This window comes from Corythoichthys intestinalis, chromosome 7 (assembly GCF_030265065.1).
Source record: "Corythoichthys intestinalis isolate RoL2023-P3 chromosome 7, ASM3026506v1, whole genome shotgun sequence".
In the NCBI taxonomy this organism is placed as follows: domain Eukaryota; kingdom Metazoa; phylum Chordata; class Actinopteri; order Syngnathiformes; family Syngnathidae; genus Corythoichthys; species Corythoichthys intestinalis.
Genome location: NC_080401.1, coordinates 39,379,059 through 39,496,836, shown reverse-complemented (window position 1 = coordinate 39,496,836; position 117,778 = coordinate 39,379,059). Strand labels below are relative to the sequence as shown.

General features: G+C 39.7%; 1 protein-coding gene across 1 annotated transcript; it reads right to left on the bottom strand.

The window, feature by feature from the left end:
* Positions 1 to 5,991: 5,991 nt before the first annotated feature.
* On the bottom strand, positions 5,992 to 116,920 carry yjefn3 (YjeF N-terminal domain containing 3). Its single transcript, XM_057841998.1, has 6 exons — positions 116,674 to 116,920; positions 35,084 to 35,192; positions 20,220 to 20,330; positions 11,896 to 12,009; positions 9,253 to 9,403; positions 5,992 to 6,494 (listed from the first exon to the last, which is right to left on the bottom strand). The coding sequence occupies exons 1-6, from the start codon at positions 116,739 to 116,741 to the stop codon at positions 6,298 to 6,300; spliced, it is 750 nt and encodes a 249-aa protein (XP_057697981.1). The 5' UTR covers positions 116,742 to 116,920; the 3' UTR covers positions 5,992 to 6,297.
* Positions 116,921 to 117,778: the final 858 nt, after the last annotated feature.

The window sequence follows — 117,778 nt, the reverse complement described above, 5'->3', positions numbered from 1 at the left end:
ACACTTCGTCTGACATTTGAGGGAAATGTTTAGAAACATTTGCTGACGTTAGTTGAAAACATGATGGAGCTCAACGTTGTCTTTCTTTTTCATTTGACTGATTACATACATCTGTATTTCAACTCTTGACACTTCAATTGAGCTGAGCAAAACTTGTTCTATGCTTCAACAACCAGTGTTGATAATCTTACTTTAAAAAAAGTAATTAGTTACAGTTAAAAATTACTTCTCTCAAACAGTAATTGAGTTAGTAACTCAGTTACTTCATTGTATGAGTAGTTAATGAGCTCATTTTCTACACATTATTACATTATACATTTTATTACATCTTCCACATAAAATATGTTTATACTAGGGCTGTCAAACGATTAAAAATTTTAATCGAGTTAATTATAGCTTAAAAATTAATTAATCGTAATTAATCGCAATTAATCGCAATTCAAACTATCTATAAAATATGCCATATTTTTCTGTAAATTATTGTTGGAATGGAAAGATAAGACACAAGATGGATATATACATTCAACATACGGTACATGAGGACTATTTGTTTATTATAACAATAAATCAACAAGATGGCATTAACATTATTAACATTCTGTTAAAGCGATCCATGGATAGAAAGACTTGTAGTTCTTAAAAGAAAAATGTTAGTACAAGTTACAGAAATTTTATATTAAAACCCCTCTTAATGTTTTCGTTTTAATAAACTTTGTAAAATTTTCAATCAAAAAATAAACTAGTAGCCCACCATTGTTGATGTCGATAATTACTTACACAATGCTCATGGATGCTGAAGTCTATAAAATCAGTCGCACCCAAGCACCAGCAGAGGGCGGCAAAACTCCATAAAACACAACAAGTGAGCGTTTTACTGTGTACTGTCATTTAAATCTCTCTGAGCGGGGCATCTGCGTTAACTGCGTCAAATATTTTAACGTGATTAATTAGAAAAATTAATTAATGCCCGTTAACGCGATAATTTTGACAGCCCTACTTTATACTAACTGATTGAATTGAATTGATTTTTTACATTAAAAAAAAAAAAGAAAAATCATAGTTCACACTTTTGACAGTTTTTTTTGTTTGAATTTCACTGATATGAGTGTAACAATATACAAACTTTAACTTTCAAGTGCTATTAGAAAAAAAACCTTTTTGTTTTTCCTGTTGTACTGAACCCACACCGAACCGTGACCCCCATACCGAAACATGACCCCCGCTGAACTGTGACTTGTGTGTATCGTCCCACCCCTAATACATATAGATATATTTTTCAATATTCAGGTGAGCCTCTGAATCTCCTGCCTTTGCTCTAGTTGTTTTGATTTAAAAACATCACACAGGGTTCATGGATACATAATTCAAAAAATATTTTGTTTAGTTTAAGTGACTATTTTTGGTAATCCCCCCCCCCCCCCAAAAAAAATGCCAGGTTCTCAGAGGAGGACCTGGAGATGTGACTTGGTCCTCATTGAGCTTGAGAGCCAACCCGCCTGATGCGATAAATTTATGACAAGCTTTACTTAGAGCCAATTAACTTTAATTAATTATATTAACAATTAATGCTTGATTAACATCAAATGGCACAACAAAATTGCCATTACTTTGAAGTGAAATGTAAAGAAATAAAAAGCACCAATTCAAAATAAAGGGCATTATGCGGCTCCCACATTAACTCCAAGCCTTTTTAAAAGTGGGATGTCCTCCTCATAAGACCTCATTGAACGTGCATGTTTAGCTTTGTAAAATGCGAGCAAAAACACGTTTGTCAGTGCATGTCGTTGTTCATTACCTTTATTCCGCCACTTGTCCATAGGGCGAGTGGGATCCTGTTTGACATCGATAGTTTGCTTAATTGCCACATGCTCTCTGTTTTTTCCGTGGGTTTTCAAAGTTTGGATGGCTGAAATTCTTTGACCCTACATAAAATGCGCTGCTCTTATCGGCGACATTGGGATTCTCACGGCACATTTTGTACCGCATTTCCGTGCGAGCATCATTTGCTTCTTGCCAGCAAAAGTCCTTTTTTTCGGTAGCTCCGGTGACGTCTCTGTCGTCTGTCTGTCTTTTGACGGGGGCCGGGGAACACGGAAGTAATTACTCAGTGTGGCCTGCCTCTTCGACATTTTGAGAAGTTATTTTCTCGTGTCCTCCGCAAATACAGTGGTCAGCCATCGGTACACAAAAGCGTATGGAAGCCGTTGAGGGCCAGCGCGTTTGTCTACGTCCAGTACGCATGCGCGCATGCGGACCACTTATGTGCACCCCTGTATATATATATATATATATATATATATATATATATATATATATATATATATATATATATTATAATATGGGTATATAATACAAGTACAACGCCAACTTGGTGACGATAATGCACACTCAGCAGGAAAACAGTACATTATTTTCAATGAATTGTACCCACCAGTGTTGTTTTCGTCTTGTTTTCGACTATAACGATAATATTTCGTCGATGAACAATTTTTTTCATGACCATGATGAAACAATAATGAGCTAATAACGTTTATTGGGAGACTAAAACATAACGACACGAATGCCAGTTTTCGTCTGACGAGACAAGAACGTGACGAAAATGTGCCGTAGTATTTGGAACATGTTCACAATGTGTGTCTGGTTGTGTCACTCATGTTACATGCTGCGTGCACCCCCCCCATCCCCAGTTCATCTGCTGGTGTCCTCTCCAGTCTTCCCATTGCCTGTTTTGGGATGAACACGCTAAGATTAGTCTTCTTTTCTTGGCAAGAAGAGAGAATATGTAATGTTGCTTTAGGTTTTAAAGGTCTGTGCTGAGTGATCATCACACACTAAATGTAATTGTAGCGACTTAACTGTTCCGTCCAAATGCATGATGGGAAGTTGGGTAACCATGACTGTCAGTGGTGGCCGCAAGTAGTTTACAGTATGTTCTGCGTTGTGTTCAATTTAGCGTGTTAACTAAAAGATCTTCTCCTGTCATTCTTCCCCACGTCGTATGCCACAATACTTATATTTGTTGTGAAAGAGTTGCCAAAGCTTAAGCTAATAAAAGGCGCGGTTCAATGAACGCCTGTGTCCGCTTGCATTTCTCTGGCTTTTTGCCCTCAATGTGCTAAAACAGTGTCATTGTAAACTGGTTGAGGCAACGCATGAACGGATTTTTCTGTGCATGCGTTAATTGCTTCAAATATTTTAATATGATTAATTTTAAAATTAATTACCGCCCGTTAATGCGATAAATTTGACAGCACTAAGAAAAATATTTTTGTCTGTAAAATGAAAAAAAATTAATCACACTGAACAGGACGCCATGAACTGTATGTGAAAAAAAAAAGCCGTTAGCAATAGCCTGATGCTAACGCGAACGGGAATGCCATGCTAACGCTCCGAGCCACCTAGCCAAACATCATCGCGTTTGAGATCAACCCCCTTTTATCCTCCCCTTCCCGCTCTGCACTTTCCAGGGCAGGCAGGCAGGCAGATCTGCGACAAAATCAGACAACTTCCGCTTTGTTCCAACAAATTGTAGTAACGCACTGACGTGCCCCTTCACATCCTCAGTAACGGTAACGGTGTTGCAAAGATAGCACTGTTTGGAACGCCGTTGTCATAGCCCAAGGGGACCACCTTAGATCCCGGGGGGATGACGTCGGACCTCTTGCTGGCGCTGTGGGAGGAGGGATGGGCTGTGCTTGCTCGCTCCCCCCTATTGGCTGGGGAAGGGCCGTGACCCTGGGGCGGCTCCCGCGCTGCAGTTCCACCCGTTTGCAGGACTATCACGTCTGAAAAACTAGGTGTTATGATTAGCGATCAGGCAGCATAGAATAGGATGCCAACATATCCACACTCACAAGGGTTTCACACAAATACTGGGTTCTACACCTCACATGGGTGATTTGTGTACACTTCACCCCTCCCAGTTACAGTGCCCTCCATAATTATTGGCACCCCTGGTTGAGATGTGTTTTTTAGCTTCTAATATATATTTTTTTATTCAAATAATATGGGACCTTAATGGAAAAAAAGAGAAAAATCCAACCTTCAATACAAGTGCATTTATTCAGTGGGGGAAAAAATCCCACATAAAGAAATAATTATTTGACATCAAATAATGTGTGTCACAATTATTAGCACCCCTGGTGTTAATACTTTGTACAACACCCTTTTGCCAACAAAACAAGGTCTGGGGACTGAGATGCCCATGGGAGAAGCTTGGTTTTGTGTCTGGTGAACCATTTCTGTGTAGATTTGGCCATATGTTTAGGGTTATTGTCTTGCTGAAACACCCAGTGACGACCCATCTTCAGCTTTCCCAGTTGAAGCCTGGGACCGTGTGCTTTGGTCAGATAAGACCAAGATTTAGCTTTTTGGCAACAAACACTCTAAGTGGGTCTGGCGTGCCACGAAAGATGCGCATGCTGAAAAGCACCTCATACCCACTGTGAAGTATGGGGGTGGGTCAGTGATGCTGTGGGGCTGTTTCGCTTCCAAAGGCCCTGGGAACATTGTTAGGGTGCATGGCATCGTGAATGCTTTGAAATACCAGGACATTTTTAATCAAAATCTGTTGCCCTCTGCCCGAAAGCTGAAGATTGGTCGTCACTGGGTCTTTCAGCAAGACAATGTCCCTACACATATGGCCAAATCTACACAGAAATGGTTCACCAGACACAAAATCAAGCTCCTCCCATGGCCATCTCAGTCCCCAGACCTTGTTTTGTTGGCAAAAGGGGGTTCCACAAAGTATTAACACCAGGGCTGCTAATAATTGTGACACACGTTATTTGATGTCAAATAATTATTTTTTTTATGCGGGATTTTTTTCCCCACTGAATAAATGCACTTGTATTGAAGGTTGGATTTTTCTCTTTTTTTTCCCATTAAGGTCCCATATTATTTGAATTTTAAAAAATATATATTTGAAGCTAAAAACACATATTAACCAGGGGTGCCAATAATTATGGAGGGCACTGTACTTATCTTTCTGACCCCCCCCCCCCCCCCCCCCCACTTTCTCCTTGGTCATCAGACCCTCTGCATGTTGTCAACTGGAAATACAACTAGCTAATGATAGCACCAACATATTCATAATTAGTGTTGGCGTTCAATGTATTTCTTGTTTTTGTTTGTGCTTCTTCTGTGTCTCTCTCCTATGTCTCTCTGTTTTTCCTTTCTTTTTCTTCCTGGTCGCTGCTTTCTCCTAATAAACGAGGCATGTTGAATGATCACAATGGGAGTATGTCATACTCTTGTGATACATTAAAACTGTTCAGACCAATTGAACACTCAGATTTCCATTCTCTGTGTCAAGCAGCTGAAAAGGGTTAAAAACAACAACAAAAAAGACAGAAAGAAATGCCACTATTAACACTGTAACAACAAAAAAATTACAAATGTCAGAGTAGTGAGCATGGCGTATTTCCTGACAACAATGAAAGTCATTTGCGCATTATATTAACTGCTACACATTAAACCACACAATTTTATGTTTTAGTACATTAGAATTCAAATGAGGCTGCTGTTTATTCAATAAACACCAATGATCTCATTCATTACGGAGCTTCCCTTGGTTGTTTTTATTAAAACCAGAAGTTATATCCTCCGTAATGACAGACTTTTCTTTGTCTGGGTTTGGTTACAGGCGGATTTCATCAGTTTATTACCAAATCAAGTCTTGTAATGGAGCAATAAACCGGAACAAGTGGCCTGGCAGTAAAGGTGTAACTGCCTCCCAGTTACTGTTGATAGAAAATGAGCATGTTTCAATGCCCGTGATGGCGATAGATGTTGCTGTCAATGGCAACCAATGCGTTAACTGTTGGAATATAGCATAGAGGATGACCAGGTCCATGCATTTTTGTTCCATTTCGACCGTCATGATATCCCAAATGTACAGTAAATCCTGCTGCAGTGAAAGAAGATCTGTGTTTCAACCAAAGCTTTCCATTGTTTCCATAATAAAAGTCAATGACAAAAACATGGGTTTTAAATTCACATTTTATTATTAGACGACAAGAACTGTTTTTGTAAAGGCAATAAATGAGAAATAAACATATTGCTATAATGCAAATAAAAAACAAACAGTTACACGGTTCTGTTCGTGAAACAAATCTCATTTCTTAAATAAATCCAACAAGTATAATGCTACAGTTCTTATGTGGAGACTGACACAGAAAGACTTCAAGCCACCAGGTCATTGGTACTAAATCCTCCTACGGCAGATACGACTGAGACATTATTGTTTCTCATTTGTAAGACCCAAACAAAAGACGCTCACAAATTGTATCCCGGGCATTACAGTTCGATGAGAGAGTCTGTTCCCGGGTATTCCGGTAAGTTGAGATCATATTTTTTCTGGATGTCGTAAGGCAGGAAGCGTCCGGCCAAGAAATGCTTCCCCGAGAAACTCATGGCGCACTTTTTCGGTGCGGTCAGAGAGATGAGCACTTCTGGGCTTATCCCATCCTGACCTGCCTCTTCCACATCCCAACCTGAGGAACAACATGAACAGTTGAGGACCTACTTTCACGCCCAAAACAAATGATTAGAGGTGGGGATCTTTGGGCACCTAACGATTCGATTACGATTACGATTCAGAGGCTACGATTCGTATATAAATCGATTATTGATGACCCCCCCCCTCCTCCCGCTATTAGCTGCTTTCAGTGTTTTCTACATTAGTTACAAAAACTATACAAAAAAAAAAAGCCTCCCAGGCTTAAATAAACGACTATTTCAGTATGAAGTTAACAGTTAAAAACAACAAATAATACACTCAAATCCCCATTCTGTATCAGCAGCTTTAAAGAGCATACGACACCAGAAAAAAAGTCTTAAATGGCATTATTATGTGAATTAGAATCATATTTTGAGACGATTCGACCATATACAACAATTTAGCAAAGCGCAGATGACGAGAAATGAGTCTTTTAATCTGCCGGTTAGCCACGCCTACAATTATAGGGCTTTAGCGTCCCCAACAGGTGGATGACGTCAGCGGTAGACTAGGCTCATCGGTTTTACTATTCAGCCCATTGAGGGGGAATTGTTCAGAACGAGGAAAACGAGACGAAGAGAGCTGCAAAATGTCATTGTTTCAGTCTCTCTACTCCCAATATTTTTACAGGATATTCTTTTTATCCAAGTATTTTCCCCAATAGCTATATAAATGGCTTGAGAAGGACCCGTCAGCCCGTCGAGGGGGAACTATTCACAATGAGGAAAACGCGACGAAGAGAGCGGCAAAATGTCATTGTTTCTGTCTCTTTACTTCAATATTTTTACAGGATATTCTTTTTATCCAAGTATTTTTCCCCAATAGCTATATAAATGGCTTGAGAAGGACCAGTCAGCCCGTCGAGGGGGAACTATTCACAATGAGGAAAACGCGACGAAGAGAGCGGCAAAATGTCATTGTTTCTGTCTCTTTACTTCAATATTTTTACAGGATATTCTTTTTACCCAAGTACTTTCCCCAATTGCTAAATAAATGGCATGGTCATGACAAATAACTTGTGCTAAATGGAATATAAAATAATAAAAATCCATTTATCCAAGACGACATGGCAAAATTACTCCATAATGGTCAAAACAGTCGACTTTACCTTTACTGTCACACCTGCCGAACGATATTTTATGACACCTAAATCGGACATATGTCATTTCCCTTCCCCGGCTTCGGAGAATGTAAACAGACCAGAAGGAGTGACAGCTAGCCGACATGCTAACCCGAACCGAGGGATGTTTCAAAGTCTTCGAAGTGGAAAATCACACATAACTAGCCTGGATTATTTGACATGACGACCCGGTTGTCGAGTTTCTTTGCGGATCGGCAAACCGCCCGGCGGAGAGCAATTTACAGTTCGTTCCCTGGAGGAGGGTGGCTGGAATTGTTGTGTAGCTAACGCGCTAACAGCTAACTGCTAATGAGCATGAGGATAGCTTTTTACATGCCTATTAATGATCAAACGTAAGTAGTCCTTTATTTAAAGGAATTTTATAGTGTTTACTTTGTAATCACTGTATTCGTATTTGACATAATACAAAACAAGATGTTTACTCACTTCCTTGTAAGTCCAATGGTCCCACAGTAAATATCCACGGTGAATGGGAACCTTTTGAAACTCCAAAAAGGCGCATACGCCTCTCCCGCATAAAGAATGATTTTTCTGCAGCCGTTTGGCTGGCGTGATGCAAAAAATAAAAGTATTAATCCGCAAAATCAGCTGAATCCTTCGTCCTCATACACAACAGTACACTGTAGCGTGAAGAGGACGTCTTCTACCGTACACGTCACAGCGCCCTCCTCCTCAATGCGAGACCGAAGCCGGAAGTCACTCATTTTCCTGGCGCGGGATTCAAAAAACTAAATAAATATAGCGATCGCTTCCACACACATCCAAGCGGTCCATATCATTCAGGAGCATAAAATACCGCGTGTATTATGAAATAAACATGCTTTTTCGTGTCACAAGCACTTTAAACTACATTCAATTAATTTAATGTTGTGAATCAACCGTTAAAGTTGTTAAAATTGCTCCCGTTATTCCATAATTTCCCTTTTGTCTACTTTCGACATAAAAAAGTTTTAAAACTATTTCAAAGATAGAGTCAAGTCAACATTTTACCAATTTAGGAGTATTTTAGATAAAAAGATAATTAGGTTCGCTTGCAAGGTTCGCTACAACAGCCTTGCAGGGAAGTCTACTGCTTTAAGATGGCGGCCGTTTACTAACGCCCGCATCTAGCTTTCTGTACATGTGCTGCTAACGCCACCGAGTCTATTATGCATCTAGTCCTATATAAATATGATATCTAACATAACATTATGTGGACGTACTTTGTTGCAGCTGTCGTCAGCAGTCAATTATGTTGTTGTTTTTTTTATCTCGCGGCATGAGTTGAGCTAGAGCTGTGAGTTGAGCATTGGCATTACCTCAGGGGCCGGGTAATGACAAGTATGATGTTTAGCTACTCTCGCTCCGTTCCTCATTGTGTCCCGAAGACCGCGTGGCGCGCTGAGTGTGTTTTACTTCTGCTTTATTCGACATATTTCAATAATCGGAATTTGGATGTTTGTGAATCGTTCTCGAATCTTCCACGGCCGAATCGCGAATAAGCTAAGAATCGGAAATTTTGCACACCTCTACAAATGATGAAAGCTTGTCCTCCACTTGCACCTCAGTACTAAGAAGATCCGACGAGGAGCTAGCAAGAGGCCCTTTTGGGCTGACACTGGTTAAAACTCACCCGAGGGCACATCCACACTGGCTATGGGGATCTTGACCTGCTTGAGGGTCACTAGAATCCCTGCATAGGGCTCCTTAATGTCAACGATGTCATCCTCGGGGCCCAGCATGGCGTCGATGACGAGGTTGTAAGCGTCGTTTATGAGCTGAACCTGTGAAAAGCAATCGTCCCTCAGGGTGAATGACTTATTTCGTGAAGTGAATCAGTTCCAGAAGGAGTTTGGAATGGAAATAATTTGCCTTCTGCATTTATTAAAAAAAAAGAAAAATGTACCCTAGAAGGAGTAGGCCCAAATGTTTCCACAAAATTGGAGCAAGTAGTGCCTTGGAGCGAAACTGAATTAACCTAAATTGTTCCCTACAACAGCTTGTAAAAACTCTATTAAGGGATTGCTTGCAATTAGCAGTGAAGCGCAACGGAAACCACATGATTATTCGTTTGTTTTTTTGTAGTAATGTAGGGGTGTCATAGTCTTGTAATTGCCTGGCCATCAGAGCGTATTGCTGGGCTATACGAAGATATATATTGCTAAAACGATTGTACATTTTCGATGACATAATTTTCGTCAAGTTTAATAATATAATATAGTGTGTTGATGCTTTCTGAATCAGGATGTGGAACGGCTACGATATGCCCCTTTACCAACTAACCAGGTGTGTGATAAATCACCACACAACACAAACATGGTGCATAAATACATTAAACAGTTATAGTACTGTAGCACTACTACTACATTGGAAAAGAAGATAAACAGGTATAATATCTTTTTCTGGTCTTTAAATTTTAAAGGGAACCTCGGACTTAGAGACCTTTAGGCTCTAATAAGCCACAATTGTTCTCTTTCACTAAAATATGTTATTAGAAACATATATTATTGCCATTCTTTTAAAAATCTGTAATACCGCATTGGCCCGAATATAAGACGGTGTTTATTGCATTGAAATAACAATGAAAAAGAGGGGATCGTCTTATATTCGCGGTCTAGACATTATACCCATTCACGACGCTAGATGGCGCCAGAAATCATTGAAGCGATGTTCGGTCATGACAGATCTCAGCTACTTTTTTTAGTTTAACCAGTTTGCATTATTTCATTGCAATGTTTTTCCTTATTCAGATTTGTTTCAAGACTACAGTTACAGTTAGACTTCACTTTGATGGTTAAGGCAGTTATTGTAATTTTGTTGTTTTATCACAATAGATTGGTTGATTTACATTTCAAAAACCAGAAGCCCTTCATTTACGAATGTGATTGCACTTTAGTTTACATATTTAAATGTTCAGATATTGAGATTTGAATGAGGCAAGATAACATGCTTTTTCTCTCAAATATATTGTTATAATCATTTGTTTCGGATGTACTGTAATTATTTTCTGTATAAAAAATAATTTGGTGTTCAAAAAGTCTTTTTTCAAACTTGAGTCTTGAAAAAGAGGGGGTCGTCTTATAATCAAGGCCAATACGGTATTTAGTACGTTTTGACCGACAGAGGGCGCCATGTTTTACGCGAGCAAAGCACGCTTGGGGTGACTAGCATACTAGCAAGCGAAGCTAGTATAACAACTGGCATGCTTTTGTCACATTCTGCTGCTGGTCAGATTGTTTTGTTACAGATCTGTGGGATGAGTCTCCAAAATCGTACTTGCATTCAAATGCTAGCTCATCAGCAGTGTCTTTAAATCGATCCTAGGAGGCTTGTCGAGATACTGACTTTCTGCCATTTGACAGTTTGTATATCCCTTCGTTGCTAGTTGCACCATTGCCTTGTTTTATGTTTTCGTTTGTCTGCCTATCACCATGGTTTTCCCTGTTTTTTTTTTTTTTTTTTTTTTTTTTTTTAATTGATCACGACCTACTGTCGCGGACCCGTTTTGTGTCTCTCTTTACGCAATCGTGTGTTTTTTGTGTGTTCAATAAACCCTTTACGCAATCCCTATGTCATTGTTGACTGTTTGCTGTATGAAGTGAGCCGTGTTTTCTAATACCGTGGTCAAGCCAGCCGCGCTTTCTTTTCAGTTGCGTTTCCCTTTCAAGTTTTACCGCACAGAGATAGACAACACATGTGGGTTGCGATTGCTTTCTATTAAAAATCATTACTTAAATGCTACACGGATGCGGGAGTATAGTCCTGTGGTCTACGCGTATTGAACTGGAAATGCGGTTTCGAATCCCGCTGTAGACCTTCATAATTACTTTTGCTGCTCATTTTGCTGTCCTGCTCATCACGTTTCTGCTCGGGTTCAAATTGGAAGGGCAAAACTGACGACATGTTTATGTAGCTAAAGAGTGACACTGTGGTAGCTCGGCAGCGCCAGAGTGCATTGCGTCGTCAACAACAATGGCGACCTACAAGTTAAACAAATGTTGCAAATTTTATTAAAACGAAAACATTAAGAGGGTTTTTAATATCAAATTATTATAACTCATAGTAACATGTATCATTTAAGAATTACATGTCTTTCTATCAGTGGTACCTTTTAAAAAATGTTAAAAGTTTTTCATCAAATAATGAAAAATAAATTAAATCGTGGCATTTTGTTATCATGAAATAAAATTATCATGACAGAAGATTAATTTTTGCATATCGTCCAGAATATTTCAATTGTTCGGAAAGAAATGACTGCCAGGAAGATAGCGCTGACCTCTGTAGGGAGATAAGAGAGGAAAGGGATGTCCATCTTTTCGCACTGAACTGTAAAATCCTGATGCAGACTGTGAGGCGATCGCTTTGGGTGGTATATGGTGGGCTCATACTCCTGAAAATAAAAAAGGACAAAACATTTAAAATAGATGCGGGAAGTTACATCATAAAGCCAATAGCCTGTGATTGTTATTATTTTATTATTTGACAAATGGCACTCTGTACAACGGGTCGGTGGCTCGAGACACGTACATCCACCAATGTTCGGGGATTGCGGTTTCTGCTGTCTGCTTCCTGACTGAACGTCTGCCTTATAGATGTGAGAGTAGAAATCCAGATGCCCGCAAAACCAAAGATCTGTCATGTTTCTCAGGAAGCACCTGTGATCTTTCAACTTTAAGCAAATCTTCAAACATGCATGTTGGCCATCACTACAATAACAGAAATGTAGCAAAAAAATAATATACACAAGTCACGTGTTGTCGACCCTGGTGAACGTTGCCTAAATAAATGACTTTGAAGTTTGAGAAGTCAAATGAGCTCTTCTGATTATGCAAAATGACGTTATTTCAACGAGCGGTCGCCCTAACCAGAGAAGTATGAATGAGTGCAACTTTTGGTACAAACGTCTCTTATGTTTGTAAAACATACAATTCCGAAAGGCCAAATTTTACGATTAATCGATGTTTGTTACGTTTTCTAAAAAATACATCCACGTCGAGATAACGTCTGTTTGTTAAAAAAAAAAAACAACTGTAATGGAAATTTACATGTGATCAGATATGGATTTAGACTTGATAAAACAGTTTGTGGCTTATTGCCCAGGATATTTTGGGATTCGATTTTACTGTAAACAGTTGTTTGTCGTCATGGCTTAGGTTGAGTATAGCAGCTGCCGCGTTAGTCAGAAGACCATAAATACTGCATTCTATAAATGTCTTCTATGCAACATCTCCTCTTATAGCAAAAATACAACATTAACTCTTTCAGTGCTATTGACAATACATTCAATCATGTTTTCATCTTTTTTCCATCCTTCTGCTGACAGTGGGTGGCTGGATGTTCATTTACTGCTAGCCTTCCTTCTTCAAAGGGATTAGACATCTATCGCCGTCAATGGCAGCCAGTGAGTTAAAAGACAACATTGTAATGCTGTACGAGGAGGGATCATATGCATCCTGACTGCAATTTGCAGTATACAAACATTAAAATGAATAAATAATAGGGGTGTAACGGTACACAAAAATCTCGGTTTGGTTTGTACCTCGGTTTTGAGGTCACGGTTCGGTTCATTTTCGGTATAGTAAGAAAACAAAATGCAAAATATAAATGTGCTAGTTGTTTATTACACGCCTTTGTGCTTTCAACAATAGGAATATTAGCATATACAAAGCTAGAATTCTGCTCAAAAAGTAGCGGGTATTTAAAGATAATCCAACAACAATTTGCCTTTCAGACCCCACGTATTGGTCAGCTTTCTTTCTGAAAGAAAGAAGAAAAAAGAAGTCCTGTGCTAAAGAGAAAAGCAATCCCAATGACAAAAAGATTTTAACATGTATTTTACAAATGAAATGCCTCAATGAATCTTTTTTTTTCTTATGAACGGTTTTCAAAAGCTTTATTGGTGGATTTTCTCAAGTTAAAGCGCCACACAGAAATTCATAAATTTAATTGTGTAAGCAGGATTTGAGTATTATTCTTATTATTTAATTACATGTGTTTTAGGTAATTTCAATTTATGTTATTTAAATGGGCTATTATTTATTTTATTATGTGTTTATATTTTACAAATGTGATATAGTATAACTTTAGTTCCTATGTGAATATTAGTTCCTACTTGTTTTGTTGTGGTAGGAGGGTTTTGTATTGAACACGGGGCCATGTTGGTTATTATTTTAGCAAAAAAGACAGCAGTAAATCAACAAAGACAAGTCAACTGTGCCCCGATCTACCACTCAAGAGATCTGATGGACTCAAAAAGTGGGTTATAATTGGATATTAGTTTGAAAATCGACCGGAGCCACCGTATTTTTACACGAGTGACTTCCAGTCTGCCCGATCCTAGCTACCGGTAGTAGTATTGACGCAGGAGGGTCGCGTCTTGCGTCAAATAATAAACTCTGCCGTTTTTTTCGCATGCGTCATGTTGAGCCACTTCTGGGACGCGTCTAACACGCAGCCGCACTGCGAGTGGTGTGCATTGGCTGACTGACTTTAACGCCCGCGTTTCACTGCGTTCTCGCGGCGGCCACGTTGTCGCGCCGTTGACGTTTCTGGGTTATACTGTCCTACCGTGTTGGTCCTCACGTGTTGGTCATCTACACAAAGAAACTGTAACCCAATCAACTCACAGCCTTGAAAAGTAAGGGTTACATTACGTCAGAAACTCGTTCGGTACGCCTCCGTTCCGAACCGAGCACCACGAACCGAAACGGTTCAATACAAATACATGTACCGTTACAGCCTTAATAAATAACAAAAACGCAAGATAATGTAATGTCAAAGGGGACATTAGGTGAAAAACCTGAGATACAGTTGAGATTAGAGTTGTCTGATATTATCGGGTAGCCAAAAATATTGGCCGATAACGGCATTTTACAATGATATCGGATAATATCGACAACAGTTTTGGGCCGATATGCATGAAGCCTTAAAAGTGAATGTAGAAGCCTTCTGCCTTTGTCCAAGGGTGGTCACAGCTTAGCACAGCAGTAATGCTTATTGACTATTAGCGGTCTCCAACTAAGATGCTTGGGATTTGTTATGTGGGTATTATCATTATTAAAGCATCCAGTGAGGCATTACAATACAATTAGCCATAATATGTTACAATGGTATGAAAAAGTATCTGAACCTTTTGGAATTTTTAACATTTCTGAATGAAATCACCATCAAATGTGATCTGATCTTTGTCAAAATCACACAGATGCAAATACAAAACCTAAAACCATCCAAACATTTATAGGTTTTCATATTTTAATGATAGGATGCAAACAATGACAGAAGGGGGAAAATAAGTAAGTGAACCTTCTGCCTAAGGAGACTTAAAGAGCAATTGAAACCAATTTTTGCCAAACATTTTTAGTCAGGTGTGTGCCCAATAACTGATGAGTGGTTTAAACCTGCTCTACCCACTATAAAACACACACCTGGTAAGAATTGTCTTGATGAGAAGCATTGTCTGATGTGCATCATGGCTCGATCAATAGAGCTGTCTGAAGACCTGTGATCAAGGATTGTTGGTTTGTACGAAGCTGGGAAAGGATACAAAACCATCTGTAAAAGTCTGAATGTTCATCAATCGACAGTAAGATAAGTTGTCTACAAATGGAGAGAGTTTGGCGCTGTTGCTTCTCTCCCAAGGCGTGGCCGTCCACCAAAGATGACGCCAAGAGTTCAGCGTAGAATACTCAGAGAGGTCTGCTAAAGACCTACAGAAATCACTGGCACAGTCTTTGTGCACACATCAACTATGGTATTCATTGGAGGACTCCACGGAGGAAGCCACTGCTGTCTAAAAAAAACAATGTTGCCCGTTGAATGTTCTCACAAAGGCACTATCACACTCCACAGACGTTTTGGTAAAATATTTTGTGAACTGATGAAACCAAAGTTGAATTGTTTGGGAGTTACACACAACGTGATGTGTGGAGGAAAAACTGAACACCTCACCACCATCAACACCTCATCCCCACCGTGAAGCATGGTGGAGGGAGCATCATGATTCGGGGCTGTTTTGCTCCCACAGGGCCTGGACAACTTGCAATCATTAATGGAAGAATGAATTCAAAAGTGTATGGGGTGTTATTCAGGAAAACCTGAGTCATACAGCTGAAGCTAAAAAGAGGATGAATGCTGTAACAAGACAATGATCCAAAACACAGAAGTAAATCAACTTCAGAATGGTTTCAGAAGAACAAAATACATGTTCTGCACTAGCCAAATCAAAGTCCAGACTTGAACCCCCTTGTGATGCTGTGACATGACCTAAAGACAGAGATTCATGCCAGACATCCCAGGAATCTGACTGAACTAAAGCAGTTTTGTAGAGAAGAAAAGGCCAAGATTAGTCCTGATCGATGCGCCGGACAGATCTACAGAAAATGTCTGGTTGAAGTTATTGCTGCCAAAGGGGGGAGGGGGTCATGTTTTATGTATTTTTTCCCCCCTCCTGTTATTGTTTGCATACTATCCTCATTAAAATATAAAAACCTATAAATGTTTGAGTGGTTTTAGTCAAAGCAGACACTTTTTTCATCAGTGTGATTTTGACAAAGATCAGTTCACATTTGATGGTGATTTTAAGCATAAATGTGAGGAATTCCAAAAGGTTCTGATACTTTTTCCATATCACTGTAAGTCTATGACCCCATGTATCGGTATCAGTTTGATATCGGTATTGGATTTTTGGAGTTGGACAATATCGGGATATCGGTTATCGGTTAAAAAGTCATTATTGGATAACTGGTTAAGATATGAGAGAAAATCAAATTCCACGTTTCTACTGGTTTTTGTTCATTTTAAGTGAATAAAGGTTTTGGACAAATACATTGATGACAACAAAAACAGCTCATAAAAGTTTCATTTCAGAGTTGATACCTGCCATTTTCTTTGTTGTTTTCCCATAATAACCAAAATCACTTTCTGTCTGTTCAGAAAAACAATACAATTTTAGTGGAACCAGACATTAAAATAAACAAGAAATTGAAGAAAACAAAGTGGCTTTATATTCTGTTCAGGACTGTCGAGAGATTATATAAATTAATTATTTCTCTTCATAGTCAGCTGACTAACTCTATCCCTCCGGAAGCATATCCAGGATTATTTCTTTTTACTTTAGCGCTTCACTCACTTCCGGAAGCCTTCAAAATGCATGGGGGGCTACCATGGGGCTTCAAAGAAAAACAAACTAAAATTATTCCATGCGAGAATGAAAATCCTGCCTAGGGGCCATTCTACAAACATTTGACCTGTCCCATTATATCCTGTGAAAAATATGGAATTTTCTGAGGATGTTTCATCATTCAGATCATCTGCAGGCCATGGAGGCAAAAAGTAAGTTCACTCATATATATCTATAAGTAGCAGTAGGAGAACCACAATAAAGTGAGGGAACACGGCATGGTTCTTTTGTGCTGTATGAAAAATCATTATGACAAAGCTCAGTTTTGATTACGCAGAAAGTAAAAGTGAGTAAAGAAGGGGGGAAAAGACTGATGATGTGGCTTGAGCTCATTTTGCAAATATCCCTAAGTCATCTTTCAAGTGACAATTCATCACTATTTTCTTTTCATATTCACAGCTTAGCCACTGAAAACAGCCAACTCCTAGTGGTATTTTTTTGTTTTGGGTTATTTTTGGTGCTCACATGTGCCAGTATGTCTTCCAGCTGACATGGATCACAAAAACGCCACGAGCAACACACACTCTGGCACCAGGGGAGCGCTCCTAGGCCAAGGTGATCGAGTTTCTCCACTCAGAGAAAACTAGTGCGCTTCCAGAGGGGCACAAATGCTAACATTTAAAAATGGTTTAAAACAAACAAAGAAAAAAAGACCGAAACGATGGCAATTTAAATGATGAGTTGGAAGCGTTCATTTCAGTGGTGTAATACACTGTAGTTTGCATAGCCTATCTGATACAACTTTAACTACCCATAAATTGTGGTTGTGTGACAGACATGTGGTAAAGATCCATATCCGTTTTCAGTTTTGTGTTTGGTATCCTCAAAGCGGCTTCCAAAACTAATAATTTGTATTGAAATCTCAGAGAGCGCAAGACGCGACGCTCATGACATCATGTTCACGTGCAGACCGCATTAACGAGAGTAACAACGGCGTGATGTCATGACTGTCTGAGGACTCTTGCCGGGAGAGTAATGGGATAACTGCTCAAAGACCTTTACGGGAGCTCAAATTATATTCCGGGACAGCTTGTTAATCATGATGCATGTCAAAAGTCAAGTTTTATTTTAATCATAGAGAACAGTTTGTTCTGAGTGTTGGGAAACAATTTCACTGTGCTTAGTAAAGTGGCAATAAAAGCTAAACCAACACCTAGCAAGCAATTAGCTAGCTAGCTTGAGAATGTGAATGAAAGTAGACACTTTCATAACTAGAAAACCATTGTGTAAAAGCTCATAAAAAGAATATTGAAACCCTTAAGATTTAGAAATTGCTATTTGGAAATACTAAGGTTATTGCATTTTACCATAGTAGTGTGTCACTCCACAGTAAAGACAATGTAGATTTATTCTTGGTCCAATTTTTATTATTTTAATACCGATACAGTGATCCTTCAAACTTCGCGCCCTTAGTCCATCGCGGATATATATTATATACCGTAATTTCCCGAATATAACGTGCACTGGAGTTTCTTATTAAAGTTAATGATGATTGACAGATCTTAAGGTTTGATCTTATCAGAGATGATAGGAAACCGAAATTTCAAAACTCCGCATGTGTCAATCAGCATTTAGCTTGTTAAACATTTGCTGTGGCAACTCATTGTGTGTAAGTGAGCAGCTTGAGCAGCTTGAGGGATTTGAGTGGACTCACTCAATGAAGCATTTAATAAAGACAAGCATTTTTCTACTGTATTCTTGTTTTTAAAAAATAAATTGGTGGGTCAGTAACATGTTTAAAACTTATCATAATTATATATGTACTGCATATACATATAGTAGTTGGCATAGTGGACAGGAACATCTGTGCCGAGTATGGACTGGAGACCCCAGGGTCAAGGTGGGCAACACTTCCAAAGGTGATCGAGAACAATCGACCCAAGATCCCGTGGGACTTCCAGATCCAGACAGACAAACTGGTGATGGCTAACCAGCCTGACATGGTGGTGGTGGATAAACATCAGAAGACAGCAGTAGTGATAGATGTAGCAATCCCAAGCGATAGCAACATCAGGAAAAAAGAACACGAAAAGCTGGCGAAATATCAAGGGTTGAAGGAAAAATTGGAGAAAATGTAGGGAGTGAAGGCAACAGTGGTGCCAGTAGTGATTGGGGTACTAGGGGCAGCTAAGATCTTGCGCAGGACCCTCAAGCTCCCTGGCCTCTGGTAGAGGACCCGAGCTTGAAAGGAGAGACCATATCGTCCGGGTGGGCGAAATGACGATTTTTTTTATTTTTATTTATTTATTTATTTGTTTATAAACATACTTTTTTTTTTTTTTAATTATACTTTGGGGGGGGGGGGGGGTGAAAAAACATGTCTTATATGTATCTCTTTCCAATGCTAAATCTGAATAAATATGCTACCGTTCAAAAGTTTGGGGTCTAAGCGAACCCAAACTTTTGAACGGTTTTACATTGAACACACAAAAAAATAATAAATGGGGGGGGGGGGGGCAGGGAGGCACTACTTCACGGTTTTTCACTTGTTGCAGTGGGTTCTGGTCCCCATTAAGCATGAAAAACAAGGGATCACTGAATTAAAACAAACGGTGGCAGAGTGGTTAGCACGTCCGCCATACAAATCTGAGATCAAGAGTTCAATCCAGGGCTCCGGCTTTTTCTGTGTGGAGTTTGCATGTTCTCCCCGTGCCTGCGTGGGTTTTCTCCGGGTCCTCAGATTTCCCCCCACAACCCAAAAACATGCATGGTAGGTTGATCGAACACTCTACATTGTCCGTAGGTATGAGTGTGTGAATGAATGGTTTTTCGTCTCTTTGTGCCCTGCATTGGCTGGATTCAGGTTGTATCCTGCCTACTGCCCATAGTTAGCTGGGATTGGCTCCAGCACCTCTCTGACCCTAGCGAGGATAAGCGGCTTGGAAAATGAATGAATGAAAATTGTGAAAAATCACCCTCTTGTGGTTCCATCATAGTGAAGTGTGACAACCTACCATTGTAAAAAAACAACCCTGATCCCCCTACACATTCGTACATGGAATATTTGAAGGCTTTATAAAAGTTATGAAAAGTCTTTATAAACAAAAATTGCCTGCAAAAATTCTGCAGTAACGCCACCAGGCGCAGCGATGCCAATTAGCATTCCAATTATTTTTCTTCTTGATTGCTTGGCAGAGTTTGTGCTGCACTAAACATGAGACCCCAAGCCACTATTTTCATCCTGCTGTTTCCGTGGCAACTTAGGACAAGGGACAGTGCTGGATCACACAGAAAAAACAATAAATCGGCAGGAGATGAGGCAACAAATCACAAATGTATGAATTTTTTTTTTTTAATTCAACTATGAATTACGAAGCAAGCGGTTGAAAAATTGAATTACTACTCTGTGTTAATCATAAAGTACATACAGTATATGAAGATTTCCCTACTTCTTATCTTTGTATGCTATAATTTGTACTTACAAACATGCGCAGATGTCGTGCACATACAAGGCCAATGGAGCCGTTCTGCTCTGGCCCACATATGACCAGCACTGTTGGTTGCTTCTTGGCTAAAGAGTTGAGAGGGTAGGCCTGGAAGAAAAGCATAAATAGACAGCTGACGCTTAGACACAAAAGGCTTGTAGGGGAGAAAAATAGAAAGAAGAATGCACTTTAGAGCCATCAGACTTAAAGGATTCTTATACTGTGCGCTATGTGATCTGTGGCTATGCATTCCCACCAACATGCCAGACGTGCAGTCTCTAGGAAAAATAACATGCGCCCTCACAATGTGATGGTTACGTTTATACTTTATCACACTTTTTGTGCAGATACCAAGGGCGTACGTTTGCGTAGGGACATAACACTATCAACTTTTCAGGATTCTCAAATTGTCCCCACCAACTTTTAAGCAACCTTATTTGCATTATATAATGGGTTCTGTTATATAGGTGATTTAGATTGTCTTCCCGTATGTTGTAAGGATAGAAGTGACCCAACCATTATTAATGGAATTATTTTCATTATGTTCAGACTAATCCCTTTTCACTTGCTGAATGAGACGGTCCATTTTTCTCGAAAACACACGTTTGATTGGCTGATGACTTGCCCCCCCCCCCCAACACACACATGCACTCACAGCCCCGACAGAAATACATGTCGACAACATGCCGTCTCCTCCACCCCTTTCACAGGGAAGGAATATTAGGTGTTTTTTTCAGCCAGCAGCAGCCACTGTAGCTTTCATTTTTTTGATGAGTTTAGCTGTGCTTGTGGACAAAAGCAGTAGTGTTTTACTGAAATGAAGGCTCCATTTTTGTTTATTTTTGTTATTTCCTAAGACATTTTTTCAGTTATATTTAATTTCTTTATTTAGACAGACAATGTTGAGTGGCAATTTTATTTATTTTTTTTTTCTGGATAGTTTAGATATTATTAACAAGTTTATATTGTGTATGTTATGTTGTGTTCAAATATTGCTCTTTATATTTGCAAAAAAAAAAAAAAAAAAAAAAACAGACATTTATTCTGGAAGTTTTGAAAATGTTTCTTAAGTAGTTTTTTTAATATAAAGGTTAGAATCGAACGGTGTATCACCTGAACCAATACATACTATATGAAATTAAGTATAATACTGATTTATTTTGCAATGATCAATTAATTAGGTTCATATCACCCAATCTGTATGGTTGTATTAATGTCCCGTCTCCAACAAAAAGTGTTCATGCAGGTTATGCTGTTTTATGGTCCCTACCAATGTTGAGACCAAACCTACACCCTTGGTAGATACCGTGGTTCAAAATGCAGGTCGTAAAATGTAGCAGGCAGCAGTGTGATGACTCCAACATAATGCTAAGAAAACCCTCTGAGTTTTGATCAATTTAAAATGCACTTTAGTTAGTATCATTAGTTTGAAATGTAAAAATCAATGAAAGTCTGCGATTCAGCCATAGCAAATTGCAACTGAGCCTAATAGGTAGTTCAGGTGAGGTAAGATCCTCTTTAGTCCTTTCAACAACAATTGGAAGAAATCGAAAGCTTTCCTGGCTTCAAATTTTGGCTTCGACCAACTGAACGGCTGCAAAGGAAATCACTTTCCCACCTATTACTATTAATAAGGTCGTAAAAACGGGTCATCTACCCCAGCTTCCCGTTTCCACTAACGGTGAATTCACGCAGAAGAGACAGCAGCCGCTATCGCCATCACAGCATCAAAGGACGTACATGGGGGCCAGAGATAGGGTCACAGGACAACTGACGAGAAATTTTCCAATGAGTATGAACTGAATATTTGTCAACTAACTAGCATCCTACTCAAGGATCTATGGCTAGGTTAAGATCGCAGGTCTTCATGCAAAATTCCAATTTTAAATCATACCTTTTTTGTGTGTGTGTTTTTTTTGGGCGGGCCCATTCAAGACTGCCATTTTCCATTGGGCCTGTTAAATTATTACATACAGTGGGGCAAATAAGTATTTAGTCAACCACCAATTGTGCAAGTTCTCCTACTTGAAAAGATTAGAGAGGCCTGCAATTGTCAACCATGAGAGACAGAATGTGGAAATAAAAACCAGAAAATCACATTGTTTGATTTTTAAACAATTTATTTCCAAATTAGAGTGGAAAATAAGTATTTGGTCCCCTACAAACAAGCAAGATTTCTGGCTGTCAAAGAGCTCTAACTTCTTCTAACGAGGTCTAACGAGGCTCCACTCGTTACCTGTATTAATAGCACCTGTTTTAACTCATTATCGGTATAAAAGACACCTGTCCACAACCCTCAGTCAGTCACACTCCAAACTCCACTATTGCCAAGACAAAGAGCTGTCGAAGGACACCAGAGACAAAATTGTAGACCTGCACCAGACTGGGAAGACTAAATCTGGAATAGGTAAAACGCTTGGTGGAAAGAAATCAACTGTGGAAGCAATTATTAGAAAATGGAAGACATACAAGACCACTGATAATCTCCCTCAATCTGGGGCTCCATGCAAGATCTCACCCCGTGGCGTCAAAATGATAACAAGAACGGTGAGCAAAAATCCCAGAACCACACAAGGGGACCCAGTGAATGATCTACAGAGAGCTGGGACCACAGAAACAAAGGCTACTATCAGTAACACAATGCGTCGCCAAGGACTCGAATTCTGCACTGCCAGACGTGTCCCCCTGCTGAAGCCAGTACACGTCCAGGCCCGTCTGCGGTTCGCTAGAGAGCATTTGGATGATCCATTGTGTGAAAATCTTGTGAAGAGTTACAGAAAACGTTTGGCCTCCATTATTGCCAACAAAGGGTAAATAACAAAGCATTGAGATGAACTTTTGGTATTGACCAAATACTTATTTTCCACCATGATTTGCAAATAAATTCTTTAAAAATCAAACAATGTGATTTTCTGTTTTTTTTTTTTTTAATTCCACATCTTGTCTCTCATGGTTGAGGTTTACCCATGTTGACAATTATAGGACTCTCTAATATTTTCAAGTGGGAGAAATTGCACAATTAGGGGTTGACTAAATACTTATTTGCCCGACTGTATGCGCACTAAATTGCATCCAACATGAGCTGTGCAAACTGACCCACATGCGCAGAAGTATGAAAACAAATGACTACACATGCTGGCCCTACGTTATTCTAGGGTGACCATATTTTGATTTTCAAAAAGAGGACACAAATAACAGACATAAGTAAAAAAAAAAAAAACCTGTTTACTCTTACATTCAAAGTTCACATGTATTGATAGAACGCATGCACGCACCGTGTATGAATGAAGAACATACATACGGTCAGTTTTCTGCGACACTCGGCAATAGAAGCAGTTGAAGTCTTACTCATTTGGCGCACAGAAATAAAGCCGAGCATTCTCAGGTTTATCCTATTCTTTTCATTTTATTTTTTTATTAATGTGGTCAAGACTGCCTCCTGTCTAAAAGCTGAGTTCAAGCTAGGCACTAACAGTAATTTACAGCTCCATCGCAGCTGTCCACCCTGCCTCTCTCACTCATTGCTGATGTAATTGCTGCATTACTTCCAATTTAGGAGAAGTGACAGTACAGACCGCCGCCACATTTTGAAAAATGTGGGCCAAATCAGATTTAAAACCTCATACGAAAGTGACCTAAATCAAGATTTGAAATGGTCCCCCCGTTCAGACCATCAATTTAATGCCTCACTCGAGTCCGAAAAACACAAAAAAATCGGCTATGTGCATTAAGACCTTCACTATGAGCTTAGCCATCGATACTAAATTGGAGGCTAGCTGGTGAACACGTGTGCTTTGAAACGTTTAAAATGCATTTCCTAAACGAGCAGATTTGATTGAAGTTGCGATTGATTTGAATAGGCCAAGAAATAGGAGAAGGAATTATGCAGAATATGTCTTAATTCTGGAATTTAATGAGGAAACTGGGGAATTTTACAAACCTGTCTTTTTAAATTTTGAATCATTGGAGTGACGTAAAACAGTGTTATGAATATGAATTACTTATATACAGTAAACACAATTTGTAAACACATTGTGAATGTATTTAAGCACAAAAAAATGCTGTTATTTCATGAGTTCAAATCCTTTGTTTTATGCTAAGCTAATGCGCTAGCATGTCAACAAGCCAGCAAGTGTCACCAAGTAAACTCTGAAAAACAAGTATCATATGTTGTGTGCTCAGGTGGTCAAGCCGCATGCTGCATAGTTCACAGTCCCACAAAATCAAATATCAGATTTAATTTTTGAATGATCAAACTGCATTTATTTGGCTGTTCACTTTGCTCCATTTTGTGTCAGGTTCTCCCCTTTATAGCCTTCTTTTACTGTTCACACTTATTCATTCGCGTCAGGCTCTCATTCGGATGAACGGGCAGGAGGATGGTTGTTATTGGCTGTGGAAACATTTCATGCTGCTGGAGAAACTATTACCAGTCAAATATTGTTGGGAGTCAACCGCTATAAAGGAAGTAGAGAGCGTATCATATGTATTGATGCATGTGACGTAATTATAATTACAACGCAAGTTTGGCACGAGTTAACAAAGACAACTATTGATTAATTCTAACATGAAGCCTTTAGATGTGTTTAACACTTGAAAATCGTTAGGAAAATATCTAGATGTTTAACAGATGGTATGATCATTTTAGGAATTAAGCCTTTCTTAACATTTTTTTCTGCTTCAATATTGTAGGCTGGATTGCATTTGTAGGTGTAGGTGAAGAACTGTGTTAACTGGCAATAGTTCTTCAGTCTATGTAGAAATATTTTTTATAGGGTTGTTCCGATCATGTTTTTTTGCTCCCGATCCGATCCCGATCGTTTTAGTTTGAGTATCTGCCGATCCCGATATTTCCCGATCCGACTGCTTTTTTTTTTTTTTGCTCCCGATTCAATTCCAATCATTCCCGATAATTTCTCCCGACCATATACATTTTGGCAATGCATTAAGAAAGAAATGAATAAAACTCGGACGAATATATACATTCAACATACAGTACATAAGTACTGTATTTGTTTATTATGACAATAAATCCTCAAGATGGCATTTACATTATTAACATTCTTTCTGTGAGAGGGATCCACAGATGGGAAGACTTGTAACTCTTAAAGGATAAATATGACTTTGTATATTGTGACTAAATATTGCCATCTAGTGTATTTGTTGAGCTTTCAGTAAATGATACTACAGCCATTTAACTTCTGCCCAAATGCATGATGGGAAGTGCAACCATGACTGTGCGTAGGGGCACCAATTGATATATCTTCTCTGCGTTGGGAAAGAACATAGGGTGTAAAGAAAATGATCAACTGCTTCCTTTCTTCCCCACATTGCTTCCCACGTTATTTTTAATTGCTGAGAGAGGTATTATAAGGGTTTAGCCATATAAAAAATTGCTCCAAAGGCTGTCAAAATTCTCTCTACTCATTAAACGCTGCCTTTTAGCGCTATCTATAGGTAAAGCGGCGTCTTTATAGATTGAATGCAACAATGCAGGAGTTGGTCGTGCAGCGCATGCGTTAATTATTTAATGTGATTAAAAAAAATTCATTACCGCAGACTGTTGTTTCCGTTTCAGCGCGAAATCACCGCCAAAGACAAACATTATTTTGCTACATGCAAAAATGGACCAAGCCGATGAGAGTATAAACAAAGAGCAAGTACGACAACTTCCACAATGTCTCGTCAAGACATTATGAAAATTGCCAAACGGCAAGCAATTCGTGGGAGGAGATTGCTGAAAATACGGGGCTGGAGGTCAGCCAGCAATTGAATTAAAAAAATGGAAGAACCACCGAGACAAGTATGTGTGTGTTCGGAATCGAGTGGCCACATGAAGCGGGGACCCAGTCGGCCAAAAAACTGCCAGCTTTTTATCACTTTATGTCGTATTTTTGGTTAATGCACTTCATCATTTATTGTGTACATACACATTAAGTACACCATGCTAGTAACGGGTTGGATCCCCTTTTGCCTTCAGAACTGCCTCAATTCTTCGTGGCATAGATTCAACAAGGTGCTGGAAGCATTCCTCAGAGAGTTTGGTCCATATTTACATGATGGCATCACACGGTGCAGATTTGTCGGCTGCACATCCATGATGCGAATCTCCCGTTCCACCACATCCCAAAGATGCTCTATTGGATTGAGATCTGGTGACTGTGGAGGCCATTTGAGTACAGTGAACTCATTGTCATGTTCAAGAAGCCAGTCTGAGATGATTCTAGCTTTATGACATGGCGCATTATCCTGTTAAAAGTAGCCATCAGAGGTTGGGTACATTCTGGTCATAAAGGGATGGACATGGTCAGCAACAATACTCAGGTAGGCTGTGGTGTTCCAACGATGCTCAGTTGGTGCCAAGGGGCCCAAAGAGTGCCAAAAAAATATTCCCCACACCATTACACCACCACTACCAGCCTGGACCGTTGATACAAGGCAGGATGGATCCATGCTTTCATGTTGTTGACGCCAAATTCTGACCCTACCATCCGAATGTTGCAGCAGAAGGAGGAGCTCTGGGCCGCTGCGTCTGTGCGCGCTGCCATTGCCACTGCTGTGGTAGTATCGGTGACTGAGGACCTGTCCTGGGGGGATCACATTTCCTCAGCGGTGGGTAAGGCACAACAACGCCTCTACTACTTGAGGAAGCTGAGGAGCACTTACATCCACAGACCTCTGATGGAGAACTTTTACAACTGTGCCATCAGCAGTGTACTGTCATATGGACTTCTAGTGTGGTTTTCAAGCTGCACCAAGGCTGACCAGCAGGCGCTCCAGCGCATTGGAATGACTCTCCCTGAGATCAGCACCATCTACTCCACTCGCTGTTTAATAAGAGTGCACAACATACTGCGGGACCAGCACCATCCTGCTCACCACCTTTTCCACCTGCTGCCCTCAGGGAGAAGGTACAGGTCCATACAGGCCAGAACATCAAGACTGGCCAACAGTCTGTATCCACAGGCTGTGAGGCTACTGAATTCTGCCCCTCTCCCCTCTCTGCCCCCCCCCCCCCCCCCTTTTACGGACAATAACTCACATCCACCAAATACAATAACTCTGAACTGGTTTGCATTGTTGCAGTATGTCACTACCCACTACTTCCTCCTCCCTTACCCTTGCCTATTGGTTGACAACCAGTATACTTGATTATACTTGATTAACTCATCTGGTTTTGCACTGACTTATAACTGTTCTTATCAGGTATATTTTTGCTCTGCACTTTAGCACTGACATGACTTTATGCGGCTGTGAAATCTTTTTTGTACTTATGTCTAATACTGTGTCAATGTTTACACTTGGTACTTAAGGGTATTTATTATATGGGTTTTGCACTTTACCAACTTAGTTGTATGGATGCTCCAAACAAAGTTTCGTTGTGCTTTTTGCAACAATGACAATAAATATTCTGAATCTGAATCTGAATCAGAAATCGAAACTCATCAGACCAGGCAACGTTTTTCCAATCTTTTATTGTCCAATTTCGATGAGCTTGTGCAAATTGTAGCCTCAGTTTCCTGTTCTTAGCTGAAAGGAGTGGCACCCGGCGAGGTCTTCTGCTGCTGTAGCCCATCTGCCTCAAAGTTCGACGTATTGTGCGTTCAGAGATGCTCTTCTGCCTACCTTGGTTGTAATGTTTGGTTATTTTAGTCACTGTTGCCTTTCTATCAGCTTGAACCAGTCTGGCCATTCTCGTCTGACCTCTGGCATCAACGAGGCATTTCCGCCCACAGAACTGCCGCTCACTGGATATTTTTTCTTTTTTGGACCTGTAAACTCTATAGATGGTTGTGCATGAAAATCCCAGTAGATCAGCAGTTTCTGAAATACTCAGACCAGCCCTTCTGGCACCAACAACCATGCCACGTTCAAAGTCACTCAAATCACCTTTCTTCCCCATACTGATGCTCGGTTTGAACTGCAGGAGATTGTCCTAAACCATGTATACATGCCTAAATGCACTGAGTTGCCGCCATGTGATTGGCTGATTAGAAATTAAGTGTTAACGAGCAGTTGGACAGGTGTACCTAATAATGTGGCCCGTAAGCGTAAGTTTGCTGTGGGGTTTGTGACTTCAAGTATATGAAGAATAAAGCACAGGTTTGGTGTCAAAAGAGTTGTTTTGATGTTTCATTTTCAACAACAGACAGTTCAAACAATACGTCATCACTGATTGAGAGTGCCTCGGTGCTTTTAACGTTAACATCAAGGCTTCCAACGCAGTTTGGGAAGTTCCATAGATGCCAGAAATCTGCTATGGCTTCCCACTGGCTGGTTGTAGGACACGGCAAACAAATCGAGCTGGGGGCTTTGCAGACAAAATGCTGGACGCCGTGCTCGACGCCAGTTTGAAGCTAGCCACCACAGCTAGTTAGTTTCCACCTAAGGCTAGAACTCTCTATGCGGCATCAAAAGTTGGACAGACCGCCTCGAAACCCTCTTCTGCGTCGCCTGCGTCTCAACATTTGCATGATCAACATTTATTCAGTGTTGATAAGCTGAAGATCCACATACAAGCGTTCCATCTTGCATTGTTTATTTATTTTTTTCTCTCCGTTAAACTAGACAAGAGGAAGTCAACAAGCATGCCCAAAAACCGTACAAACATAACGCCACACCCCTCTAGTGGCTTGGCGGTGAATTACAGAGCAACGTGTCACCTGGCCGGAGAACCACTGCGCCGTCACCGCAACGCGGGAGCATAACTCAGGCTTAAGAAAGAAGAAGAAAAGCAGCAGGAGGCAGAGTGACATTGCGTGATCGGATCGGGACAGCTCATTTGTATCTATTTATTTTGTGATTGCGAAAAAATCTGATATGGACTGAGGGCGCGAAGTTTGAAGCGCGAAGTAGCGAGGGATCACTGTATTCCATTTCTAGTTATAATTTGCACAATGTCCCAACTTCATTGGATTTGGGGCTTTTAGAATCACAATTTCTCAACATATTAACTACAGTGAACTACTGTTACTTACAGTATGTCCCTGTCCTCCAAACATATCATGTTGCACTGTTATGTATACATCCATCTATTTTCAATAACGTTTATCCTGTTTAAGGTCGTGGGGTGCTGGAACCTATTTCAGCTGACTTGGGGTGAAAAGCAGGGAAGAACTTCACCTAGTCTCCAGTCATTTAAAGGGCATAAACAGTAACCCACTCTTCACCCCAGTCAGGCAACTCTACCACTACACTCTCAGTGGATTGTTTATATACAGTAGAGTACTCATTAAACTTGGTATATTTACAAGTGTTTATAGTAATAAAGCCATCTGGTGGCACATATTCTGCATATGTCAAGGCAGCTTCCAGGTAGATGTGAGTACAGCCAGCTGGCAAACAGATTAGGTTTTAGGAAAATAAAACACTATCACGTATCCACAGTTCAAACCAAAAAAAGGTGTTTTGTTTCATTGTAGTGCGTCTCCAACTGCGACGTTAACGAGTCCTCAATGAGAGGATGAAGAGAAAAGCGGAATGCCGGCGAGGTTCTATAGTCGCCGTGGGGATATCTCGCATGCACTTTCACCTCCAAACAAGCCTGAAGAAAACACTATCTGGCCCCTAAAATAACAAATATGGTCATCTTTCCAGCGTGGCTCAGAGGTTTTTATTTGAGAAAGTGTAACGTCTGAGTAAAGTGGAGATTTACTGCTGCGGAGCAACATAATGTCTCCTGTCTCCACTCAGGTGATGAACAGTCTCAGACTGATACAGAAGCCCACAGTCTGGTTCTGCTGAGTGCAGGCTGCGGGAAAGGGATTGTTTTACAGAGAACCTATAATCTGTCTGGCAAACTAAGGTGTATGCGCTTGTGTTTTTGGTGTGGTATTCCTGGACACAGTAACAGCAGTAGGTCGGCAGTGAATCGGGCCAAATCGGACTGTCTAGCATCTCTCTTGACTGTAATTGTGTTCAAATAGCGGTGATGTCATGCGAGCGGTGGCGTGCTGCGGGTGGCTGCGGTTGGCGGCGGTAGTCCGACTGTGTTTGTTCAGTCAGGCTAGGCTGCCGATCTTGGCTACTGGACCAGGATGAAGAGGGGAAGTGGATCCGGTGGTTGGACACGCACACGTCTTGTCTTAGCTTGTGACCAATGATGCCACTCTGTCTGTATTAACTTCCATTCATGCCTTCTATTCTCATTATTAACTCAACCAGGGGTGTCCGGACTTTTTCTTTTAAGGGTTGCATATGGAAATATCAGAGGGGACAGAGGCAACTGGAGATTCTTAAGGCCGAGTTATGCTTCTGCGACAGACCAAAGCCATCAAGGAAGACCCGATTTACGACCCTCCGCCATAGCCTGATGTGCGCCTCCACAACATTCTGACTTGGCGTCATGTCAACGCGTGGTGACGTGAAGCAAATGGACTGTGATTGGTCCGCTTAGACTGTTGTTTCCAGTTTAGCGTGAAATCACCGCCATTTTCAAATATTGCTGTGCTACACGCAAAAATGGACCAAACCGATGAACGTATCATCGAAGAGGTCCGCAAGTACAACAACCTTTACAATGTCTCGTCAAGACATTATAAAGAATGCCAAATGACAAGCAATTCGTGGAAGGAGATTGCCGAAAATACGGGGCTGGAAGTCAGCGATTGTATAAATAAATGGAAGAACCTCCGAGACAAGTTCAGTGGGGCAAATAAGTATTTAATCAACCACTAATTGTGCAAGTTCTCCCTCTTGAAAATATTAGAGAGGCCTGTAATTGTCAAAATGGGTAAACCTCAACCATGAGAGACAGAATGTAGACAAAAAAAAAAAAAAAACAGAAAATCCCATTGTTTGATTTTTAAAGAATTTATTTGCAAATCATGGTGGAAAATAAGTATTTGCTCAGTACCAAAAGTTCATCTCAATACTTTGTTACCCTTTGTTGGCAATAACGGAGGCTAAACGTTTTCTGTAACTCCTCACAAGCTTTTCACACACTGTTGCTGGTATTTTTGCCCATTCCTCCATGCAGATCTCCTCTAGAGCAGTGATGTTTTGGGGCTGTCGTTGGGCAACTCCCTCCACAGATTTTCTATGGGGTTGAGATCTGGAGACTGGCTAGGCCACTCCACAACCTTGAAATGCTTCTTACGAAACCATTCCTATGTTTCCCTGGCTGTGTGTTTGGGATCATTGTCATGCTGAAAGACCCAGCCACGTCTCATCTTCAATGCCCTTGCTGATGAAAGGAGATTTTCACTCAAACTCTCTCGATACATGGCCCCATTCATTCTTTTCTTTGCACAGATCAGTCGGCCTAGTCCCTTTGCAGAAAAACAGCCCCAAAGCATGATGTTTCCACCCCCATGCTTCACAGTGGGTATGGTGTTCTTCGGATGCAATTCAGTATTTTTTCTCCTCCAAACACGAGAACCTCTGTTTCTACCAAAAAGTTCGATTTTGGTTTCATCCGAGCATAACACATTCTCCCAGTCCTCTTATGGATCACCCAAATGCTCTCTAGCGAACCGCAGACAGGCCTGGACGTGTACTGGCCTCAGCAGGGGTACACTTATGGCAGTGCAGGATTTGAATCCCTGGCGGCGCATTGTGTTACTGATAGTAGCCTTTGTTACTGTGGTCCGAGCTCTCTGTAGGTCATTCACTAGGTCCTCCCGTGTGGTTCTTGGATTTTTGCTCACCGTTCTTTTTATCATTTTGACGCCAGGGGGTGAGATCTTGCATGGAGCCACAGATCGAGGGAGATTATCAGCGGTCTTGTATGTCTTCCATTTTCTAATAATTGCTCCCACAGTTGATTTCTTTACACCAAGCGTTTTACATATTGCAGATTCAGTCTTCCCAGCCTGGTGCAGTTCTACAATTTTGTCTCTGGTGTACTTCGACAGCTCTTTGGTCTTGGCCATAGTGGAGTTTGGAGTTTGAATGACTGAGATTGTGGACAGGTGTCTTTTATACCGATAATGAATTAAAACCAGTGCCATTAATACAGGTAACGAGTGGAGCCTCGTTACACCTCGTTAGAAGTTAGAGCTCTTTGACAGCCATAAATCTTGTTTGTAGGTGACCAAATACTTATTTTTCACTCTAATTTGGAAATAAATTCTTTAAAAATCAAACAATTAGATTTTCAGTTTTTTTTTTCTCCACATTCTGTCTCTCATGGTTGAGGTTTACCCATGTTGACAATTACAGGCCTCTCTAATCTTTTCAAGAAGGAGAACTTGCACAATTGGTGGTTGACTAAATACTTATTTGCCCCACTGTATGTGTGTGTTCGGAAGCGAATAGCCACGCAAAGCGGTGACACAGTCGGCCAAAAACTGCCAGCTTTTTATCACCTTATGTTGTATTTTTGGTTGGTGCACTTTATCATTTATTGTGTACATATTTGCCGTGAGTCACACTTGATACATCATCACTGATTGAGAGTACCTCGGTGCATTTATGTTAACGTGTTTACCATCAAGGCTTCCAACGCATTTTGGGAAGTTCTGCAGCCGCCAGAAATCTGTGGCTTCCCAATGGCTGGTTGTAGGACACGGCAAAGAAATCGGACAAAACGCTGCGAAACGCAGCTTGCTGGCTTCAACTCGATCCTATAATTCGTAAACTGCAAGTCTCTGTGCGGCATCAACAGTCGGACAGACCACATCCGCAACCATCTTGCCGTCGCCTGTGCCTCAACATTTGTATGATCAACATTTGTTGTTCAATGTTGATGAGCTGAAGGTCCACATTCAAGTGTTGCAACTCTGTTGGCATTGTTGTTTAATCGGAAGAAAACTAGGGGAAGCCGACAAGAGTCCCCCAAAACCGTACAAACACAATGCCACACCCCTTTAGTGGCTTGGCGGTGAATTACAGAGCAACGCTTTCCCTTACCGCAGAACTATTGAATGCTCATTGACGCTACGCCGTCACCGTAATGCAGAGCATAACTCCGGCTTTAGGCTGCAGAGAGGGAGGGCTCAAAAAGTCACCAGCTTTGTTCTGTTTTTCTTCGTGATGAGGACACTAACTAGAATGGCTACTCCTCCATTATTTGTGGACGGATCAGAATTAAATTTGGTAGGTATATTCCAGGGACGCACTTGTATCGATCCTCATAGCCAGATGTTTGATTTTTTTTGTCTCAGGTCTGATTAATTCAATGTGGATTGATTAATTGTGGACTGATGTAGTTATTCCATGAATCCAAAAGAGGGCAGTTGGGAACATCATTTGTATTGCATTGAATGAGGTCTGTCCAAGTTTTTTGCCTATACTGTATATACAGTATATAGATCTTGACACTGTTAATGTTCAATCCTTGTTTCAAACTTAGTTGTTGAAGCTTTTAAAAGCGTAGGTTTTAAGAAATTCTAAACATCAAGCTTGCCGCTTCAGTAGTACTAGTAGTTTTGGCTAAGCAAAGCAAAGGACCATCTTTCAGGTGCTAGTCACATGATCTGTTTGAAAAATAATTTGGACCCATTATGAAATACTTTAAAGGATTCTTGTTCATCTCGTTCATTTTTGTTGTTTGTTGTATTGCTTTACAACTTTCATAGACAACATTTTAACAGTTAGGTATTTATTTAAAAGGGGAAGTTCAGAATTTTTTACATTAGGCATAATCTTCAAGTTAGCGGGAGTTTAATTACCGTATTTTTCGGACTATAAGTCGCAGTTTTTTTCATAGTTTGGCTGGGGGTGGGACTTATACTCGGGAGCACTTTATGTGTGAAATTATTAACACATTATTATATCATTTCACATGTTATTTTGGTGTTTTGGAGTGACACTGATGGTTTGGTAAACTTGTTAGCATGTTCTTTATGCTATAGTTATCTGAATAACTCCTGATAGCTATGTTACATTAACATACCGGCCACATTTGCATTTCGTTGTTCATGCATCATGTAACATTATCATCCTGTACACTTATTCAGCATGTTGTTCTCTATTGTGTTTTTATTTTAAATTGCCTTTCAAGATGACATATCTGTTCTATGTGTTAGATTTTATAAAGTAAATTTCCCCCAAAAATGCGACTTATACTCCGGTGCGACATATATATGTTTTTTTCCTCTTTGTTGGGCATTTTATGGCAGGTGCGACTTATACTCAGGTGCGACTTATAGTCCGAAAAAAACGGTAGTCGTTGGAGTTGATTTGAACAAATTCCGTGCAGTTTTTCAGTTATTTGTTAGTTTCAGGGCTCCGGAGTGGTTAAGCTAGCGTGAGTCAATGTTGATTGAAATTAACTCCATCGACTAATTAATCCCCCACCCCCCACCCCGCTAACTCAAAGATTAAGCCTTAGGTGAAAAATTCAATTACATGCGATGACATTTTTCTGTTGTCATTCTTATGTTGAGGCAGCGAAGGGAAAAAATTGGTAAAAAGTAACTGATAAATTACTGTTAAAGTAACTTAGTTACTTTGACAATAATCAGTAACTAGATTACTTTTTTGAGACGTAATCAGTAATCAGTGATTAAACTACTTTTTCAAGTGACAACACTGTCAGTAACTGTAACAGCGTTGCAAAGATGGGAGAGGTAATTAGATTACTCATTGAAAAAAATAACCCTGCTATTAAAAAATTTGGTATGTAGTAAAGTCATCACTTCTGGTAAAAATATGGAAAGCATTTACACACTGTTTGATGAAATTTCGATTTATGTTACAGCTAAGTGATAAAGCAAAATGTAAAACTTTAAGGAATTTCGGGGGGCCAGCAGGGGTTCACGATTTTTGAGACACTATAATTCTGTCTGTGATCTAAAAACCATAACTATCTGAATTACAAAAAACAAAAGCTTTAAATATATCATATTTGTAAAGATTCTGTACATGGGTTGACATTATGGTTTTGGTCCAATATTGAAACATGATAAAGTACAAACCTTAGAGATGGCAAGCGCGCAGGCGTGTCCCCAGATCTCAATGAGCTGCTGTTGTCCAAACTTGTAGTCCCGCAAGAGTTCTGTCTCAATGGCGCTCGCCTCGCCTTTACTACAACACAGAACACAATGTGCGATCACTCAACAAGCCCGTTTAGTAAGCCTTCTACGAGCAATAAAATCCAGAGATTTTCAGACCAGAAATTCATTATGATCATTTAAAAAATTTAAGATTATGTAGCCATGCCTCGTGACAAAAACAGGTTGGGGGATTTAAAAAAATAAAAATAAAAAAAAAGTAAGTATAGCACAGTTTGCAAGGATAGTAAGGTATAAATTACAACAATCATAAACACAATTACAATGTTATTTTTCTATAAGATTTTATATCATTACTTTATTAATTATTAGGTGCGAGAGTTGTCAAATATGGATAATAATAAAATAACAGTTTTGGAAAAAAAACTGTTGTCAGTGACCATCTGATGTGAAGTTGAGGAAGGGAGTTTTGATGTAGACGTTCAAGGAAGAAAAGAAGCAAAGACTGACTGAGTCATAGCCAGAAAGTGCTGATGACTGTGTTGATTTCTATTCAATATTCCCCCCCTTCCCAATTAAAGTATGTCACAATCACAGCCAATTTTACTGTAAAGCTGGTTAAAATGGGAGGTATGTTGTTTTAAGGGGTATTAAATACCGTATTGGGTGGTATAGATGACGCTGTTTTTTTGCATTGAAATAAGACTGAAAAACGACTGAGGGTGTCGTCTTATATTCGCGGTCTAGACATTATACCCATTCACGACGCTAGATGGCGCCAGATATCATTGAAGCGATAGTCTGTGATGACAGTTCTCAGCTACTCTCCCCATTCACGACGCTAGATGGCGCCAGATATCATTGAAGCGATGTTCTGTCATGACAGATCTCAGCTACTCTCAAATTTAACCAATTTGCATTATTTTATTGCAATGTTTTTCCTTAATCAGATGTTTCAAGACTACAGTTACAGTTAGACTTCACTTTGATGATTAATGCAGTTATTGCAATTGTGTTGTTTTATCACAATAGACTGGTTTATTTACATTTCAAAAACCAGAAGCCATTCATTTATGAATGTGATTGCACTTTAGTTTATATCTTTAAATGTTCAGATATCAAGATTTGAATGAGGCAAAATAACATGCTTTTTCTCTCAAATATATTGTTATAATCATTTGTTTCTGATGTACTGTAATTATTTTCTGTATAAAAATTAATTTGGTGTTCAAAGTCTTTTTTCAAACTTGAGTCTTGAAAAGGAGGGGTCGTCTTATAATCAGGGCCGTCTTATATTCGGGCCAGTACGGTACTTGTTCATGTGCCCCTTTTGATCTATAAGCACCTGCCCCCCACTGGTCTTTGCACGGCCCTGGTGTAGAGTATACAAAATAATATGATTTTTATGATCATTTAAAATAAGCAAACAGTTGACGCAGCCCTAAAAAGTTATATAACTGCCAAAAGTGCCTCAAGTTTGCACCAAAGTAAGGATGATGGACTGTCTAAATGAAGCTCCTCTCAAGAATTTTCTAACCTTTTGCTACCTTCATTATGTGAATGTTTTACACCACCTAACGCTTTAATACACAACGTCAATGCCAAACAAACAATACATGAAAAAAACTATGTGAGTAATACCATGTCCTTTCGCCTGCCTCATGTTTACACTGTATGAGTGACTGAAAATGTCAACGTAATTCATATATGGCCCATACTGCTTTGCAAGGGGGTAAGATGAATAATAATAATGCTGTCTTTACCATAAAAGTGGGTGTATTAGAATGAGAAAGACAATGCCCTTCATTCTACAACCATCTAGTGGTTGATGTTAACATTGCGCCTCCTTCCTCAAGACGTAAGTGTGTGTGCCCTGCGGGGCTCGTTGGGGGAAAACATCCGAAAGAATAATGCAGTAGAAAAGTATCTTTGGCAAAACACTTGTTAGACACTACATTAAAGTAGAATTGTATAAGAATTCCAAAGGATCCAGAACCCTCGTACAAAGTGAGCAAATTTGTTAACATCCAATGGCCTAGGCTTGGTCTCAACATTGGTAGGGGTCATAAGCTGATTTTAAGGGAGGGCAAGGCCCCCCCTGGTGGCCTAAAAGTATCATTGTATGAAATTGACTTTCCTATATATATATGGCGGAAAACAAAGACAAGGCTGAAAAAGCAGTTTCTGCCCTCGCACCCCTCTATAAAATAAACTGCTGTATTTTAAGCCAAAAGAAATGTTGTGTCTGATAGAACAATATGTCTATATGCTGCCATAGCAGATTCATGGCGCATTAAGTCTCCGAACTAGTTTTAGTTTGTCCGTTTTACCCTGAAAACCCCCGTTTACAGACGTTGCGCAACCGCTTTTGTTTCAACCCAGCCATAAAAAGAAGGTAAGTAATCATATTTATTATTCAAAATGTCTGTCATTTTTAGCTGAGAATCATTAATTGATGTCTAATATTTCGTTAAAAAAATGACTTTAAAAAATATTTACTTGCATATTTCAAAGTTATAAACAAATAACATTACAATGAAAAAATTGGCGTCTGTAAAAAAGTCGCGGATATCTACCTCATAACTATCGCTTAATTGTATTTGTTTCGTTACTGTCGCATTTTCTCCAATATTTTAGATGATAAATAATTGATCCAAACAAAGAAAAATTGGAAAGAAAAAAAAAACGTTTAAAAGGGTAAATATATGAAAATGAAAATCTCGATTACTCCTTGACCTCTGCGATTTCTGCATTGCGTTATATTACTATGTTTCACCCATAAAATCCTGAGAAAAATCCAACTGTGGCCATTCACATCTGTGTCTTGACACTCAATGATACATGCTATATGGAGTTTTTGGATCGAAACAAGGTAAGGGCACGATAATATCTCGTTAAAATCATGGCGTCTTTAATTCTACTCTCGCATGCTCTCATCTCCAGTTAGGATTTTGCTGTTTAAATTTTTTTTTTTTTTTTTTTTTTTTTTTTTTAAAGCCCCTCCTGGTTAGAAATTTTCTTTCCTCAGAAAATTGACATTTTCAGCTTTCCAATGATTTATCACACGTGCAAATCGGACAATTTCGAAATTTGGCCAAATTGGGGGTCTCAGAGCGGAAATTCAAGTCACCTAAGTGTTTTCCACCATATAAAAGTTGTAAAGCAATAAAAGTGCAACAAAAATGAATGAAATGAACAAAAAATATATTTTTATAATGGGTCCAAATTATTTTTCGAACAGATCATGTGACTAGCACCTTAGACGATCATTGCCTTTGCATATAATTTAAAAAAAATAAAATATAAAAAAATAGGGGAGGGCAATTTTATTTTTCAAATGATTTTTTTGCTTTGCTTGAAAATATATATATTTTTGATCGAAGCAACTTTTTGGGGGATTGAATGATTTTGACACAAATGTCCTTCCCATAATATGGCCCAAACACAAAAAGAATTGCTTCACTCAAATAAAACTTTTTCAATTAAAAATTACTGTCAGTGTTCAAATGCAAATTTTTCTATCTCAAATATTTTTTCGCATTCAGAAACGTTATCTATGATTGAAATTTTTTCTTTTTTTGATTGAAGTGAATTTTCTTTTTGAAAATATATAATTTTTGAAGCAACTTATTTTTTGATTGAATAATAAAGAAAAAAATGTCCAAGCCAAAATGTGGCCCAAACACAAATCAACCTTACTTCAATCAAAAAAGTTGCTTCAATCAACAAAAAAAAATATCAAAGAAAAATAGCTTTCACGTGCATTTTTATTGAATTTCACATTTCTTTTTGCATTCAACATTTTTTTATTGAAAATATATATTTTGATTGAAGCAGCTTTTTTTTATTGAAGCAACTTTTTTTGATTGAATAATAAAGACACAAATATGGCTCCGTCCAGGGGATACAATTTTTGACTGGGGTATCTACATTGGCATGACACCGGCGGGCATACCATATTCAATGGTTGACGATCTTGGCGAAAAGTATTGCCTAAGCAGCCTGATTTAGAATTCCCGTCAAGAATGATGGGAAACAAAAAACGCTTATTGTCAACTTATTAGTAGAAATATCCTTGTAAGTTAATTTTATTGCTGACACTGCGTTTCGGGGTCTTCAACATGTTATTCCCCCCTGCCCCAAAGTCAAACTCCACCTATGGTAGGGGTGCTATAACAGCATAACCTGCATGTACACTTTTTGCAGGGGACGACCGGAAGAGACATTAATAAGACCAAACAGATAGGGTGAACAAGGGTCAGGGCTACATTTCTCACGAATATGCTGATGTGTTTCCTACCTAAATATGTAAAAAAATAATAATAATAATAATTAAAAAAAAAAAAAAAAAGGTTATTTTCATGGAGAAAGTCATTTTTCAAAATTGTATCATATAAAGGAAATGTATTTTTCTTTATTTTGGGGGGGGAATACTTAACCTATTAACCTATACATCGTACTACATGTTAGCTTACATTGTCCTTCCGCAAGGACAATACATTGATTTAATTGGTTGTCCCTTTCATCTACTTTTCCCTTATTTTCTCTCTAAGTGCATTAGTTGGTTGAGCAATTATAGAAAAAAAATCAAAATCGGGATTAATTAAACTTTTTACCTCGATTACAAATAATATATGATTGTCTGAAAAATGTCTGCATTGGCTACAAATGTTTTTTTTTTTTTTTTTTAATAATGTAAAAAATACATCTTAATTAATGAATAAATGCTCATATAGGTATTTACTAGTTTCAAAAGTGTAAAGTCAGAACATGCTTTACCCTTTTGTCCTTCTAATCTAGGCCATTTACAAGAAGAAAAGCAGCAGCATGTGTTTTTTTTTTTTTTTTTTTTTTTTTTTTTTTACTGTCAACACTTTCCTGTGAAACACAGCATGGGAGCTCTCTCTCTAAGCAGCTTCGTGCTCACGTTTTCACATTTTTCATAGTTTTCCGCAGAGTTTAATACATTTCATACATTTCAATTAGGGGTGCACGATATCCATTTTTTGAAACCGATACCGATATCGATAATTTCCTGCTCCTCAAGGCCGATACCGATGACCGATGACCGATAGTTTATATATAATTTTTCAATGTATATTCACCTGAGTTTTTGAACACCTGTAGGTCAAAAATACTAGTGGTTGATTCAGCATGGATTTGCCTTTGACCGAACCAGAATTTTCATGATGACATGAACATTATTATAATGAACAAAACAAAGACAGTAAAAAAACTTTGCATACTGGAAAATCAGGAGTGGAAACAAACGCACACATCACAATCCGACACCGTGCCAAAAATATTATTAATAGGGCCGATAATACATAATGTTATCGGATTTATTGGGATGACGTCATAATTCCTATTATCGGACCGATAATTATCGTGCACCTCTGATTTCAATATATTTTAATTAACGTTAACTAGTCTAAAACACATACAGTAGGACACCTCTCAAATCAGCTTCCTACTCGCCCTAGGAAGTTCATAGTTGCTTATGCTAACTCTGATGCAGGTCGGACTTTCAGTAGCAAAATTAATAGCGTGTCCCCACCTCAACAACATTCTTAATATCCCTCCTCTTCGAAGGGGACGTAGAAGGCGGAATGTTGATATGTATTTCTATCAAACTTGGGTGAGTGTGCGTGTGCGGTGTCTAGTCATCAGCCAGTCAAACGTGCGTTTGAGGGGAAAAAAAAGACCGACATAGTCAGCAAGTGAAAAGTAAATGTAAGTCTGAACATAATAAAGATAATTCACTTAATAATGGTAGGGTCAATTCTATATTGACAGCATATAGGAAGATAATCTAAATTCAAGGGCGTAGGTTTGCATAGGGACGGTAGGGACATAACACTAGCAACTTTTCAGGAAGCTCAAATTGTCTTCACCAACTTTTAAGCAACCTTATTTGCAATATATCATGACTTCTGGTATATAGGATATGTTGTAAGGATGGAATTGACCCTATCATTATTAAGTGAATTACAGTACTGTCATATGTTCAGACTTACATTGACCCCTTTTCACTTGCTGAATGTTTTCCCCAACGCATGTTTGATTGGCTGAAGACTTGACCCCCCCCACACACACACACGCATTCACAGCCCCAACAGAAATGCAACATGCCGCCCCCCCACCCCCCGTTCGAAGACAACGGATATTAGTTTTTTTCCGCTAGCAGCACCCACTGTAAGTAATGTAAAAAGACGTCAATGTTGTGGATGTGGGGAAACACCACTAATTTTGCATCAGAGTTAGCGTAACATTAATCTATATAAATTTCTCGAACTGTAGGAGGAAGCTGCTTTAAGTGAAATATCCTCCTGTATGTTTTCTACTGTTAATGTTAATTAAATTGTAAGAAATGTTGTAAACCAACGTTTACCCCCTTTTCCCCAGTTTTCATTTTTATTTTATTTATGTAGTCTTTAAGGAGCCCAAAGAAGCTTTCATTTTTTAGTTGAGTTCGGCTGTGCTTGTGGACAAAAGCAGTAGCGTTTTACTTTAAGAAAGACTTTATTTTAATTTTTAATTTTTTTTAGGGTTATCGTCCCTACCAATATTGAAACCAAACCTATGCCCTTTTCTAAATAACCTATATAACGGCACTCATTATGTAATACAAATAAGGTTGCTTCAAAATTGGTGGTGACAAATTGAGCATCCTGAAAAGTTGCTAGTGTTATGTCCCTACTGTTGCTATAAAAACCTACGCCCTTGTTAACAGCATTTTCACTCAATGAGGCAGCACTTGATACATATTGCTGTAACTCAGTACTTCTCAAATAGTGGGGCGGGCCCCCCCAGGGGGGCACAAAGCGATGTTGGGGGTGGCACATGTGACCTTGGGGAACATACTTTTTTGCCGTGCTAGAATAAAGTGTAATTGCACATCTATTCAGTGGGTGGCAGTGCCGCTCTTATTTTCAGCATGTGCACAATATTTTTTAACCAAACGAGAGCACACAGCAAAGAGCACTGGAGATATGAAAAGCTAAGACAAGGAAATATGATGAAGCATATGTCACATTTGGCTTTTGGCTTTGACGTTTAGCACAGTGGGAGACGACGAAAGACCAGTCTGTTTACTTTGTCTAAAAATGTTCGCAGTGGACAGAAGGAATTATGTTTTTTCAGCGAAAACATGCCGAATATTGCTAACAATCCTCCTGCTTTGTCAAGCTTTAGCGAGCATTGTCAGAATCATATAAGGTGGCATACCAAGTTGCTTAGTGCAAAATAACCCCACACCATAGCAAAGGAGCTGATACTGCCTGCAGCAAAAATAAAAAGTGTCCCTCTGTCCAATGACACTGTCGTTTTTGTTTTATTAATTTTTGTTTTTTCGGTCTAATTGGCATATTGTCCTTGTGAGTTAATGTTGCTAATCAATTTGAATGTATTATTATTTATTGATTTATTAAATTTTATTTTTTAGTATCAAACGGTCAAAAAAATGTATCGAGTATTTTTACCGTATGGATTTTTTTTTTTTTTAAACACTTTATTGTAAGTTGATCTATATTACTTTTTTCTTTAATATTAAAAAGAACAATGTTATGCAGAGGTGTACTTATAATAATAAGAATTTTATTTATAAATGATACTACAATATATTTACAGTGGTGGCAGAGAGTTGGGAGGGGCGCGGAAAATTTACTTCCTGGGGGGGGCATAGCAGAAAATAATTGAGAAGCAATGCTGTAAGTAGAGTATGACAAAATGGAAAGGTAAAGGCAGAATTTTGTATTACTCATCATATCAGTCCACATTCATGCCTGAGGAAATCGCTCAATATTTCATTTTTTTCTTGAAAAGTCATGGAATAATAACATTGCACGCTGTTAACCTTGACGATAGTCTGTTATCATTGTTTGTGAGGTGAAGTATAGTTCATGTGATGTGTTGTGGGAATCTGCTCCATTTAACTCCCCTGTGACTGTACTGCCGATGCTAATCCTGTTTGTGTTGCTTTTACTTTCCTTCAAGGCACAGCTGTGTATCTGTGTGCGTGCGCTCAGGCAAAGCAACAAATCTAAGTGGGGCTCATGGCATTTACCTGAGCCAGCGGAGCGGCGGCAGCTGTCACCCACAGCTCACCTCAGGGATGTTTCCTGAGCGACTGAGACAAGTTGATCTTTGCAAAGATCACCCCAACCCACAGGCTCCGAGGAGACCCCAACCACGTAGACTTCAACACTACGGCACTTGTTCACTTTGCCCTTGAGGGGTGATAAAGTTTAAGTTAAAAAAAGAACAAAACAACAAATACAAAAAGGTCAGAGTATATTTGCGGTGCCTTTTTCTGTCAAAATATGCTCATTGTGTTTACAGAATGAGATCTGGTAGTTGGTTCAGCTAAGCGAGTTCTTGTCCCAAGGCCGCACTACTATCATAATAAATGAACTACATTCCCAGCTATAATGTGATAATACAGTGATCCCTCGTTTTTCGCTGTTAATGAGGACCGCTCCCCACCGCGAAGTTTTAAACATGTTCCTGTCCCACCGAATTATTTTTAAACAAGAATAACTTGGCAAATTGCTTGTCTTTATTAAATACTTCATTGAGTGAGTCCACTTAAATCCACTCATGCTGCTAAGACCAGCCTCTCATCACTCTCACTCTCTTGTCATAGCACAGTACCACTATTGTGTTTAACAGGCTAAACGATGATTGACAGATCTTTGGCTTAGAGGACTGCACTGCCAAGCCTCTCTGGCAGGATCAAAGCAACACCCATTCACTCATCGTAAACTTTAACAAGCAAACTCAGTCTCCAGCTGCCTGTTGAGCAAGAAAAGCAGCAGGAGGGAGAGTGGGAGGCTGTACGTGATTGGATCGGGACATTCCTGTAAAATACTGCACTCATTTATTGATTTTTTAAATTATTATTATTATTTCTGGGGTCCGCGATGGACTGAGGGCGCGAAGTTTGAAGCTCGAAGTAGCGAGGGATCATTGTATGACTATTTCTTTCATGAGTAGTATGTTCAACAATCTAGCTGTTTAAATGTAAATCTGTTTAGTTTCTTCAGAATCAGTAGTACTGGTCAATGTAACTTAAACCAAAGTTTTAACTTATGCCCTGGTTTGTGTAGGACTTACGTATTTTTCAATGAATTTTAGGATCTTTTTTCTCCCCCTAATGTTTAGTTGACTTCTCAAAGAAATAACAGAGCCTGCTCTGCTACATTAAAGCAACAACTGCTTACACATCCTGTCAGACTTTCAAAAAAACAAAACAAAAAAAAGTATAATAGAACAGGTTAATGCAAGTCACACCACACTTGCTTGGGCACAGTGGTGGATGATGTATTAGCTTTTTTTTTTTACTTAAGTAAAAGTACCTAGGAAATCTAGGGGAAAAAATATTCAAGTAAAAGTACAAAGTACATGCTTTAAAATTTACTTTACAAGTAAATATATATTCGTCCAATGCAATATATATATATATATATATATATATATATATATATATATATATATATATATATATATATATATATATATATATATATATATATATATATATATATATATATATATATATATATATATTAGTGATGCACGATAATACATTTTTCAACCGATACCGATAACCGATAATTTCCTCCTCATTCCAACCGATAACCGATAATGTCAAGCCGATAATTCTATTAAAAGATTTATGTAAAATTTTAAAGTATACACAAAAGAAAATATTACTGTCCAAAAATATAATTTATTGCTCTTTTTTTCAACATAAAATATGAACAAGTCGTCAATTCAAACACCTAAATAATGACAGATTGTCTGACATTGTGTAATGGTAAACCTTTGGCAACAATTACTTACAGAGTAAATACCTAAGTTGCACAAAAAGCAAGCCATTCCTAACATATATAACATTAATACACTGCAAAACACACTTCCTTAAAACTAGTCAGTTTTAAGTGTAAATCTATTGGCAATAAGTGAAATGATCTGCCATCGCTTCAAGCGTATTTCTCTCAGATTTCTTAGAAGAAAAATAGCTACCTGAAAATAATCTTAACAGCATTGTTTTAAGCAATACATTATTATACTTAATCCTAAAAAAAAAAAAAAAACTTGGAAGAAGGAAAGATTTTGAATAATATTTGTGGCTACAGAATATTGATTTAAGAATTTGATTATCTACTGTGACTGTAATTGAGCAGAGAAATAAGTTAAATAATTTGAAAAGTGATTGCTAATGTTATATGCTTTGTTGCACACTGTGAAAATGATTAACTCAAAAGAGCGAGATGTCATGTACCCATTCTGCAACGCTTTGTTTACATTTGCGGCTTTCGCGACATTTGTTTTACAGCAGCTAAACTGCTACACGGCAGTACTATTTGGACGGAGTTGGAGCTCGCATCCGCGTGTGTTTTGTTTTGTGCCCGAGTTTTGTTAAGCCGAAAATAAAGGCAGCGTTACAAAGTCATCTGACCGCTCGTCATTTTACATACTGAATGCATTATTGACTGGCTGACTTCGTTTTCTCCATGTTTAAATTATCATCTAACCACTGTGCCGTCATGATAAGCTTGCTCACTGGACATCACTTTTTCATGAAGAATGGTGGTCGTATAAACTGCATTATTTTTTTATCCAGGGCTTTGGCTCTCGGGTCATTTAGGTAAAAAAAAAAAAAACGTGTCTCGTCTCGGCGGCAGCGGCAGCTACGTTCGTACCGGATAATCCGCCCGCCCCGGCCGGTTCGCCGCGGCGTATTCGGGTCCTGGCTCTGCTCGAAAAAACCGTGTCTCGTCTCAGCGGCAGCTACGTACCAAATAATCCGCCCGCCCCGGCCGGTTCGCGGCAGTGTATTCGGGTACTGGCTCTGCTCGCACGCCGTGGGGGAACGCACCACGAAACCGGGGTGTTCGCTGGAGGTCCCGAGGCCGGGGAACTGGGCTCAGCGGCGGCCTGCCAGACCGGCCAGAGCGGCGGGCTCCGTCGGAAGACGGCTACTTGCCGACTATCGGTCTCCAGTCGTGCCGGTGTTTAGCCTTAGATGCGAATTTACCACCCGCCTTGGGCTGCATTCCCAAACAGCCCGACTCTGTATCGTCACAAGCCCTGTAGTTTAACTTAGTGTTTACAATAGCTTTAGCATTCCCGCTAGCAGCAGCCTCGTATTCGTTCCAAAAATCTTTGTGCTGCAGGTTTAAATGGCTGCTGGGTTAGTGGTTTTGAATGAGGACGCTTTCTTTCTGCCTCGTGGAACTTCTACGGTACATATTTCGCAGATAGCGAGAGCGTCGTTTTTTTAGTAACAGCCGCCATAATATTCAACTACTTCTTGTCGTGTAACTCCGCCTCCTCAACCCCTCCTCCCTCAGGGGCTTCAGAGAGGGGAGGGGTTGAGGAGGCGGCATGCTGAATTCTTCGGTTGCGCACATTTGGAGGCCAAATCAAGTATATAATTATCGGATTGCATTATCGGTTGAATTTTTTTATTATCTGGATTATCTGTGTGACGTCATAATTGCCATTATCAGCCGATAATTATCGGTGACCGATATTATCGTGTATCTTTAATATATATATATATATATATTAGGGCTGTCAAAATTATCGCGTTAACGAGCGGTAATTAATTTTTTAAATTAATCCCGTTAAAATATTTGACGCAATTAACGCACAAATGCCCCGCTCAGACAGATTAAAATGAGAGCACAGTGCCACCCTCTGCTGGTGCTTGGGTGCGACTGATTTTATAGGCTTCAGCACCCATGAGCATTGTGTAAGTAATTATTGACATCAACAATGGCAGGCTACAAGTTTATTTTTTGATTGAAAATTTTACAAATTTTATTAAAACGAAAACATGAAGAGGGGTTTTGATATAAAATTTCTATAACTTGTACTAACATTTACCTTTTAAAAACTACAAGTCTTTCTATCCATGGATCGCTTTAACAGAATGTTAATAATGGTAATGCCATCTTGTTGAATTATTGTTATAATAAACAAATACAGTACTTACTGTACCGTATGTTGAATGTATATATCCATCTTGTTTATCTTTCCATTCCAACAATAATTTACAGAAAAATATGGCATATTTTATAGATGGTTTGAATTGCGATTAATTGCGATTAATTACGATTAATTTTTAAGCTGTAATTAACTCGATTAAAAATTGTAATCGTTTGACACCCCTAATATACGTTTTTTTGTTTTGTTTTTTTTTTTAAATATACATACATGCATCTGAGTCATTATTCAAAGAAAGAACCAGAAAATTCCTTGATTTCAGTTTTTAAAACTCTGCAGAATGGAAAAAACAAGCAATAAAATTGACTGCACTGTACATAGAAGCTTAACGAGCTCAAAAACTCCAAAACCTAGCTTAATGACGGATTCCAAACAACTATCAGGTGCATATCGCCACCCACTGTACAAGAGTGTTTAGCACCCATCTGAAGGCGCGCTGCTCTCACTGTTGGTTTTTATTGGTCAATATCTTTTTCACCTGCCTAATCCTGCTTGTATTCATGTTGCTGCCTCTAGTGCTCAGTTACGGTATAGTTGAACGGGGCTTATCGATTGCGCCGGAGGCATGAAAACGAAACTATCAATTCACAAGGACAAAAAAAGAAAACAAACAAAAGTCATGTGTAACGCAGGCCAAACAAGTTGCAAAGCAGTAGAGTAAAAAGTACAGATACGTGCTGTAAAATGTAGTGAAGTAAAAGTAGAAAGCCATTTCATATTTGTACTCAAAGTGCAGTTAAACAAAAATGTACTTAAGTATAGTAACAACGGATTTTTACATCATTACATTCCACCACTGTTTGGGCCGCATGCTAGTATGTTTGACAGTTTGTCCTTTTTTGGGAGGTCTGAATACGTCTAGTCGGATATAATGCTAATTTTACCCCCAGAATGTCTATTGTTGCCAAGTAGACCTTAAGTTGTTCATAAAGGCTTGCTTTATGGAGTATGCCTTGCTGTCTCTTGAATCCTTTTCCACAAAATACCAAGAAAGTTTAGAGCAGCAACTATTTGATTGGTTGGGGAGTTGACAATCACAAAATAATTCAAGTGGGGGCCGGGAATCATTAAATGTCTACTCTTTATCCTATCTATTTAAGGCATCAGGAAATATAAGGCAAAAGTTGAGGTGAAATGTTCATTCATCCACTCTATCATTTATTTATTTTATTATAAATGTAACACCATTTTTGTATGCAATATAAAATTGGATTACATGTAAAAGTGCACTTTGCTGCTTCCCTTGAGCTAAAATGTTCAAAAGGTGTGTTTTTTTCTCCTAAACAAACTATTTTTGAACTTATTTTACTCACTTCAGTCAACACATAAAATGGACCTTCCACAAAATAGTTAACGTTTACTGCTGCTATAACTTTGCCCAATGCCTTTATTTTTTTTACTAGTTCATGTCAAAGTGTGTGCTTCTGAGTGTGTTGCCACCAGGGAGCAGCACAGAGTTGAAAACCTAACTTTTCTGAAGCAGCAATTATATTAACGCTTCAGTAGGACACTACCCCAGGGCACTAACCCAGACAAACATTGTTTTTAATAAGAATGACATTTCAGTATAGTATTCCTTACTTTCCTTGATTTAACCTAGAAATGTGTCATTTGTAACATAGTGAGGAAATGAGTCAACTAAAGAGCATATTAACTAAAGTGTGTCCATCCAGGCTACTTGTTTCTTTGTACAGAATTTTCTGTAAAGTATGCTGAATATACTGTAAGCTCCTGTTGCACCTCCCCCCAAAGGGCTTGATTTCCCCCATGGTGCCTTCAATGCAACCCTCCCCTGAGGACCTCCTACTCACCATCATTCTAAACACTGCTCAACCGTGATCCCAAGCAGCTTCTAATGAATGTGTTTTCCTTACTCTTGCATGAAACTGAAACTATGAAAAGAGTCCCCGTGGGAGGCAAATGCTGTGCGGTACATGAACCAGAATGATACAACAACACCTGCTGTATAGACTGCAGTTCAAGGTTAAAATGAGAGTGCCTAAAATGCTCACAGACATGCTGAAACACCTGTATGTGATAGTGGCAGTCATGTTTCGACATACAGTAGAGTGCATGCAATATACTGTATAAGAAGTGAATACTCAAGAGGACAGCGCTCCTATTTTTCACTCACATTGCGGGAGTGAAACAGCTCCAGTCGTGCCATCAACCCCCATCTCACTTCACTTAATTTCCACCTTTCCAATGTGATGTGCTGCAGCGATAGGGAGCAGCATTAAAATAACCCTGGCAGACCACCACCAGGCGGGAATGAGAGAAACTGACAAAGAATTCTGCTTTCATCGTGATAACAATCCTTGCTTTTGATTAAAACTGTCAAAGAAAGGTATAGAAGAATCGTTACTGTCCCCGAGGGGAAACACCTTTCATGCAAAAGCACACTAGCATCTCTATTCAGTCCAATATGCAGTGGTACCTTGAGATTAGAGTTGATTCACCCTGTGACCATGCTTGTAAGTCTTTTTACACAAAATAATAAACCATCTCTCCCAAATAAAATACATTTAAATTCCATTAATATATTTCAGCCTTCCCAAAAACCACAAAAAAAGTATATTGTGCCGTCCCCAAGCACTCATGAATCCAATGTTTAGCACTTTCAACTGTGATTTCACTCCAGTTGATGTTAATTGTTAAACTAAAAACACACAAGACATTACACACACTGTTTATTTAAATATAAAGCACACAGCACTTTTCCTTCACCCCCCACCCTCAAAAACCCAGTTAGCTACATGCTAATACTAATCAGAAAATACCATTGACACACCAGCGAAAATTCGCATTGTATTTAGACCTCTCAATGGATTTTTACACACAAATGCCGAGGGAATGCGCACACGCAAGCAATATGAAAATAATCACAGGCATATATGCTCTTTGTGCGCTGCTGAAAACGACTAATATTAATTAGCCAAGCTTTATCGTCACTTGTTCTCGCCCCCAAAAGGCACACACAAAACGATCGACAGCGAGAATGAAAAGTGGTATTTGCCCCAAAAGCAGGCGACTGCGTGCCGGATCTGGCCTCAGTTCGCCAGATCCGCTTAGCAATCACTCCCACTTAAGGTCAGTACGCCAGATGCGGCCCGGATCAGCACTATGATAGTTTTGCCTTAATTGTCACCTTCATTGCACAGATGGGTGAGCCTGGGACCAGGTGTTGCTGATCATCGTGAGCAGCTTACTTAAACCGGTCCTTGGCCTCACATCATTGCCAGATCAACAACTCACCTACAAGTATGTGACTTTCAGATAACAAAGAATCTTGTAATCCTGATACTGAGCTCATTTTTGTGTTTTCCATCCCTAGATCCTGTACTGCTTGCCTGGCAAAACGCCTGCCCGTTCACCTGTTCTATCACCAACTGTCCACCGGATTATTCGGACACTATTTAACACACCCTCTCATCGTCAATGAATTAGGTCACCTGTTACACCAGAACCTTAACAAATACAATAAGTTGTTTAGAGTAGGTCATTTTTAATCAAATTAAATCAATTAAAATTAGGGCTGTCAAAATTATCGCGTTAACACACGGTAATTAATTTTTTAAATTAATCACGTTAAAATATTTGACGCAATTAACGCACATGTCCCGCTCAGAAAGTATTTTGCCTTTTGGTAAGTTTTACAGCAAGGGTTTTTGTGCTGTCCAACAGCGAACTCTTGTGGTCGCTTTGCGACATGGTTTATTGTTTTCTTGCCAGTTCATTATGGCTGCACGACGTCTCGGGCTGATAATGTTGTGCTTATATGATCCTTGGACAAGATTTGTCCGTAAGTATGGTTGTTGTAAAGAATGTACATATTATGTTAGTAAGCGAAATGTTATATTTTTTGTATGAGACGCTTGTTGTTTATGTTTAGTGAACATGTATAGCGTGCTAAGCTAACGTTGTTGCTAATGCAATGCTTGTGTACTTTTTGTAGTTTTACGACGGTCTAAAGAGGACAGTGGTTTCAGGCCATTTTATTAATAAATCAGATGAAAAAGGAAAAAGTCTAATTATTAAGGTGTCGTTCACTAGCTGTCTAGCTTTGGAAAAAGTAGACGCTTCGGAGTGAGGACAGCATAGACAGATTTAAATGACAGTAGAGTGAAATGCCCACTACAGTCTTTATGTACCGTATGTTGAATGTATATATCCATCTTGTGTCTTATCTTTCCATTCCAACAATTTATTTTACAGAATATATATATAATTTACAGAAAAATATGGCATATTTTATAGATGGTTTGAATTGCGATTAATTGCGATTAATTATGATTAATTAATTTTTAAGCTGTAATTAACTCGATTAAAATGTTTAATCGTTTGACAGCCCTAATTAAAATATTTTGATAAAAACAATGGTATATTGTTATGTTGTTGTATGTATGCATTAATGTGTTAGCATTAATAAATGGTGTGAAAAAGTGTTGTCATTATTGACTTTCACTCATTTGCTCCCAAAAATGTATAAATACGTTTTATTTTTTGTTTCAGTGTCCCAAAAAACGTATTTATACATCTTTAACGTTTTTTTTTTCTTTTTTTTTTTTTTTTTTACAAGAGACATCTCTAGGTTCTGATGCAACTTTGCTCCAAAGCACAACGCGGAAAATCCATTTTAAAGCAATAAAACTGGCCACTGGAGGGCACTAGGGCATTTGGTAAGACCCGCAACCCGATTTAACGGAACGAACGGCCGGGCTGCACAGCCGGGGTGCCGGCTGAAGACGACTGAATGGTTGACCAGGACGTCAGGCGAGGGAAGTCTGAGCAGCACGATCACGAGGACGTCCGGGACGCCAGGCGACGAACGACCAAGTGCGACAACCAAGAGGACATCCAGGATGCCAGGCACTGGATGACTGAACAGAACGACCGGGACCACCAGTGCAGCGGACAATGCCGTTGAGTGCTGCTCGCCGAGCACAGCCCGCGCCGCTGTGTCCGGCCACTCGCGTCTCCCCCACCCTCCAGTGTCCCGCGCCTCAGCCGGAAACGCGCACGGCCAAACCAGTTCCCTCCCAGGAACACAAGTTCCCCAGCCGAACTCCGCCACAAGGCAGTGGTCACCACAAAAGAAAGACTCAAAAAAATCCATTTTGATGAGACACTACAGGCGGTGATGAGGGAAAAGCCCACCCCATCCGCCGAGACAGCCGCGGCGGCCACAACAGCACCATCTCCCAGCCCAACAGTCCAGCCATGTGCAAAAAAATTGTTACTTTGCTATCAAAAGCTCTATTTGTCTCGTTGTTTATGTTATTTTGTAAAAGGAAAACATTATTCAGATGTTTGGGATCTCACATAAGCAAAAATAGCTGTGTTGAAGTCAAAGTTATGTTTGAAATATATGCTTTTACATAAAGCTCAATTTCTCCGTTTTTTCATGAGAAATTGCGAAAATTGCTCAAACTAAGCTATTTTCTAATGCTGATTTCTAAAGAATGGAAAAAGATATGAACTAACTGTTTTTGTCCTGCTGAAAGAAGAGAGTCTAATCTTTCTTTTGGTGGGTTCCATATTTATATAGCAATAGAACAGAATGTTCTGTGGGCCTTGCAAAATCAGTCAAAATCCAGTAAAACGGCAGGGAGCGAAGGGGGTTGCACCGGTGAAAATAGCTGAGAGTGAATGAGTTTATGGAAGCCAGTGAGTTAATTTATGAAATACAGTGGTACCTCTATTTACGACATTATTGGTTGAAAAAACGTAAAAGACGTATAATACGTTTTTGGGACACTGAAACAATTAAAAATAAAACGTATTTATTAGGGCTGTCAAAATTATCGCATAAACGGGTGGTAATTAATTTTTTAAATTAATCACGTTAAAATATTTGACGCAATTAACGCACATGCCCCGCTCAGACAGATTTAAATGACAGTAGAGTGAAATGCCCACATGTTAATTGTGTTTTATGGAGTTTTGCCGCCCTCTGCTGGTGCTTGGGTGCGACTGATTTTATAGGTTTCAGCACCCATGAGCATTGTGTAAGTAATTATTGACATCACAATGGTGGGCTACTAGTTTATTTTTTGATTGAAATTTTTACAAATTTTATTAAAACGAAAACATTAAGAGGGGTTTTAATATAAAATTTCTATAACTTGTACTAACATTTATCTTTTAAGAACTACAAGTCTTTCTGTCCATGGATCGCTTTAACAGAATGTTAATAATGTTAATGCCATCTTGATGATTTATTGTTATAATAAACAAATACAGTCCCTATGTACCGTATGTTGAATGTATATATCCATCTTGTGTCTTATCTTTCCATTCCAACAATAATTTACAGAAAAATATGGCATATTTTATAGATGGTTTGAATTGCGATTAATTGCGATTAATTACGAATAATTAATTTTTAAGCTTTAATTAACTTGATTAAAAATTTTAATCGTTTGACAGCTTATACATTTTTGGGAGCAAATGAGTTAATGGGGATAAACATGCCATCTATTTGGACTAGGAGGGCTTTCAGCGATTATCTGATGCAGAAAATGAATTAATAATTTTTGGACAAGTCCAATAGTATATATTGTGTTTGCCCTCATTAGTGTTCTGGGTGGGCTGGAGTCGATCCCAGCTTACTTTGGGCCTGAGGCGGGATGAAGCCCGTTCTAGTCACCATCCAATCACTGCGCAAACAGATAATTCAATTGCTACATAAAAACACATGTCTAAACTGCACCAGAACCGATTGTGTTTGTCCTTAACGACTATTGCATCTATTCTGCCAAGGGTTCATGTAATCGCAATCTCCTGCCACTCCAGGACCACCATTGTGTAACCAATTGGATGTACTTGTGTAAGCTTAGAGCTGTTCTCTTATCAGAGAATTTGTCGTCGGTCAAGCTGCCTTGGAGAGGTCAGCGGCAACAAAGCACACCACTCATTACAACTGTAGGTTCTGCAGTGTTCCTCTTGTTGCATTTACACGCAATCACTAGTCATTCGTGTATCAACCACATCAAACCTCTACTTAGAGACACTTGACACAGCCGAATCAAACAAAGCGGCAAATTAAAAGTTGAATGATCTCAGTATTTGCGCTTTGTGTTGTATGAAAATGTAAATTGAAAGGACAGATAACACCGTTATCGTTTGTTTCGCGGCGGAAAGAATCTTGTTTGATAAATTGGAAAAAAAAACAAAAAAAAACACAGAATTTCATTTTCTGATGTATAATGTGTAACGTCATGTCGACATATGACGAATTGCTCGAGATACAATTTGCGACTGCGTCGCAATTTCATTGTTTTCCCGCAAGACGGCAGCACGTCAGATTTTCTTGTGAGGGAAATCATCATGGGCAAGAAGGTTAGCTCAGGTGGTAGTAGTGGTGAAAAAAGGAAGAATACAATTAAAATGAAAAAGAAATCATGGGATAATATGAGCGCGGTGTGACTGAACTGGAACTGTAATTAGAACACGGCTCTACCTCGACACCCGTCGTCTCCTCTGACCTCCATTCGCCGGAAAGTTAAGGAAAGGGCGTAGGTTTGAATAGGGACGGTAGGGACAACACTACCAACATTTCAGGATGCTCAAATTGTCCCCATCAACTTTTAAGCAACCTTATTTGCGTTATACATTATAATGACTTCAGTTATATCGGTCAATCAGATTGTGTTCCCATATGTTGTAAGGATAGACCATTATTAAGTCAATTATTATTTTCATTATCTTCAGACTTACATGTACCTATTTCCACTTGCTGAATGTGCCGGTCCATTTTTTTCCCTCCTAAACGCACATTTGATTGGCTGATGACTTGACCCCCCCATCCCCCTGATATAATCACACGCACACACATTAGATATTTATAAGGGTTTTTTTCAACCAGCAGCAGTCACTATAAGAAATGTAAAAAGACGTCAATGTTGTGGAAGTGGGGATTACACCACTAATTTTGCTCCTGAAAGTGCGACCTGCATCAGAGTTAGCATAACATTAAACTGTGTGAACTTGACCTGCAAAAATCAAGTAGGAAGCTGCTTAGAGAAAAGTGTCCTCCTGTATGTGTTTTCTACTGTTAACGTTAAATTAACTGTGAGGGAAAAAAAACAAGGTTTACCCCCTTCCCACAATTTTACTTTTTTATCTATGTCATCAAGCAGCTAACGAAGGAGCTTTCATTTTTGTTGTTGTAGTGTTTTACCTAAGGGACAGCTCCATTTTTATTTATTTTTGTTATTCCGTGACAAAGAAGTTTTTTCAGTTATATTTTCTTTATTTAGACAATGTTGAGTGGTCTTAAGACACATGTTTATTTTCTTGAATTCCTGAATAAGTAAGAGATGATTAACAAGCTTGTATTTATTGTGCATGTTAATATACTTTATGTACAAATAATGCAATTTAAATTTGTAAATAAAATCCATTTTAAAATCCAGTTTTTGAAAACAAAGGTTTGAATTGAACGGTGTAGGCTAAACCAGTACACATAAAAGATTTATTTTCCGTCCCTACCAATGTTCAGACCAAACCTGTGCCCTTGAGTTACGGTGACAATAAAAACATTTAAAATGTCTTATTTATTCATAATTTAATTTTTTTAAATGTCTCTATTTTAATGCATTTGTTAAATTAGCCAGAAAAATGCTCACCATATCCTTCTTTATCTCCACGCCCTCCGGTCGCTAGTCTCTAAAAGTTACAATAAATACGCTTTTTTTATTTCCTATTTATTTATAATTCATTTGTTTTCCTGTGTGTAATTGCTATTCGTAATCGTACCTGCAGAATTTTTTAAGGAACCCCCCGAACTATTTTTACTTTTTCAGTTATACCCTGGAAACCCCCGTTTACAGACGTCGCGCAACCGCTTTTGTTTTAACCCAGCCATAAAAAGAAGGTAAGTAATTATATTTAATATTCAAAATGTCTGTCATTTTTAGCTTGGAAACATTAATCGATGTCTAATATTTTGTTTGAAAAAAAAAAAAAAAAAACTTTAAAAGATTATTCACTCGCATATTTTAAACTTTTAAATAAATTACGTCACAATGAAAAAAATGGTGTCTGTAAATATGTCACAGATATCTACCTCATAACTATGGCTTTAACTGTATTTTTTTTTTTTGTTACTGTCGCATTTCCCCTGGTTGGATGACAAATAATCGATCCGAAAAAAAAAAAAACATTGGGAAAAAAAAAGGTTTTAAATGGTTAAATATATGAAAAAGAACATGTCGACCACTCCTTGATGTCTGCGATTTCTGCATCGCGACCCTTGTTATATTACCATGTTTCACCCAAAAAATCTCCCAAAAATCCAGCTGTGGCCATTCACATCTGTGTTTTGACACTCGAAGATACATGCTACATGGAGTTTTTGGATCGAAACAAGGTAAGTATGCGATAATATCTCGTGAAAATCATGGCGTCCTTAATTATGCTCTCGTGTATTCTCACCTCCAGTTAGGGTAAAAAAAAAATGTTTTCTTAAATGCCCTCATGTTCAAAATTGTTCTTCTCCAAGACAATTTAAGCTTCCCAATGATGTATCACACATGCATAAAGGACAATTTGGAAATTTGGCCAAATTGGGGGTCTCAGAGCGGAACTTCAAGTCACCTGAGTGTTTTCTGCCACTTGCAAGAAGTGGTTGTCTAACGTGTAGGCAGAGATTTGATCAATGTCAGTACAGTGATCCCTCGCTACTTCACGCTACAAACTTTCAGTTTCAGTCCATTGTGGAAGGTTTTAGCTAATCTTCATGTCCCAAAAATTCATGGAGAAATCCCTTGCTTGCAGCTGTAAGACTCAGCCCTCCCCAGTTGTTGCTCAGTGTCAGTGAGTCCGCTGTGCTACACGATGGCTGGAGGAGGTGGAACTACTTAACTTTTTCCCAGACGAAGAAAATAAAATCGCTGATATGAGAAAACTTCAGCTACAGAAAAGTTACAGACGGTTGCGGCTTAGAGGAGGAAGGCTAACCGACATGTAAACGTGTTTCCGGGGGGTGGCTGCCGAGACCAGTGTCAGTGGGTCATCTGTGCTACACGATGACTGGAGGAGGTGAAATTGCTGAACTTTTTCCCCCATAGAAGAAAATGAAATTCCTGGTATGGGAATACTTTGGCTACAGAAAAGTTACAGGCTTAGAGGAGGAGGGCCAGCCGACATGTAAAACGTGTTTGCAGAGGGTGGCTGCCGAGGAGGCAATACCTCCATTATGATTCCGCATTTATACAAAATTAAAGGTTAGTAAATACTGTCATGAACGTTTCCCTCCAGCTACGAGAGTTAGCTCCAGCGTGTTTAGTGTGTCTAGCGGGGATAAAACATGTAGTGTTTTTTTCTCTCTGGCAACTGTCTGTGTTGAGAAAGCGAGTGTGTGTGTAATACAAACATGATACAAGTCATACACACATGCATTTTATGGGAAAAAAAAACTTCATTTTTGTTCCAATGGTAATAATGTTGAGCTGTGGAATTAGGCTCACCTAAACGGCTGCATTTATTTTAATTCTATTTAGTATATATATATATATATATATATATATATATATATATATATATATATATATATAATTTAACTTAATATTACACTTATGTTCCAATTTGCTAATAGGTTTCGAAAATTAAATATCCTGTTCAATGGAATTAAAAAAAAATAAAATAAAATAAAAAATTAAACCCAGCTATCTCAAAGTAACACATTTTAGAGTTGTAATTGCAATACCGTGTTACCGTGATATTTTGGCTTAAGGTTATCATAGCATCAGAATATCATACCGGCACATGCCTAGTCAGGCAGTGCACTGAAGTTGCTTGTTAAAGTTAACAATGATTGACTGGCGTTAAGGTTTGAGCTTGCCATGAAAGCTTGGAAGCCGAAACTTCAAAGCGCCGCATGTGTCAATCATCGTTTAGCTTACTGTGGGAACTCACTGCGTGTAAGTGAGTAGCATGATTGGATTTGAGTGGACTCACTTGATAAAGCATTTAATAAAGACTAGCATTTTTCTATGTCATTCTTGTTTAAAAGTAATTCAGTGGGACAGTAATATGTGTAAAACTTACCATAATTATTACATTTGAAGTGCTTAAAACCATTTACAGTATTTATATACAGTACATATATGTAAATATATATATATATATATATATATATATATATATATATATATATATATATATATACACATAAAAGTTTTTTTTTTTTAATTATACTTTGGGGGGAAAAAAGTTTTAAAAAGCAAGTCTTATGTATCTCTTAGGCGGTTTTTCACTTATCGTGGGGGATTCTGGTACCCATTAACTGCGAAAAATGAGGTATCATGTACTATTTTAGCCAATCAAATGCTTGTATCCTAGATTGCCCTCATCATTCAAACTAATTATCACATGCTATTGTCTTTCAGTGGGTATCTGCGTGGATGTAACTGACTGCAGTGTTATTCTATTATGTTAAAAGATTATAATCTTCATATGAAGATCTAGAAATTCACAATTTCCATTGTGACCATGACAAAAATGAAAATGATTGCATGACACTAAAACAAATGAATAGCATACTGCAGCTCATTCTGGATGTGACGTCATCTTCTGTTTTTTTGAGTGGGCAAAGCAAAGGCAGCTGAGAAAGGACGACTAATTAGGGTCCACTTTCAGTTTTAAGCCTTTTACGTCACTGGATTTGCATTTGTGTCAAAAATGTGGTCTATTTTAAATTCACTTGTGGCAGTATTTCATAACATCTTTAAATACTTTTGAGCAACTGTATGCATTGTCATTTATACTAGGTGTTTGTCTGTCCCTTTAAAAATTGAGAGAAAAAAAATCCAATGACTCATGTTTCATTGCTATTTAAGGAAATAGGTGTCCAATCTGTTTTAAATGAGAGGGCTAGCATGTATTATTCACAGCACAAAATTGATTGAACATCGCGAATGATATAACTGGATTAATTGTGTGCGCCTTTAATAGAACATGCTGTTTTTCTCAAAGATAAGGAGCAAGGCAAATCCAATTTTCCTCCTATTGTTCCTGTGATAATTTCATTACATGGCGTGATACTGAAAAATATTAAGAGCATGACCTCCACGCTGTCATTCGAAACCCACTGTCAGCAGGTGTGAAAACATACAAGGATGCATGAAATTGAACACACTTTCCCAACTGTCTCTCACAAAACCTAAAACATGCAAAAAAATACAATCATATAATCATTCTTAAATCTCATATTCCTTTTTTTCCTGTTTGATGTTCCCGCAAACTAAATGCGCAACATGTTTCATGTCCATGATCAACAAGATCCAACGCAACAGCACAGCATCCAATAATGTGACGACTGCCGTGAAGATCAATTGGCACAGCAGCAGCCTCAGCTGGCCGAGTGGGCGGTGGGGGGAATCGTGGGGTCCTTGTGCCACCATATGGTGGCTTTTAAGGTGCCCATTGTGAGGGTCTTCATGCTGCTCACTGGTTTTTATCAAATCATCGACTTGGGATTCACTTAAATCTGCAGCACTGCTCTGATTTATCTGTGTATGAAAAATTACAATCCACAATTTGATCTAATCTTGTCATTCACGTCAAGTTTAATCAGTTTAGTTTAGTCTGCACATTACTCATCCGATATAAACACATACACCTGCATACTCTTATAAAAATAAACATCAGATCTGAATTTAGTGTCAGATAGATGATCACAAGACAATATGTTTATTATTTTAGGGGTGTACAACTGCATTTCATCATTGGATTTTGTTGCTGTTGCCTTATTTAGCTCGGTGAGAGAGATGCGGTCAACTGGCTTCCGGCCCAGTAGCCCTGCCTGAATTACAGCCCACGCATATTGAATTGGGGCTGATTTACATCTCCGTGGCTATCGTTTTGCTCCTTCTCTATAAATTTCACTCACCGCCCAGGCTTTAAAAGTCACAGTTTTAACATTTGTGCCGCATCGCCGATAGCAACGGCAGTCAGTAAACGCTTGATGTAAGAATGATTAACAAGTACAATAAATTCGCTTGACTGGTTCATTCAAATGCAAGCAAAGCAGTCAACGAAAGACTTGAAGTGGTACATGATTTGAATGTAATTCAGGTTGTTAGATGGAATGCATTTGTGTAAGATGAAAGAAAATACATTTCGCTGGGGCACCAAGGACATTTTAAATCTAATATTGATCAGGGAAAGTGTTGCACGGGAGTTTGCCCTGGTGGTACGGAAAAGAAGCACTGTAATAACTACAAATATTCACGTGTAATATGTAAAACATGATACAGAAATTAACATCTTAATGAAGTGTGTAGCTACACTGTTTAAAAAGAAAAACAAAAAGATAAAACATGGTGAATTCACATTCACTCCCAGCCATTTTCACCGGTGCAAACCCCTTCGCTCCCGGCCGTTTTACTGGATTTTGACTGATTTTGCAAGGCCCACAGGAAATTCTGTTCTATTGCTATATAAACGTACAACCCACCAAAAGAAAGATTAGACTCTCTTCTTTCAGCAGGAAAAAAAGTTCGTTCATGTCTTTTTCCATTCTTTAGAAATCAGCATTAAAAAATAGCTTAGTTTGAGCAATTTTCCTATTTCTGATGAAAAAACAGAGAAATTTAGCTTTTTGTGAAAGCATAAATTTCAAACATAACTTTGACTTTAACACAGCTATTTTTTGCTTTAGTTACATCCAAACCATCTGAATATTTTTTTCCTTTTACAAAATAACATAAACAACAAGACAAATAGAGCTTTGATAGCAAAGTAACAGTTTATTTACATATAACTAACTAACAGTCGGGGTAAACTTTTCCCTCATCGCCGCCTGTCTCTGCCCGGCGAGCAGCACGGACTGAATGGCATCATCTGCTGCACTGGTGGTCCCGGTCGTTCTGCTCGGTTGTCCAGCGCCTGGCATTCCGGGCATCCTCCCGGTTGTTCTGCTCGGTCGTCCGTCGCCTGGCATCCCGGACGTCCATTCGGTCATCTTCCGCCGGCGCCCCGGCCGTGCGGCCCGGCCTTTCGTTCGGTTAAATCGAGGATGCGGGTCTTACCAAATGCGCTACTGCCCTCCAGTGGCCAGTTTTATTGCTTTAAAATGGATTTTCAGCGTTGTGCTATGGAGCTAAGTTGAATCAGAACCCAGAGATGTCTCTTGTGGAAAAAAAAAAAAAAACGTAAAAGACGTATAAATACGTCTTTGGGACACTGAAACAATTAAAAATAGAACGTATTTATACGTTTTCGGGAGCAAATGAGTTAAAATACTGGCAGCTGTTGTTTCCAGAATTATACTGATAAAAACAAAAAAAGTGAAAACCATACTTATTATTATATTTTATATACTACACAAAAATGTACCGTAAAATTGATAGTTGGCGATGCACTATACCGCTTTTACATGTGTTTTAACGTAAGATTCTAGCAAAGTCAGTTGCCAGTATTTTACTGAAAATGTAATAGAGACCGGCACCCGGCACAGCACGCCACGGGACCCCCAGCGGCCCAACAAGCCCACCGTTTAATATAGATGTCTTCATATAACAATCGGATACTAAGGAAGTGACGTCATGGAGCGTGCCATCGCCATTTTTATTGCGGCTGAATATAATCCATTTATTTCTCAGAATTCTAACTTTAAAGTCGGAATTCTGACTTTAAAGTCAGAATTTTTGCTTCATTCTCAGAATTCTGACTTTAAAATGAGAATTTTGACTTTAAAGTCAGCCAGCTTTTATTTTGCTCCTTCTGTGGACCTAATCCTCTTCCGTATACAGCAGGGGTCAGCAACCCTGGTCCTCGTGTGCCACTATCCAGCTTGTTTTCCATGTCTCCCTCCTTTAACACACCTGAATCAAATAATCATGATCATTATCAGGCTCCTGCAGAGCTTGCTGATGAGCTGATCATTTGATTCAGGTGTGTCAAAGGAGGGAGACATGGAAAGCAAGCTGGATAGTGGCACTCGAGGACCAGGGTTGCTGACCCCTGGTATACAGGTAGTCCCCGGGTTACGACGGACCCTATTTACGCGATTTCGAATTCAAGACGCCTGTGTGTCGTCGGTTTTTTTTTTTTTTTTTTTCCAAAGGTTGAAATTTGTTTTGTGATGCCTGCTTTTATTTTGGCGCAGGAAGTGTAGAGCAGGTATAACCCCGAGAGCATTTACACACCTGCCCACACACGGCAGTGATGGCACACACACACGAGGAAGCAGCCAAGTGAAGAGGTGATAGCCTGCGCACACATTTGTTGCTTGTGACGCATCCAGAGGCGACGGCTGCATATAACCCCTTTTGAACTGATGATGTGCGGATGTTAACTAATACATGCTAATCGTTTGTTATTGCTGTATCAGCAGATTCTTGTAAACACAAATTTGAATTGCTATTATTTAAGATGAGACTGATTGAATTTCATTTTATTTTAGTTTCATTCTGCAAGTGTTAATGTCATGAGCAGCTGAATAAAGTCAGCAAACCACACAGATGTCTGACATCGTCATTTCGGAGCTTAGCTCACCGTCTAGCTAGGACTTAGCTCCAGCACAATGACGTATAATTTATGTTTTTGAATCGTTTTTTTTTTGTTTTGTTTTGGGTTTTTTTTTGTTGAGGTATATAAAGGATTAATTCCGACTTTTGCAAAAATATGGGTTACATCGCCAGTGCAGAAAGGGAACTCGTTCATAAACCGGGGACTATCTGTATTTATTTCTAAGAATCTGTTTTTCAATGTTTTTGCTTCCTTTCAATTGCACTTGTAAACTGTTCCCTTATTTAAATATGAGTGTGAAAGCTTGTTTGTCTACAAGTCCCTTTAATTGGCTGGCGACCAGATGAGATGGCATCAGCGCTCCCAGGTCTATGAGGATTAGCTCTATTGAGGGATTGCTAAAAGAATGAAAATTTTCCAATTATTTCCAAAAAAAACGACAATAACTGACTTTGATTGAAGGGAGACACTGAAGGTGAATGGTTATGAAACTTATGATGAAACAAGCCAAGCTGCACCCTACTTCCTCAGTGGACGTGCAGCACCAAGTCTTATCGCGGCCACTCACACGGAAGAAGTAAAAAGGCTCATAACAATCATCTTCATTCTCTCTGAAAGCCATCAGCACCGTTAACTACAGCTTTTGCCAAATTAATTGCGAACAGGCCGCTGCGTTGTTCTCATGTGGCTAATTGGAATCGTGAGGACGTCAGATGGCTAAAGATGACGCGAGTGCCGGCTGTAATTAACTCTAAGACAGTCTTTGCGGGGGGAGGAAAGCAATATTTAATGGCTTAAACAGCAGAAAGAGTACAAAGCAAACAGAAGGGAAAATAATGGAGATCATTATTACAGCACAAAAGCAAGAATTCCACAAAGTACTTAGTTTGAAACCTATGTTTTTTGAATGGGTAAGGGATTGGTTAATGTATATACAGTACAGGCCAAAAGTTTGGACACACCTCATTCAGTGCAACAAAAATGAAGGTCCCAACCCCATTGCTAAAAGATAAATTCCACTAATTAACCCTGAACAAGCATACCCGTGAAGTCAAAAACCATTTTAGGTGACTCCCTCTTTAAGCTCATCAAGAGAATGGCATGAGTGTGCAAAAAAGTCATCAGAGCAAATGGTGGCTACTTTGAAGATACTAGAATATTATACATTTTTAGTTATTTTATCTTTTTTTGCTAAGTACATAATTCCACATGTGTTATATCATGTATTTATAACCTTCAGTGAGAACTTTCCATGTAAATATTGGTGAAAATAAAGAAAACGCACAAATGAAAAGGTATGTCCAAACATTTGGCCTGTACTATATATATATACAGTGGGGCAAATAAGTATTTAGTCAACCATTAATTGTGCAGGTTCTCCCACTTGAAAATATTACAGAGGCCTGTAATTGTCAACATGGGTAAACCTCAACTATGAGAGACAGAATGTGGAAAAAAAACCAGAAAATCTCATTGTTTGATTTTAAAGAATTTATTTCCAAATTAAAGTGGAAAATAAGTATTTGGTCACCTACGAAACAAGATTTCTGGCTGTCAAAGAGGTCTAACTTCTTCTAACGAGGTCTAACAAGGTCTAACCAGGCTCCACTCGTTACCTGTATTAATGGCTCCTGTTTTAACTCATTATCGGTATAAAAGGCACCTGTCCACAATCTCAGTCAGTCACACTCCAAACTCCACTATGGCCAAGACCAAAGAGCTGTCGAAGGACACGAGAGACAAAATTGTAGACCTGCACCAGGCTGGGAAGACTGAATCTGCAATAGATAGAACGCTTGGTGCAGGGGTCGCGTTAACCGAATATTTTCCGTCTTTGACTGTTTTTTTAAAACGGTGATGGAAAAAACTGAAGTCCATCCGTCATTTTGACAGGTTGCAATTCACACCCCAGACCACAGGGGGGCGAGTGAGCATATTAATTAGCTATTGTCTCGCTTGATGCATGACGTCGTTGGCCTTACTCGGAAAAATGTCAAGGCAACTGAGTGTTTGCCTGGCACGGCCAGACTGTTCTCCCTGTATTTTTCAAACACTGAGAGAAAAGTCTGGGACACAGCCTCTCGAGTAGGTACAAAATCAATCGACAAATCAGATTTGTTTATTTGCGTGACGTGTTCTTCACGAGCAACGTCACTCTTGCACGCCGAAAGTCGTCTCTACAACAACACGGATGGCGAGAGAGCCGACAATATGTTCCGATCCGCGGTAAATTCAGTTTTAAATGAGCTAAAACACATCGACACGAGACATTGACAACAGTCTGTCTCGCGCTAGCCATGTTGAATAAACTCCGTTCTCCTCGTATGTTTACTTCCGCGCGCAAGTCCCTCGTCCTGCCCTCGTCGCTAATGGCACGTCTGCCCGTCGCTGATTGGTGCACTCCGCTGTCTGTTTGCCTCTTGTTAAGCTTGTTCGGACAGAATATTAATTAAACATGAACGAAAACTAAATACTATTGAATATGTCATTACTATCATTTTAAAAATGTAAGTGACGGGTAAAAATAGATTATGACCGGATTTTTATGACAATGTCAGTCAAAATGACAGACAATGAAAAAGTCTAGCGCAACCTCTGGCTTGGTGTATAGAAATCAACTGTGGCAGCAATTATTAGAAAATGGAAGACATACAAAACCACTGATAATCTCCCTCGATCTGGGGCTCCATGCAAGATCTCACCCCGTGGCGTCAAAATGATAACAAGAACGGTGAGCAAAAATCCCAGAACCACACGGGGGGACCTAGTGAATGACCTACAGAGAGCTGGGACCACAGTAGCAAAGGCTACTATCAGTAACACAATGCGCCGCCAGGCCAGACATGTCCCCCTGCTGAAGCCAGTACACGTCCAGGCCCGTCTGCAGTTCGCTAGAGAGCATTTGGATGATCCAAAAGAGGACTGGGAGAATGTGTTATGGTCAGATGAAACCAAAATAGAACTTTACGGTAGAAATACAGGTTCTCGTGTTTGAAGGAGAAAGAATACTGAATTGCTTCCGAAGAACACCATACCCTCTGTGAAGCATGGGGGTGGAAACATCATGCTTTGGGGCTGTTTTTCTGCAAATGGACCAGGACGACTGATATGTGTAAAGGAATGAAGAAATGGGGCCATGTATCAAGAGATTTTGAGTGAAAATCTCCTTCCATCAGCAAGGGCATTGAAGATCAGACATGGCTGGGTCTTTCAGCATGAGAATGATCCCAAACGCACAGCCAGGGCAACAAAGGAGTGGCTTCGTAATAAGCATTTCAAGGTCATAGAGTGGCCTAGCCAGTCTCCAGATCTTAACCCCATAGAAAATCTGTGGGGGGAGTTGAAAGTCCGTGTTGCCCAATGACAGCCCCAAAACATCACTGCTCTAGAGGAGATCTGCATGGAGAAATGGGCCAAAATACCAGCAACAGTGTGTGAAAAGCTTGTGAAGAGTTACAGAAAACGTTTGGCCTCCGTTATTGCCAACAAAGGATCCATAACAAAGTATTGAGATGAAATACTTATTTTCCACCGTGACTTGCCAATAAATTCTTTAAAAATCATACAATGTGATTTTCAGTTTTTTTTCCCCACATTCTGTCTCTCATGGTTGAGGTTTACCCATGTTGACAATCGCAGGCCTCTCTAATATTTTCAAGTGGAAGAACTTGCACAATTAGTGGTTGACCAAATACTTATTTGCCCCACTGTATGTACTATATACAGTACATATACTCAATATGTATAAATATATAAATATATAAATTACAGCTGAACGATATTTGAAAAAACATATATTGCAACTTTTTGGGGATTGGCGATATGTTGCGATATAAAGTGGTACCTTGACATGCGATCGCTTCGACACACGATCTTTTTAACATCCGAAATTTGATTCGTCATTTGTTTCTAACTCCGACGACATGCTTGACGATTTATGACAGCGTCACAGATTCTTTGTTTTCCCGCAAGACGGACGCACGGCGGATTTTCTTGTGAGAGAAATCAACATGGGTTCCAAGAATGTTAGTGCAGCTGGTGAAAAGGCGAGGCTTACCATTGAAATGAAGATGGAAATGATAGAAAAATATGAGCGTGGTGTGTGCATCCGTGAACTGGCTTGACAATACGGCCGTAGAATATCTACGATCTCGACGGTCCTCCTCAGACCTTTGTTCGGCAGTCTTTATAAGTTAAGGTGACAATTATTATGATTGTAAGATCACCATATAAAAATCGCCAGCTTCGTCAGATTTTTAATCATTTATTTCGAAACTTGCGCAACACAACGTGCCTACTGTCCGCTGCAGCTGAACGTGAAAAGTGAAAGTAAAAAGTCACTCTGTTACGTCAGGCACTCGGTGTGTTCAGGTACAACATGCATAACACATTCGCCATATTAAAACCCGATTCGTTACATTATTATAGGTATTATTATTATTATTACTATTATGATATTATTATTCTGATTTTTATTCATAATTTATTTGTTTTGTTCTATGTAATTGCTATTTACAATAGTACCAGCAGTTTTTTATTAAGGATTTAGTGTAGATTTTCGGGCTGTGGAACAAATGAATGGAAATATAATGTAATTAAATGGGAAAACATACTCGACATACAACCATTTCGACTTACAAACAAGGTCCTGGAATGAATTAACTTCGTCTGTAGAGGTACCGCTGTATCTTGCAATATTAAAACTATTAAAACACACAGGAAGTTTGACCTGTTCAGCATGGACTATTTTCAAACCGACAAAAACCAAGCGGTTTTAAAATATTTGAGGGAAAAAAAAAAATTCTCATGAAAACGCGGTCCCACTCCGAATATTAGGCTATGATCACACTGCAGGTCAAATCTGATTTCTTGCCCATGTGACACGCAGCTGTTTTTCTCTTTCATGGAGCCAGCGGGTACTAATTTTGAGGCTCATAGTTTACTGTCCATCGGACCCAATGGGGATTTACTTGTAGGTCGGGTCAAAGTTCAATGTGAATGGGAGCCACAGGGGAGCTTTTTGTGTGTCCAATAATGTTGACCATGGTGTCAAATTACTCCAGATGGTCCAATGCATGATTTTGGTTATTTTCTCAACTTGTTTTTGGGCAAAATAGTTTGAAATTGAAACGATTTAAATCATCAAAAAACCTTTGAGCCTGTTGAATTGATAGATATTTCCGCCACTATTTCCATCATAGGAATAAACGGATGTTTCCATCCTTGAAATTGACGTATATTTCTGTCTTTGGAATTGCCGGATATAGCCTCCATTGGAATTGACGGAATCAGAGATGTTTCAGTCCCTGCAATTATGAATGCCATCCATATGCTCTATTCCAATACTTCAATCTAAATCCGTTTGAACTGGTACTGCTGGCAGCGAACAATCAATAGCAGCCAATGAGTTAATCCATCCTTTTAAATCAGGATGTTCCGCAACACTTGTGTAAAGATTAGCACGCATACACACACGCATGTACACAAACACAATATACAGATAATGTATAATTGATGAGCACAGCAGTAGGTTCAACCATGAGAGACCAGAGAACCACCACGTTGAAACTGGCATGCTGCCAACCTTTCGCAGCAATATTGGCTTGACTCTATGTGTGTGTGCCAGTGTTTATGGCTCTTTTTTGGCCAGCAGTGGCACATAAAGTGAGGAAGAAAGAGATTTAGCCTTGCAATTTATCCCTCTTCCATAAATACAAAAGCTTAACACTGCAGAACGAGGCGCAGACAAACCTAGGAATTCATGATGTAGTGTAACACTTCCTTATTTAGCTCATTTCGACTGCTTTATATTCATCCTCACTTTATTTGTAATTTGTCCTTTGTAGATTGTAAAAACTGAATATCTCCTAACCACTACATACAATTAAATTAACTTTTGTGTTCGATAGAGGACATTTAGAGCAGAAGCAGCCATACTAAGGCCTGCCGGCCAACTGCTAAGTTTTTATTGACCCGCAGCAAATTATGAAAATATTGAATATGGCTGCACAAGAAGCTTAATCTCACCCTAGAGTTTTGTAGCACTTCTCATCTATAACATTAGATGAAGCTAGTCATTGAAAGAGTGCTTTTCTATTAGCTCAGGGCTCAAAATACATGTTGAAATCAATGTACGAAGATAAAGACTTTCAGTAGGACTGTCAAACGATTAACATTTTTAATCGAGTTAATCACAGCTTAAAAATGAATTAATCGTAATTAAGCGCAATTCAAACCATCTATAAAATATGCCATATTTTTCTGTAAATTATTGTTGGAATGGAAAGATAAGACACAAGACGGATATATACATTCAACATACTGTACATAAGTACTGTATTTGTTTATTATAACAATAAATCAACAAGATGGCATTAACTTTATTAACATTCTGTTAAAGCAATCCATGGATAGAAAGACTTGTAGTTCTTAAAAGATAAATATTAGTACAAGTTATAAAAATTTTATATTAAAACCCCTCTTAATGTTTTCGTTTTAATAAAATTTGTAAAATTTTCAATAAAAAAAATAAACTAGTAGCTCGCCATTGTTGATGTCAATAATTACACAATGCTCATGGGTGCTGAAACCCATAAAATCAGTCGCACACAAGCGCCAGCAGAGGGGCGACAAAACACCAAAAAATATAGGTAACAAGTGGATATGACACTGGGCTGTCATTTTAATCTGTTTGAGCGGGGCATGTCCGTTAAATGCGTCAAATATTTTAACGTGGTTAATTAATAAAAAAAAAATTATCGCCCATTAACGCGATAATTTTGACAGCCCTAATTTTCAGTATCGTGTTTTACATAAACATAAAAAAATAATCCAGTATGATAAATTAAGCTATCTTGATGTTCTTGAATTATTTTGCTCTGGATTGTTTTGTTGCTTGTAGCCCTATATGAACTCATTCACTGCCATTGGCAATTATAGACAACAAAATCATTTCAACTGGGAAGACTGGCATTGAGTGATCATGTATCACTGCAATGGACCTATCGCAAAACCACGCCCCCATATCACAAAAGTCTGACACTGAGCCACAGAGCTGCACAGAAATACTGTGTGGTCGTGACTTTACACATCTCGTGGGGTACCTGTAATTCTGGCACCAGGTACCCTGAAAGATTGGGTGGAGAATTTTTTTTGGTGCCTTTTTCACTACCTAAAAGAAGGCTCGCCGTATGCACGCTATGGGTAAGGCTCTGTCGTTGACCACATAAACAACTGAATGTCAAGGCAGTCGCCCGATGACACTGATGCTTGTTCAAAGGTTAAAGATCGATTTGTAAAAAAAAAAAAAAAAAAAAAAAAAAAAAAATTGATAGCATTTAGTAAAAACGTCGACTTGACTATTAACGTTAGCTTGCTAACATTTGACTGCTTACTTGTTTACGGGCCTGTCACTACACAAATAGAATAAAATATATCTAAGCTGTCAAGACCCCAGCACTGAGAGTCCCAAGTAAACACCACAAACTTTCTTTAAAAAAAACAAAAAAAACACACGCACACACCAAGCATTTGGCTTAGGTCAACTCAAATGCACGCCACTCTTTCAACGTTGAGCAATTATTTATGTCGTATTAATGTTGCACATGTATATGTTTATGATATAAGTTGTTTATTTAGCACCTCTGGATAATATTGACAAACCAACTGAATGTAAAAGTTATTCATCGCCACAAAAGCTTCTTGAGAAAAATCTGACAGAACGCATGACATAACGTTACAATGTAACTGAAGTTATAGCAAGATGGATATTCAGCCTGTGGGGTTTCGTTTTTAAATTGCGAGTGGTAGTCTCGATTATAATAATGGTCTGTTCTCTGTAAAGTTTAATACCATGGACATATCACTCTACTGTATACTGCAACCCTCTCTGTCAACCTCTTGAAGAAATTCATTAAAAAAAAAAAAAAAATAGTAATAATAAATTTAAAAAAATTAAAAAAAACAGGTCTATTGCCAGCTGTGGTAGTGCAAATTCAGAAATTTGTAAATCTTTCATTCACTCAATCACTGTCCATAGACTTCATAATATATTGAAGGGACACGAGGCACGGGGCCGATTAATAGGGGGCTTACCTCGGACAAAGCTGACAGAGTGAAACATAGACAAAGAGCTTTTTACGTTGAAAATTCTTGTGAATAATTGCTTGTATCCCTGAATTCTTTATGGATATGGACGTAAAACAGTCTCAATTCTTGGTTAAAAGCAAAAAAAAAAAAAAAGGGCAGTTATATTTATTTTACGTAAATATGTCGAAGGTGCTGATAGTCTTTAAGCCACTGTGGCGCCGCCTTATCACCACAAAGAGCTTTTTACGTTGAAAATTGTTGTGAATAAATGCTTAAATCCCTAAATTCTTTATAATTATGAAAGGTAAAACAGTCTCGATTCTTGTTTTAAAGCAAAAAAAACGGGCATTCAGCATTTATTTTACGTAAATATTGCGAATTATGATGCCAATGCCGTAGCGGTTCATTTCTCCCATTGATCATTTTCACGTTTAAAAATGCATGCATGGTACGAAAAATGTAATACCGTATTGGCCCGAATATAAGACGATGTTTTTTGCACTGAAATAAGATTGAAAAAGAGGAGGTCGTCTTATAACTGCGGCCTAAAAAAAAAAAAAAAAAAAAAACTGCGGCCTAGACATATACCCATTCACGACGCTTGATGGCGCCAGTCATCAATGAATCGAATGCTGAACGCGACTCGGGCGGCCAAAGCGAACCCCTGACACGAAGAAGAAAGTGGTAAGAAGGAAAAGAGAAGAAAATACCGGTAATAGAAGAGATAACCGAAAATGGAGAAACTTCGCGACAATTTGGAGAAAAGTGGGTCGAAGATTGGCCAGGTTAACCGGTGTTTGGCCATTCCTTACTACGCGGCGAAACGTCCTACACAATGCTCAGGGCGCTTGCATATGCATTCACACGCATGCGCACATCGGTTGGAAGCAGCGAGTACTCACTATTTTTGTTTTTATTTAGTTATTTAGAACCTTTTCACAGCCTCAAAGATACTTTTTGCATGTATTACCCTCTCATACTTTTAACCATTGTGTTTTTTTGTGTTAGCTTTGAAGCAGTTGACCACATTAGTCACGTAGCGTATTTAAACCGTCCTTATTTGACATAACTACATTTAAGTATTTTCTGCAGGCATTTCTTTAGTACGTTATTCCTGTATGCATCTAAACAAAACAAGTTTAGAGCACACGGTAGTAATTTAGGTGTCAAATTCGACTAATGTAGGACGTTTCGCCGATGTAGGACATTTTGGCAGAACACCGGCAGCTGAGGAGAAGTTATGACGCAAACTTCAAGTTGATGGTGATAAATGAGGCGGTGTCTTCAAACAACTGCAAAGCGGCTGTGAAATATGGTGTCACAGAGTGTAATGTACGGAGATGTAGAGCTCAAAAAGATCGCCTAAAAAATGCTCACAGTCAGAGAAAAGCTTTCCGTGGTCGTTTCTGTATAAAAATTAATTTGGTGTTCAAAAAGTCTTTTTTCAAACTTGAGTCTTGAAAAAGAGGGGGTCGTCTTATAATCGGGGTCGTCTTATATTCGGGCCAATACGGTAATTACCTTGAATCCTCGAACAAATCACTCCTGAGAGAATCCTTCCTGTTTGTATGCGGTACAGCTTTCGTACTTTCCCCCCCATCCATCCATCCATCCATCCATCCATCCATCCATCCATCCATCCATCCATCCATCCATCATCTTCCGCTTGCTCCAGAGTCGGGTCGCGGGGCAGCTTTAACAGTGAAGCCCAGACTTCCCTCTCCCCAGCCACTTCAACCAGCTCCTCCGGCGGGATCGCAAGGCGCTCCCAGGCCAGCCTAGAGACATAGTCTCTCCAGCGTGTCCTGGGTCGTCCTCGGGGCCTCCTGTCGGTGGGACATGTTCGGAACACCTCTCCAGGGAAGCGTCCAGGAAGCATCCGAACCAGATCCCCGAGCCATCTCAACTGGCTCCTCTCAATGCAGAGGAGTAGCGGCTCGACGCAGCGTCCCTCCTGGATAACCGAGCTTTTCACCCTATCTCTAAGTGAGAGCCCGGACACCCTGCGGAGTTAACTCATCTGATCGGGGGGGGGGGGCGTTCCTCCCAATCACACCCCTCCCGGTTTCACTGTCATTGCCCATGTGAGCTTTGAAGTCCCCCAGGAGAACGAGGGAGTCCCCAGAGGGGGCGCTCTCCAGCACACCCTCCAAGGACTCCAAAAAGGGTGGGTACTCTGAGCTGCTGTTCGGTGCACAAGCACAAACAACAGTCAGAACCCGTCCCCCCACCTGAAGGCGGAGGGAGGCTACCCTCTCGTCTACCGGGGTAGAACCCAACGTATAGGCGCCAAGCCGGGGGGCAATATGTATGCCCACACTTGCTCGGCACCTCTCACCGTGTGCAACTCCTGAGTGGAAGAGAGTCCAACCCCTCTCGAGGGGATTGGTACCAGAACCCAAGCTGTGTATGGAGGAGAGTCCGACTATATCTAGTCGGAACTTCTCTGCCTCACAGACCAGCTCGGGCTCCTTCCCTGCCAGAGAGATGACATTGCATGTCGCAGGAGTTAGCTTCTGCAGCCGGGGGTCGGACCGCCAAGGCCCCCGCCTTTGGCTGCTGCCCAACTCCCTACGCACCCTAACCCTTTGGCCCATCCCACAGGTGGTGAGCCCATGGGAGGGGGAACCCACGTTGCCTTTTCGGGCTGTGGCCGGCCAGGCCCCGTGGGGACAGGCCCGGCCACTAGACACTTGCCTTCGAGCCCCACCTCCAGGCCTGGCTCCAGAAGGGGGCCCCGGTAACCCGCGTCCGGGATAGAGAAACTTGAGTCCATTTATTTTATTCGTCATAAGGGGTCATTTTAAGCTATGCTTTCATACTTTTTCAACCTAAATCCGGCGTTGGATCGCTGCATGTATTTGAGAATAACTGCGACCGACTTTGACCGACTACTTAAAGGCGTGGTGCAGTGTCTTGGGAAGGTGACCTGTCAATATCATTATGAAGTCTATGCACTATCAATGAGAGAATCTGAGAGAGCCTTGGCTTGACTGAGTTTTACAAGAGAGCAGGGCTTTGCGATTGGTTCATTGCCTGGGGTGCTGGCAGAGAGTGAACGATCGCCGCCAGCCCTCCCAGTCAAAATGGATTGGACGTCTATCCACATCAATGGCAGCCAGATTTTTTTTTTAATGAATGCATCTTAAAAACATGTTGTTGGGTTTTTTTTTTTTTTTAAACCTGATTTAACAAATGAACGTGGAAGGATTGCAAGTTGAACTTTGCATCCTTTAATTTTTTGGAAAGTGATCCTCGAGAAAAAAAGTTTGGACACCCCTGACTTAGAGCTTTCCAATGATATCAAATGTGAAAGGTTAGGGCTTTGGTGCATCAACAAAGGAAACGTTTTCCAGGATGAAGGCTACTAGTCAGGAGGATATGAGAATTTGTGGGTTCAAGTATTTCTTGATTTTCCTTACATTTGATGGTGTCTGCGTGTGTCCACAATTTATGGTTGGCAGATAGTGCCAGTAATTTAGCTGATGAAGATCATGCCCTTCTTCACAGATACTGAGTGGGAAATCTTTGATGGCGAAAGGTCAAGATGAAATTCATCACATATTATATTTGTGAGGAAGTATCATACATATTATGACTATTTGAGGGAGGCAATGCATATGGCAGTAGCAGGGTTGGTAGTATGTGATTATGGTCGCTTGTAAGTGTCGGAGGTAATCCCCTTAACTCATTGGCTGCCATTAACACCATCCTTTTGAAATGTGAGGACCGGGGTTTCAAGGGAGATACACGCACTAAATTGTAACACATATAAGGTGTCCTGGTCCACCTATATAATGGGGCAGTGAGGGAGGTAATCTGGGGTTGCTATGGCGACAACAGAGAAGGTATCCTCATTATAAAGTGTAGTATCTAGTGACTATGAAGCTGTTCTTTTCAAGACAATGGCAGGAGTCCATGTGTGTATTAAGATTTTGGCTCCCAGTTGAACTAAAACTTAATCACTATGGAAGCCTCTCTGTTTATGAGTCGTTAATGCCAAGCACTCGCACATAAAGAGGAAACAAGCAGCGGGAAAGAGATTTATTTTTGCTATCTATGCATTGCCCAACAATATAAAAAATATTGCATTGGAATGAGGTGCAGACCAATCTTGGAATTCATTATACTCTAATGGGAAAAAATGTGGCTGTAGGCTGGAATATCAGACTGGGAGTGGGTGGTAGAAATGATTGCATTAGCATCTAATGGACTACATGCTTAGTGACTTGTTAGTACTGCTCTCACTGTGTAACGTGAATCATGAGGCTCCTTATGTGTCATTTAAATGTGACAGCAGCTTGCGTACAGAGCTCCATCTTGGAACACTCGCTCTCACTTCTGGTACATCTTAACTACGTTTCATTATATGACAGTTGTTAGTTAAATCATTTCAGGTTTGTCAGAGCAGTTTACGTTGTTCGTTTTGAAATGGTTTGAAATCCGACAGCCATAAGGCAAGGCAAGGCAAGGCAAATTTATTTATAGTGTCCCCCTGCTTCCATTTCATTTCCTTTCAAATTGCTGACTTTTCTGTCTACTTCTCCTCTGGGTTACTATTAACCTGTTGGCTTTCAGACCACCAGAAACAGTGGGTGCTGCCCTTAGCAAACGCCCATCGACACATCCAACGAGCTAAAAAATGCACTCTCCCAGCAACTGCCTCATTAGAGGTGTTGGATTGGTGGGAAACAATAATAATTAGGGGTGTCAAACGATTTAAAATTTTTAATCAAGTTAATTACAGCTTAAAAATGATTAATCGTAATTAATCACAATTCAAACCATCTGTCATGCCATGTCATTTCCTGTTTTATTTTGAAAGCTTCACCCTCCTTGTGTCTGCGTACTTGCCCTTCCTCTGGTCACCTAATCACCTATTGTATCCACCTGTTCCACATTACCCCCTGTGTATATATTGCCTTAGTTTCCCTTGTCTAGTGCAGAAGTGTCTTTCTACCAAGGTCAGTCACGTCAGCCTCTCGCCATAGCTTGTCATAGTGATTCTGAATATTATCCTCCACTTGGAGCGCTTTGTGTTTGAGCCTTTTTTTGATCTTAGCCATCTTGACTTTTTCATCCATTAGGAGTGTTTTTAGTTTTTGCCTTTCCTCCCTTTTGGAGTGCGTTTTTGTTTGAACTGTCGTTGCCCTGACTTAATCCTCCGTTGGAGAGCCTTTTGTTTGTATTTTTTCACATCCCCGCATGTCAGCGGAAGAACCTCTGTTTTCAAAATAAAGTTTTTTGCCTGAACCTCCGCAACTGAGTCCGCCTCATCGTCTCGGCCTGACAGAACACTTCTGCCAGAAATGGACCCAGCGGAGTCTCCCGAATTTTTTGCCACGCTCCGAGAGCAATCGGCTCGTCTCACCCGCCAGGAGGACTTCCAAGCCAGGATGGCTGCACAGCTGGTCCAAATGAACAATCAGCTGATGGAGCTCACAGCCCAGCTGCTCCCAGCACAACCAGCTTCCGTTTCCAATACCCCTGCCTGCACCCCTCCTGCTTCTTCCTCCCTGGTTCCCGGAAGAGGACCAAGATTGGCACCGCCAGAGCGATTCTGCGGGGACCCAGGTACTAGCCGAGCTTTTGTCACGGAATGCTGTATGCACTTTGACTGTTCTCCCCACGAGTTCACCAGTGACCGTTCTCACATCGCCTTCATGGTGTCCTACATGTCGGGACGGGCCCGAGCCTGGGCGATGGCTGAGTGGGAGCGCGATTCGTATTCGTGCCACGACTTGTCCTCATTCATAGACGCCCTAAAGACCACTTTCGACCCAGTTTGCTCCGAAAGAGACCGAGCACGAGAGCTCAGCAGCCTGCGTCAGGGTAAAGCCTCGGTCAATGACTATGCCATTAAGTTCCGCACCCTGGCCGCAGGTTGCGGCTGGTGCCACACCGCACTGTATGACACTTTTTTTAAGGGGCTCTCTCCCACTATCCGGGATCGTCTCGTACCGCTCGACCTCCCGGAGAAGTTGGACGAACTCATCGCACTCGCCATACGCACCGACCATCGCCTTGAGGAGTTGAGTAGGAGCCGGCCGATCCAAGCTGTGAGACCGCCTCCCCAGTCGCTGGAGCAGTCCGGACCTCGCCGCGCCCACAACCCGCCGGCCTCACCTTCTAGGGATTCCAACGATGCTATACCCATGCAACTTGGTCCCACACGTACCTCCCCTGAGGAACGCAAGCGCCGACAACAGGAGGGGCTATGCTTCTACTGTGGGAGCTCGGGACACCTGGTGGCGGGTTGCGCCGCCCGCAGACCAAGGCCCAGCTACGTCAGTCAACCAGCGGGTCCCAACCCCCGCTCTACGACCACCGTTCAGGTAAAGCACAAAGCTTTGACATATGCACTCGTTGCCCTGATAGACTCTGGCGCTGATGACTGTCTAATGCCTTGGGGGGTTTGCCATCTCATGGGCCTACGTGCCATCCCTCTCGATTGGCCCCTGGTGGCCAGATCTCTCAACGGTGAGAGACTTTTTTTCTATCACCCACTCATGTGAACCTGTAGAGGTCACTGTCCAAGGACATACTGAGAAAATGTCTTTCCATTTGTTTTCTGCCCCAGCCCAGACACTGGTTTTAGGACTGTCATGGCTCCGCAAGCACCAACCTTATATAGATTGGAACTCTGGGTCTGTACTGGGGTGGGGTGCGAACTGTAAGGGACGTTGTCTTGTGGTGAAGAACCCTGGGGTCAAGGTTCCTGTTGTTGGCGAGACCACAATTAACAAGTTTTCTCTCTCTGTCACTCCAGAACCAGAAATTGACTTGAGCACCGTCCCAAAGTGCTATCACCATTTACGCCAGGTTTTTGACAAGGCTCGAGCCCAGGCTCTGCCACCTCATCGCCCCTATGACTGCGCTATTGATCTCGTTCCCGGCTCCACTATCCCCAGGGGGCGCCTCTATCCCATCTCCGGACCTGAGAAGGCCACCATGCGCGAATATATCCAGGCCTCCCTGAAAGCGGGGCTCATCCGTCCTTCCTCGTCCGCGGCTGGTGCAGGTTTCTTTTTTGTTGGAAAAAAGGACGGGTCGCTCCGTCCCTGTATAGACTATCGCCAGCTCAATGACATCACAGTCAAGAACCGCTATCCCCTCCCGCTCATGTCTTCGGTGTTCGACCAATTACAGCGGGCCAAGGTATTCACGAAGTTAGACCTGCGCAACGCCTACCATCTAGTCCGCATTAGGGAGGGGGATGAGTGGAAGACTGCCTTTAACACCCCAGATGGCCACTACGAATATTTGGTCATGCCCTTCGGCCTCACTAACGCACCCGCGTTCTTCCAGGCATTAATCAATGACGTACTCAGAGAATTTCTTGACCGTTTCGTTTTCGTTTATCTAGACGACATCCTTATCTACTCCTCAGATATAGCCACCCACAAGCAACATGTTGAATCAGTTTTAAAGCGTCTTCTTGCCAATGACTTTTTTGTTAAAGCCGAGAAAAGTGAATTCCATGTTGACACTATTTCCTTTTTGGGTTTTATTGTATCTCCTGGGGGTGTTCAGATGGACCCTGCTAAAGTAAGCACGGTAGTTAACTGGCCCACACCGAGCAGTTGTAAGAAGCTTCAGCAGTTCCTCGGTATCGCCAACTTTTACAGGCGGTTTATCCGCGGTTTTAGTACTATCGCAGCCCCTCTCCACGCTCTTACCTCCACCAAGGTGCATTTTGAGTGGACCCCTGCGGCGGAGGCAGCGTTCCAGGCCTTGAAGACCCGTTTCACCACAGCCCCGATCTTGACCATGCCTGATCCCCATCTTCAGTTCGTGGTGGAGGTCGACGCCTCCTGTGAGGGCATTCGGGCTATACTGTCCCAACGATCTGAGCGTGATGGGAAGATGCATCCCTGCGCCTTCCTTTCCCGCCGCCTGTCACCAGCGGAGCGGAACTACAGCGTGGGCGACCGAGAACTACTCGCCATCAAGACTGCTCTGGAGGAGTGGCGGCATTGGCTCGAGGGGGCGGAGCAGCCCTTCATAGTCTGGACCGATCATCGCAATCTTGAGTATCTCAAGACAGCTAAGAGACTCAATTCTCGCCAGGCCAGGTGGGCCCTCTTTTTTGACCGATTCTCCTTTTCTATCTCTTACAGGCCGGGGTCCCAGAACATCAAAGCAGACGCCCTTTCTCGCCTCTACGACCCCAAGCCTGTAGCCAAGAAACCTGAACCCATCCTGCCACTGAATTGTGTGGTAGGGGCGGTAACTTGGCAAATAGAAACGGAGGTTAAGCAGGCATTAGGGGGGGTTCGGACACCTCGGGGGTGCCCTGAGAACCGACTATTTGTCCCGGCAAACCTACGCCCCCGGGTGATCCAATGGGCCCACTCCACGCCGCTTTCCTGTCACCCGGGAGTCAGGCGCACCATGCACGCCATCTCCCGGAGGTTCTGGTGGCCAGGCATGGAGCCGGAGGTCCGGGAGTACGTCGAGGCTTGCTCGGTGTGCGCCCGAAACAAGACGTCCACCAGACCACGCATGGGCCTTCTTCAGCCTCTCCCGATTCCCTCCAGACCATGGGCTGATATCTCCTTGGACTTTGTCACGGGGCTCCCTGTATCCCAGGGGAACACCACAATCCTGACTGTGGTCGACCGCTTCTCAAAGATGGCCCACTTCATAGCCCTGCCTGCCTTGCCTTCGGCCAAAGACACTGCAGGGATCATGATGCGGGAGGTATTCCGCATTCACGGTTTCCCCCGGGACATTGTCTCGGACCGGGGGCCACAGTTCGTGTCACGCTTTTGGAGGGAATTCTGCAACCTCATCGGGGCCAAGGCCAGCCTCACGTCAGGATACCATCCGGAGTCCAACGGCCAGACCGAGCGCCTCAATCAACAGTTGGAGACCGGCCTCCGGTGTTTGGTATCCCAGAACCCATCCACATGGAGCAACCACCTGGTCTGGGTCGAATATGCTCACAACACTCTTCCCACCTCCGCCACAGGTATGTCACCCTTCAAATGCGTCCATGGCTACGATCCCCCTTTGTTTGCCGCACAGGAGCGGGAGGTCTCTGTCCCGTCTGCCCATGCCTTGGTCCGCCGTAGCAGACGTATGTGGGAAGCTGCTCGCCAAGTCCTTGTCCGCCAAGGGGATCGTGTGAAGAAGGCCGCAGACCGTCACCGACGCCCAGCACCCGCCTACCAGGTGGGACAGCGAGTGTGGCTAAGCGCCCGAAACCTTCCCCTCCGGGCCACCTGCCCGAAGTTGGCCCCCCCCTTCGTGGGTCCGTTTCCCGTATCGAAGGTCAGGGACCACCCCGACCAACCTGGACCGTCTGGTAGCCGGTCCTGGGAGGGGGGGGGGGGGGGGTTCTGTCATGCCATGTCATTTCCTGTTTTATTTTGAAAGCTTCACCCTCCTTGTGTCTGCGTACTTGCCCTTCCTCTGGTCACCTATTGTTTCCACCTGTTCCACATTACCCCCTGTGTATATATTGCCTTAGTTTCCCTTGTCTAGTGCAGAAGTGTCTTTCTACCAAGGTCAGTCACGTCAGCCTCTCGCCATAGCTTGTCATAGTGATTCTGAATATTATCCTCCACTTGGAGCGCTTTGTGTTTGAGCCTTTTTTTGATCTTAGCCATCTTGACTTTTTCATCCATTAGGAGTGTTTTTAGTTTTTGCCTTTCCTCCCTTTTGGAGTGCGTTTTTGTTTGAACTGTCGTTGCCCTGACTTAATCCTCCGTTGGAGGGCCTTTTGTTTGTATTTTTTCACATCCCCGCATGTCAGCGGAAGAACCTCTGTTTTCAAAATAACGTTTTTTGCCTGAACCTCCGCAACTGAGTCCGCCTGACACCATCTATAAAATATGGCATATCTTTCTGTAAATTATTGTTGGAATGGAAAGATGAGACACAAGATGGATATATACATTCAACATACAGTACATAAGTATTGTATTTGTTTATTATAACAATAAATCAACAAGATGGCATTACCATTATTAACATTCTGTTAAAGCGATCCATGGATAGAAAGACTTGTAGTTCTTAAAAGATAAATGTTAGTACAAGTTATAGAAATTTTATATTAAAACCCCTCTTAATGTTTTCGTTTTAATAAAATTTGTAAAATGTTCAATCAAAAAAATAAACTTGTAGCCCGCCATTGTTGATGCCAATAATTACTTACACAATGCTCATGGGTGCTGAAGCCTATAAAATCAGTCGCACCCAAGTGCCAGCAGAGGGCGACAAAACTCCGACAAAAACAACAAGTACCCATTTCCCTGTGCTGTCATTTTAATGTTTGACCGGGGCATGTGCGTTAATTGCATCAAATATTTTAACGTGATTAATTTTAAAAAATAATTACTGCCCGTTAACGCGATAATTTTGACAGCCCTAATAATTAGGGTTGTTCCGAACATGTTTTTTTGCTCCCGATCCGATCCCGATCGTTTTAGTTTGAGTATCTGCCGATCCCGCTATTTCCCGATCCGATTGCTTTTTTTTTGCTCCCGATTCAATTCCAACCATTCCCGATATTTTTTCCCGATCATATACATTTTGGCAATGCATTAAGAAAAAAATGAATAAAACTTGGACGAATATATACATTCAACATATAGTACATAAGTACTGTATTTGTTTATTATGACAATAAATCCTCAAGATGGCAGGGATCCACGGATAGAAAGACTTGTGATGTGAGAGGGATCCACGGATAGAAAGACTTGTGACTTTGTATATTGTGACTAAATATTGCCATCTAGTGTATTTGTTGAGCTTTCAGTAAATGATACTGCAGCCATTCAACCCAAATGCATGATGGGAAGTGGACCCATGACTGTGAATAGTGCTACCAATGGATATATCTTCTCTGCGTTGGGCAATAACATAAGGTGTTAAGAAATAGATCAATTGCTACCTTATTTCCCCACATTGCTTCCCATGATATATCTAATCGTAGAGAGAGGAACTGTAAGGCTTTAGCCTATTAAAAAAAAAGGCTCCAAAGGCTGCCAAAATGCACTCTACTCATTTTACGCTGCCTTTAATCTCTCTAAATGGGTAAAAAGGCGCCATTACAGATTGCGTTAAATATTTAATGTGATAGTTTTTTAAAAAATTAATTACCGCCGTTATCGGTACCTTAAGCCTAAACTAAAGACTCTGGATGAGTGTAACATATTATGTCTGTAACGTTAAATACATTTAGAAAACGATTTACTTAAAAAATATATATATATTAAAAAAGGCATGGCCGATATTTATTTGCCGATTCCGATACTTTGAAAATGACGTGATCGGACCCGATCGTTCGGCACATCCCTACTCATAATAATACCAACAATAACTTTGGAAATCTCATAACACAGCCACAATTATATTGAATATTGCTTTGCATTCTACAATATAACCAGCTAGCTAATTTAATTGTTTATATCTTTTTCTAAGTAAGTTAAATATATTTATGCATATTAGCTATTGACAGCTAAGAAAGCTCAACAAAAGACACGAAAACAATTGCCACTAAGCAAAAGAAAATGTTTGTTCTCCCCAATCTCAGCCGAACCAATTACTGGGAATTGTGAAAACCTGCCCGTTGGCACTGACTCACAGCAGAAAGGCGGTTGGACAAGAAATACCTGTCAACATGCACAAACAAGCTTTTTCCACACGAAGATTCCCGCAAAATGGCAGCAGAAGAATCGTGGCAGAAGATACGGATACTGTAATATGCTTGTTTTAACAAGCGTTTTATATGTTTAAGCGCGTCCATCGGGAATCAATCGGAAGGTTGTAACGCTGTCACTAGCAGGAATCAGTCTTGTTAATCATCCTCAGTGAAAATCCTTTCTTAAACACATCACCTGCCACTTTCACTCAAACGGGCTTGGGTTTCCTTGACAACTGGTAGGGATAGAGTACCTATTACAACAGGTAATGATTTATTTGTTTAACGTCTTAATGTCATCATTTTAAAAACACTAACTAAATGATTTAATCTTGTTAAAATGTATTCAAAAAGCAATTTTAAAGACTTATAAATATTAAATTTGTGTATTAAAAGTAGGTCTGTCAAACGATTACAATTTTTAATCGAGTTAATTACAGCTTAAAAATTAATTAATCGTAATTAATCGCAATTAATCACAATTCAAACAATCTATAAAATATGCCATATTTTCCTGTAAATTTTTGTTGGAATGGAAAGAAAAGACACAAGATGGATATATACATTCAACATGCGGTACATAAGGACTGTATTTGTTTATTGTAACAATAAATCAACAAGGTGGCATTAACATTATTATCATTCTGTTAAAGCGATCCATGGATAGAAAGACTTGTAGTTCTTAAAAGATAAATGTTAGTACAAGTTATAGAAATTTTATATTAAAACCCCACTTAATGTTTTCGTTTTAATAAAATTTGTAAAATTTTCAATCAAAAAATAAACTAGTAGCCCGCCATTGTTGATGTCAATAATTACTTACACCACAGGTGTCAAACCAATTTCAGAAAGCCTAGTGGGTGCTGGATTTTGTTCCAACCGATAACGCGCAGAGAGTTTAACCGATGAACTTCCTGCTGAAACAAGCAGCACCTGACTAAGTTTAACTGATTACACAAAATCAGTCGCACCCAAGCGCCAGCAAAGGGCGGCAAAACTCCATAAAACACAATTAACAAGTGGGCAAGTGGCTGTACTGCCATTTTTTTATTTTTTTTTTTTTAAACCTGTCCTGTTCAGCTGTTTGACACAGAGAATGGAAGTCTAAGTGCCCGGATTCTGAACAGTTTTAATGTTTCACATGGAGAGTCTGACATACTCCCATTGTGATCCTTCAAAATACCTTTTTATTATGACAAAGCAGCGAACAGGAAGGGATTATGGGGGGACAGAAGAAAAGAAATACAAGAGAAGAAAGAAAAGAAACACATAAACAACAACAAGAAATACATTGAACATCTAAACTAGTTACTAATGTGCTGGTGCTATCGTCAGCGAGATGTATTTCCGGTTTACACCATGTGGGGGCCAATTGGCCAGTGAAAGAGGAGAATGGGGGTGGGGGTGTCTATAAGACTATAAGCTAAGTGATTGAAAGGGGTAGAGTGTACACAAATCAGTTCTGTGATCTAGAACCCAGTAATCGTGTGAATCTCTTATGAGTGTAAGCCCGTTGGCGACCAACCCTACGCCGCCGCATCGCTAATCCCGGCACCGGAACCCCCAACCCGAGCATGCCCTACCACATCCAGCAGCACGCAAGCCCCTGTACTGCCATTTAAATCTGTCTGAGCGGGGCATTTGCGTTAATTGCGTCAAATATTTTAACGTGATTCATTTTTAAAAATTAATTACCGCCCGTTAACGCGATAATTTTGATAGCCCTAATTAAAAGCAATTTTTTGAGGGGCAGTTTGACTCGGCAGCGTTGACACCTAATGACGAAACCCAAAAGCTATATACATCTACATGATAGACATTGATTATATCGTGCAATGAGCCAGTGTTCTGTCAAAATATGCTACGAGGCGAAACGTGCTACCAATGCCCAGTGCGCTTCCGCACGCATGCACACGTCGGGTAAAAGCAGCGAGTACTTACTATTTTCGTTTTTATTGATATACTTTTTTACCTTTCCATTGCTTCAAAATACTTTTGCCGTTTGTTTTCCTCTGATAGCTTTTAATTCATTTCAATTCAATTCATTCATTTATTTGTATAGCCCTAAATCACAACAAGGTTGTCTCAAAAAGCTTTGCAGAGGCTATATGATACACAGTCAGAAACAGCAAATGAAGTAAACAAAGATGAATAAATAAAGTTCAAGTTCTGGGCATCATGCACTCGCTTCCTGTTCTACGCTGCCTGCGCCAAAATAAAAGCATGCACCACAAAACAAAAAGAAGAAGAAAAAAAAAAAAAACGACAAGACCCAGGCGAAATCACGCAAGCCGGGTCCGTTGTAACCCGGAGACTACCTGTATTTTCTTAAGGCTTTTTTTTGTATGTTTTTCCTGTATGCATCTAAACCAGAGGTCACGGAACCACGGACCTCGGTCCGGTTCCGGACCCCCAAGCCGTCTGGAAGGATCTCAAGCTGTCCGGACTAATACACGTTGCAACAACAAAAATCACTTTTTTCTGCGGGTTTGCAGAGCGGAGGTGGGCAACAAACAAAAACCTTAGCGGTGACATGCGTGGGCCAGCCAATGGGAGTGAAGCATTTGCAGGAGTGAAAGTGTGCCAGAACGGTCAGGAACGCAGTTCCAGTATAAGATTCAGGGCCAGAACGGAGTTCCGGTATAAGATTCAGGGCCGGAATGGTGTTCCGGTACATGGTGCTTTGATTCCGAAAATATGACAGCAACTGTCAAAACGCTATGTATAAAAAAAAAATTTTTTTAAACGCTAAGCTGCCACACATGCATTTCAGCTCCAAAAAGAAAATGATCCACCAACATCAGATTTACATACACAAGTGTTAACAACAAGCATAATAAAGTGTTTGATCAGCAGAGATGGTTAGCTTTGATTGGTTCAAATGTGCATGTTTTCTGGAACAGCAAAAGCTTGTTGAATTGATGCGACAAAAAAGGCCAATGCAACATAAAATGGATCAAATCTTTAAGAGCAATGAAAGAGTTGAGGAGGCTTAGTTATCATATTTAGTTTTATTTGCTCTGATGGGGAGGTTCAGAACATCTTAGCTGTCAATGTGCACTTTGGACTTATATTTGTTCATTTGTGTTAGGCTACTTATTTTCCTTATGATTTAAAAAAGTCAATGTTTGCGCGATATTTAAAATATATTCCATTTTACTCTGCATAATATGAGTCATTTGTACTTATTTTTCTGAACATATGTTACTTATATCTTTATTATTTAAAAAAAAAAAAAAAAGTAAATGTTTACATTAACTTCAATTTTAATATATATCCTATGTTCTTAAGTAGTTAAAATTGAGATTTGGCATTTAGTATGTGAGGAAATGAGGGAAAATAAAAATTTGGAGCTGGAGGTAGGGATTATTGTTGTTTTTGTTAACTTTTATTTTGCAAATCATTGGGAAAAAAAATACAATTATGAATGAAAATCAGTTTTTGTATGCGTTATAGAAATAACTGTGCTAAAACAGTTTTCTTTGCATTTCAGTAGTTTAAGAGGTTGCCCCCCCCCCCCAAATAAATAAATAAATACATAGATACAATTTCTGGCTCTGTGGCGACCTTCACGTCGGGGAGTTCCGGCAAGAAATTCTAGCCACTTTCACCACTGAGCATTTGAAAGTTATTTTTATAACAGCATGTCTCACACTCGCTTTCCAGACTCCGCGGAGTGACAGCCAAAAACTGAGCCGAATAAAGTTGGAGGAAGAGGCGAAAAGGTACGGCAAATGGCGTGCTTAAAATTATGCAAGATTGATGCAGAAAAAAAGTGTTTAAGGAGGAGTAGACCAACACATTTTTGTTCATTTTACCTGGCGGCAGCACAAGACCGCTATGCCTCATCTGTTCAGAGACAGAGTTCTGCCAAAATCTGCTATATCGGCGAAACATCCTAGATAAGTCGAATTTGACACCCAAAGTACTACCGTGCGCGCTAAACTTGTTTTGTTTGGATGCATACAGGCAGAACATACTAAAAATGCCTGAAGAAAATACTTAAATGCAGTTATACCAAATAAGGACAGTTTAAATACGCTACGTGACTAATGTAGTCAACTGCTTCAAAGCTAACACAAAAAACCACAATGGTTAAAAGTACCGTATGAGAGGGTAATACATGCAAAAAGTATTTTTGATGCAATGAAAAGGTTCTAAAAAACTAAATACAACAAAAATAGTGAGTACTCGCCGCTTCTAACCGATGTGCGCATGCGTGCGGATGCTTGCGCAAGCGCGCTGAGCGTTGTGTAGATGTTTTGCCGCGTAGTAAGGAATGGCCGAACAACAGAAGCGCTTGTAAAAAGCAGCCATTTGAAAAGGCACTATAAACGAAGCACACAGCTTTTTTGCAAAGTTTCCCTAAGAATTCTGCCATCTGTTCTCAAAAAATAGCGGAATTAAGGGCTCAATATGATCGCGTTATTATTTATTACTAATTAATTATTATTAAATATTATTTATTACTTACAATAAATTGATTTTTTATATTATATTTACATTTTTGAATGCTGTAATTATCAGCATGGCCACGTAAAGATATGTTTGTATTTTTTGGAAAAAAAGAAGCATTAAAAATTAAAGATGTCCCGATCAATCGGCATCACGTCATTTTCAAAGTATCGGAATCGGCAAAAACATATCGGACATGCCTTTTTTTTAATATATATATTTTTTTAATTAAATCGTTTTCTAATTGTATTTCACGTTACAGACAAAATGTCTTACACTCAACCAGAGTAATTTTGGCTTAAAGTAGGGCTATCAAATTTATTGCGTTAACGGCGATAATTAATTTTTTAAAATTAATCACGTTAAATAATTAACGCATGCGCTGCACGACCCACTCACGCATTGTCGCGTTCAATCTATAAAGACGCTGTTTTACCCATAGATAGCGCTAAAAGGTAGCCTATAATGAGTAGAGAGACTTTTGACAGCCTTTGGAGCAATTTTTTATGTAGCTAAAGCCTTACAATACCTCTCTCAGCAATTAAAAATAATGTGGGAGGCAATGTGGGGAAGAAAGGTAGTAGTTGATCATTTTCTTAACACCCTATGTTCTTTCCCAACGCAGAGAAGATATATCAATTGGTGCCCCTACGCACAGTCATGGTTGCACTTCCCATCATGCATTTGGGCAGAAGTTAAATGGCTGCAGTATCATTTACTGAAAGCTCAACAATACACTAGATGGCAATATTTAGTCACAATATACAAAGTCACATTTATCCTTTAAGAATTACAAGTCTTTCTATCCGTGGATCCCTGAAGAATGTTAATAATGTAAATGCCATCTTGAGGATTTATTGTCATAATAAACAAATACACTACTTATGTACTGTATGTTGAATGTATATATATTCGTCATTTTATTCATTTCTTTCTTAATGCATTGCCAAAATGTATATGATCGGGAAAAATTATCGGGAATGATTGGAAATGAATCGGGAGCAAAAAAAAAAAAAAAAAGCAATCGAATCGGGAAATATCGGGATCGGCAGATACTCAAACTAAAACGATCGGGATCTGATCGGGAGCAAAAAAACATGATCGGAACAACCCTATTAAAAAGATTTCCGGACCCGAGATTGTTATAATTTTTTAATTTTGGACCCAGAGGGTTTTTAATTCATGACCCCTGATCTAAACAAAACAATCTGAAAGCGCACGGTAGTGCTTAGGGCAGACATGTCCAAAGTCCGGCTCGGGGGCCAAATGCGGCCCGTGGTCAAATTTCATCCGGCCCCCAGCCTCTGTCATAAAATCAACAACATCTGGCCCGCACACAGACTTAATAAATTGGTCAGCAGTACTGCATCCAGCATATGAAGTAGCTTACACACGAAATGCTGCTTCTCATTTACCCACTAAAAGGAAGCAGCACTTTAACCCTTTATTGCCAAATGTATCGCATTTGATACACCTAAAATTTCATGATTTTCAGACTAATTTAGAATTTTGACATTTCTTTTTGAAAAAAAAATGATGGATGCAAGTCGACACATGCATCTGCAGGTTCCATGAGAAAAAAAAACATGATTTAGCATGGGTTATAGATATTAGAGCGCTTATTACACATATTCATTTTGACTTTTCACATATTTGAAAAAAAGGTTTCATTAGGAGCTTATTTTTCAAATTTTGGGATTCTCTGATAATTGCTTCATGTTGCAGGTATTTAAGGGCTAAGCAACATTACTCCGTGTGACCCTCTTCTTCCAATTTTCTAAAATGGCGACAATCAACAAAAAAAAGTTGACTGTGACGGCTGACGCTTCAAGGACAGGTAGAAATTGGACTATTTCTTCACTAAAATATGCAACAACTGTGTCTTGCCTCATTTGCAAAGAGACAGTCACTGTTTTTAAAGATTTCAATGTGAGGCGATATTACCAAACAAGACAAGCTGACATGTACAAGAAGATTACAGGGAAGATAAGCAGCGAGAAATTGAAGCAACTTGAAGCTAGTTTAATTTCACAGCAGTAGTATTTCGCAAGAGCCCGAGAGTCGAAAGAGAACGCCGCAAGGGCTAGTTGAGAGATTGTTGAAATTATTCATTGAAAAAATAATAAAGCAAATGTGACACACTGAATGGCTTGCTAAATTTTGCTTAAATATATTGTTCTACGTAAAGGTTTTCAGCCAAGGTCGGCCCCCCACATTATAACCACGCCAAATCTGGCCCCCTTTGCAAAAAGTTTGGACACCCCTGGCTTAGGGTGTCAAATTCGCCATTGGTTGGACGTTTCACCGTTGTATGATATTTTGACAAAACACCGGAACACAAAATTAAAAGTTGGCCTGAAACGGAAGAAAGTCACAAAAAAAGATGTTTTGGAGTACACCCCCTGGCAAAAAAAGATGGAATCACCAGTCACAGAGGATGTTCACAGAGTTGTTTTATCGTGTACAGAAAAAAAGCAAACCGTCGAAATAACACAAAACTTTCCTTTCAAATGGCAGCTCTCTGTCATTTAGAAACTTGTTATTTCATTATTCATCATTCTCAAACATCCTTTCAAACTATGCAATTAGAAATGTGTCCAAATTGTCAACATAAACTTGCGCATTTATTGAAGATGTAAGCAAGCCGTTTCCAAAGTGTTTCTCCCAGAAATGCAGCCTGATCAGTGACTGTAGAATATTGCATGTCTTCTTCAGGCAGATGTCTTTAAAAGTCTCATTGAACAGACACCAAACAAAAGTTCAGCTATCATCGTTTTGCCCGATGCAGATTTCATGCTTCATTACTGAAAAATTATGACTTTTATCCAGCCATCGGCAGTCCACGACAGCTTTCCTTAGACCTTTGTAACTGCGTTATTTCCTGTTTAAATGTTCATAAGGGCTTTCGCTTGGTTTTTCTGTATGTACGTAAATCCTATTTCCTTCAGGTGGTTTTCTCACAGTTCAGTCACATACGTTGACTCCTGTTCACAAGACCTATACAGTATCTTTAAGTTTTCTGTATTGAAGCTTGTCTACCTCATTCTAGACTAGCAGTATGCTTGCCTTGAACAATTTCAAAGTATTTTTTCATATGGTGCAGAATTTAAACACAACTGACTGGGAGCAACCGACACAGCAAGATGGTTTACTTTAATCAGCTTGACCATTCTCTCCTTTGTTTCAACTGACATCTCTCGTGTTCCAGCCATGGTCAGTTCAGTCAACTTTGTGAAACAGCTCTCCATGGTGTAAATACCGTAATTTTCAGACTATAAGGCGCTACTTTTCTCCCTAATTTTGAATCCTGCGGCTTATAGTCCAGTGCAGCTTAATTGTTGATTTATCTGGGTTAGTAGGTAACACTTTATTTGACAGCGGCGTCATAAGAATGTCATAAGATCGTCATAATTACGACATGACACTGTCATGCGCATTAATGAATGCTTATAACAGAAGTCAAATTTTGTCTCTAACTCAATTTTTGTCCAGCTCAGATCTTTTACATCCATTCAAAAGTGAGATCAATTGCCGGATGACACTAAATGACATCTGTCATAAGCATTAATTCATGCTCATGACAGTGTCATGTCATATTTATGACAGACTTATGACAGTCTAATGTTGCTGCTGTCAAATAAGGTGTTCCGGGTTAATATCTTTTGGTGTAAATATCCCATAATACAGTGAGGACAGCTGTGGTTTAAAGTCCGGTGCGGCTCATATATGAATAAATGTCATGTCAAATTTGGTGAGTGGTGGCCTATAGTCAGGTGCATTTTATAGGCTGAAAATTACGGTACTTTTTTTTTTTTTTTAACTGCAGACTAATGAGCTATCAAATCTAATGCAGATACTCGTTTTGGGAATTCAATTTTACAGTATGATTTCATGAACCCCCCTCCCCAGTAAGAGTTATTCCATTATTGATTTCTCTGTGCGTGGTCTGAAAAAGTAACCTTTACCGACTTTTACATTGTTTTTCTATTGTTGTCAATGGCACGCAATGATTTAACCATTTTTGTACAAAACGAGTAAATTACGGAGAAAAATAACTAAGAAGCTGATGACTGCAATGTTTAAAAATGGGGAAAAATGCATTAATAGTAGGGCGCACTTGTTGATTATCAATTAATCTACCAACTGGTTAGTTCAAATAATCGAGTCATCGGATTAGAAACATTCAATGCGTTGCAGAATACATTTCAGGAGATGTAAAACAAAGGCTTGCTAAGACTGCACTTTCAAAAGAGCATTACATGCCATTACAAAATAAAATTCCAGCGTATTTCCTCAAAATATGCAGAATTTCACTTTCATATAAAATACATTAAAATAACTGAGCTTAGTCTCAAAAGGTGAAAAAAATAAATAAATGAGGATCTACGTACAACAAAAGAACAATTGGACAACTTGCATAGCGAAAGTCCGCTAGCTTATATGGTCTAAAACGCTAACGTTTTTTTTTTTTTTTTAACAATGCTCTTAACATATGTCCAATCATATATTCCCACAAAAAAAACTCATAAATACACCTGTAAACTAAATTACAAATGTATAAAAAAAACATTAGCTCAAACAAAAACTTACCTTATGTTGGTCTTAACAGGGAGCAGCTGAATTCTGCCATGTTAAATGAGTTATGTCATACTCACTGTTGCCACTAGAGGGCAGTGTATTCACCCAAATCAATAAAACTAAATGCAAACACTTTCAAAACAATTACAACACTAATTAAACGAACTCTCACTTTTTTATAATCGAATTACTTGAGTTAATCGATTATTCGTTGCAACACTAATTAGAAGCAATTTGGAAGTTTTCAGCCAGAGTCACTTCCAGTTAATGGTTCAGCCGTCAGTGGGAATAAACGGCAGATTGGATTATTTTGGTTTATTTTATGATCGAAAGAGACTAACTCTCATCTATTTGATCCACTAAGTATCCTGTGACATAACATAGGACTGTAAGAGTTGAAGCAACATGCTATCCAAGCTACTGTAAGCAATTCAATGTTATGCAAAACACAAACCTTGGTGATTCTACATGTTAGTCATAGAAATTACTGAACAAGAAAGCTCCCATACAATAATAGTAGTTTCTGTCATACAATGAACATTTCTTTCTCTTCCCCGTCACCTCCATCAGAAAAACCTTGACCGCTGCTGACATGACGCCCACCGGCTTAGCTACAAAGAGGGTTGCAAATAAAAGAGGTAAGGAGAAAATGACAGTTGCTGCTGTGACGAGCATAACTAGGTTGGCAGGGTTTTAGTTCAAAATGTGTGTCCAAAATCCTGATGTTATTTAATTCTATTTGTAGAGCACTTTTAAAATTCAACTTAAGTTGAAAGGTGCTGTACTTAAACATGAAAAAAATTAAGAAAATAGAGTACTGCGGTGGCGGCACGGTGGCTGAGTGGTTGGCACGTCTGCTTCACAGTTCTGAGATCAAGGCCCGCTGCCCGAAGTTAGCTGGGATAGGCTCCAGCACCTCCGCGACCCTCGTGAGGAATAAGCGGCATGGAAAATGAATGAATGAATGAGTACTGTAGTTGTAGTAGCAGCAGCAGCAGCAACTATTCTATTCTGAGCTGAAGTAAATGAAGATAATTTCTTTTCAAAAGCACAAATAGGTTGCTCCACTTTCTGCTGTGTCAAGGTCTAATTTGTGAACATCACATTAAGCATCCCCGAGAAAACATCTCTTTAAAGCTTGTCTGCCTATGATGACACATTGCTCTTGTTATGTTTCTGAAGTAGATGGTATTTAGAGCAGCTCTACTAATGGAATACAGGGCAACCTTACTTAAAAACCCTAAAGAAACAGCATTTTTATGAAGTACGAGTGCCTTAAATGTAAAAAATTTTCGGTAACACTTCACAATAAGGGTCCATTAATTAGGTTTAGTTATTGCGTGTTTAGACAATAACTAATATTTAAGTAAAATTAAAATATATATAATCCCTTAAGTAATATAAATTAATATATTAATTAACATTAGTTAATGCATTACCAGACAGTAACTAATGGTTAAGTACCAAAGTGCTTTTTTTGTTTTGCATGTAGCTGTTGAAGTTAAGATGTCACCTCCAGTGTCGCCTCCAGAAATTTTTCAGTGGGGTGGCCAGATGGAGCCCCTTAAAATCTTGGGGTGGCACACCAAAACTAAAAGCCATAATTTCAGGTTTTCATTATATGATTGCAGTAAAAAGGTCAGGGGAAAACTATCAGAAAGACTTAAGGACACGTGATGGGATGAAATGCATAACTGATGCTACAACAATCTAACAATATACTGGCAAGCGGGGTGGCCAGTGGGGTGGCCAACAAATTTATAGGGGGGGCCGCGGCCACCCTTGGCCATCCCCTGGGGGCGCCACTGGACTCACCTCGAATAATGTTTTATTGTTTTCAATAAAACAGTCAGTGTCTGGTTGTGATTGCTTCAACTTCATTCATTTGAACTACTGATGGTTCAGTTTATCTGCTACACATGGGTTACACAATTAGGGTCCAAAAAGCATTCAGTAATGGTTAATTATGGTTAAGGGGAGACCCTTAAGCATTTATAATTTGTTAGTTAAGTCAGTCTTTATAAGTGAAGGTGTATTGTGACTCTTTTAACATTGCCAAAGAAATCGCCAGCTTCTTCAGGTTTTTAATCATTTATTTCAGAACTTGTGCAACACAACACGCTTACTGTCTGCCACAGGTGACGGTGTTCACAACAAAACATTAGAAGAGAAAGTAAACTCTCAACCGCACCTCTCCCTGTCTGTCATATCAGCGGCGCGTTGTGTTCAGGTACAGCACGCAAAACACGTCCGCACATTAGAACCCGATTCGTTACATCATACAGGTATTATTATTATTGTTCCAATTTTTATGCTATGTGTAATTGCCATTTGTAATAGTACCAGCTGTATTAAGGATTTTAGTGTGGGTTTTCAGCCTGTGGAACGAATTAATGGAATTATAATGTATTCTTATGGGAAAATCCTGGTACTGGAACGAATTAACTTCATATGTAGAGGTACCACTGTATTCGGTAACTAACATTAAATAATACCATACATAAAGTTAGGTTCGCAGTGCTCAATGACTTACAGACCAATGTTCCCCTATTTGGAATGAAAATATAAATTTAGGCAATAATGTACCATTTACAGAAAATTGAAGAAACGATTTGCAAACTAGAATAATATACACTACTGTCAAAACTTTTGATTTAAAATGTACATTTAAGGTGTTATCAATATTTAGTATACAGTGGGGAGAACAAGTATTTGATACACTCACAATGGGAAAACCCATTGGCAGTGTATGAGTTACAAACAAAATCAAAAGTGATTTTAAAAAAAGAACATTCACATTCGTTTTCTATGGAAGCCAAAAGATATGAACGTGTTGTTTCGGTACTTGTTTTCATTGTCAAAGGTTGTGTTTGAGTTACAAACAAAATCAAAAGTGATTTAAAAAAAAAAAAAAGAACATTCACATTCGTTTTCTATGGAAGCCAAAAGACAAGAACGTGTTGTTTCGGTACTTGTTTTCATTGTCAAAGGTTGTGAAGTGGACCAATAGGAACCAAATCTGTCATTTGGGTACCTGAACACTGTAAAACAGTGCCAAAAAGTGACCTTTTTTTGTCACTTTTTTTGTCACAAGTATTTGATACACTCACAATGGGAAAACCATTTGGCAGTGTATCAAATACTTGTTCTCCCCACTGTATTTGGCGGAAAACACAGACAAGACTGAAAAAGCAGTTTATGCTCTTGCACTCCTCTTTAATGTAAACTGTTGTATTTTAAGCCAAAACAGCTGTTGTGTTTGATAGAACAATATCTCTATATGCTGCAATAGCAGAGTCATTGCGCATTAAGACCCCGAACTCTTTTTAATTTGTCCGTCTTACCCTGGAAACCCCTGATTACAGACGTCGCGCAACCGCTTTTGTTTCAACCCAGCCATAAAACTAAGGTAATTAATTATATTATTCAAAATGTCATTTTTAGTTTAGAATAATTAATTGATGTCGAATATTTCGTATAAAAAAAAAAAAAGACGACTTTTAAAAATTATTCACTCACATATTTTAAACTTTTTTAAAAAAAATTACGTCACAATGAAAAAAATGGTGTCTGTAAAAAAGTCACGGATATTTACCTCATAACTATCGCTAAATTGTATTTTTTTTTTTTGTTACTATCCCATTTTCTGCGATATGTTAGATAATAATACTAATGGATCCAAACAAAGAAAAATTGAAAAAAACATTTAAAAGGGTAAATATATGAAAAAGAAACTCTCGACCACTTCTGGATGTCTGCGATTTCTGCATCGCGACCCTTGTTATATTACCATGTTTCACCCATAAAATCCCCCAAAAATCCAACTGTGGCCATTCACAGTTGTGTCGTGACACTCTGTTGCCACGTTTACATGGAGCCAAATATTCCAATTACAATCGGAATATTTGCTCAAACCGAATAAATGTGTTCCATATAAACACCTCATTCGGAATGAACAGGCCCAAACCGAATGGAATTTCATTCCGATTCACAGGGGTGGAATATTCCTTTTCCCAAACCGATTAGAAGTAAAATTATATCATGTAAACAGGGAAGCGGAATGGTGTCTGGTTGCGTTCTTTCTGCACATGCTCCGTACTGACGTGGTGACGTCACTTGGTGACGTAAGTAACGTCACATGCAACATGGCTTCCAAGCACACGCACAGCGCACCCACACAACTTTTTAAATGAACGGCGTGTCATTCTGAAGTTTTGTTTCCACTCGAAAAGTTAGAACAGCAGCTGATCTGACGATCGATCTCCATGTTTTGCAACGTGACGCTTTGTTTTGATTAATCTGCGCATGTCAGACGGCAGTTGTCAAACGTCCTTTTGGAATAAAGGCAGACACATGTAAACGCTGGATGGGAATAGATGAAGTGACATGTAAACAGCTGATGTGAAATTTCCATTCGGAATGATTTGAATCGGTATGAATAAAAGTCAGCATGTAAACGTGGCTACTGATACATGCAACATGGAGCTTTTTGATCGAAACAAGGTAAGTACGCGATAACATCTCGTTAAAGTCATGGCGTCTGTAATTCTGCTCTCGCGTGCTCTCGCCTCCAGATAGGGTTTCGCTGTTTTGTTTTGTTTTTTGTTTTTTTAAATGCCTTCCTGTTCAAAATTTTTCTTCCCCCAGAAAATTGAGATTTTAAGCTTTACAATGATGTGTCACATGTGCATATCGGACATTTTTGAAAGTTGGCCAAATTGGGGGTCTCAGAGCGGAGCTTCAAGTCACCTGAGTGTTTTCCGCCATATATATAGATCTGTGCCTTTAGTTTTCAAAAATTCACAGTCGTACAAATTATTGGCCAAAATTACATCCCTTTAGTTCAGAACAGCTTGTATAGCCACATTCTCGTTTTTCTTTTTTAAGTACCAGCCCATCTGTGTGCATAATTGAGAATGTTTTATGGCATGTCAAGTAAGCAAAGAGTTCTCATAAACTGAACCCAAAACCACACTCATTAAACAACTATCAGTCCGCGATGGCCATCTGTAGTTACGATTCAGCACAAGAATCAAAGATCCGTCTGATAAACACAACAAAGGGTAACAACCCAAATGCGTGAAGCGTGATTTTGGCCAAACTGCAGTCATTTGACTCGCTCTCTTGTCCGTGAAAGCTCAGCTCAGATCGATTTTCTCCAGTCAATACGATTGATTTTCTCCCCTCGGCCGAACTAAAACACGCATACAAATAACTCATTTACAAAACAAAATCCTGCCAACACATATTGAAAGACACAAGCCTCTTATCATTCGTAATTACCATCAGGACCCTCTGATGGGATTTAGCATAATAAAAGTGGAACAACACAGTTCTTTCACTCTCAAAATCCATCCATTTTGTCCTCGGGGTGGTGGGTGAGCTGGAGCCTGTCCCAGTCGACTTGGAGGGGGCGTACACACCGGATTGGCAACAAAACAAATTGCAGTTCTTTCGCTCGAAAATGTCAAAACAAATCAATAGTTGGAAGGATTTTGGTAACTCATGCTGATTGGCAGTAGAGCAATAGGGGTTGTCCCCACCAAACACACGAAAAATAATACTGTTAATAGTGAAAGTTATGTACTGTATATGTACCTGCTACGTATTAAATATTTTAACCCTAGTATGGGATGGTGGTCATTATAGTGGACATCAATTCAAAAGTTATTAGCCTAAATCATTCACTGCCAGCCCAGGTCACAGAGTATTTGTTGTGATAGTGAAAGAACGAAATTGATATTGAAAACACCTATTGATGGGAATAGACATCCAATCGATATTCAACTGGGACGGTCTGGAAGCGATCATTCGATCACAATTGGTCTCTGGGCCGCAGTTTGAGACCAATGTCCTATATGAATGTAATAAAAACATTCAAAGTGAACCTCCGACTTAAAGACTAATATCTAATATCGAGTTGACTAGTCTCTTCATCACTAGTCACCCGGTGTCCCATTTCCCACCTCATCTGGCTAGATGGACCTCTTCTTGTTTCTTCATTCCATTGCATCTCTACAAACTGGACCTCCTGCTGCTAATACCCACCGTCAGTCCTGGTCCATCTATAGCCTGTCCATCCTGGGAGTGGATCTCTCCTGACAGTGGTTCTCCCCAAGGTTTCTCATTTTTCCCAAAGGGTTTTTGGAGTTTTTCCTTGCCGATATGGAGGGTTTAAGGACGGGGGATGCCCAGGACTTGAACTTTATCTAATTTATCTACTGTTTCTGACTGTGTATCATATTGCCTCTGCAAAGCCCTTTGAGACAAACTTTTTGTGATATAGGGCTGTACAAATAAAATTAAAAATTGAAATTGAAAGACTCGTAGTCTCTAATAAGCCACAATTGTTCTCTTTTACTAAAACATGTCATTAGAAACACATAATATATTGCCATTGATTTAAAAAAAAAAAACTATTATATTTAGTACGTTTTGACCTACGGAGGGCGTCTTTTTTTATTTGCGCAATGGAGGCTCTGGTTGATGACGTAGATTGTCACTGTCACTACGTAGACAAACACTACCAGGTTACTCCAATTCCTTCTACGCAGCAAGATGTCCAAAACATGCGCTCATCGGTTAAAAGCGGCGAGTACTTACTTTTTGTTTTTATTGAGTCTTTTATTACCTTCTCGTTGCCTCAATATACTTTTGCATGTGTTTCCCTCTCATGCTTTAAAGCAGATTGTTGATCCGTTGACCACATTAGTCACGTAGCATATTTAAACCACCCTTATTTGATATTACTACGTTTAAGTATTTTTTTAAAAGGCATCTTTTGTATGATCTGTCTGTATGCATCTAAACAAAACAAGCTGAAAGCGCACTGTAGTACTTTGGGTGTCAAATTCGCCTCTTGCAGAACATTTTGCCGGTGTAGCACATTTTGGCAGAACACCGTTTTCTTTTTCCTACTCCCTCTTCATCCCGTCTATCCTGTTCATTTTTCTTTTCATTTTGTGAAATATCGACAGTGCTGTCATGCATGTTGAACAGATCATATGTTTAGGTCGTTAGAGTCACACTCTAGAAGCCCGGCAGCGTAACCATGTGACGTCACTGCCCTGCGACATCAGCAACAAAGGCGACCTAATAGTTAAACAAATTTTGAAAATCGTATGAAAATGAAAACATCAAGAGGGGTTTCAATATCAAATTATTTTAACTCATAATAACGTGCATCTGGTAATACAGTGGCGGAGTGTTTAGCACGTCCGCCTCACAGTTCTGAGATCAACGATTCAATCCCGGGCTCCGGCTGTCCTGTGGAGTGTTTGCATGTTCTCCCTGTGCCTGCGTGATTTTCTCCGGGTACTCCAGTTTCCCTCCACATCCCAAAAACATGCATATATAGCAGAACTGCTGGCGTCGTCTTAGAATTTTGTTTGGTGGTCTTCACGGTTGATAAAACTGATAATTGCGCTTTCTTGGAAGTTTGGGACACTATAAAAATGGGTCTCACGCCTCCAGTTGCTTTGGTAAATGAGATATCTATGTATGTTTGTGTGGAACTGTAATTTACAACAACAACAATAAAAACTATTCCGTTCTCACCGAAATTAGCAAAGCTCTTTACAAGGCTATTACAATCTCTCGGACTCCTTAAAATAAGATTCACTGTTTTCTTGTGCAAGAAGTGGAATCAACCGAGAGCCAGGCGAGTGGGCTGAGTCCTCGCAGCGACGAAGCCGAGCAAAGTCGCTCCCAGCCGGATTAAACGGCAACCAGTAGAGGGGGTGTGGACGCCACGGGGTAAAATGCGGGAAAAAGAGAAAGTGGTCATGTCATAAAATGATTGTACTAAACCGCAGCAAACGGACATGTATGCATTTAAAAACTAATTTATTTGTATACTGTTCGCTTGTTTGAACTCCAAATTAATTTCACTCAGGCTCAAATGCACTGTACTCGATGTGACGCGGGACGAGAAGCAGCATTGCTTTTCGCCGTGTTTTGTTTGCTTCATCACAAGAGGACTACGGCTTCACACTATTTGGTGGTAAACCTTCGGTCTTTTATCAAAAACCAAAAATGCAGTTGTAGGTATTTTCTGTCGAAAGTTTTTAGCGCCGAAATATATATATATATATATACATATATACAGTGGGGCAAATAAGTAATTAGTCAACCACCAATTCTGCAAGTTGTCCTACTTGAAAAGATTAGAGAGGCCTGTAAGTGTCAACATGGGTAAACCTCAACCATGAGAGACAGAATGTGGAAAAAAAATAGAAAATTACTTTGTTTGATTTTTAAAGAATTTATTTCCAAATTAGAGTGGAAAATAAATATTTGGTCAACTACAAACAAGCGAGATTTCTGGCTGTCAAAGAGGTCTAACGTCTTCTAACGCGGTCTAACGAGGCTCCACTCATTACCTATATTAATGGCACCTGTTTTAACTCATTATTGGTATAAAAGACACCTGTCCACAACTCAGTCAGTCACACTCCAAACTCCACTATGGCCAAGACCAAAGAGCTGTCGAAGGACACCAGAGACAAAATTGTAGACCTGCACCAGGCTGAATCTGCAATAGGTAAAACGCTTGGTGTAAAGAAATCAACTGTGGGAGCAATTATTAGAAAATGGAAGACATACAAGACCACTGATAATCTCCTTCGATCTGGGGCTCCATGCAAGATCTCACCCCGTGGCGTCAAGATGATAACAAGAACGGTGAGCAAAAATCCCAGAACCACACGGGGGACCTAGTGAATGACCTACAGAGAGCTGGGACCACAGTAACAAAGGCTACTATCAATAACACAATGCGCCGCCAGGGACTCAAATCCTGAACTGCCAGACGTGTCCCCCTGCTGAAGCCACTACACGTCCAGGCCCGTCTGCGGTTCGCTAGAAAGCATTTGGATTATCTAGAAGAGGACTGGGAGAATGTGTTATGGTCAGATGAAACCAAAATAGAACTTTTTGGTAGAAACACAAGTTCTCGTGTTTGGAGGGGAAAGAATACTGAATTGCATCCGAAGAACACCATACCCACTGTCAAGCATGGGGGTGGAAACATCATACTTTGCGGCTGTTTTTCTGCAAAGGGACCAGGACGACTGATCTGTGTAAAGGAAAGAATGAATGCGGCCATGTATCGAGAGATTTTGGGTGAAACTCCTTCCATCAGCAAGGGCATTGAAGATGACACGTGGCTGGGTCTTTCAGCATGACAATAATCCCAAACACACAGCCAGAGCAACAAAAGAGTGGCTTCGTAAGAAGCATTTCAAGGTCCTGGAGTGGCCTAGCCAGTCTCCAGATCTCAACCCCATTGAAAATCTGTGGAGGGAGTTGAAAGTCCGTGTTGCCCAACGACAGCCCGAAAAACATCACTGCTCTAGAGGAGATCTGCATGGAGGAATGGGCCAAAATACCAGCAATATTGTGTGAAAAGCTTGTGAAGAGTTACAGAAAACGTTTGGCCTCCGTTATTGCCAACAGAGGATACATAACAAAGTATTGAGATTAACTTTTGGTATTGACGAAATACTTATTTTCCACCATGATTTGCAGATAAATTCTTTAAAAATCAAACAATGTGATTTTCTGTTTTTTTTTCCACATTCTGTCTCTCATGGTTGAGGTTTACCCATGTTGACAATGACAGGCCTCTCTCATATTTTCAAGTGGGAGAACTTGCACGATTAGTGGTTGACTAAAAACTTATTTTCCCCACTGTAGGTTATATAAGATGTAAGAGTGGTCTTTTTCAAACACATTATAAACATTTTATTTTTCTGGGGAAGACTATTTAAGCCCTGCAAAAGATTTTGAGTTTTAACTCTGCTTTACAATAAAATGAAAGGAGAATTTTCTATGATGACATAACACCACTGCCAGTTTAACATTTTGTCTTATTAGCAACAGATTTCAGACATTCCCTAGTGGTTCTGTTTGAAGGAGGCATTATTATAAAATCTTAGCAAAATATAATACACATTTGTTCAATCTTATTTTTAGTTTGGCCTTTGAAAGAAGGAAATGGCACCTAATGTTAAAAATGTTTAAACTCCCCTGGGCTCAAGGAAAAAGAAAAATGTAAGTGTTGCTTTAGGATGTCATTTAATGATTTGCGAAGACCTTCTCAGTATTCTGATATTTTGCTGCAGCTCAAGCAATAAGCAATTATGATGATAATCTTATCCCATCAAGCCAGGGGGGACGATCGATAACGCTGAAGTGGATTTGACAAAACGCTATCCGTCTGTCTTTTCAACCTGTCAATAAACGGGCCGTCTGTGCAAAATGTGTTATTTGCTGCTCGAGGGCGCTCTCAAGTTCACGACTGACCCCGATGGAAAGAGAATAATGTTGTGTCAGGACAAAATAGGGCAACACTTGAGTTTGAAGCAGGGCGGAGGAACCTTCAAACACTTAACGGGAAAAAAAATACTGCATCGAATACCCTGTTTGGGTGGAAATTAGGGCTGTGAAGGATGTAAGAAATTGGTGAGCTTTCACAATGAGACAGCAACATGCACAAGGCCAGCGTTAAGACCCTTTTTCGTTTTGAGTGTGTGGTCTTTTAGTCACGCTCCCTTGTGGTCTTTCAAGTGAACAAACCGAATTCCGTGTGACATTTCAGCCTGTCGAATGTGTGCAACCTTTTTGCTCTGCTCTCAAACTGTCTTGTGTTGAGCTAAAATGGGATTATTTTTTGCTTTTGTACAATGTGGCATTGTATGCGCTGCATTAAGCACTTTCCTTTGAGCGAAATCACGTTGGGGACGATGGCGACTACTAAAACCTACACTGGCTCCATGTCAGGATTTTAAATGAGAAAGTCTCCTCAATAGATTTAAAGGGACCCTCCAATAAAGATGACTCATTCATGTATACAGTGGGGCAAATAAGTATTTAGTCAACCACTTGAAAATATTAGAGAGGCTTGTAATTGTCAAAATGGGTAAACCTCAGCCATGAGAAACAATGTGAAAAAACCCAGAAAATCACATTGTTTGATTTTTAAAGAATTTACTTGCAAATCATGTTGGAAAATAAGTATTTGGTCAATACCAAAAGTTCATCTCAATACTTTGTTATGTACCCTTTGTTAGCAATAACGGAGGCTAAACGTTTTCTGTAACTCTTCACAAGCTTTTCACACACTGTTGCTGGTATTTTGTCCCATTCCTCCATGCAGATCTCCACTAGAGCAGTGATGTTTTGGGGCTGTCGTTGGGCAACACGGACTTTCAACTCCCTCCATAGATTTTCTGTGGGGTTGAGATCTGGAGACTGGCTAGGCCACTCCAGCACCTTGAAATGCTTCTTACGAAGCCAATCCTTTGTTGCCCTGGCTGTGTGTTTGGGATCATTGTCATGCTGAAAGACCCAACCACGACTCATCTCCAATGCCCTTGCTGATGGAGATTTTCACTCGAAATCTCTCGATACATGGCCCCATTCATTCTTTCCTTTACACAGATCAGTCGTCCTGGTCCCTTTGCAGAAAAACAGCCCCAAAGCATGATGTTTCGGCCCCATGCTTCACAGTGGGTATGGTTTTCTTCGGATGCAATTGAGTATTGTTTTGTTATCCAAACACGAGAACCTGTGTTTCTACCAAAAAGTTCTATTTTGGTTTCATCTGACCATAACACATTCTCCCAGTCCTCTTCTGGATCATCCAAATGCTTTCTAGCGAACCGCAGACGGGCCTGGAGATGTACTGGCTTCAGCAGGGGGACACGGCTGGCAGTGCAGGATTTGAGTCCCTGGCGGCGCATTGTGTTATTGATAGTAGCCTTTGTTACTGTGGTCCCAGCTCTCTGTAGGTCATTCACTAGGTCCCCCCGTGTGGTTCTGGGATTTTTGCTCACCGTTCTTGTTATCATTTTGACGCCACGGGGTGATATCTTGCATGGAGCCCCAGATCGAGGGAAGTGTCTTGTAGGTCTTCCATTTTCTAATAATTGCTCCCACAGCTGATTTCTTTACATCAAGCGTATTATCTATTCTAGTCTTCCCGGCCTGGTGCAGGTCTACAATTTTGTCTCTGGTGTCCTTCGACAGCTCTTTGGTCTTGATCATAGTGGAGTTTGGAGTGTGACTGACTGAGTTGTGGACAGGTGTCTTTTATACCGATAATGAGTTAAAACAGGTGCCATTAATACAGGTAACGAGTAGAGCGTCGTTAGACCTCGTTAGAAGAAGTTAGACCTCTTTGACAGCCAGAAATCTTGCTTGTTTGTAGGTGACCAAATACTTATTTTCCACTCTGATTTGGAAATAATTTCTTTAAAAATCAAACAATGTGATTTTTCTGTTTTTTTTCCACATTCTGTCTCTCATGGTTGAGGTTTACCCATGTTGACAATTACAGGCCTCTCTAATCTTTTCAAGTTGGAGAACTTGCACAATCAGTGGTTGACTAAATACTTATTTGCCCCACTGTACAGGTAAGAGAAACTGGCATTCATTATTGTTATCATTAATCCATTTTGGAACAATCTTTAAATAATGACTGGGACAGGTCAGTTTTATAGCTGACAATGTCAAAGGTAGACCCCAGTGGCGCGGGAAGTGGGATACTGAGGGTGCTGCAGTATCCCCTGTGTTGGGGGGGGGGGTAGTTGTTTGTCTTATTATAAATAAATAAAATAAAACACATTGAAACAATAGCGTATTTAATTTGGGGGATTACATATACTGGACTGTCTCAGAAAATTAGAATACACAATATTCTAATTTTTTGAGACAGTCCTGTGTATATATACAGGACTGTCTCAGGAAATTAGAATACACAATATTCTAATTTCCTGAGACAGTCAGGAAATTAGAATACACAATATTCTAATTTCCTGAGACAGTCAGGAAATTAGAATATTGTGTATTCTAATTTCCTGAGACAGTCCTGTATATATACACAGGACTGTCTCAAAAAATTAGAATATTGTGTATTCTAATTTTCTGAGACAGTCCAGTATGTATATGTTGAAAAGGTTTTTGTTCGTTAATAACATAGTCATGACACTTTGCTTGCTACCGAGCCACGTTGAATAAGCTAATGGAACGGAAAAGTTGACTATTGATAGATGAGTCGTTAAGATGGCGCATAACCATTTTTTTGTGTACAAAAACAGTGAAATTTCTAAACTGGTGGCACGGTGGCAGAGTGGTTAGCACATCCACCTCAGTTCTGAGATCAAGGGTTCCATCCCGGGCTCCAGCCTTCCTGAGTGGAGTTTGCATGTTTTCCTCCGTGACTGCGTGGGTTTTCTCCGGGTACTCCGGTTTCCCCCCACACCCCAAAAGCATGCATGGTAGGCTGATCAAACACTTTAAATTGTCCCAAGGTATAAGTTTGTGCCCGAATGGTTGGTCATCTCCATGTGCGCTGCGATTGGCTGGCAATCAATTCAGGGTGTACCCCGCCTACTGCCCATAGTTAGCTAGGATTGGCTGCAGCACCTTTGTGACCCTCGTGAGGATAAGCGGCTCGGAAAATGAATGAATGAATTTTCTAAAATTCAATTCGAGGTTGAAAATGAAGATGATAGTTCTCAGAGCTCAGCGAGGAGATGTTAGCTGCCGATTTAGACCGTGGGGTCCAGAAAGGAAATCAATCTTTGGTGTTTTCAAATAGATAAAACATGCTTGTATTGTATCCATATTATTACTTGTTGTTGCTGTCGAGCTTCCGCCGTGCAGAACGCTACTGGTTATTCATGTGCAATTCACCTGTGATCTTTTAGTTTTCAAATGTGTTCGTGTGTCATTGCGCCGTCTTGCTGTGGGGATTTGCATTATAATACACTGGCATTTTTGTTTCCGATACAAAAAACCCAACACACACTGTAGATGAAATAGAACGCTGTCTTTGTAGTAGCCTAGTAGTAGTGCGTAAACTATTCAGCAGACGTGTGTACTGCCATTGTGCACGCCTTGTACGGAGATAACGCGCAATCTGGCTTCCATCCATATTCTAAAAATAATTGTAGTATTTGTGTTGCCCACATGTAATTTACAATGAGCAATAAATATATATACATATTATATATATACATATACATATTTATTTATTTATTTATTTTTTTAATAAAATGAATGAATCATTTGAAAGATCCATTTGGGAGGGGGGGTAAAATATTTTTTAAAGATTTTATTTTATTTTTTTTTATTAAAAAACCCTAATACTTTTAAATTAATATTAATAAAATATATTATATTATTATTATATGGCGGCACGGTGGCTAAGTGGTTAGCACGTCTGCCTCACAGTTCTGAGATCAAGGGTTTAATCCCGGGCTTCAGCCTTCCTGTGTGGAGTTTGCATGTTCTCCCCGTGCCAAAAACATGCATGGTAGGCTGATTGAACACTCTAAATTGTCCATAGGTATGAGTGTGTGCATGAATGGTTGTATGTCTCCTTGTGCCCTGCGATTGGCTGGCAACCACTTCAGGGTGTCCCCTGCCTACTGCCTGTAGTTAGCTGGGATAGGCTCCAGCACCTCCACGACCCTCATGAGGAAAAGCGGCATGGAAAAAAATGAATGAAAATATATTATTTTAAAAAATTAAATTTCTGAAAAATAAAGCAAATTGTAAATAATTGGAGAAAAAAAACGATAACACTAAATTTAAATAAGTGGGGCCCGTGTGTATTTTGCTCTGGGAAATGAATTCAATTTTTTTGTTTTGTTTCATACCTCTCTTAGGACCTCACACAGCTTAACTCTGACTGCCCATTAACAGGCGTTTTCAATGTCAATTTCCCTCTTTTACTAACACAAAACACCTACTCTATGACCTGGGCTGGCAGCAGTGACGTGCGGTCAGGGGAGGCAGGTGAGGCAGAGCCTCACCTGTCATCATGACAAAAAAATAATTATAGCATCAAATTTGTATTAATATTTGTCCATTGCTCTTTATGTATGACTCATTTCAAACACTTTTTATAGTCAAAATCGCTGAATTTGCCTATTTCCTGTTCAAATAAAGAAATGAAACGAGAGGTGCGGCAGCAACGAGTATAGCCTCACCTCTGAATGCGCAATCCATAACAAACTGGGTTGATACATGGAATTGGAGCATGCTGGTTGCCGTACATCTGCATGTCGCCATTATAATGTTTCCAGATACGTTTATTTGACCTGATTTTCCACAGTCTGGCTAATGTCTTTAAGCCTTAAAGTTTAATGTTTGTTAGCGACATATTTAGTTTTGCTGATGGGAAATAAAACCGCAGTGAAAAGGCATAGGTTGCGCAGATAGTACTCTGCCGCACTGAGGGGGCGTATGTGTAACTGGACTTTCCGTTAAAAGTGGACGCGGTTAACACAACACCGGAGCTAAAAGGTTTGCTTCAAACTACGGGACAGAAGATAACTCGCGCTTTTCAAACGGACTGGTACACCCGAAAAGACTGGCTATGTGGCTGTCATTCGAAAAATCGCCTTTGCTGCTTTCCCTGCCTTTTCTTCTCAACTTGTACCAATGTCTGGACTAACACGAGATATTGTGACATTAAAAAACTACCACGAAGCCTCAGCAAACATGAGAGCTCGACCACTCACATTCAAAGCCTGATTGCTTTAAGAACTTTTGGAAGCTCAAGGATCGATTTGGCTTTGACGAACAGCGGAAGCTCGACGGTCGCATCCACAATGCTTAGGTAAAGGAAAACCGAAAGAGTTTGAAAGACCTCATTAATGCAACCTGCATCCTATCTAAACAGGAGTTAACATTTCGTGGTAACGATGAGTGTGTAAGCTCTTCTAAACGTGGCATATATGTAGAACGATTACATGGTTTTGCTGAGAAAGATGAAAGGTTAGCTAGACATTTGGACACATCCACTGTGTTTTCTGGCTTGTCAAATAGAACACAGAACGATCTAATTGAAGCAATCCTCTCGATTAAGGCGGAGAGATTTTTTAAAGTAAAGGAAAATAAGGAGGACTTTTACAAAAAGGGCGTAGGTTTGCATAGGGACGGTAGGGACATAACACTACCAACTTTTCAGGATGCTAAAATTGTCCCCACCAACTTTTAAGCAACCTTACCTTTTTTGCATGATATAATGTTCAGTTATATAGAGAATTTAGATCTTTCAATAGTTCCATATGTTGTAAGGATAGAATTGACCCTACCATTATTAAGTGAATTATTTTCATTATGTTTATGTTTGCTAATAAAAACCAGACATTTATTCAGGAAGTTTTCAAAATGTTTCTTTTGTATTTTTTGAAAACAAAGGTTTGAATCGAACAGTGTATCATCTGAACCAATGCACGTAAAAGTTATTATCAGTAGATAAGGATTTATTTTGCATTGATCATTTTGCCTATTAATTAATTAGGTTCATATACATGAGAAATGTGGCCCTTTGCCCCCTTCATCCAATCTGTTTGGTCTTATTAATGTCCCGTCCCCAGCAAAAAGTGTACCTACATGCAGGTTATGCTGTTATATCGTCCCTACGAATGTTGAGACCAAACCTATGCCCTTCCAAAGTAACGCCGGTTTTTGTGGTGAAGGACAGGCACAAGACCACAAACAGTTTTCATTTCAATCTTATGAAAAAAAAAAAAAAAAAAAAAAAAAATTAATTAAAAAAAAAAAAGCTTAGACCAAGAAAAATACAATAGAATATTTAAAAACTAAATTTTGGCCTTAAATAAAATTCTTTGTTTTTCTTTTCACACTTTTTGTTTAGCAATCTGTAATAAATTGATTAAAGTATCAGAATTTAAAGTTTTAAAAACAACTGAATATTTCACTAAAGGTCAGAATTGAATTCTGTGATTTTGTACACCACTCTTTACTCTCATTTATGTTGCATGAATGATAGAATTGCGACGGCCAACACATTGAGGGTGTAGAGCAAATGCATGTTATCTTCTTACTTTTACGTATTGATAATATGTACCGTGTGTGTGTGTTTTGTGAAGAATGCTGATGAGATATGAAATAACCAGTAGCCAATTGAATAAGCTACCCTTTTTGCTTTATATATTTGGAAATCTGACACTAAAGGAGTCAGTGCCTCACCAACCATGAACCTCACCCCACGTCACTGTGAATGAGTTAAGCTAATGATAACATTTGAACAGATGTCAACTGTAGTGATCGCCGTCCCTGAAAAGGGTATAATACCATTTTTACGAAATTGGCTTCTACTCAGGATCACACACGTGATATTGATTCACTTGTAAAGTCTTATATGTGCCACTTTTAAAGAGTAAACAACTCGCTTCATGAAAATTGCTGTGCCACCTTAATACTGTGAAAAATACAACTTGGCAGGTGACAAGTCCAGGGTTTAGCCCACCTCTCACTCATTAGTTAGCTGGGACTCAGCCTGGCCTCTAATGACAAAAGGCACTACAGAAAGCGGATGGATGGATGGCTGATGTTTTGGAGGCGTTTGTTGTTGGGTTGATTGGTGACCATTGGTGGCCATTATTTGAGGAAAAATGGCACCTCCATTTTTCTCCCATGACAGGTGATGATGGATTTTCTGCCGTCCTCTCCATTGGCACACCTGAGCCCTGACAAGCCACCTCACCTGCCGTGGTGTAACTTTGTCAAGCTGTCTGCACTCGTGCTGCTTCGTGACTCCAGCTTATCATTCAAGCTTGTTGTTATTCCTCAGGCCGCGTCAGCCTGTGTTCAGCCCACCCGTCACCGTTTAGACGCCAGCAGCTGCATTTGGCTATGTGACAGCACCGGCCATTTTATTTATAGGCACAGTCAGATGATTGGGTCAGCGAGCCGGAGAGGCTGGATTTGTTCCCGGGCACTGGTTGTCCATAATTTCCCTCCTCCATTAAAGTCAAATTAGATAAGCATGTCATTGTTTGTCACGTTGGAACGAGGTGAAGACAGCGCTTCGGAGAAGTAGTAGTGAAATCGTAATCACATCTATAGTTTCTCTGTGAACACGGTGAAAAAAAACAAAACTACCTGCACCATGAGCTATTACTGAGTTTGTCCCAGGACAAAAAAAAGAAAAATGTTAATTGCAAATGTGGCCATGACACTGACCTCAAATTTTCCTGGTGAAAGGCAATTAGGATTCAAATAAGAACTACATGCAACCACAAAACACAATCGCTAATTAACATGAGAGAGCAAACAACACTCAAGTACGTAGTTTGAACCGCAGACAGAATTGGCTAGAGTAGCCAAAAAATTTGCTCAAGTACGAGTTAGCGTTACGTCGAAATAATATCACTCAAGTAAAAGTAGTCATCCAAGAATTTACTAAAGTACAAAAAGTATTCGTTGAAAATAATTCTCAAGTGATGAGTAACATTGTCATGGATTACTTAAGTCATTTAATTACTGATAAATGATTACACCTCAAAAAAGTAATCTAGATACTTTACTGATTACTTTATTATGAAAGTAACTAAGTTACTTTTTACCAATTTTTCTCCTTTTGCTGCTTCAACAAAAATGACAACAGAAAAATGTCATCGTGGATAGTTGAATTTTTCATATATGGCTTAATCTTTAAATTAGCGGTGGTTTAATTAGTCGATGGAGTTGATTTCAACCACCATTGACTCGTGCTAGTTTAGCCACTCTGGAGCCCTTAAACTAACAAATAACTGCCAAACTACACGGAATTTGTTCAAATCAACTCCAACAACTAATTAAACCCCATAATTCCAAGATTAAACCTAATGTCAAAAATTCTGAACTTGCCCTTTAAAATAAAGACCGAGCTGTTAAAATGTTGTCTATAAAAGTTGTAAAGCAATAAAACAAACAACAAAAATTAATGAAATGAACACGAATCCTACAACGTATTTCATAATGAGTCAAAATCATCTTTCGAACATATCATGTGACTAGCACCTGAGAGACTATCCTTTGCTTTGCCAAAACTACACCTGAGGAGGCAAGATGGATATGTAGAATTTCTTTAAACCTAAGTTTTTAAACGCTACCAACAACAACTGAGCTTAAACAGTTGATTGAACATTAACCGTGTCTGTCTATATACCCTATCCACCGACGTCACAAAACCACGTGCTCGCTGTGTGGTTCCGCCCACTTCTCCGTCATTTTGTCTCTGTATTAGCATTGTTTTCAATTGATCGAGGAATTTAAAATGCATTTCATGGAAGACCCGGTGCTTTCTGATGCCGTAAACTCACTGGATGTGTTGCATAAAAGGCGTTATGTTGAAAAGTTTCGTTCTATACAGTCGCCAGATCCATATTTGATGCCCAAATCGATGTTTTTCGACCCACTGTCTTCGCCCTGTCTGCCTGACATCTGCTACGCTGATATTTACAATTATCTTGTCCACACAAAATCAGCCTGTTCTCACGAAAATTTGAAAAACTTCAAGAGCTTGGAGGCTTATAAATACTTCGTTGTTGGTTGGGTGAAACAGGTCCTCGTCCACGAAAATTCGGCAGGAATCTATCTTGTGCTTGGAAAGGTGAGTTACGAAATTTTCAATTCAAAATCTTTTGTTATTGCTAACATCCACTGTCAAGTCTAATGTATTTCATGTCATTTGTCAATGGAGTTAAGGCTTTTAATGTTTATATGGTTTAGCGATAGCACTCTCACTACATACATACGTGTATGTTGTCGGCAATTAGCCTAGCAATGATCTTAATTGTGGTTATTTGTCAGCCCCGTAGACGAGACCAGTTTCTTTCACTTGGTACCAGCTAAATATTATTCAAAAAATAACGATGGTGGAAGAAAGGGAAGTCACAAACATCTTGAATTTGAAACTATGTCGTACTACGTCGTATGTTGTCGGCAATTAGCCTCGCAATGATCTTAATTGTGGTTATTTGTCAGTCCCGTAGACGAGGCCAGTTTCTTTCACTTGGTACCTGCTAAATATTATTTTTAAAAAAACGATGGTGGAAGAAAGGGAAGTCACAAACATCTTGAATTTGAAACTATGTCGTACTACGTCGTATGTTGTCGGCGATTAGCCTCGCAATGATCTTAATTGTGGTTATTTGTCAGCCCAAAACCCTCTAAGTATATCTTAAATGCATCTTACCGGATATAAAATGACTACTACATAGTCTGTGGTGATTTTTTGGTGCCCAGTTTTCACGTCGAATTGCAGCCGTCCATTTCGCTCTCCTCTTTGGATCCCTCGGAATATGGTAAAACTTCAAGTCTCTCCTTCCATCTTCTCTGTTAGTGCAACCAACAGCCACACACGCCTTCACCATTTTGATTATTAATGTTAAGGAGCAGAAAAACACGCCGTAAATAGGAGAAATGTACGTAGCCGTAACAGGTTAACACTATGTTTTGACGGACAAGTGGGCGGTACCATTCAGGAGAGCGGAGTTGTGACGTCACGTGGGTAGGGTCTATACAGTATTTATGGCAGAAAACACTCAGGTGACTTGAAGTTCCACTCTGAGAGCCCAATTTGGCCAAACTCAAAATTGTTCTATATGCATGTGTGATACATAATTGGAAAGCTTAAAATCTCAATTTTCTGGGGAAAAACAATTTTGAACAGGAGGGCATTTTTGAATTTTTTTTTTTAAACGGCAAAACCCTAACTGGAGGTGAGAGCATGACACAGCAGAATTAAAGACGCCCCGATTTTAAAAAGATATTATTGCGTGCTTACCTCTTTTTGGTCCAAAAACTCATGTAACATTTATAACTGAGGGTCAAGACACGGTAGTGAATGGCCAGAGCTGGATTTTTGGGGGATTTTATTGGTGAAACATGGTCTTATAACAAGGGTCGCGATGCAGAAATCGCAGACATCGAGGAGTGGTCAGGATTTTCTTTTTCATGTTCTTACCCTTTTAAATGTTTTTTGTTTCAATTTTTCTTTGTTTGGATCGATTATTTATCATCTAAAATATTGGGGAAAATGCGACAGTAACTAAAAAAATACAATTAAGCGACAGTTATGAGGTAGATATCGGTGACTTATTTTACAGACACCATTGTTTTCATTGTGACGTAATTTGTTTAAAAGTTTAAAATATGCGAGTGAATAATTTTTTTAAAGTCGTTTTTTAAAGTCGTTTTTTTTTTAACAAAATATTAAACATCAATTAATGATTCCCAGCTAAAAATGACAGACATTTTGAATAATAAATATAATTACTTACGTTCTTTTTATGGCTGGGTTGAAACAAAAGCGGTTGCGCGACGTTTGTAAACGGGGGTTTCCAGGGTAAAACGGACAAATTAAAAAAAGTTCTGGGACTTAATGCGCCATGAATCTGCTATGGCAGCATATAGACATATTGTTCTATCAAACACAACAGTTCTTTTGGCCTAAAATACAGCAGTCTATTTTAGAGAGGGGTGCAAGAGCAGAAACTGCTTTTTAGACTTGTCTGTTTTCCGCCCTACACACATATTTATACATACATATACAGTATAGGCCAAAAGTTTGGAGACACCTCAAAAGGTGGATACCTTGAAGAATTTAGAAAACATTTTTTCAGTTATTTCACTTTTTTTCTTTTTTTGCCATTCCACATGTTTCCACATAGTTTTGATGTCTTCAGTAAGAATTTACAATAGTAGTGAAAATATGTAAAATGCAAAAATGATGAGGTGTGTCCAAACTTTTGGCTTTTGTGTCAGAGTCATCAACATGTTTTGCCACCAGTATCACTAAAGTAAAACTCTGCCTATAGTTACAAACTCTAACTATGAAATGTACATAAAAGCTGGTTACAAACTGTAGACGTGCTGGCTGCCTCATTACCTGTAGGCTCCGTTTCAAATATTGTCGCTTTGTGCTGTAATTCCAAGGGTTCCTTGAATTGGTCGAATTTTTAGCGGTCGGCAGTCTTTTTGATCCAGCGCAAAGTTAGCAACGCACGGCGATATTTTTGTCATCTTTACTGGACAGAAATGTGAAGTAATGGCTGTATTTCCAGTGAGCAAATGCACCCGTTTGTGGTATATCTCCTGCCTTTCACTGTTAGCATTCTGACGAGGCAGCCAGGCCATGTTGTTGATCGCCGTGGCAGACAGCGCTCGCGTGGTAATGCACGTGACCCGTATTTTGTTTTTTTTCCCGATGAGAAAACGTGAGATGTGATGTCACTCCCAAAATCAAGAGCAATATTTTCTATTCAAATGTTCTTCGTACATGACTACAGTATTCTTCATTCTACATGCAATATGAGACAACAAAAAAATTTTAACGCACAGGCACTAAGGAAACTAAATTTAATCAGATTACTGCTTTGGAAATATGAACGCGTCAGATTGCTCGTTACTGGAAGAAAGTAATCAGATTACAGTAACACATTACATAGTAACGTGTTACTGACAACACTGATAGAGAGTAACTGCTTACAATGTTTGATTAAAAAAATTAAAAAATCACGGTATTTTTTTTTTCTCAGCACAACTTCATCAATATTAACTAATTATTACATGACTATATTAGGCAAAAATGATGACACAAAAATCATCGAATTCAGACCAGAACAACAATATGAAACATCACCTGTCCAAACAGCATGAGTGCCCTCTAGTGCTAAAAAAAACTATGTTAAGTCTGATTGGTATAATTGAGTCATGTGGTTATCATTTCGATGTCTCATTGGTGAAACTAAGACGACCACCGTCAGCATCTCTGGCAATAATAAAATCAATATGTAGAATAATTACGAAAAAAGTAACAACTCTAGTATAGCCCAAAGTAGTAGAGTAAGAGTAGTGTTCCTTCACAGATTTACTCATGTAAAAAGTATTACGTGGTAAAACTACACTAAGAAGTACATTTTTCTCAAAAAGTTTCTCAAGTAAATTTAATTTAGTAAATGTAACGCCTTACCACCCATCTCTGACCTCAGCTAACTGAAAAATTATCAAGGTTCTAATTCAGACAAGAAGAAATTATCCTCAACTGAGGTAACATGAGGCAAGAGGTAACAAAGACCGTGAGCCATTGATTTAAAAAAAAAATTTTTTTTACACCGATTACCTCAAGTATGCGTGGATTATATGCCAATAAAAGTCAAGCGCTCTTGCACTGGAAAATCTGATATTGAGCTGTACAACTTGAAAGAAGGAAAAAAAAATGTTTTTTTTTGTTGCGCTTATAAATTTATATAACTTGGGGGGAAAAATGACGATTTGATGGGACCCATCTCATAATTTGCTTCATTGCTGTTTTGTATGCCTAATGGTTTGAATTGAATCCCAATAAAAGATTCATTTTTCCCAATCACTCATTTTCTTTCAAAGGACAGACAACACACTTAATGTGCAGCCCAGCAAATTTGTTTAATAACTAAAAATAAAACACAATTTTATTTTTCAGATGTGTATTAGCGTTTTTGGTTCAGTCGGGGTGCGCGTGACTTATTTCACAAAATGGCTATGCTGGTAATATTTTTTTTTCCATTATCGGAGGTCTAAATTCAAGAATAGCATAATTAAGTACTTTGAGCAACCCTCTTCCATTCATCATCCCTTTAAATAATGGGACACACAAGATATGAAAACAACTGTACACACTGACCCTATTTACCTTAAAAATCTTGATATGAAAATAGTCAAAATCCATAAGGGCTGTTCCTCTGACAGACAAAAATACTCCCTACATGACTTTGTGTAAGCTCAGATGCAAACTGAAAGGAAGCGACAAAGCCCAAGTACCACTTCATCTTTGATCGAGGCCAACTCAAGCATCTTAGCACAGAATGGCATTAACAATCGAAAGGGTTTCATCTTAAAAACAGAGCTGTTTTTGGTTTGCAAAAGCCTGGAAGGATTATATATCTATTGATCTCATTCCAATGACCCAAATGAACTCAATGTCTTTGAAAGTGCTCGAAAGAAATTACCTGACATGGAGCGAGATCCCCTGGAGCAGGGATCCTTAGGCACACAATAGCCCACAAGTGATGGAGCATTGTAATTTTCTAAGAAATGTTTGTAGAAGTAATCATTCAAACATATTAACACTAGCAGAGATATACAAAAATAAACTGTTGCATATTCAAATAAATTGTTATCCTATTTTTAAAAATTTAAAAATTAATGTTGATAAATATTGTAATAAATATAATTCAAAGTTTAACAATAATGTTCCTCACGATCCAAAACTATTCTTGATCAGTGGGTTTCCGGGTAGACTTAATATCAGCCTTAAACGGCAACAAAACAAAGTAAAATCAAATGTCGTCATGACAACATAATACTTGACATGATGATTTCACTTCTAACCAAGCGGAAGGTTCAGTCTTGCGCGGCAACCACAGCCGCCAACATTTGGCTTCCGTCCCACCTTTCCCATCACGCTTCATGAATATAAATGTATCATTTGGAAATGATTTATGAGCCACGTGTTAATGACATGAATATTTTAAAAACATGAATTCATTACATGCATGAAGGTCGCCCGAATCTGTGTACACACAAACATGCTGTGGTGAATCATTGTTTACGATTCCATTTTAATGTAATTCTTGTTATGTGTTGTATCAGATTGTTTCAGAATAAAGTCAGATTGCTGAAGTTTGGACTTTTATTCACATGTTTAGGAATGTCAGTGTTTGGAAATATGCGCCATTTAAAGGATACCCAAGAAACTAAGTTACAACCTAATGAGAAATAAATCAGATCACCTCCCAAAGTCTCGAATGTTTTTAATAACATACCGGTAATTGGATGATTGTCTAAGATAAAGTCTGAGTTTTCAAAAAAAAAAAAAAAAAAAGGCAGATTTTTTTTAAAGCTGAAAAAAGTGTAGTTTTGCAATAGTCATATTTTTCTCAAGTACTTCTTTTTTAAGAAAAAAGAGTAATGGTCACTTTTTTTGTGCGCGATAAAAAACAATCTTAGTATAATCGTTTGTTTCATAAGAATATTACAAGAAAGGTAACCTTATGAGATTTGACAGTTAAATGTTTTTGTTGACTCTGCCTTGTTAACAAATGCAATCTTACAAGAATTGCTTCAGAATAAAGTGACAACAAAACGATCTCGTGTGGTTCATAAGCACCCTTATTAAAGTATGACTCTCATTAAATGTCAACTTTAATCTGGTAACATTGTTACCCCCCCCCCCCATCTCAAAAAACACGAAATCTACAATGAATTGCATCCAACAGTTTTTTTACTGCTACATAACCAAAAAGGCAGAAGAGCCGGCGCAAATTAGACTATGGACTGTGATGTGTTAACAGCATCATCCACACGCAAACTCAGGTGCAAATTTGCAAGGCATTCAACCTTTGAAATTGACATCTTGTTCTGTAAGCATGGTCACATTGTGAAGGTCCCCAGAAATGTGTCTTACACAGACTAGGATTGTAGTTGCAAAAGTGGGGGTGCTTACCTGAGGTAACGCAGAGGTTCTATGGTCTCGGTCTCGGCTTCAGCTGAGCTGTGGTTCATCTTCTCCATCTGTTTGTCACCCAGCAAGACTGCTAAAAAAAAAAGAGGAAAAAGGAGCAGCCGCGCCTCTACTAAACAGTCCCTGGATGTTCTGTTTTGAACAAAAACACACTAGACAGTCAGTCTGGACAAAGGATGGTTTGGATGCTCGTCAGGCTGATGTTTGGTCCCCACTGTGCAGCGTTAAAAAGCAGCGCACTCGGTCAAAGAGCGGTGGCCAATTAAGACTCAGGAGAGGCAACACTAGCCGGCTGATTGGCTCAGGCAGCCACCATTGGAGCAACCCCCGCACTCCCCTTCCTCAAATTCACACACATTTGTGCACAATCCTCAGCGGCCAGAGCATCCCTTGATGTGAAATGTAGAGCAGGCATCACAGTGGGAGACTTGCAAACATTTCACATGAAGAGGACAAATTTAGTCTTGAACAAACACAAAATGAGGGCGCACATACATTTCCCATCAAATGTGTCGTGTTATGGAACAACTAATATTTAAATCAATGAGAGCCAATGAATCAATATTTCATTGTAGAAATAAGAATTGGATTAAATAAGTAATTAATCTGTGGGAGATTCCAGGTTGGCCAATATAACCTTTGGATGTCTTTGTAAAAATCTGTTCAGTGCCACAGACCCCATGTTGGACTTAACTAGAATATTACGTCCGTCCCCTTGTGGTGGTTTTCTTGAACTAAGCACTCGGTTTAGTCATAGCAGACTTCCGAACGCAAGTCTGCCCCGTTACACCCTAATCTGACCTATCGTCCATCTCCCGATCCTATTGGTTACTGGGCATATGCGATACCCACATGGTGCCCCTTTGCTAAGGGCAGTCGTAAACAGCTTGTTACAGCTCGATCGCTCATTATTTGTCGTTTTTGCACCACTTTTTCACTGTTCTTTCTCTTTGTCTGCTTATACCAGTGCTTCTCAGTTTTTATTAGCACCCCCCCCCCCCCCCCCCATGATTGTTATTAGTACACCTCTCCATCACATTTTATCGTTACTGGGTTGCCTTTGGTAAGAGGCTCGGCAGCCTACAGT

Bases quoted from the DNA above. Each gene is read 5' to 3' on its own strand.
- yjefn3 (XM_057841998.1), bottom strand. From the start codon at position 116,741: ATGGAGAAGATGAACCACAGCTCAGCTGAAGCCGAGACCGAGACCATA. The intron at 12,010-20,219 runs GTAAGTACAAAT...TTTTATTTTCAG, and splicing joins CACGACATCTGCGCATGTTT to GAGTATGAGCCCACCATATA. The intron at 9,404-11,895 runs GTCAGCGCTATC...TGCTTTTCACAG, and splicing joins TCTCTTATCTCCCTACAGAG to GTTCAGCTCATAAACGACGC.